Source organism: Dioscorea cayenensis, chromosome 17 (genome assembly GCF_009730915.1).
Source record: "Dioscorea cayenensis subsp. rotundata cultivar TDr96_F1 chromosome 17, TDr96_F1_v2_PseudoChromosome.rev07_lg8_w22 25.fasta, whole genome shotgun sequence".
Classification (NCBI taxonomy): domain Eukaryota; kingdom Viridiplantae; phylum Streptophyta; class Magnoliopsida; order Dioscoreales; family Dioscoreaceae; genus Dioscorea; species Dioscorea cayenensis.
Window position 1 is genome coordinate 21,829,248 of NC_052487.1, and position 101,983 is coordinate 21,931,230.

At 37.9% G+C, this 101,983-nt stretch overlaps 13 protein-coding genes and 1 long non-coding RNA gene across 25 annotated transcripts in view; 5 read left to right on the forward strand and 9 right to left on the reverse strand.

Annotated features, from left to right (window-relative positions):
* Positions 1 to 1,690, reverse strand: part of LOC120281295 (receptor kinase-like protein Xa21) — a 3,180-nt gene extending 1,490 nt beyond the window's left edge. Inside the window, exons 1-2 of the mRNA XM_039288154.1 lie at positions 1,416 to 1,690; positions 1 to 1,238 (exon numbers count right to left, since the gene is read on the reverse strand). The exon at positions 1 to 1,238 is cut by the window's left edge and continues 1,048 nt beyond it. Coding sequence (XP_039144088.1) covers positions 1 to 1,238; positions 1,416 to 1,686 — 1,509 coding nt within the window. The 5' untranslated portion in view covers positions 1,687 to 1,690. The remainder of the gene's footprint in view (positions 1,239 to 1,415) is intronic.
* Positions 1,691 to 8,393: 6,703 nt separating this feature from the next.
* LOC120280117 (probable LRR receptor-like serine/threonine-protein kinase At3g47570) lies at positions 8,394 to 12,639 on the reverse strand. The gene is made up of 3 exons (XM_039286853.1): positions 9,848 to 12,639; positions 9,277 to 9,637; positions 8,394 to 8,616 (listed from the first exon to the last, which is right to left on the reverse strand). The coding sequence occupies exons 1-3, from the start codon at positions 12,609 to 12,611 to the stop codon at positions 8,547 to 8,549; spliced, it is 3,195 nt and encodes a 1,064-aa protein (XP_039142787.1). The 5' UTR covers positions 12,612 to 12,639; the 3' UTR covers positions 8,394 to 8,546.
* Positions 12,640 to 13,506: 867 nt separating this feature from the next.
* Positions 13,507 to 14,984, reverse strand: LOC120280903 (probable LRR receptor-like serine/threonine-protein kinase At3g47570). Its single transcript, XM_039287876.1, has one exon. The coding sequence runs from the start codon at positions 14,954 to 14,956 to the stop codon at positions 13,559 to 13,561; it is 1,398 nt and encodes a 465-aa protein (XP_039143810.1). The 5' UTR covers positions 14,957 to 14,984; the 3' UTR covers positions 13,507 to 13,558.
* Positions 14,985 to 27,071: 12,087 nt separating this feature from the next.
* On the forward strand, positions 27,072 to 30,155 carry LOC120280112 (cytochrome P450 734A6-like). Its single transcript, XM_039286849.1, is given in 6 exon segments — positions 27,072 to 27,769; positions 28,471 to 28,694; positions 28,816 to 29,090; positions 29,188 to 29,509; positions 29,511 to 29,606; positions 29,691 to 30,155. Coding segments are annotated over 6 exon segments (1,539 nt in total). The 5' UTR covers positions 27,072 to 27,474; the 3' UTR covers positions 30,018 to 30,155.
* A 1,923-nt stretch (positions 30,156 to 32,078) lies between these two features.
* Positions 32,079 to 37,209, reverse strand: LOC120280534. 5 transcript variants are annotated; one of them, XR_005542352.1, is made up of 4 exons: positions 37,109 to 37,209; positions 35,170 to 35,800; positions 33,071 to 33,175; positions 32,079 to 32,987 (listed from the first exon to the last, which is right to left on the reverse strand). It is a non-coding gene; the product is annotated as an uncharacterized LOC120280534 (long non-coding RNA). The 5 variants fall into 5 exon arrangements; XR_005542351.1 differs by having other exon boundaries at positions 36,013 to 37,209; XR_005542350.1 differs by having other exon boundaries at positions 35,170 to 35,341; positions 35,722 to 37,209.
* Positions 37,210 to 37,277: 68 nt separating this feature from the next.
* Positions 37,278 to 40,483, reverse strand: LOC120280533. The gene is made up of 3 exons (XM_039287391.1): positions 40,224 to 40,483; positions 39,101 to 39,534; positions 37,278 to 38,894 (listed from the first exon to the last, which is right to left on the reverse strand). Exons 2-3 carry the CDS (start codon positions 39,497 to 39,499, stop codon positions 38,088 to 38,090), a joined length of 1,206 nt encoding a protein of 401 aa, XP_039143325.1. The 5' UTR covers positions 39,500 to 39,534; positions 40,224 to 40,483; the 3' UTR covers positions 37,278 to 38,087.
* Positions 40,484 to 41,655: 1,172 nt separating this feature from the next.
* LOC120280529 lies at positions 41,656 to 52,256 on the reverse strand. The gene is given in 12 exon segments (XM_039287388.1): positions 41,656 to 41,806; positions 42,209 to 42,310; positions 42,784 to 44,060; positions 44,151 to 44,815; positions 44,818 to 44,892; positions 44,895 to 45,927; positions 46,023 to 46,155; positions 46,483 to 46,654; positions 47,197 to 47,292; positions 48,220 to 48,408; positions 48,834 to 50,287; positions 52,169 to 52,256. Coding segments are annotated over 9 exon segments (4,164 nt in total). The 5' UTR covers positions 50,221 to 50,287; positions 52,169 to 52,256; the 3' UTR covers positions 41,656 to 41,806; positions 42,209 to 42,310; positions 42,784 to 43,646.
* Positions 52,257 to 52,731: 475 nt separating this feature from the next.
* Positions 52,732 to 65,131, reverse strand: LOC120280530 (uncharacterized ATP-dependent helicase C29A10.10c-like). The gene is made up of 8 exons (XM_039287389.1): positions 64,580 to 65,131; positions 61,026 to 62,479; positions 60,434 to 60,622; positions 57,372 to 57,467; positions 56,670 to 56,841; positions 55,883 to 56,015; positions 54,021 to 55,787; positions 52,732 to 53,851 (listed from the first exon to the last, which is right to left on the reverse strand). Exons 2-8 carry the CDS (start codon positions 62,410 to 62,412, stop codon positions 53,438 to 53,440), a joined length of 4,158 nt encoding a protein of 1,385 aa, XP_039143323.1. The 5' UTR covers positions 62,413 to 62,479; positions 64,580 to 65,131; the 3' UTR covers positions 52,732 to 53,437.
* A 2,850-nt stretch (positions 65,132 to 67,981) lies between these two features.
* LOC120280454 (peptidyl-prolyl cis-trans isomerase CYP95-like) lies at positions 67,982 to 76,029 on the forward strand. 3 transcript variants are annotated; one of them, XM_039287300.1, is made up of 15 exons: positions 67,982 to 68,055; positions 68,881 to 69,026; positions 69,213 to 69,267; positions 69,749 to 69,837; positions 70,150 to 70,174; positions 71,176 to 71,214; positions 71,851 to 71,968; positions 72,114 to 72,265; positions 72,387 to 72,449; positions 72,567 to 72,936; positions 73,111 to 73,223; positions 73,788 to 73,995; positions 74,085 to 74,819; positions 74,896 to 74,976; positions 75,395 to 76,029. In XM_039287300.1, the coding sequence occupies exons 2-15, from the start codon at positions 68,949 to 68,951 to the stop codon at positions 75,762 to 75,764; spliced, it is 2,496 nt and encodes an 831-aa protein (XP_039143234.1). In that variant the 5' UTR covers positions 67,982 to 68,055; positions 68,881 to 68,948; the 3' UTR covers positions 75,765 to 76,029. The 3 variants fall into 3 exon arrangements, with proteins under 3 accessions (XP_039143234.1, XP_039143235.1, XP_039143236.1); XM_039287301.1 differs by lacking the exons at positions 67,982 to 68,055; positions 68,881 to 69,026; positions 69,213 to 69,267 and adding exons at positions 69,983 to 70,032; positions 71,643 to 71,710; XM_039287302.1 differs by lacking the exons at positions 67,982 to 68,055; positions 68,881 to 69,026; positions 69,213 to 69,267 and adding an exon at positions 69,983 to 70,032.
* Positions 76,030 to 76,357: 328 nt separating this feature from the next.
* Positions 76,358 to 77,236, forward strand: LOC120281296 (protein spotted leaf 11-like). Its single transcript, XM_039288155.1, has one exon. It carries the CDS (start codon positions 76,358 to 76,360, stop codon positions 77,234 to 77,236), a length of 879 nt encoding a protein of 292 aa, XP_039144089.1.
* A 488-nt stretch (positions 77,237 to 77,724) lies between these two features.
* On the forward strand, positions 77,725 to 79,425 carry LOC120281298 (probable receptor-like protein kinase At5g20050). The gene is made up of 2 exons (XM_039288156.1): positions 77,725 to 78,554; positions 78,636 to 79,425. The coding sequence occupies exons 1-2, from the start codon at positions 77,725 to 77,727 to the stop codon at positions 79,339 to 79,341; spliced, it is 1,536 nt and encodes a 511-aa protein (XP_039144090.1). The 3' UTR covers positions 79,342 to 79,425.
* A 1,374-nt stretch (positions 79,426 to 80,799) lies between these two features.
* LOC120280455 (acyl-protein thioesterase 1 homolog 1) lies at positions 80,800 to 85,213 on the forward strand. 4 transcript variants are annotated; one of them, XM_039287303.1, is made up of 10 exons: positions 80,800 to 80,929; positions 81,654 to 81,757; positions 81,890 to 82,004; positions 83,424 to 83,460; positions 83,576 to 83,645; positions 83,729 to 83,833; positions 84,154 to 84,304; positions 84,420 to 84,502; positions 84,771 to 84,864; positions 84,948 to 85,213. In XM_039287303.1, the coding sequence occupies exons 2-10, from the start codon at positions 81,727 to 81,729 to the stop codon at positions 85,024 to 85,026; spliced, it is 765 nt and encodes a 254-aa protein (XP_039143237.1). In that variant the 5' UTR covers positions 80,800 to 80,929; positions 81,654 to 81,726; the 3' UTR covers positions 85,027 to 85,213. The 4 variants fall into 4 exon arrangements, with proteins under 4 accessions (XP_039143237.1, XP_039143239.1, XP_039143240.1 ...); XM_039287305.1 differs by having other exon boundaries at positions 80,800 to 80,887; positions 81,631 to 81,757; XM_039287306.1 differs by having other exon boundaries at positions 80,800 to 80,887.
* Positions 85,214 to 86,306: 1,093 nt separating this feature from the next.
* Positions 86,307 to 93,789, reverse strand: LOC120280653. Of its 3 annotated transcripts, none has more exons than XM_039287560.1 (11): positions 93,662 to 93,789; positions 92,405 to 92,559; positions 91,335 to 92,301; positions 89,735 to 90,438; positions 89,580 to 89,645; positions 89,305 to 89,488; positions 89,135 to 89,230; positions 88,970 to 89,036; positions 87,791 to 87,983; positions 86,984 to 87,674; positions 86,307 to 86,893 (listed from the first exon to the last, which is right to left on the reverse strand). In XM_039287560.1, the coding sequence occupies exons 1-10, from the start codon at positions 93,710 to 93,712 to the stop codon at positions 87,002 to 87,004; spliced, it is 3,156 nt and encodes a 1,051-aa protein (XP_039143494.1). In that variant the 5' UTR covers positions 93,713 to 93,789; the 3' UTR covers positions 86,307 to 86,893; positions 86,984 to 87,001. The 3 variants fall into 3 exon arrangements, with proteins under 3 accessions (XP_039143494.1, XP_039143493.1, XP_039143492.1); XM_039287559.1 differs by having other exon boundaries at positions 86,307 to 86,876; positions 86,962 to 87,674; XM_039287558.1 differs by having other exon boundaries at positions 86,962 to 87,674.
* A 1,885-nt stretch (positions 93,790 to 95,674) lies between these two features.
* Positions 95,675 to 101,343, reverse strand: LOC120280178 (origin of replication complex subunit 4). The gene is made up of 17 exons (XM_039286926.1): positions 101,247 to 101,343; positions 100,723 to 100,826; positions 100,514 to 100,604; positions 100,363 to 100,419; positions 100,188 to 100,235; positions 99,648 to 99,698; positions 99,502 to 99,545; positions 99,328 to 99,391; positions 98,977 to 99,063; positions 98,365 to 98,456; positions 98,197 to 98,278; positions 97,744 to 97,829; positions 97,537 to 97,646; positions 96,958 to 97,050; positions 96,807 to 96,871; positions 96,583 to 96,726; positions 95,675 to 96,289 (listed from the first exon to the last, which is right to left on the reverse strand). Exons 1-17 carry the CDS (start codon positions 101,295 to 101,297, stop codon positions 96,248 to 96,250), a joined length of 1,311 nt encoding a protein of 436 aa, XP_039142860.1. The 5' UTR covers positions 101,298 to 101,343; the 3' UTR covers positions 95,675 to 96,247.
* Positions 101,344 to 101,983: the final 640 nt, after the last annotated feature.

Genomic DNA, 101,983 nt, shown 5'->3' on the forward strand with positions numbered 1-101,983 from the left:
CTTAAGGCCTTTCATGTTGCTTATTGTGTGAGGGATGGTTCCTTGAAACAAGTTGTTGCCCAAGGAGAAATATTCCATCACCTCACACTGGCCTAGCGTGGTAGGGATTTGGCCAGATAGCATGTTTCCATAAACAATGAATCGCATGAGGTTATTTAAGCCACCAACCTCAGCAGGAAGAGGTCCTTCTAAGAGGTTATTGGCCAAATCAAGTTGTTGTGACAAGTATTGGAGATTGAACACCTCTTTGGGTATGCTCCCATTCAGTCTGTTGCCATAAAGAACCAGAAGTCTCAGCTGCTGAAGTTCTCCAATGCTTGCAGGGATGGGCCCTTCAAGGTAATTTTCAAACAAGTATAATTCGTTCAACAGAGTCAAGTTGCCAATAGAAAATGGGATTTGGCCTGTCAATTTGTTGCCTGTTAAGTGCAACCTTTGCAAACTTGCGAGTTTTCCAATTTCATCTGGAATCTCCCCGACAAGATTGCAGTAAGGTATTCTCAGATCATATAGATTAACCAGGCGTTGGATCCCTGAAGGTATGGTGCCTGTAAGCGGGCTAAATGAGATGGCAAGCGTCTCAAGTGTGGTTGAGAGATTGGTCACCGAGCTTGGGAGTATGCCTCCTAGCTGCCTGGAACCCAAAAGCAACACTTGCAACTTGCTGCAGTTGGTCAAGGAATCAAGGAACTTCCAATCATCTGCATTACTGGCTTCCAGCTGATTATTAGTTACACGGAAATTGAAAAGACTTTGCAGTCTCCCTAGTTCAGATGGAATTTTCCCGCTAAATTTGTTATTGGAAAGATCAATTTCCTCAAAACTAGAGGCATTGGGCAGTGAAGGAGGAACGGGTCCGCTAAAGCGGTTTCCAGGTAAGTAAAGAACTTGGAGCTTTGGGAGTTTAATACCTAATTCTTGTGGAAGTATGCCATGGAGTTTGTTTTCACCCACACTGAAGTAAAACATTAATGATAGATTGAAGATCTCTTGAGGAATTGTACCAGTGAGTGTGTTTGCTGATGCTTGAAAGAATTCTAGTTTTGGAAGCTTGCCAAGCTCCTTTGGTATGCTTCCTTGAAGATTATTATACATGCAAGAGAATAACATAAGAGTAGAGAGATTCCCGAATGAAGGAGGAATAACTCCAGTGAGATTATTGTTATCCAGAGCCAGCAACTCAAGCTTTGGTGTTGATCCAAGCTCCACAGGGATGGCACCACCAAGCTGGTTATACTCTAATTCAATGATTTCAAGACGAGAACATTTGCTCAGGTTGGAGGGTATTATGCCATGAAATGAATTATAGCCAAGGTTGAGAAGTTGCAGCTTGTGCAACCGGCCTAACTCGCCAGGGATATTTCCCTGGAGAGCGTTGTTCATGAGATCTATCTTTCTGAGAAAAGAAAGGTTACCTATGAATGGAGATATGGAGCCTTGCAAGTCATGGTTGCTTAGGTTGAGAGCAATGACTCTCTCTGGATGCTTGCGGCCGCATGTCACTCCCTCCCAGTCACAGACATGGTTACTGTTGTTCCACGAGCTAAGAGCTCCGTTAGGATTTTGCTTTAGTCCTTCCTTCAAAGCTAGAAGTGCCAACCGGTCGTTCTCATTTCCATGCAGTCTGGCTCCAGACAATACTACTAATTTTGAGCAGAGGAACAGAACAAAGAGATGCACAATCATTTTAGCTTCTTAGTTAAAATCTCTGTTAGAATGCAAGGATGATTAGCATTATCAAGGTTATTTATAGTACCAGAGGTCGCAATCTGGTTCTGTAGTTCATAAGTTGCTGGTTTTCTACAATTAAGGTATTGGTTTTCCTAGTCCATTATCAAATTTATTTCTTGTTTTCGTACTCCTATAGTGATCATGATGTTGTCTCCTAGACCACGACCTAATGTTGTAAGATTCTTTTCATCCAACTCATCTTGGTCTTCGTTGGTTTGTTTTCACTGTTAACCATCCATGGTAAGTTTGGCAGGAATCTGTATGAAGGAAACTTGAGATTTTCGGAGTTCTCATTAGCCTGGAGCTGAGCTTATTTCATGTAATATAGTTTGTATTTCCACTTTGAGATTTATGCATTGATGGGAAAGCGATCATTGGATTGTTGATAAAATACTTGGTTAAAACAAATTTACATAATGAACACTGGAATTTCTATTGTCAGTGGACGGCTCCATTTGCATAAGGTCAAAATAATGAATTTTTATTATTCGAGTTTAAAATCTCTCGAATGCAAAGTGGTGGTAATGATCCCTGATGAATGCTCAGGCCGTGCTTCCCCGGATGAGGACATAGGGCTGGATGACCAATCCTCTGTCCTGCGCACGCTCTTGACATGTGGCTTGTCCCACATTCACAAAGAAAAAAAAAATCTATTATAAACATGTATTCAGAATCTAATGGTTTTTTGGTCTATTGGCATCATATCTCATGTATAATGTGTTAGTGTTTTTTCTAAAAAAATGGGTTTAAATTTCAGTTTATACAAAGTAAAAGCACAATAACATTGTGGTATTAACCCATCCTTGTTCACTCTCATGACGTCATTTGTAAAATAAACAAAAAAAAAATTTATATGGAAGAAATAGCCAAATAGGTACTCTGTTTCCCCCTGAACTGTCAAATTCAAGTGAACTATACTAGGATTGTGAAAGTCGAAGATTTCTCGGGTCATTTATTTTGCTTGTTTCTATTTTTTCTTGCGTGTGAGAAACGAATGGCGTGATTGATGTAGCACTTTAGTTCCAGCCACATAGATAGGCATATTTCCAGTCAAACTAGCTTGGCCTTTGATTCCTCCACTGCGTAGATGATGAAGGAGCGAAGAATTGGGCAGGATCCAGGTTTCTAGAGAACAAATAGGGAAGCAGGACCATAGTTTACGTTTGCTTGTCAAGATCGCCTGATTCTTGAAAATGCCACTATTATCTCTGATGTTTGACAGTTGATAGACCTGCTTTATCAGTCAAGTGGTTTTACTTTTGGTTAAATGCTGTAGAGCAACTAACAAAAGTGTCTGGGTTCCCTGTTTCATTTGATAGGTTGTCTTCTCTGATTTTAGAAATAATAGTTGACCCAATGTTGAACTCCTGTAGCACAACCATGTTTGGATTAAACTTATCTTCTGTCTCTACTTCATTTCATCACTTTCTGGAAAATTACCATGCTGTGATAATCTTGAGAGTTAGATGCGGTAAAGAGAGTTGAGACCTTGTAATATAGGTTGACGGGTTTTATTGTTACTTCACTTCCTTAAGGAAAAATTTGCAACCATATGATCCGTTTAGTAAGGGTATTGTTGCAAATAATAAGTCTTGATTTTTCTTCTGGTAGATCTGTCTAACTCATCTCTCATATCAAAGACTACTTGGATTCTAAATGTGCGAGATTTCTTCTATAGTGAGTTATTTCTTTGTGCCGATTTCTCCCTGCGTGTGAAAAAAGATTGCCATCCTTGATGCAGCTCTTGAGTGCTAGTCATAAAAGTTATAAATATTTCTAATCAATTAACTTTGATTCTATGTCTCCACATTAATGTTGAGGTTGCCAGCAAATGGGTAGAAATGAGGTTTCTAGATAAAATTTTGGAAGCAGGACCTCTTTTTTACGTTCACTCACCTTTTCCACATGATTCCTGAAGATGATGTTGTCACCATTCATGCTAGTCATACAGACTCAGGAATTTGTTAGGTAATGGCAACTTCTCTGGTTTTTTTGTAAAAACTCTGTTAAAGTGCAACAGAGTAACTAGTCAATATCTTTGTTAGGATCGGGTGAAGAAAAAGGATATGAATGATCTCACACTGAACACTCAGGTTTCACACTCGAAGTGAGTTCTTAATACAACAATGGAATGAAGGAAGCAATGTAGAAAAGAAAGAGATAACTGAGATGCTCTGAAATTCACTTGTATTTCTTCCTCAATTCATTCAAGCATTTAAACAAGCAGCTAATATGCATGCCAGTAAGGCAGCATGGTTCATACAACCAGAATATTTGAATTATAAAAATACAAACATACAGTGAAATCAAATACAACATTAATATAAAAACTAGGATAATGAGAATCCCAATTCAGTGCTGAATTGACTTCTCTTCGGCTGTGGTGGAGAGTGAGCTGGAGGCTGGAAACAGATGCAGGAACCTGGGGAGCAACCAGCAGTGGCTTCAGTGAAATGTCTGATCAAACAGCCTTAACATCCTCCCCTTGATCAGAGAAGTCTCTAATTCCCAGCTCATGTCTCTGAGCTTCAAACTTGCATCTTGGCAATGGTTTGGTAAATGAATCGGCAAGTTGCTCTTCAGTCCTGCAGTGTTTAACATCAATTGCTTCATCTCTTATAAGATCCCGGATGAAGTGAAAGCGGGTGTCAATGTGCTTTGTACGCCCATGGTGAACAGGGTTTTTGGCGATACAAAGTGCAGACCGATTATCACACCAGATGACAGTGGAGCCACACTGTCCTTCATTCAAATCTCCCAATAAACGCCTCAACCAAACAGCTTCACAGGCAGCAGCAGTCAGAGAAATATACTCTGCTTCCGTGCTAGACAGGGCAGTGATGGCATGTTTCTTGGAGCACCAGGCTATAGCTCCTGAACCAAGTGAGAAAATCCATCCCGTGGTACTCTTCCGGTCATCCTGAGAACCGCTCCAATCACTGTCAAAATAACCAAATAATTTAAAATTTTCACCTCTGTTATAATGAATCCCATAATTAACTGTTCCACTGATATAGCGTAGGATTCTCTTCAAGGCTCCCAAGTGATGCATACTTGGTTTTTGCATGAACCGAGATGACAAGGAAACAGCTTGAGCTATGTCTAGTCGAGTATGAGATAAATATAATAGCCCCCCAATTAACCTTCGGTATCTCACCGGATCTGTTTCTCCTGAACTGTCAAGCCGAGAGAGTTTTTCATTTGCATTCATAGGTGTATCAACTGATTTACAATTCTCCATCCCAGCTTTGCGAAGTAAATCAACAGCGAATTTATGTTGAGATACAAAGATTGATCCTTTCTTCTGAGTAATTTCAAGACCAAGAAAGTACCTCATTGGTCCGAGATCAGACATCTCGAAGGTATTCATCATGGAGTTTTTGAATTCCCTTAGCTGCATCTCAGAGGAACCCATATAAAGGATATCATCGACATATAAACAGAGTAGCAGAACACTGTGGTCTCCTCCCTTCTTACAATACACAGTCGGTTCATTTGGACTGCGAATGAAACCCAACTGAGTGAAATAAGCATCGATGTGACTGTACCAAGCTCGAGGAGCTTGACGGAGGCCATACAAGGCTTTGTGAAGTCGATACACACAAGCTTCTTTCCCCTTAACTATAAACCCTTCCGGTTGTGAGACGAAGACCTCCTCCTTGAGTTCTCCATTAAGAAAGGCCGATTTAACATCAAGTTGGTATATTGTCCACTCTCGTTGAGCCCCAATGGACAAAAAAATCCTCACTGTCTCCATGCGAGCAACTGGAGAGAAGATTTCTTCAAAATCAACTCCCTCCTGCTGAGAATACCCTTTTGCCACAATACGAGCTTTCTTCCTTAACAGTGTTCCGTCTGGATTAAACTTCGATTTGAAGACCCATTTCAAACCGATTGTTTTCTTCCCTTCTGGTAGTGAAGTTAAACTCCATGTTTTATTTTTAGTAATTGCAGTAACTTCTTTCTTCATGGCTGCAATCCAGTCTTTATGCTTCGCAACATCTTCGTAAGTGATGGGATCTCCAACAGTGAGAGCAAAAGAGCAAGAGTGATAGATTTCGGAGAGATTTCGGTACCTCGTCGGAGCGCCACCGTCTTCTCCGACGAGTTCTTCAATATCTGGAGAAAAAGAGCAATTTGGAAGATGACAATCCAGCCGTTCAGAGAACTGATCGAACGGTGTGGATTGTGCACGAGTTTTGGTCTTTGAAGTCACGTTTTCCTCACGTGCAGGCTCACAGTTTGATGGAGCTGGCTCAGCACGCTTCAGCCAATCCCACGCTTTTTCTTCGAAAAAGCGAACGCTTCTGCTGACATGTACTCGTTTAGAATCCGGAACGATGATCTTATAGGCTTTTGAGATTCCGCTGTATCCAATGAAAACGCCGGCAAGTGACCTGGAGTCAAACTTGGATCTGAGTTGTGGGTCAACGAGCATGAATGCCAAGCACCCGAAGACTCTGAAGTGATCCACACTCGGTTTCTCTCCGGTCAAGGCGTCCAAAGGCGTTTGGAGCTTCACAGCAGAGGTGGGAGACCGGTTGAGAATATAGACGACGGTGCCGACGGCTTCGGCCCAGTATTCTGGCGGCACAGACATTTGCCTTAACAGGGTGCACGCCATCTCTGTTACAGTCCGGTTCTTCCGCTCGGCCACTCCGTTCTGCTGAGGTGTTCGAGGAACAGAGAGTTGATGAAGAATACCTGCATCTCTGCAAAAGGTATTGAATTCGGTGGAGGTGAACTCTCCCCACGGTCAGTGCGTAGTATCTTCACTGGGAGAGACAATTGATTCTCCACCAACACTTTGAACTCTCTGAATTTTTCAAAAACTTCTAGCTTTCTCTGTATAAAGAACACCCAACTGTGTCTTGAGTAATCATCAGTTAGCAGAAGGAAATAGATATTACCTCCTATGGATGGAGTCTTGATCGGTCCGACGAGATCTGCATGAATTAACTCCAATGGAGCTGCTGCTCGCTTTGCCATTCCTTTGGGAAACTTCGTTTGTGTTTGCTTTCCTTGAGAGCAAGCTTCGCAGGGTTGTACATTGCTGATGTTTGGTATCCCCGACACCAACTGTTGCTCTGTCAGTTGCTTCAGCTTCTTCACATTTATATGACCATACCTTCTATGCCAGAGGTCAGAGACCTCTCCATTTTGTGCCAAATAAGCAGATCCGACATCATCTGCTTCCAAAGGGAAAAGGTTGTTGGTTGTCATGCATACCTGTGCTATTCGAGCTTTGGATTCGGCATTCTTGATGTTGCACACTCCTCCGGTGAACTCAACATCATACCCGGAATCCATCAATTGTCCAACGCTTAATAGATTATGAGCAAGGTTGGGGACGAATTGCACATCATTCAAGGTAGTTAGTCTTCCTCTGCTTGAACAGAGAACCACACTTCCAATTCCCTCGACTTTGAGAGCATTCCCATCTCCCACTGTGATTGATCGACATGGAACTGCTTCAAGACTTTGAAACAGATTCACATCTCCGGTCATATGGCTGGAGCAACCGCTATCAATAAGCCAAACTCCTCCTGTTTTCTCAGTCTCTTCACTAATGGCCATAAATGCAACTTCTGTCTCCTCCTTTTCTTTTCCTTTCTCCTTTTCTTCTTTTACAATGTTGGCTTCTCTGTTTCTATACCAACACTGGGCTTTCACATGCCCAAATTTCTTGCACACAAAGCATTGAACACCTTTGTGTGTCTTGCTACCTTCTCCTGGGCGACTATCCTCTGTGCGACCAGCATCGAAGCTTCTGCCGCGCCCTCTTCCTCTTCCTCTGTTGTACTGACGACCACGTCCTCTTCCTCCAGCTTGAGCATATCCTCTTCCAATGTGAAGAGCTTTTCCTCCTTCCTGATGTTGTTCTCCTTCAATATTTAGTATGGACTCATGGTTCTTCAACAAACCACTGAGTTCTTCTACTGTGAGAGTGCTGAGATCCTTCGCAGATATTATAGAATGAACCACCTGAGAGAATCTTGATGTGAGACCTCTCAAAAGTTTGGACACAACTGTCTTCTGAGGGAGTTCCTCTTTCATGGCTCTAATTTGGTATACAATGTCCAGGACCTTGCTAACATAATCTTGGACTGTTTCTCCATGCTTCATCTTGACTGCATCAAATTCCCGTTGAAGAGAATGAATTTGGACAGTTTGATTAGTTGTATTTCCTTGGAATTCTGTTTTGATGGTTTCCCAAGCTTGCTTTGCTGTTTTTGCTTCTGAGATTCTCACAAGGATTCTGGTGTCTAGAGCCTGTTGAATGAGATACAAGGCCTTTGCATCCTTTTTAACACATTCATTCAATCTAGCTCCATCACTTTCTTCGCTGAACCCCTTCTCAACTAGTGTCCACAAATCCTTGGACCTGAACATCGTCTTCATCATTAAGCTCCAGAGATTATAGTTTTCTCCTTTGAAGAATGGGACGTTGGCATCCCTTGCAGATGAAGAGCTAGACATTCTAACTGTTCTCTGATACCACTATTAGGATCAGGTGAAGAAAAAGGATATGAATGATCTCACACTGAACACTCAGGTTTCACACTCGAAGTGAGTTCTTAATACAACAATGGAATGAAGGAAGCAATGTAGAAAAGAAAGAGATAACTGAGATGCTCTGAAATTCACTTGTATTTCTTCCTCAATTCATTCAAGCATTTAAACAAGCAGCTAATATGCATGCCAGTAAGGCAGCATGGTTCATACAACCAGAATATTTGAATTATAAAAATACAAACATACAGTGAAATCAAATACAACATTAAGATAAAAACTAGGATAATGAGAATCCCAATTCAGTGCTGAATTGACTTCTCTTCGGCTGTGGTGGAGAGTGAGCTGGAGGCTGGAAACAGATGCAGGAACCTGGGGAGCAACCAGCAGTGGCTTCAGTGAAATGTCTGATCAAACAGCCTTAACAATCTTTTCATGCATAAGGATTCAAGGGACAATGGCTGTCTACCGTTAGAGATCTATCTATACCACACTATAGTTTACATCTAAAACCTAGTGCAAAAGAGGTTTTTTTTCTTATAAAAAAATTGAATAAACAACGAAATTATAGAAAGAAGAGAAAATATTAAAGTTATGAGTGGTCCGAATACCTCCAGCTGTGGAATTGAATGAATTGAAAGAAAATACATTTAAAATAAGAAAGTAAAGTGAAAAAGATTTCTGTGAGATGAGATTCTATTTTTTTTTTGGAAAAGAGCTCAGGGAGCTAATTTTATTAATAGAAAGAAAGGATACAAAGTGAAGCCATCCTTTAGTGTCTAGAGTTGTTGCACTGAACAAAGTAGATTTTCTCTGTTTACTATATCTTATCTTTTAAAGCATGGAATTCAAGACTGAAGGAGACTCTCATTCACTACTAGTTGTATCTGATATATTGTAATCGTTTAGATACTGAGATCATGATAAGGGTTATTGGTGAATTTACAAAAAGGTGATACAATAGAAGCACAAAAAGGCCAAAGATAACTTGCACCGCATGATAGCAATCATGCATCTCTGTTTTTACCCTACATAGCAAAGAATGAGTTCCGGATTGCGTGCATCTTGGCCGCAACATCAGTCATGCTCATTCGCTCTCTTGGTGATGGATCAGAGCATGCAAGGCCAACCTTCAGCAATGAATCCAAGCATTCATTGATTTGCATTATCTCATTGTTTGTGACTATATCACCTTCTATATGTCCAAATATCTTTGGGTCTATGATCTCCATATATTGTTCGGAAATAACCCCTGCCTCAACAAACTTGCGAAGGCTCATGCCATCAGTGAACATGTCATCAGTTGGCCTCTTTCCTGTAAACATTTCCAAGAGAAGGATACCATAGCTATAAACATCCCCAGAAATGGACACCTGGCCTCCTGCTCCATAATCTGCATTTACAAATAATCATAAACCTTAAGAGTGCAATAATCTCTTCCAATAATCATAAAGCCTAGGAGTGGTTAGATTTAAGGTATGTTCATGTATCTATATCTGTTTACAAAATATATTTGCAAACTACAACTACTACTACTTATAATAAAATTAATAATCTATGCGCATATGTTATATATTTAGATGAGAGGGAGTTAGAAGATTACCTGGAGCAACATATCCAACAGTGCCTTTAATAGCATTAGAGAAACTGGAATCCTGTAAAGGCTCGCTCACAGCTTCACATAGGAACTTTGAGATGCCAAAATCACCAACAATAGCATCCATTTCACTGTTAAGAAGCATATTGCTAGGCTTCAGATCACAATGAACCATTGGAGGCTGGCAGTTGTGATGAAGATAGTCCAATGCATTGGCGATGTCAATAGCTATGTTCACTCTTTGGATTAAGTTTAGGTGATTCATTTGATGTTGATGACTGTGGTCTTCGGGATGCAGACATTGATCCAAACTTCCATTAGGCATGTATTCAAAAACCAGAGCTTTGAAATCTCTGCCTTGGCGATCCACACTTGAGCATGAAGTAATGATTTTGATGAGGTTACGGTGACGAATGGCTCTCAGTGCCTTGCATTCAGCTAAGAAACTCTTTGAAGCACCTCGATTTTGAAGCTTGAAAACTTTCACAGCGACCATTGTTCTGCCATTGTCTAAGCTTCCTTTATACACAGTGCCATATCTACCACTGCCAACAAGATTGTCTGAAGAGAAGCCTCCTGTTGCTCTATCCAATTCGGCATAAGTGACTCTAGGATATCTTTCCTCCTCTAGTGGAGATATCACCAAGCTTTTCTTTCTCAGCTTTAGTTTCCAATAGGCAAGAGAAAATATGGATAAGAATATCACAGCAATGGCAATTGGGATGATAATTTTCAGCCAAACATATTGTCCTTTTCTCTCTTGCTTTGTTTCCGGAGGGCATGCTGGCAAATGAAGTTGCAAAATGCCTCCACAAAAGCCTTCATTTCCGGAGAGTGAGATTGCAGTGGAATTAGCAAAAACTCCATTTACAGGTACCTCTCCATAGAAGTTGTTGTAAGATAGGTTCAAGAAGAAGAGAAAATTCAGGTTTTGCAACAACTCTGGTATGGGCCCAGACAGGTTATTGTGAGAAAGGTCAAGCATTTCTAGGCCTTTTAGTGTGCTCAGAGAAGGAGGAACCAAACCTGATAAGTTATTGTGTGAGAGAGATAATTTTCTGAGGCCTTTCATGTCACTAAGCGTGGCAGGGATTGTTCCTCGAAACAAGTTGTTGTCTAAGGCAAGAATTTCCAAACTCTCACAAAAGCCAATTGTGGCCGGAATTTCACCAGAGAGTTTGTTTCCAGAAATACTCAACTGCCCAAGTTTCTTCAGGTTGCTGATCTCCGAAGGAAGAGATCCTTCCAATTGGTTATAAGATAGATCAATGTACTGTGATATGTAGGGCAAAGTCACAACTTCTTTTGGTATCTCTCCAGTGAAGTTGTTATGGGAAATGTCTAGAAGTGATAACTTCTGGAGGTTACCAAGGGTGGTAGGTAGGTGGCCTTCAAAGCTATTCCATGAGAAATTTAGCACGTTCAGCTGCGTCAGGTTGCCAATGGATGTAGGTATTTGGCCTGTGAATTTATTGCTTGACAAGCCTAACCACTGCAAGTTAGAAAGTTTACCTATCTCTGCTGGAATTTCACCTCTGAGATTGCAAGTGGACACATCTAGCGAAATTAGATTGATTAGGTTCTGGATTCCTGAAGGTAGGCTTCCCGTCATCCGGTTGTATCCAATAGCTAGTATCTGAAGTGTAGTGGAGAGGTTGACTACAGAGCTTGGTAGTGTGCCTCCCATATTATTCATCCCAAAACCCAGAAATTGTAACTGGCTGCAGTTGGTCAAAGAATCAAGAAATTCCCAGTCTTCTGCAATATCAGCTTGGAGCTGATTCGATATGACATTGAAAAAAACCAGATTTTGCAATCCTCTGAAGCCAGTAGGAATTTTTCCACTAAAACTGTTTGTTGAAATATCAAGTTCCCAGAGGCTGGAGATATTAGTCAGTGAAGCTGGGATGGTTCCGGTAAATTGGTTTTCACCTAAGTACAGAGCTTGGAGTTTCTGAAGTTTGATATCTATGCTTGAAAGACTACCATGCAGGTTATTAGAAGCTGCTGCAAAGGTATTCAGGGAGGAGAGGTTGAATAACTGGGTAGGTATCTTGCCAGAGAGCATGTTTACTGATGCTTCAAAGACTTCTAGTTTTGTAAGACCGCCAAGCTCCTCCGGTATGTTGCCTTGAAGCCAGTTACTGAAGAAATATACCTCACTAAGCGAAGATAGATTAGCTAATGAAGATGGGATGACTCCAGTGAGGTTGTTATTCGCTAGATTCAGTGATTCAAGCTTCGTCATGCAGCCAAGCTCAGCAGGAATGATGCCACTGAGCTGGTTATTCTCTAACTGGATGGTTATGAGCTCAGAACAAAGGCTCGGGCTTGCAGGTATCACACCATTGAGTGAATTGAAGCTGAGATTGATTAGTCTTAGCTGCTGCAGCTGGCCAAACTCAGAAGGGATATCACCATAGAGACCATTATTCATGAGGAGGACACTTCTGAGAAAGGATAGGTTGCCTATGAATGGAGATATAGAGCCTTGCAAGCCCCGGTAACTGAGGTCAAGGGACGTGACCCTCTTAAGGTGCTTGTCTCTGCATGACACTCCATCCCAATCACAGACACTGATAGTGTTGTTCCAGGAGTTGAGAACTCCAGTAGGATCACTAGTTATTCCACTCTTGAACACTAGAAGAGCAAACCTATCAGTCTCATTTCCGTGCAACGTAGCTTCAACCGTGAGGGTTATCATCATCACACAAAGTGCCCAGTTTGAACAGAGCAACAGCAGAAACAGGGTATTACCTCTTGTTTCCATCTCTATGTTGATTGACACCAGCGCTAATTTACACTGCATTCTATAGTATGGATTCCTAGTATATATTTGCTTTGAAATTAAAATGGATATACCTTCCCTAGTATTCTCTCTCTCTTTTTGGTATATATATTAATGTAGACTTCATAGCATTACTGCATTAGTATATCCAAAGTTGCAGGTTCTTTAGTGGCAATGTCATTGTCCTTCTGCTGGTTACCACGTCTCTAATTGTTAGCATTGAACGTTGCAATCAATTCTCTTCTAAGGCCTTGTCAGTCGCCGGATCTAGAGTCTGGTCAGTCTCTCACCTTAAAAATATGCTGCTAATTGCTTTCAATCATGACGACAGGAGGAGAATACAGACAATTTCCATTATATGACATCTTGAATTTGCTGAAAATTTAATGCTTAAGAGAGTTTGATTCCAACCTTTTTTTTTTATTTAGCTAGTATCTCGTTTACCTCTTCAGTTGGAAGTTGACATTCCTTCAGTGGCTTATCCATATTTTTCAAAAAAATTAAAAATCAAATAAAGTATGAAACAAGGTTTGGCATCTCCTGCGTTCATCCAATATTTTACAATCCATTACATAGTTAGATCACTAGGAATTTACAACTGATAAGTCAGTAGATACACAAGGCAAAGCTAATATTAAAGCTATGCTAAATGATCATCCACTTTCACTGAGGCGTGTCATGCTGCTCCCTTGATAGAATGCTCTGGATTTTACGCACCCTGGCTGCAACATCAGTCATGCTCATCCGCTGTCTTGGTGTTGGATCAGAGCATGCAAGACCAACCTTCAAAATTGAAATCAAGCATTCACTAATCTGCCTTTTCTCATTGCTGGTGACATCATTAGTTTCTATATGTGAAAGCATTGCTTGGTCTATGATCTCCATGATGTCTTCAGAAGTAGTCTCTGCATCTACGAACCTCCGAAGACTCATTCCATCCTTGAACATATCGTTTGTTGGTCTCTTTCCAGTAAACATTTCCAAAAGAATAATACCATAGCTATAGACATCACCAGACATGGACACCTGACCTCCTGCTCCATATTCTGCATCCACAAATATTCACCAATGCTGCAGTACTTTATTCTATATATAAATATAGCACTATGAAAGCAAATCAGTGAATTACCTGGAGCCACATAACCAACAGTTCCTTTAATGGCACTAGAACTAGTTGAATTTTGTGAAGAATTGCTGACAGCTTCAGAGAGGAACTTTGCTAGCCCAAAGTCACCAACATGAGCATTCATGTCAGTGTCAAGGAGGACATTACTAGTCTTCAGATCACAATGAACCACCGATGGCTTGCAGCTGTGGTGAAGATAATCCATTGCATCCGCAATGCCAATTGCTATATTTAGCCTTTGGACTAGGCTTAAGTGATTCTCTTGGTCAGTATGGAAATCGTCTTCAGGGTGTAACCATCTATCCAGATTTCCATGAGGCATGTATTCAAAAATAAGAGCTTTGAAATCTCTGCCTTGGTGATCAACACTGGAGCATGAAGTAATGATTTTTATGAGATTCCGATGCCTGATGCTTTTCAGTGTTTCACATTCAGATAAGAAACTCTTAGAAGCACCTCGTTCTTGAAGCTTGAAAACCTTCACTGCCACCATTGTTTTGCCATTATCTAAGCTCCCTTTGTACACAGAGCCATATCTCCCACTCCCAATCAAGTTGTCTGGAGAGAAGCCTCCTGTTGCTTTATACAATTCTGCATATGTGACTCTAGGATATTGTTCATCCTTTGATGATGTTGCCACAGAGGTTTCCCTTCTTTTCTTTTTCCAGTGTGCAAGAGCAAATAAAACTAATAGGAACATAACAACACTAATTGGGATGATAAATTCTAGCCAATGATACCACCTTTTTCTATGTTTATATACTTTCATATGTGGGCATGCAGGCAAGTGAAGTTGTGAAATGCCTCCGCAAAGCCCTTTGTTTCCGATGAGTGAAACTGCGGTGAGATTTTGAAAGACACCTTTTATAGGTACATCACCTTGGAGTTGATTATAGGATAGGTTCAAGTCGAACAAAGAGATCAAATATTGCAAGGACTCTGGGATGGACCCGGACAAGAGATTGTGAGAAAGATCCATCTCTTCGAGGCCTCTTAGATTGCCAAATGATGGTGGAACGACCCCCGACAAGTTATTCTGTGATAGGTCCAGTGCTTTAAGGCCTTTCATGTTGCTTAGAGTTGGAGGGATGGTCCCTTCAAAAATGTTGTTGCCCAAGTATAGATTTTCCATGACCTCACATTGGCCAAGTGTAGCTGGGATTTCGCCGGATAGTTTGTTTTCAGAAACAGAGAAATACATAAGGTTCTTCAAGTTACCAATTTCTGGAGGAAGAGGTCCCTCCAAAAGATTTTGAGATAGATCAAGTTGTTTAGATATGTATGGGAGATTGAGCATCTCCTTGGGTATGCTGCCGTTAAGTTTGTTATTGTAGAGGACCATGAGACTTAGCTGCTGAAGGTTTCCAATGCTTGCAGGGATTGGACCTTCAAAGCTATTATCAAACAACAACAAGGTGATCAACAGAGTCAAGTTGCCAATAGAGAATGGAATTTTTCCTGTAAATTTATTGCCTGTCAAATCAAGCAATAGCAAATTAGCAAGGTTTCCAATTCCATCAGGAATCTCACCTCTAAAATTGCAGTAAGCCATATCCAAAGTCTTCAGATTGATCAGGCTCTTGATACCTGGAGGTATGGTGCCTACCATCGGGTTAAATCCTATTCCCAGACTCTCAAGTGTTGCAGAGAGGTTAGCTACTGAGCTTGGGAGCGTGCCTCCTAGCTGATTGACACCTAAATTCAGTGATTGCATCAATGTACAGTTTGTCAGAGAATCAAGAAATTTCCAGTCATCCTCATTGCTTGCTTTAAGCTGATTATCTAGGACGTGGAATATGAACAACTCTTGCAGTCTGCCAAGGTCATCAGGAATTTTCCCACTAAAACTGTTCCTGGCAAGGTCAATTGCCTCAAGTTTTGTCGCATTTGACAATGAAGCAGGAATTGGTCCAGTTAACTGGTTGATACCCAAGAAAAGAACCTGGAGTTGCTGAAGTTGGTTGCCGAAACTAGGTGGAAGAGTCCCATGCAGACGATTATCAGCTACACTGAATAGATACAAGGAAGAGAGATTGAAGAGCCGGAATGGAATTGTACCTGAGAGCATGTTTGCTGATACTTGAAAGAAAGATAGTTGTGAAAGATTGCCAAGCTCCTCTGGGATGCTGCCCTGGAGGCTATTATACATTAAGGAGATCTGAAGGAGAGAAGAGAGGTTCCCAAGTGAACGTGGGATGACTCCAGTGAGCTTGTTGTTATCTAGAGCCAGTGATTTCAGTTTGGGTGTTGAGCCAAGCTCTGAGGGAATGCTACCAGTGAGCTGGTTGTATTCTAACTGGATGGTTATAAGGCTAGAACAGTGGCTCAAGTTGGCAGGTATTGCACCATGGAATGAATTGTAGCTAAGGTTTAGTAGTCGTAGGGAATGCAACCGACCGATTTCACTAGGGATGGTCCCATATAGAGCATTGTTCATGAGGAAGATGCGTCTGAGGAAAGAGAGGTTTCCTATGAATGGAGATATGGAACCTTCTAAGTTTCGGTAACTAAGGCTTAGAGCTGTAACTCTATCTGGATGCTTGTGGCCGCATGTAACTCCTTCCCAATTGCATACATCCGTAGTATGGTTCCATGACCGTAGAACTCCAGTAGGATCATGAGTTATTCCATTCTTGAAAGCTAGAAGTGCCAGGTGATCAGTCTCGTTTCCAAACCGTTTGGCTTCTGCTGTTTGGGCTGTGAAAAAGATTACCAAATTTATGCATAATAACTGAAACAAGTGGCTCACTCTCATTTTCATCTCTATCTCAAGAATTTATCTTTACTTGGGAATGCAAGCATAGCAAACTCATGATAGTGTATTTATACTAGATTTTTCATGTTCTTTTCTCATAATGCTTCTAGTTTGCCTAGTCCACTAACCATACTGTCTGCCATTATTTGGTTGATTTAGTGTTGATCTTCTAGAGCACTGTCCTGTTATTCCTTACACGCTGACCTTATCTTAGTGTTCTCACCTCTTGCCTTCTGTGAACTAACTATGTTTTTGGGAAGAGCTACCGGAGTAGCTAAATTTTATTAATAATAAAATAAAAGGTTCACATAAACGTTCAAAAAGAAAAACAAGACACAAAACAAACACAAACCAAACAACACGACAACAGATAAAGAAACGAAAAACAAAACTAAAATACAACTAAAACAATCAAGCTAAGAGAAGCCAGCTTGAGAGATCATCTCCATGAGCCATTTGGGTTTCTCCAAACCTCTGTGAAACAGAGACAGATGGGGAAAACTGATGCTGTGCCCAGCCAAAGCAGCCGCGATGCGATTCCATTGGTGAGGGATGACTTCAACACTGGGATGATTTGAAAGTTGCAGAAGTTCGCGCAGACAAAGAAACGAATGTACATGTCGCCAACCAACTTCATTCTCCAAGAGATGAAAAGCTTTCCATAACTCAACCGAACTGATGTAAACATTTGAAACGCACAACCTTGCCTCCATAGAATAAGATAAAGCCTGGTTTAAAGCCTTTAATTCCATATCAACAGAACTGGTGAAGTTGCAATTAACACACCCTGCACAACAGACATTGGCATTAGAATCAATCAAGACAAATCCAAGACCCCCAATACCTGAAGCTGAATTCCATGCTGCTGCAGAGAAAATTCCCATGAAACCAGGATGAGGCCGGCTGTTCATTAGATAATTCTGCATTTTGAAACTATTAGGGGAGATCAAGAAATCTTGCACATGAAGCACAACCCAATTAGCAATTTTGCAAAAGTCAGGCCTTTCCTGCCTAAAAATGAAGTTACAACGACATTTCCAAATATGCCAAATAGTAGCAGCAATGATTGAGGCCACAAATTTGGAGTTACCAACAAAAGAGAAATCTAACCAAGCCCCACTGGTGAGAAGATCCACCAGATTAGTTTTGATGCTAGCAATGAGTTCCACCATTCTCCAAATTCTTAAACTGACAGGACAAGATCTAAACAAGTGATCAGCAGATTCCAGAACTAAGCCACAGAAAACACATGGATCAGGAGGACCAAGATTCAGATAGAGAAATTCATATGTTTTAATCTTACCATGGTTCAAAAGCCAGATGAAATGTTTGGCTTTAGGTGCAATGTTTAATTTCCAAATATTAGACCATCCACACCAACCCTGGGCCTCCACCTTGTTGCTAGTTAAAAAATTATAAACATTAGAAGAGATTTTGTTACCTTTTGAATCTAGAAACCACAGCCAATGATTGTTCACCCCAGAGACAATCTTCCCATGAGAAATGATAGGCGAACTCCAGTTTGGACCAAACAGAGAATTCAAAGCATCCATGCTCCACATAGAGTTCTCAATGAAATCAGTAATACAGCAATCAGTCACATCAAGATCCATATTAAGGAAGACAGGTTTATAAGCAATTGGTATCTCAAACATCCAAGGATGGTAAAGAAAAGAAGTGATTGATGGATTGAGACAATTGATCCACAGAAACGGTTTAATAATATTGGCAGAATTACACAACCCTCTAAAGAATCCAGAACAATTTGGTGGAGCAGCCATAGACCAAAAGTTATGATTACCATATTTAAGGTTAAGGATATCAACCCAAAGAGAGTTATGATTATTCAGAAAATTCAGGAGGTTTTTAGCCATTAAGGAGTGTTTGACCAAAGGAAGGTGTCTAATGCCTAATCCCCGCTCAGATTTGCATGAGGTAACAGTATCCCAGTTAACCAAAGGCATGCCAGCATGATCATGGTTGGCCCAAAGAAACTTTCTGGCAATTTTGGACATCTTAGTAAGAACCGAATCAGGAATGGGATAGACTGAGAGATAATACACAGGAGTGGCCATAAGAATGCTATTAATGAGAGTTGTTTTACCAGCTTTATTCAAATTATACTTACCCCAATTTGCAACAGCCAAGTTAAAGCGGTTGATTATGGCATCGAAATGCGATACCGCTAACTGTTTGTGAGAGATCAGAACCCCTAAGTAGGTAAAAGGTGCGGAGCCAGTCCTGAATCTCAAGATCCTACAAATACTAGACGAAACACGTCTGTTGAACCATTTAGGAAAGAAAACCTCAGATTTATTTTTATTAGGACACTGGCCAGAAATGTTAGTGTAAATGTTCAAACAAAGACAAATATTCCTCGCAGATTTTTTGTTAGCATGAGTAACAAGAATGAGGTCGTCAGCATACATTAAGTGATTAAAATTGTGTCTCAGATTCATTGAAAAACCAGGAATAAGCCCAAGAGATTTAGCCTGATTTAAGATGGCAGTAAGATTTTGAGCAGCCAAAATAAAAAGATAAGGCGACAAGGGATCACCCTGTCTAACCCCCCTAGACGAACTAAACCACTCAGAAGGTTTACCATTAATGAGAATTGAAAAAGAAGTGGCTTCAAGACAGGTTCTAACATAAGAAATCCAGTTGCCAGGAAAATTCATTTTGACAAGAGTTGCCAAAATAACATTCCAATTAAGAGTGTCATAGGCCTTTTCAATATCCACTTTAACAATCATCCTAGGGGGGATGGTTCTCTCCTGATTAATGGAGTGAAAAATTTCCTGAACAACAATAATATTATCTACGGGAGAGCAACCCGGCACGAACCCACTTTGTTCCTTACCAACCAAGAAAGTAATAACCTTCTTAATACGATTAGCTAGAATTTTGGTGATGATCTTATATGCAACATTACAAAGAGATATAGTACGAAAATCAGAAGCAAATTTAGGGTGCTCTTTCTTAGGAATTAATGTAATATAAGTTCTACCCCAGGCTTTAGGCATCATAGCTTTGTCAAAAAAATATAGAATGACAGGTACCAAATGCTTCTCAATATCCATCCAGAAAAATTTATAAAACTCAACATTCATACCATCAAGACCAGGAGATTTACCCTCAGATAGAGAAAGAAGTGTTTGATAAATTTCATCCTTGGACACAGGTTTGTTTAGAGAAGATTTTTGCCCCAAGGATAGGGAAGGAAGATCAGTTGGAAGAGCTACAAGAAACCAGTCAAGATCTCTTGAATCATAGTTGTTCCAAAGATTAGTGAAATGAGTCAACAGGGTGAGTTCAATTTGTTGAGAAGCAGTGTGGCACCTGTCATCCTGATCATAAATACTAGAAATGGAATTATGGTGTCTACGAATCCTCACACTTCTGTGAAAGAAAGAAGAATTCTTATCCCCACCAATGATCCAATTAAATCTAGACTTTTGGGCCCAACGAATGTGATTTTGTCTCAACAAAGCTCTGTATCTGTTCTGTAAACTCCTGAAACCATCCAGGTCAAAATTAGAGCTTAACATATCATTGACCTCTAAAGCCTGGAGCTGAACTTTAGTATTTTTAATCTCTGTATCAAGAGCACCCAAACCATATTGTCTAATGGAGCAAATACCCCTCCTAATCCGAGCTAAAACATGATAGAAAGCATGCATAGGATTTGAGTGAGCATTATTAGACATAGATTTACGGATTTCAGAGATAAAATTAGCATTTTCCAACCAGTAATTCTCAAAACGAAAAATCTTACGGGCATTGGAGGGATTTTTGGCAATGGAAATGAGCATAGGCAGATGATCAGAGAAAACCCTCGGAAGATAATTAATATGAATAGAATTAGAACGAGCTAACCAAAAATCGTTAACAAGGCATCTGTCAAGCCGAGCCCAACGCCTCACAAGCCCCCTTTGACCATTGCACCACGAGAAAGAGGCCCCCGAGAAGCTGACATCAAACAGAGCATTATTAGTAATGAATTTAGAGAAAAGATCAGCCTTTCTAGCATAATAAGCAAAGTTACTCCCTCGATGATCCGACGAAGAGGTGATGGCGTTGAAATCCCCCAGAACAATCCAAGGAAGATCCAGCTTAGGAATACACGAAAGTTCTTTCCAAAGCTTACTCTGTAACTTGATGTGTAACGCATTATACACCACCGAAATAATCCACGGATGATCCCCTGAAGAAGAAAAAATTAGATGTAGAACTCTTTTGGAGTGGGCGACTGGAGAAATCTTGCCAAGATGTTTGAGCCATAAGACAATGATCCCTCCCGAGTAGCCATCAGCCAGAATGGCCGCCCAATTCCACGATTTGGCAAAGTGTTTGCAAAGACGAAAAATCCTCTCCTCATTAGCTCTAGTCTCAACCAGAGCGAAAATGTCAATTTTTTTCTCGCACATGAGTCTGCGAACACGATTGATCTTGTCGAACCCAGACGAACCCCTACAGTTCCACCCAATAATATTAAGTTTGTCCATCATCAAAACACTAGTGAAAACAAAAAACTAAATTATAAGTAAAACAAAGAGATAAGAATCCTGAAAAACAGATCAATCAGAAGCAGATTGAACTCGAGAAATCCTGATTGGGTCCCCGTCATCACTGTCCCCAAGTCGGCCTTTCTTCTGTGTGATCATTTGCAGGTTGGTTCCTTTTCTAGCTAAGGATTCCTTTCTGACTCCCTCTTGAAATTTGCTAAGAGTGGTGGAGTCATCAACCTCATCATTTATGTCCATCTCCTGATCAGATTCATCAGAATCATCCATAGAGTCCTCCGAGTATTCAGATTCATCTTCTCCATCAGAGAGCATAGTTTCGAGGTTTCCAACAGCCTGTTGATGAAGATCAAGATTGACAGCAGTAGAGGCCGGCGTCTCATCAATGTTCATGAGAACAGTCGGAGGTGAATCGGACTCTGCCGGGGAGCGAGCCGAGACCCCGGCCATTTCTTTTTTCCAAGCTGAGTTGTTGGCGAGGATTTGCCCTGCCACAGAACCTGAAGCTTCAATTAGTATTTTTTTCCCTTTCTTGTCTGGCTTCAGAGAACCATTAATAGCACCGGAGTCCATCAATAGTGTCTCATTGGGAGTCTGCGAAACAGGAACAATGTCAGTAATCGAGTCCTGTGGCACATCAGTAGAAGGGGATGGGGTTTTCAAACGGTCGGAAACACAGGAGACGTTAGACCCAATGTCATGTACTGCCAAAATGGGAGAAGACAAAATTTGTGAACGGTCGTGCCCCTGATTTGAAAACCCACCACGCCCTCCACCACGTGGTCGATGCCCACCACGTGTCCCACCCGAACGACCAGAGCCATCCACGTGCGGACCATCGGACAACGCAACAGTATTGGCCTCATCTCGAGAAGAACGGACGGTTGGAGATACATCATCCCTACCACCTCTCCGCACGTGCGACCCACGTGCCGAGAAACTGGAACCACCGCGACCCCTGCCCCAGTTTTTCCGGCGTGTGGCGATCATCCAAGATCCAAACTCAGTCACGGGACATTGGTTATCCTTCTCGGTACGGGGCTGGTCCCCAGCTGGAACCTGCTCCTCCGCGGACCGAGCTGCTCCCAGCCTCACCTGTGATCCCTCCTGGACCGGATCAGGAGAATGAAGATAAGGACCACCATCCAGGGCCTCCTCCATCCTCTGATCATCCGGAGAGCTTCCAGATCGGCGGCTGCAGCTGTTTGCACCATGCCCAACCATACCACATAAATAGCAAAACGTTGGTAAACGTTCATACAGTATCACCACAAAAACCCTATTGTCTCCGTCTTCCAACCATAAGCCTCTCTTCAGCGGGCGAGCAAGATCGAGTTCAAGGCAAACCCTAGCGTAGCGAGCTCTGGACAACGTCAAGGTAAACTCGTCCACCTTCAATAGTCTACCGATGGGTTCCGTGATGGTCTCCAAGGTTTCCCCATCCCACAGTTCAATTGGAAGATTGTGGAGTTGTAACTGTTGGGACGCAGTGGCTTAGGACCATAGTCCCACATCGTCTGTGGGAGACGCTTCCCTCTAGTTGATATACCACCACCAACCCTTCCCTGTAACTGCGGTTATGGAGAAGTTAGGGTGGTGGGTCCCTGTCTTAACAATAACCACACCATAGCCCTATTCAGCTTGGCATGAGCAGGCTCAAAAAAAGGTTGCCAAGGAACTAGTTGCAGGGTAAGACCATTAACCGTCCATGGACCTCCAAACAACAGTTGATCTTTGGTCGATTCCATCTCACAACGAATGAGCAAGTATCCATTCGGCATATCAGAGATGTGAATGCTTCCAAGGGTTTTCCAAAGCCCCAAAAGAATGGTTTTAACCGTCTCAAACGGGGGAGATTTTCCAAAAAGCTTGCCATAAAGAGCAAGCTGAAAACGACGATGCGCTTTCTGCTTCATTTCGGCATCAACACGAACAGAGTCAGTGACCGAGGCTTTGAGTCAGGCTAGCATCGCTTCATCTAGAGCCGCAGAGGGCGCCGGTCGTTTGTGAACCGCACTAGCAATGTCCGCCCAAGAGGGAGGAGGAGGAGGCTCGCCTGAGGATCCCATTTTTAAAAATTTGAATTTTTATTCCTCTACTATGTTGTTGAGATCTAAAATTAAAAAGGTGTGAACTAACTATGTTGTGAGGATATATTATTCTCTTATTACTTATCAGCATTGCAAATTAACTAGGTCTATAAAATTTCCAACTATTATCAATAGAGTGTTTGGACTTCTTTATGTCCCAAACTCGTTCGTGGGCTGAATATATGAAGAAACATATTTGCAAGTTAGGGTGGATCCACCACAGGAAATGACCTCTCTTTCATGCTCTGGCCGGGGCCACTGTCTTCTATCTTCATTGTCTCAGTTTGCTTGTGTAGTCTTGCTGTTTTCTTTCCTGTGTTAGTCCATGTCAAGTGGATGATCATCTTGTAGTCTGTAGTCTGTTGTCTGTTTTTGTTTTCTATTTCTTTTCGAGGCTTCTGTAACTTTTTTTTTTAATTTCAATCTATGTGATTTATCCATTTTTTCAAAAATATGAAATGTGTATAGCATAGCATGCCTTCATCTAGATAAGGTATTCAAGAGAACAACTTATGAATATTATGAATACCAGAAGATATCTGACAACATTTTTGGAAGTAGTTACAAGTTCAAAACAAGTATGACCAATTTATTATCTCTGTTGCATGGAACATTGTAGTTGAGTTCTTGTCAGATTATCAAAGCGTAGGACTATTGATTTGGAAGACTTTCTGTTCATTTAGGTGTAACTATATAAGGAAGTGACACCATAAACTCAAACAAGAAGACACTTGGAACACGGTTAGATATCATGTCAATTTCTAATCAAATTCAGCACCAAGCCCACCACTAATGGTCTTCCAATTAAGCTCGCCGTATTGCTTTAGTTTAGAAGATTATGATAAGGAAATTCACGCCATCTTTGACCCAATTAATTCACCTGCTTGTCTACTGAAGTCTGATGCTTCCTTTATTAGTGGCGAATAATTGCTTTAATAGTTGCTTGGAAAACTTCATGATCTGGACTTTGTTTGAATGACCACTATGTGAATGATGTTGAAATGCAACAGCATTCCCCCTCAACTTTCAACAATCCTTTCAAAAGGAATAAGGATGACCCATTTATTCAAATCAGAGATAGTGAAACACTGAAACAACTTCTGTTTCAAAAGATTTGTATATTTTTGACAACTTGGGATTGCTTAGGATGGAAAATAGTTGGAAACAATTCATATTTTTTTTGTTCAAGATTGATTGCACAAACCGACTTCCAACTAATATGGTAGACATCTTCACTGATAAGACATGGGAGTTGTTAAAAACTATATCAGATTTGGTTTTATTAGCTAGAAAGCATCATCCTTAAAGGCAACATGGCAAAGGACATCCAATCCCTTGCAAAGGAGAGTGGTTGTGGGGTTTGGTAACTCTTTTAAAGGAGAAAGGCCACCATATCTTAACAGCTCTATATACCTAAACTGACTAAATTTGTCAGCTATGTTGTTTGGCATCTTGCTGGCCATTTTAAAGTACATTCTCCATTTATCTGGTCATTTTGAGGCTCACAGTAGTACACAGTGACATGATTTGCATAAACTGCAGCCATTGTCCCACAGTGTATAAATACAATCTTTGTGAGAAAAGAGACAAGACTCTGAAGAAGAAGGATTTACAATGAATATGACCACATGTATAGCATTCTTTTGAAATGTTTAAAAATTCGAGCATATTCTCTATGTTATTTTTCTTTTTTCTCTCTGTAGAGAGAGAAAAAGGAAAACAGAAACTCTGAGGACCCCCACATATATACATCAAATCATCTGATCAAATTTCCTGAAGACCAAACAAAGCACTACAAGCACTCCCTTCTGAAACAGCCAAAATTTCTCACAGCTTTATAGACATGATTTTAAGAGGAGGTAAAGGCCAGAAAAGGGTTATAATACATTTGACAATAATATATTCATTGTTTTTCATGATTTCCTGGTTGGATTCTTTTGTTCATCTTCCAAAGTTCCAGTCCCTTTTGTAAGTGATTGCATCTTCTCATTTGTCATCTTGCAAGCAAAAAGATGAGCATTTGGTTTCTAGTTATGTCAGCCTGGTCCAGCAAAAGATTGGGTCTCAAGCCTCTGCCTTCTGTGGACCAATTGAGTTTCTTGTACTACTTTTGAGAGCATAACAACCAAACTAGATGCCAAGAAAGTGGGTTACATCTCTAGCTTTGATTTTCTCCAATTTGCTTTTTTTTTATATAACCTATACCTATTAATTACCTAAGTCATTTCAATAAGCTATCACCTTTTCCTACTCTATAATGTAGATATATACAAAAATAAATAAATAAACTTCTGTGAGATTTTTATAGTTTTTAGTTAAATGCACCCAAAAAAAAAAAAAAATCTTTAGAGGATATGGGGAGATACACCAACCATAGTATTATGTACTTATTATACAACTAAGATATATATCACCCAATTATAAGGTTGGTATATGGCCAATGAGGACATGCTTTTAATTCATAAATATTGTGACAACATATATCATTGATTATAAAAAAACATCCGACATGTTTTCATGCGTGATGTAGATGGGAGCAGAGAAAGGTTATGTTGCATATTATTTGGTATGAGATATTGAATGTTAGAGATGAGGTGTTGATGTGCAGCCACACCTAATATCCACTGTTCCTCTCTCTATGTTGAAACTCATACAGTGTATGCAGCTCTTCATGCAATGAATGGAGGCCATATTAACTGATTTTTTTTGCTTGACTGTAGTGTGCCAATGAAAAGTTGTGGTGTTTTAGCCATACTTGTCATCAGGACATGCAATTCTAAGCTTATAGTTAAGATTAAGGGACCCTCCATGAGATTGAAATAGGATAGCTTTGTCTTAATAGGAGAAAAATGATTATAGAGAAGGGGAAATAGAGCAGAGACATAGGACCCCAAAGCCTAGCATTGGGGTTGTGCTTTTGGCTATGGCACCATTTGAAAGGACATGGTCCCTGCTTGTCTTGGTTTCATTAGGACATGTATTGGAGGAAAGTGTGCCTCTTCCTTTCCTTTGTTAAGGGCCCCCCACCTTCACAACATTGAAGCAAATCCATCCTTAGTGCATCCCCCCATCCCCACAATCAACACAATCCTCTAAGCTTATATACTTTGCTAGAGATTTGATCCTTAATCCCTCTTTATTGTTTGCTTCATTGGGGAATTTTATTCTTGTTATATATATATATATATATATATATAAAGTGGCTCCTAAGTGTCACTCATATCCTTGAATATTTGAACTCCTCTGCCTCAGTAGTGTTTCATCACCCTAAAAATGGATGATTCAACTAATACAGTGATACTTATTGGAAGAATTCAACTGAAGATCAAGTAGAACATTATCTTTTGGTTTGATATTTAATAAAAACTTGAATGATGTCAGGCTATGCTTGAGATGATTAATTATACTCAAAAGAATTCCATTACGTCTAAGAGTGAGATTAGATTAATTTAGTAATTAAATGCAGCTTGCAACTTGGTCCTTTAACCTTCCATTTGGATCATGACAAGTACATAGTATGTTTATTTGCTTAAAGTTATAACATTAAATGAAGGGTAAAGGAGAAACAGATTTACCACTCACTTTTGAAGGAATGGTTCTCCAATCATCAATCATCTTAACCTTGTAGTATGCCATTCTCTTTTTAACATTCAATGATGCCATTACATTGAATGAGCCCAACAACCTGGCTTGCATTTGATATGGAAAAGGGTGATTCATTTCCAGAGACTTGATGTAGTACATGAGTAGCTTTCATTTTCCTCTGAGAGGGACTGGGACTGGTAATGGTGGGGCTTTTCAAAGAGTGTTTTATGGTGTCAAGCATTGGTGAAAGGGATTTCATTCATAATAGATTAAAAAGCCTTTGCCTTAATTCCTTGTTCTAAGGGTTCTCTTTACAATACCAATAAGGACAAGAACCCTGTTATAAATGCACCAGTTTCTCATTCATAATAAGAGGGCCTGGTGGCAATCCAGAGCACACAATCATCACAAGTGTCAGTCTTTCCTCTTCTTCTTCTTCTGTTACTCTCTCTCTCTCTCTCTCTCTCATCACAAGTGTCAGCCTTTCTCTCTCTCTCTCTCTCTGTCTCTCTCATCACAAGTGTCAGTCTTTCTGTTACTCTCTCTCAATTTAAATGCCTTGTGAGTTGTTGAACAGTGGTAGCCTAAGCTCTTTTGTTAACAATCTGAATATAAAGTCATATTGACCCTTCTAGCCTCAAACGGCGCCGGTCTTTCTTTGTCCTGTCCTAAGTCTCCTCCCTATATATATATATATATATATAGCCAACTCCTTCTCACTTTCTCTTTAGAAGAAAGAAGAGCAAGAGTTAATTAGGAGCAAGAGATGGGAGAAGAGGAGTTGAAGTGGGTAATGGTTGTTGTTGTTGTTTTTGTTGTGGGTTTGAGTTTGGTGATGGGAATGAAGATGGTGGAGTTGTTATGGTGGAGACCAAGGAGATTGGAAGAACACTTCTCAAAGCAAGGTATTAGAGGTCCTCCATACCGTTTCTTTCTAGGCAATGTGAAGGAGATGGTTGGTTTCATGTTGGAGGCTTCTTCTAAGCCAATGATTCCACACAACTCACACAACGTCCTTCCAAGAGTTCTCTCCTTCTATCATCACTGGAAAAAGATCTATGGTATGTTCTTGTGTTCATGGTTTGGATTTTTCTTTTGAGTTTGTTACTGGTGTACTTTGATCCTCTGTTTACTTTGGTTGTTTTATTTTTGGCTTTACCCATAACGAGCAGGCCCTTTTTGCAGTAGTAGTACTCTTTCCATGCTCTTTTCTCCTGCCAAAGATTTGTAGTGGGGTGCTTGTGTTATTCCACTGTTTTTTTCCAAAAGTTTTTGTAAAATAAATAAATTAATAAAAAAAAAATTTCAATAAAAGAAAGAAAATATTTGATGCATCTCTTTCTCTGCCTTTTTACTTTTGCCATATCCCACTGGGTCTGCACTGCACTATTTACACTGTTTCCACTGTACATCTCTAACCACCTTTTACAGTGATTCTGCAACTCTGATCAATGAGCTATACACCTCTGGGCATCAAGTATTAACTCCATGATCTTTCCACATTCCTTGCATAAACATCCCACCAATAATTGACACACTCTCCTGTGTTGCCTTTCATTTTCATTGTCCCTTTCTTTTTATTTTTTTTTTTTTGCCTTTGCAAACCTTCTGAAAGAGAGAGCTAGCTATAGCTCTACCTATTACTATTTACTACTCATAATATCATCATCATTATCAAAATTGTAATACATTCATAATTCATGCATAATGCAGTAGTCTATCAAAGTAATAATAATAATATGATGATGATGATGATGATCAGGCTCCACATTCCTCCTCTGGTTCGGTCCCACTCCACGTCTCACCGTCTCCGACCCAGACCTCATCCGTGAGATCCTCGTCTCCCGCTCCGACGCCTTCGACCGCTACGAGTCCCATCCTCTCGTTCGCCAGCTCGAAGGTGACGGCCTCGTCAGTCTCCGCGGCGAGAAATGGGCTCATCACCGCAAAGTCCTCACACCCACTTTCCACATGGACAACCTCAAGGTCATCCGTTCTTTAATTAATATATATGTACTCATGCAGTACTTCCTCATTTTCATTATATATATATATATATACATATAATAAATAAATAATAAGAAGAAGAAGTGTTTTTATGAAACAGTTGTTGATCCCGTACATTGGAAAGACAGTGCTGAAGATGTTAGAAGACAAGATGAAGGTGGCAAAGGCATCATCATCATTATCATCAGAAGAAGAAGAAATAGAAGAAATAGAGATAGATGTCTCTGAATGGTTTCATACTGTCACTGAAGACACCATCACTCGAACAGCTTTCGGCCAAAGCTACGATGATGGCCGTGCCGTTTGCCATCTCCAAGCTCAACAAATGACCTTCGCCGCCGAGGCCTTCCGCAAAGTCCTCATCCCTGGTTACAGGTCAGAAACATCAACATACCAAAAACAACAACAACATTACGTTTATATTAAAACTTATATATATATATATATATATGTATATTGATAATTTGAGCAGGTTTCTGCCAACGAAGAGGAATGCAAGTTCATGGAGATTAGATAAAGAGATAAAGAAGAATTTGGTTGGGTTAATAAAGAAAAGAAAAGAGAGCAGTTTGGAAGAAGAAGAGATGAGGAGGAGGAGGAGGAAGAAGGATGATGATGATGATGATGATGATGATGATGGGCAGCATGAATACTGTAAAGATTTGTTAGGACAAATGATAAAGGCGAGCACGCCGGCGAATGAGATCGTGGAGGAGTGCAAGACTTTCTTCTTCGCGGGTAAGCAGACCACATCCAACCTGCTGACGTGGACTACCGTGCTCCTCGCCATGCACCCCTGAGTGGCAAGAACTCGCCCGCCACGAGGTCCTCCGCTTCTGCGGCTCACGTGACATCCCTACTTCCCGCGACCATCTCGCTAAACTCAAGACGGTTGTTACTCTACTCCGCCGGATCATCTTTATTTTTTTATTTTTTTATTTTTTTTATTTTTAAATTTATTTATTTATTTAACAGCTGGGGATGATAATAAACGAGACGTTGAGGTTGTATCCACCGGCGGTGGCAACGATAAGGAAAGCGAAGGTGGATGTGGAGCTCCGAGGGTACAAGATACCGCAGGGGACGGAGATCTTGATCCCGATAATGGCCGTCCATCATGACGTTAAGATTTGGGGACCGGATGCGGCGGAGTTCAACCCGGCCCGATTCATGGATAGGGCCCGAAGCCCAACGGGCTTCATTCCGTTTGGGGTTGGACCACGCATGTGTATTGGCAAAAAGCTTGGCGCTTTTGGAGGCAAAGCTAACCATCGCTATCCTGCTCCAGCGGTTCAGGTTTAGTCTTGCGCCAAGATACGTGCACGCACCGACGGTTCTGATGTTGCTTTACCCGCAGTACGGTGCTCCCGTGATCTTCAAGCCCTTATCACCGTCCATTCAGAGTGATGGACCCACACTGAATCCCTCTTGCGATTGGTGCCCAAGTCTTTTTGTTAATTTTATAATGATCACTGTTAACATATATATATATATATATTATTAAGTATTGCTAACTGTTGCATTTGTACCTAAAGTTAGATGTACTTGAGTGAATCTCATCCTTGTCTTGCGAACTGGTTCTCTTTGTAAATACCTGTTAAAGATTTAACTCACAAAATAAATAAATAAATAAATAAATAAATAAAAGTAGTGAATCACAAATAGAAGATAGTAAGTGGGATCCAGGATCTTTCCTCAATCTTAATGAATGGATCTCTCCACAATATATTAAATAAATTAATATAAAAGGGAACATCTGAGCAAGAAGAAGAGCATGTGACCAATCTCATTGTATATATATATATATATATGTATGTATATGTATAAGGATATTTATTAATCTTCTTTTCAGTGTTTAACAACCCTCTAACTTTGTTAACAATATTTGTAGCCTTTGTTGTGACATGTAGTATATATTGTTATTGGCATGCTCTAATCACAAGAGGAAACAATAAGTTCTCTGTAATCGAGACAGTAATCTCAAAAGATGTGAAAGTAAATTAATAATAATTATGTGTTTTCCTCTTATTATAATCTTTGAAATTGATGAAAACCTTGAGTGTTGGGTCTTTCACTGTATATATATATATATATACTAAGAAAAATTTGGAGCTACTCTATGCTTTTCATGAAACCACTAGTATGGCATGCAAAAAATCATCAGTTATGTTCACACACACACACACACACACACACACACAGGGGTGTTATATACCCAGTGCAAAAAATCATCATTGTGTTCTGAATCTAAACTTGGTAACAAAAAAAAATGATGTGAAAAAATTGAAAATTTGAGGACCATGAATTGATTCCTTATTATTTTTAGATTTTGATGATATTAACATACATGATTTGTTGGTTTATTTTTAGACATTTGTTATTTTGAGAGTTTATTATTGGGACTTTTTTCTATAATCTTCTCAAAACTTCATAATCAAGTGCTATATACTTGTTATACTAATGCATGGTTTATCTACTTTTATCATATACTCATGCGTGTAAGCAAGTTCAAGAAATTATTATTATTATTTTTTTAATTTTGTGTGTGTATCAGTGTATGCACTCTTACATGTCCATAATTACATCTTTGTTTATCTCTTTTTCTAATGAATTCATGGTTTACTTATTTTTATAATAAAAAATGGTGATTAATTAATAAAATGGTTGAATAAAAAATATATATATATATTCTTAATCATTTGAGCATGAAGCCTATTACACATGAACTAGGGAGAAAGAAAACTAATGTGTGCTAAAGATTTCCCTGGAATGCAAGTAAACCCACATGCTGTTCCAATGTCTATTATTCTCCCATATATTTATACTTCTAAAAATCTAAAAAATTTTAAAAAAAAATAGAAATAAAAATTCAAAGCATCCCCATCAGGATTATCACAATTCAAAAATTAAGGTCATGTTTATGTAGTTTAATTAACAAACGTTGGTTGACATTAAGTTTAATAATCAAAGTCAATTACCCATATGTTATTCGTAAGGTTTCACATAAATATGTATTTTCACTAGTCATACTACACAATTAATTAATGAATATCAAAACAAGAAACACAATCCAAAATAGTTTTGAACACAATGTTGCACTAATCTCAACCAAAACCATTTGAGCAAGTACACAAACTTTATTTTCTGTTTTGACTGCCAACAGTATATATATAGTACAGCAACATGAGAGACACTAATAACAGGAATCTTTTTCCTCTTATTTCTTTTCTTTTTAATAACATGCAGAAAGGTGCTGATCTTAATTAATCATAAAGCTCCAAGAATCATGCAAAGTAATAATAATAATACATAAAAACTCCACCATAGCACCCACAGATAAGCATCAGTTTTATTCTCAACAGATAAACAAGGTTGGTTTCCTTCAAGAAATTTCACAACTGTCATAAAAACTAATAAGAATTCAGCAAGTCAACTCTAAAAAGCCAAATGTGATGAGAAATTGAGAATCATGGCCTCCTGGCAAAATATGAGACTCAACTCTCAAGTACTAAAATACTACAATGTCAATGCATTGCCATAAGACTTCACAGGAGAAGATAACAAAAAGAATATAGCCACCACCCCATACGCCTGGTAGTTCGTCAGCCGTTGCTCGTCTACACGCAACAACCGTCCGACCAACTACCGCACAGCTGTGGTCATTACATTGCATTACATTAGATTACATTACGGCGCAAAAAAAAATTATCAGTCATCAGTCATCAGTCATCAGTTTTGCTGCTATGCTTTTCATATACTTAGAAATTAGAATTGTAAAAGTTATTGATACCAAACCTGCAGGGCAGGGCACTGAGAAACACATGTTGTGCTTGATATGGTTTATTAGATTTCAGTCACCAATCACCATGGACTCCAGCTCATTCACACCTTCAGTACCTATAAACAAAGATAGAGTAACTTTGGCAATTGCATCAGTTATTTATGTCCATTTCCCTAGAAAATTCTTTTAGATCCATGGTTTCAGCTGAGACTCATCCCTGATCAAGCCCCTCATTTGTTTATATCTGTAGGCACCTCTCAACCCAACAAGAGGCCAGAGACCCATTGGTTCTTGTTGGAGCCTCCTCTTCACCTTTTTCTAGTCCTTGATTTGTGCCATTCTGTCAGGAGAATTGCAGACACAGCAGCATGAGCATCAGAACATAATTAGTTAGTCCCCCCATTTCCCCTCACCACACCCCACAAAGTAGAAACCATATTTTTACTTACCCACCACATTGCTGATTGCTTCCCTATGCTTGTTGTTTACAGCTGCATATTATTATTGAGACCTCTTAAGCACTATTAGCTGTTGCAGATTTGCCAGATCAAATGTTATTATTATAATAGCATACCTCAGTGTCTTGGTTGGCCAAGCTTTGTTCATCAATCTCCTGTGAGCTTTTAAGTCTTCTCGTAAACTCAAAGAGACATGCTTGCACTTTGGCAGCCATTGAAGTCTGTCATGTCACATAGAATCTCAATGAATGCAAAAAGAAAGTAAGAAAGAAAGGACATCATCTCATATATATAATAATTCCATATATCATGCAAGTGGTAATCACAATAAGCAAATGATCATGTGGGGAAGTGGCCCAAGAGTTCAATGCTCCATGAAATGGATAAGTTTGTTAAAGTTCTCATCTTTCATTCAAGGGATAAAATGAAAATTGGCAATATCATTGATTCAACAAAACAAGTACTGAGGCTATTACAGATGTCAAAAAGTTCAAGCACTAATAGCTGAGTGGTAATATGGTGGTTATCAAAAAGAATGGAATCTGATATAAGAGAAAAATGACAAAAGCCAATACACGTTTTTCACATGGATATATTCATCTATCATTTTTAATTCTTATTATATACTCAAGTGGATGAATAAAAAGAAAGCTTATCCTCATCAATCATCAGATAAGTTAAGCATAAAGGCTAGTAGTATCTAAAGGCAGAATAGAGACATCAGCCCAATGGTTTTCCCCACATCTATGTGCACCTTTCACAAACCTAACGGACAAATAACCCAGACTAGGCACATAATTGATCAATATATCAAACCATTCAAAATCCATCATTTAAGGAGAATGAAAACCTACAGTAATAATTAAAGAAAAAAAGGCAACAATGATGGTTGACTGCAAATACAATGTATTGAATTGAAAGATTACTAACTAGTTAGGAGAACCGGTCAGACCATATGGAGTACCAAGTGTTATGCAAGTATTCTGTCCTCCTTGCAGTTTTCCTTAAAACATGATATCCATATAATCCATAGTCAAGGAAATTGCCGAGACAGTCATGGATTAATATAAATTTGGACAAGGCTAAGTAGCATTTGACCACGTCTGACTGTCTACAGAATCACATAATGACTTTTGACTTCTGAGAAGCATCATTTGGCAGACAACTAGTGTTTCAAAAGCCAAAACAGCAGTTCAACAACAGCTGCCATAGTGTATAATATATAGATTTTGAGTTTATTTAAAGGCCTGTAAGCAATTTATGTGTTGCCATTTAGACTACAAATTCACAAGATCATCTTTCTTCAATGGCTTCCTGGAAGCAAGAAGCTACAGAAGTCAAATTCTAGCCCTACAGTGAATCTCTGTGCATTCTTTTAATTGTTTTTGGGGATCCTGACCAAACCAGACACATTTGGAAAGAAAAGAAAACAATGTGTTTCAGAAAAGCTAAAATATTCTAATATTTAAAGGGTAATAAATAATCATATGGGTTAATTTAGACCCTGAGTTAAATTGGCTATATCATGAAGTCACCATCCATGCCTAGCACTTTAACAAGTGACAATTGGAGTTTTATCAGTAAAATAAACTTCTAACAAAAGCAAGCATGCTACATTCAGCCGAGTTCAGATAAATTAAAGAGCCAGCTTCAACCAAAACATGAAGATTAGCTTCACATAACCTTAAGCATCCATTTTAAATTCGAACAAAGGAAATTATACTTTTATGACAGATCAAGTTCAGAAATCAAGCATATACTATATGACGCACAGTACTCCAGATAACAAAAGTGATTCCTTTGGTGAGAATACAAGTTCAAGGTTGCAGAAGTTAGAATGCAAGTATCTATTCAAAGGTATAAACTTGTATAAAAGGTAAGCATCCAACGACCTTGGGGTCTATTGGTACACGGGTCGCCGATAGAGCTCTCACCGAGTGGTGAGAGTTCGATTCTCGGCTGAGGGCACATTTCTGGGAGTTGTGAATAGTGGTTGTGTACGGGTGGTTTCAGCGCCCACGTGAGCGCGGCCCCGTCCCCACTTGTTCCACCGAGGCTTGTGCACGTCCCTGGGTCTCTAGTGGGTTCGCCCCGCTCTTCTTTCCCCCAAAAATGTATAAACTTGTATAAAAGGTACAGAAACAAACATAAGGACATTCACATGCTATACATAAAGCCTGGTATTGAAAATGCAGAGACAATTAGGAAAGCATACCTAATTACTTGCAGTTTCCTGAGTTTATTGCAGCCAGTACATCAACATAAATGAAAAGCCAGAACTCTACTGCTGTTTATTCACATGCCTATGCCGCATTGATCACCAGAAAGACACATGAGCTTGTTCTAACCAGCACATGATGGCAATCACTTCATAAAGGGGATCTCAACTGCTATATAGAGGGCAGAATCATTCAAGAATATTTACAATTCACCACATGATCTAACCCCACCAACACTAGAGAAAAACAACTATTAGAAGGGAATATTTGCTTTCCCAAGCTTGTTCTCTGATTAAGATATACGTGGAAGTGAATGCATTCGTCAGTTTCAATCATTAGATGAGATGAAATAAATAAATGCACATGACAAAGAAGGGTTATATGCATACACGTTCATCATCTATTACTATCAATGAACGAGTATAAATAAACACAAGATAACCGTGATCATAAATGTTTTATACATAAATTATTTGCATAACATTAGTGAGAAGTCAATAGAAATAAAACCATGCCCTAACAGTGTAGTTGAAAATGTAAAGATTTACCTGTACATAAAGACTTACTCACAAACCCATCTCCCCAGGTGAATCAAGTTGCAGGTGAATGCAGCCGCCATAATTCAAACTGCCACAGTAATATAATGCTTATGTTATGTCTTGAAGAACTTTACCTTCCTGCATGTCATCAGAATGACTAATCTTTCTATCTTACCCTATAGCAATTTTGCATGAAAAGTTCATCAAGGCTTGGCCAAAAAGAAAATGCACAGGACATAATGAGAAAAGTTTGCATGCAGTAAAACACTTGAACCAAGCCCTTCCAAAAATATTATTTACCAAGTCAATCATGCTTCATCCACAACATGGAAGCATCACATGATGCAAAACAGCTCCAATTATTTGTCTATGCTTGAAAGCACTATTAATCAGGATCAGAATCATCCTCATGATCAGATTGATAGTAATGCAACCAAAGCACAATGGATCGCTAGAATGCAGGTGACGGAAACTTTAACTGAGGATGTTCAATAGCCATCCACTGCAGATATTCTCAGGCTAACCATTCATGCAAGCAAGTTAGATCAGAATGAAAAAAGGTTGGCTGCAGAACCTGACCAACAAACCACTGGTAGGGTTTGAAGATCTCCTAGCCAACAAATTCTTGTGTTTTTTTTATGATATCAAGCATAACTAATTAATGACATGGAGAGGAAAAAAAAATGTTTACTGTATGTACATCCTAAAAATCTAAAAAAAAATGTTTAGCATACCCAACTGAGGTGCGACTTGTGCAAGAAATTATACATAATGATTAGCTCACTAGCCATAGCCAGTTGATGATTTATGATTCTGAGGTTACTCACAACTCAGAAAAGCTATACAAGTTAACATAAGACTGCATCAGACTCAAATTTCTACACAAGATAATAATATCATCCAGGTGAGAGTACCCTGTTCTATGTTCCACAACTTCAGAACCTATGCACACCAGAATGTTTTGGACCAGCTATCAAGAAGCACTCAATCTGTTCGTAATTTAATGTATGGCAAGGATGCAAGAACTTTTGCAACAATAACTTGTTGAAAGTAAGATCAAAATCCACAAAATTCTTGACTTGAAGATCAATCAACAGCCTTTATGGCCTTCAGTTGGACAAAACTTTGATATTATAGTAGTCAGAAGAATTTTCCACATCTATATAACAAGATTATCATACGGCAAACTTCTACATATTTAAAACAATCCAGTATTCAAGAAAACAAGCAACAGTGTAAAAAAAAAAGAATATTGAGGAAGTTTCTCAATGGAAATCTATAAGAATCTCCATGTCGCATACTTAAGCAGCAAAATTGTAGCCTTGTTATGCTCACTTCTGTGTAGCAAGAATTATAGACACACAAGTCTCAAATGAACTAAAAGAATTTAAAGTACCAGGCAGTCTGAAAAGAAAAAGAATGACTTAATTGCAAGAATCAGATGGAAATCTTGCCACATCATCCGAAGAGCAAAAGAGGTGGCAATCCCCACCATCATCTTGGACATAAAGAGGTAAGCTTTGCATGCCTCCAACTTCTTTCCTGGAAAATCCATTGAAAAATCATATACATCCTTAACAAGGTGCACGACAAAAGTGCCATATATGAATGATGAAACTAAAGCACTTTGAGAACTTGAATGTTTATAACATCATCAAACACTAAATCAACTGAATGCAAGGACTCCGACTAAAGGCAGGTCTAAATTCAACAATAGGAATAAACAAATATGCACATGCATGAGGCCATGCAATATCACCTGCAACTTCAACATCAGTAAAATGGCTGTTCAAGGACACCATCAAGAACCACAATTTACAACATCTAAGCTATGACAACTTACCACTCGAATAGTTGTTAAAGATAATGATGAATCTCCTTCCCAATATAGCTTTCAAAGTACCGGTAGGTAATCAATGTTCTCAATCCGTTTTATGAATTAAGTATGAATAGCAAACCAGAGTAAATTGTTCAAAACAAACATAATTTCTCATGATATGAAAGACATTCTCCTGATAAGACTCCTTTCAATATTTCTGGAGACATATTCAACATTGCTAATATTACAAATAAAAAATAATCAATCACAGAACGCAGAACATGGCCAACAAATTAAAAACATGTCAAGGAGAAGCTGCATTAATTGCTGAGATATATCATTAATTTAAAGAAGTTAGTTATACAAAAAGAAAATGTCACAGGATTTTACTGTCTTTGATGTACACAGAACTTGGATCAGACTTATCCATTCCGCAAGTTACAATAAAAGGAAACAATTAGAACTGCAATAAAGGAATGAAAGAAGGAAAGAAAGAAAGAAAAGAAACCTAACATCAATGAAACCCTATAAAACCATATCAATGCCTTCAACATAATTAGGACATCTCTGCCGACACTAACTGCCTTAGCTCCATTAGATGTTCATCATTCGAGATGTGGAGCATAAGGCGAAGATTTGTCATCAATGTTTCTTGCTCCCAACTTAGGGGCCCAGAAGCATATAATGCCTCAATGGTGGAACGGTACGCATACAACTCTAGTTTATGAACCTCTGCTGCCAACACTTCATTTATAGGAAGAGACTCTTCTCTTCCAGACCCACAACAGGAATCAATCTCATCTGAAGGACTAGAACTAGCTTCTACATGACAAGTCATGGAATGAAGTGGCATATACCGACTATGGCTAGTACTGCAACTACCAACAGAAGATGACATAGTCCCAACATCATTAGGTTCTACACATGTTATATAATCATATTCAACATCATCAGATGGTTTTCTTCTTGCCATGTCCATTTGGGAAAATCCAGTAGTTCTGTTGTTTAAGGAAGCATGCATGTATATTTCACCCATCACTTTTTGAGGGGAAGCAACAGCAACTACCTTTTCCAACAAATGGGGCAGATGCTCTTCAACATTATCTTGGAACCTCCCCTCTTTCTTGAATGATCTCCTCTTTCTATGAGGAACATTGCGGGCATCAATGGAGGGCAAGGAAGCTCTAGCCCTTTTATTGCCCCTTTTGGAGGGAAGCTGAACATGTTCATCATGGACATCAACATTTGCAAAGTGGATATATTGACCTCCTGCATAATCTTCAGAGGGTTGAGCTATTTGCTCACTGAGCCTTACTTCCTTAGCCAACCGGTTTATCTTTCCCTCATCGTATTTTCTGGAATCCTGAAAGAAAGAACAATATTTATTAGATGGAATAAAAGCATGAAGAAATACAATGGACAGTAATAAGATAAAGAATGAGCTCAAAGGACATCACTTGCCATATTTAACAAGTGAAACACAAGTTGAGCCAAAACGTATTATCTAACGAAAGCAAAATTCCAAGTTATCAAACATATGAAAAATAAATAAACGAATTTTCACATTACCTGCCCGATGACAATCCATTTGTTATTTTGCCAACTCTGTCGCAGCCTAAGATCAGATGCATGAACCCTGAGTCGACTGTGGAGTCCAAGCAGCCTGACAATAAAGTAATCCCCTTCAATTACCTTAGACACAACTGAAGGCTTCCAGAAACCATAGTCAAAAACCTCAACTATGTCCCCAGGCACCCAACTCCTAGAACTCTTCGCTGAAGGAGGGCAGGGCCTAATGACCTCCATTGATACCATTTCCACTGAAGCACCCATTTCTGGTAATTTCCTATCATACTTGACCACATAATTATGCCCATTACTGGAAATGATCTCGGCACACCACCAGGAACTCAGAGGCGCCTCTCTTGTGTTCAACACCTCAACCTTACTCCCTTTCTTGAATTTCATGATGACAATGATAATCAAACACAAAATTCTAAACCCTGAAAATAGAAAAGATCCACATAAGACCAAAATTTATTACAGGCCCCAAATAGTAACCTTTTAACCCAATCAAGAAAACCATTAATAGAAGAAATATCCAAACTCAAGAATTCAAGAAACTCTCAAATCTTATTGAGGACACAATTGAGAAAAAAAAAATACTCGATTTATTACTAGAATCATCAAGAAATCATTCATCATTGATAACAAATTCAATACAAACAAACATTATTGAGTCCATCACACAAAAAATATTTCTCCGCAGTGCAGGTTACCCAAATTATAAAAAAGATTCCTTTTTGATACTCACGCCATGCCAAGCAACAGAATTTTACGAAAAAATACATAACCAAAGAATCAAATCTATCAACATACAAATTTTTACATATATATATATATATATACACGATTTCAAACAACAAACTGATAAGATCGTCATAGTTTTCAGCATCAAATTTCATCAAACTAATAATATGTTTCCATAATAAGAATTAAACTCCTCAAATAACCTCCAACAATGACTACAAATACTGTAAAATATATATATATACATATAATTCAAAAAGGAGCAACTAAACCAGAAAAATCAATTAAAAAAATTTACAGGCAAAAAATAAAAATAAAAAATAAAAAAATAAAAACAACAACATCAAACAAAACACGGCTCAAATTAGAACAGAGAAATTACCCAAATAAAAAAATTGGAAGATTGAATCGAAATGCAGGACCAGCAGAAACTGAACTGAGTTTGATAAGATTGATCGAAGAAGCGAAGGTTGTTCCGTTGTTGTTTGGGGATCGTGATTGGCGAAAATGTTTGGAAAATCCAACCCAAATTACGGGCAAATATAAATCGGGATCCAAATAGCTCATCAAATCGGGTTTTTTGAATTGCGTCTCAAGTCCGCCCTTGGTTTCCCAACTTTGGTTTTTGCCGTAAACAACAGTGACACATCTGGACCGTCCGATTAGCGCTCATCAATCTGGGATTTCACTTGCTTTTTTTGGGAGGCCGGTATCTAAAATATAGAACCAGATCAGCAAATAATAAAAATAAATAAATAAATAAGGTCATTTTTATAAATAACTGAGCTGTTTTGGGTTTTCAGTAAATTTAATTTTCACTGTAAATTTACTTTTATAAGATTTATTTATATAAATATTAAAAACCATATTTGCTTATATTCCCTTATAATTTTTTTTATTTATTTAACTAAAATGTTTCCCTCACCATCCTCTATTCTATTCATCATGTTGGGAAAAGGAAGAGGATTTTATGAAACTTGTAGTACATTGAAATGGTTTAGAAGTGATGTTAGGTGAGGTGAGCAATGAGCATAGTTGTGTGACAATGCATTTGATGTTTTAATTTTTAGGTGGGACTATGAAGGTGTGGGTTTTCCTACTTTTCCTTGTGATGAAGGGAAGGTGAGGAATATAACAAGTTAAACACAATTGGAGTGAGCTTTTAGGCAACACACATGCTTTACATGATTAAGCCTTTTTTTTTTTTTCTTTCTTTCTTTCTTACTTTGTATATATATATATATATATATATATATAGTTTGGGTTTGCAATTTTGATTATCTTGAGAATTTGTTAATTTGAGGAATTTCTATGGTTTTTCCAACATTTAAGATGTTATTAAGTTTTGATTGATATACTAAAATTTGGGCAAGAGATTTGAAGAGTGGTTGTTGGATTGTATACCATTAATGCTTGCAGTTAATTTTAATAAACATAATTGAAACAACACAGATTTGATTAAGAATAGCAATAAATATATTGATAAAATTAACCAAATTCAAAGTCTGCCATTAATTCTTCAAAGACACAAAGTTTGACCCACATGACCTTGTTTAAACTTCAGAGTTGGTCAGCCCTGAAATTTGAGTCTTAAGAATTTGAAGGTCAAACATCTGATGTTAAAAAAAAACTGAACCTGAAATCAACCTTAACATATTTAATTACAAGCCATCAAAAGAGAAAAGGCCAATTAAAAGGTGAGTTCTTTTTTATTATTATTATTATTTTATTTTAATTGTGGAGTATGGTTATCAAAGAGCAAAATAGCACCACAAGTTACGCATTGGAGGACGTTATCATTTATCAAGCAAGTGGATAGAAGGAAGATATGCCAAAAGATAATAAATAATTGTTTGTTTTATTGTCCACACATGATATTATTGCTATCTTTTGTGGCTTTCGTCAGAGTATTAATCTCTTCTTCATTTTGTGACCTGAAGCTGAAGAACTTGAGAGTTGGAATACCTGAATGAAAACAGATGAGAGTTATTCTATATATAATTTATCGTCAAGCATAAATTAATTTCAGGTGATGGTCATGCAAAACTTTTAAGTTATGCCACGTCACATTGACACTAAGCAAAAAGACTTGTTCATTTTTAAATAAATGAGGTAGTGAAGGAAAATACTGGAAAATACTGGGTTGATGCATATATATAGTTTATATTTGTCTAAACATAGGACAACTAATTGGCATCTGTGCGTAATTGGCCCAAACTGAGTGAATCATTAGATAGACCTGAAGCAAAATAGTTAAAAGTTTTGTTTGAAATATGAGTAGCCAGGATGATATCATATGATTGTAATTGTATTTGTCATCCTTAAAATAAAGAACTTTACAATGTATTAAGACCAGTTGCAGTGTACCTGCTTCAGCACCTCATTGATGTGGGACCATACTGCATTGGCAGTTGAGACCTGACCATTCGCTGGTCTTTGTTCCGGCGTAAAGCAGAAGATGATATGTACCTGAAAGTGGGGAATGAAAGAAATGGTAAATACTGGTTCATTCATGCTTAAGATCCCCGAAATTTATAATTAAGTGACAGGATAGATTCAATTCACAGAAACCGGAACAAATATAGCAATAGAATTTGGTGCTTGAACATATCTGATATGATGATGGAAAAATACAACATCATGGGGGAAACAAGTGATATGTGTTGGATACACAACAAACTACTCAAATGTAAATTGTGATCAACAACAAGCTTTCAAACAAAAGAACTCAATCTCCGGAGAACTTACCCAGCAATGTATTTTCTTGTAAAGAATGTACATATTTAAGTAAAAAGAATGAAGTTACCAATGGACATGCATGCAACAAAATGAAGGATTGGAAGCTAAAAGTCTCCCCTCCTTTATGCATGCAATTGATTTCTCGACTAGTACTTACAGTACAAAAACAACTTATTGATCTACTAAAGATAAAGGAGCGATACCTTTTGGGCAAAGAAGTTAGACACTGTAGCTTAGAATTCCACCAAGACAGCATCTGGATCAGAAGCACCTACATGACCTTTAAAATCACAGCTCATGATCAATCTTCTGAATCATGTGTAGCTGCACAAAAGCTTCCATTGCTAATCCATTTTGGATCATGTGTCAAGGGCAGGACCTTAGTATGAATAAACTTTAAAACTTCAATCGGGTCCCAGAAGTTAGTTTCTCCAAGATTTGGTACTGTACATTCAGATGTGTTCTTCTCACTCTCTGCCGGTGAAAAGAATACCCCCAACATCTTCAGCTTGTAGCCTAACCAGTGTGTCATAGACATCTTTTACACAGCACGAAAGATTCATCAGGGATTGATTCCTTCCATAATAATAACCCCTTGTCCCAAACATCTTGAAGGTCAATATTCACATACAATACTTGACCCATTTTCCTCTTTCTAATCATGCCCTTAACTATTCTCCGCTGACAACCTGTTTGCCAAATCAATCCCCCAATGTCTTCAGCTTGTAGCCCAACCAGTGTGTCAAAGACATGTTTTACACAAAGCATGACAAATTCATCAGGGATTGGTTCCTTTCATAATAATAATCCCTTGTCCCAAACATCTTGAAGGTGAATATTCACATAAAGAACTTGACCCATTTTCCTCTTTCTAATCATGCCCTTGACTATTCTCCGCCAACCACCTGTTCGCCTAATCAATGAAGAATGTGAGCATTTGAAAACAATCACAACATCCAAAGCACTGGCATCACTTTGTCACAGGAGGCATTCTGCTGCCGGCCATGTCATAGAAAGGAAATTTCATGGCCTGAATAGTAGATCATGAGATCACACGGATACACAATCATATTTCTCTCCTGAAAGTTCCAGATGTGTTTTGCCTTTTAGCATTGCTGTTCTGCATTGCCTCACGAGACCTACCACCAGATTGCCCAAAATCATCCAAAGAATTATCCGTTGATTTTAGGTTCCTACAACTTCCATTTCTAGGAAGAAAGGTGTTACACTTCTCATCATCTTCTGAACGGATGCCCGATCTGGGCTCTGGAAGCATGTCTAGATGCCTTTGTCTTTGTCCAGTTCGCAAATTTCTAGAGTTATTTGAAGAAACCTTTCCAGAAGGATAAGAAGATCCTTTTGCAACAAAGAATTCTTTGGGAATCTTATCAATGTCCATGAAACATTTCCTCGACTTAGAATCCTTAATGAGAGCGGCCCAATCATCTGATTGCGTAAGAGCATTGGCATTACCCACAACCTGGAAAACAAGTACAATAATCAAATCCATATCGTAATTAAATTTCAATACTGTATCCAGAATAGGAGAGAAAGAGAGAAAGAGGCATACCCACAATGCCCTCCTTGCTCGAGTAAGAGCAACATTCATCCGACGAATGTCCGCAACAAAACCAACCCCATGATTTGAGGCACGAACACAGGACATGATTATCACATCTCGTTCCTGCCCCTGAAATGCATCTACAGTGTTGATGTAAATATCTTTACCTTCCTCTGTGTTCATAACTTCCTCAAATTCCCGTTGGAGACACTTCAACTGGAGCTTGTATGGAGTAATTATGCCCACAGAGACCTTCTTCACACCGTTCATCTTCTGGAACTTCTGAAGATGCTCATACAAACGCAGACAGAACTGTGCTTCATGGATATTTTGATAAGAGACAGATCCGCCTTTATGCGACTCCCGACCGTGGCTGATGTCAAAGAACACGTAAGGTTGCAGCAAAGGGTCTTTGTAGTAAACCTCATCAGCCAATTTCATAACACTCTCGCTGTCTGTCAGCCGTCCTTGATAGAAATACCTTGATGGGAAATCGCGAATCTGAGGATGCATTCTGTACTGCACCGAAAGCAGCATAGTGGGGCAGCCCGCTTGCTGAAACCTCTCAAACAGACTTCTGCTGTACAGTAATGTTCCCGCAGCTTTACTAATCACAGTCGCTGGAAGCTGCTGGGGATCACCCACCAGGACGCATCTCGCAGCACCCAGGGAGAGGGAGGAAGCACAGCCACTTCGCTGGCCTGAGCGGCCTCGTCAATCACAACCATATCAAATCCATGCGTGAGGCGGAGAATAACTTCCTTCCACTGCTTGACACCGTCGTGAAAACAACCTCTGCTTCATTGGCAAAACTCGCTTCCAGTTTTGCACGGGCATCTTCCAGGTTGAAATTGTTTGTGGGAGAAAACCTGGACTCCAAAATGCACAACCGAGACATCTCCACCAGAACTTTGTCCCTGCCCTCCACAGCTGCCGCAAGGTTTTGCAGCAATATGTCTCTGTTATGGTCCCGTGCCACAAGAACATCAGGATCAACACCTACAGACCCCTGGGACCGGCCCGCAACAGCTGTCGCAAGGAGTTCCCTCTGAAAACTAGATATCTGTAGCGAGAATTGAACTTCGCGGGCCTTCAACTGGTGCATCCACCCTAAAACCTCATCACGCCCCTTCTGCAAAAGCTGTTCCGTTCTTCGCTCCACAGAAACCGCTTGCGCCGCTCGGGTTTGGGAATCCACTCCCACCCGAGCCACATCAGGCCGATAAACCTTCATTTCTCCGTCAATGAACCCGCGATCAAGAACACGTGCCAGAAGCTCATCTGTTGCCGCGTTTGACGGAGCGCACACCAGCATTCTTGGCTTTGGACAAAGCTTCGGCAATGTGCGAAACAGGTTTTTATCCATGCTTTGCAGAACTTCATCGATTGATCCAACTGATCCTGAACTACCAATGCTCTCTGAAGTGCTCTCACTAATCTGTTTATAACTCTCAGGAGCCAGTTTCTTCAGGAGAGCTGTGTAGTAGTGTTGATACTGAACCAGATGAATGACGTTTAACATGCCCCACACAGTGTGTGTCTTACCTGTTCCAGGCGGACCTTGAACAAGTGTAAACGGCCAAGGATCTTGCCTCTTTGTGGATCCATTGTTTGTGCCCGCGGCAGTGTGCATGGCTGCCCATTGAATCGCTGCCAGCTGAGGACTGTTGAATGTCCTGTGCAGATAATCTACAAAATTTGGAGTGAAACAGTCCGGCATGGAAGGGGGCTGCTCCTCACACTTGGGGAAGTGCTCTGGACTGGGCTGCAGGATCGCAGATTGCATCTGATGGACACAAGATCTCATCAGCTAAACAGGGGCATTCAATAATTATGAATTTATCAAAAGCCACATGTGGCTGAATGAGACAGGTGTATCACCTGTGAGTTGAGTCGGCGAAAAGCATGCAGGGCAATATACTCGCGCTGTGTCGTTGCCAGAGAACCGAGCACAGTTAGATACCAGATGCTCTTGGGCTTAAACTTGCTTACAATGTGATCATCGACCCCTTTACTGGAAAAGCAAAAAAAAAAACAAATGGAAACAAGAATAGGCATCAATATTTCCAAGCGTTCACAGATTTGCGGCAAATTAGAAATTGCACTGGCAAGGAAACATATATAAAGAACTTTTTTAAGAAATATCCAGAAAAAGGAAAAGAAATGAGGAGCTCTGTTTTCTGCAATATCACTAAGAGCAAATTCCAGTAAAGACAATATTGATATGGAATTCCCTGTAATATGCTTATAACTTGTAGATACCATGGCTGACCATTATGTGGATGCCTCACTAATTTGGGGCGCAATTTATTGACTGAATGAAGGTTTCGACTCAATTTACCTGCTACAATCATAAGAGTCTCCTACGTAAAAATGAAGAATTGCACCAAGGGGATCACGTGTATCAGTGGGTATATGCCGCCTAACAGTACCAACAACACGTCCAGTAACCTCAGTTTCCACATCCTCTTCACTTGCCCCAGCATGAATATTCCTCTTGTTGGATCTTATTGCTGAAATGTGAAAAGTAAAATTAAAGCCATTTACAACTGAAACAGAAAAACAATAATGGAGAAATAGTTCCCCAATGAGCTATTGGGACAATTAACACACATCTAGGAACATTTGTATGCAAAGTAGATCCAGTATGGAAAGAAGCCAAAGAATATAAAACAGCTACCGATTTAAGGCAGTTACATATCCCCAACAAAGATGTGTGTGAAACAAAGACATTGGCACTAGAAGCAAAAAACCTAGAAAACCAGTTCTCTAAATGCCCAGGCAACATAGGGAAGGATCTTTAAAATGTCAAACAAACAAAATCTAGAGGCCTAATTGAAAGGCCACATCTCCTTAGTTCTGCAGTGTTACCCAATGTTTTCCGCTAATTTGCCTGCATGGCATTCAGGATACAGTTGTGTTTACCTGGTTTCGAAGGGGACATGTGCTTCCCATCTCCCAAATAAAACCCACTACTCATGCAATCCCTCAGAAAAAGGGGAAAAAAAGTTAAACAAAGAATCATTAAGAAACAAATTTAAATTTGAATACAAACCTGAACAGGGCCTGGGGGATGAAATAACTGCCACATCCCCTTCCTTAAAATTCCACTTGCATTCTTGCACTGGAAACATTATGGCATCATACCATCCTGGAACAAAATAAAACACAAGATAAAACCAGAAAACAGGCTTCAAAGAGTTCTCATAGACTTCAAGAGAATTGTCTAAGCAGCTTTCAAGTAAAAACCATCTAATTCCCTGAGTGAAAATAAAAATAAGGAAGGCCAGCAGAGTAAAGGTTTCAGATGCAAGAAACTTTAATAAACTGGATGATTTTAACGCATTTATAACGTGCAGGCAATCATAGTGGATTAAGCTAGAGAGCAGCACTTATTCCAAGATAAAGCAGTTTATCAATCAACTTCCCAGAGAGGAGAACAATTGCTCCCTTGGAACATAAAATCTTTCACAGTATCATAAGCTAGCTTTGCCAGCACAAAACAGGCATATTATCTCTCCGGTAAATATTTCAGTTTTTTGTTTAAAGTCAGTAACTATTGAAATGCTTCACATGCCAAAGATCTCCCAGATTTCCAAAATCAAGCACGCCAATATGAAACCAATTTTTTAAGCATCAAGCATTAGCACCAAGAAAAACTCTATGCACAAATAATAAATTATAAAGAAGTTCCATCAATAATGTTGGATAAATGCATATCACCGATTCACCTATACTCATTGAAAAGTTCATAACAATGCGGGTATGTGTTCATCCTGGTAAAAAGGGTAGACTTTAACCACAGCAAAGGATACGGCCAACAGTTCTACAACCATGCCCAACCTGAGCCTGGCATGGTTGCAAATCAAGATATATACCAAACAGCATTCCATTCCACTATTAGATTGTCACCATCTCATATGCAAATTGACAACTGATAAATGCACATACAATTTCTTGAGACCTTATCTTCATTGATATATTCTAACACAGAAAAAAAGCATCCTTGAAATGAAAATGCTGACAACAACAAATGTATGACATGAAAAAATAGCCCACTACACACATAAATCAATACCTCTTTCGCGCCTTTCAACAGTCTTTACACGGACAGCTATATGTACATCCCTCGATACTGTCTCCGTGAATTCCTCCCAAGTGCTATACAATTGAGCTCGGCATTCCTCAAAGAGCAAAGGTTCGAATACTCTCACATACTCTTCAACAGACTCAAATTGTCCAGGCACACATTGAAGCTCCGTCTCTTCTGGAAAATGAAATCCAAGCATTAAATTCATGTTCAACCACAAACCACGCACAGCAAGCTCAGAAACCAGGTTTTTAAGAAAACTGATAAAAAAAAAAGTAGAAATAGATGTTGTTTCCTAACTTCACATAGTCAAAAGAGAGTTAATATCACTAAAACAAAATGATTGGCTTTAGAAGTCTTCCACTAAGCAGAAGTGATCCTAAATAAGTCCACAGTTGCAGCAAACAAACTAGAAATCTGATAAACATTATGCTCCCTGCATTCAGTTTGAGCAAATTTTGTGCTTCCCTCTAAATAATTTTTTTTTAAGACTGCGCCCTAATTTTTAATATTGTCAATCTTTAAAGCTCAACCACTACAACATCCAACACAAGGATATAACACTGATAGTTAGCAAACGATAAAGGGAATTTGTTCCAAACCTGCTTGATGCCAAAACTTCTCATTCGTCACCTCCCTCAAAAGTCTTTCCACTGATGTGTCTTGGTATTGGAAATTATCTGCAGTCTGCTTTTTAGCAGGAAGATGCTTTTTGTTCCCCGCTTTATGTTCTACAATGCTTTGGCCTCCCACATTGGGTTTCCGCTGTAAGACAGGAAAGCTCTTTGACTGCCTAGTATCCAGAGGCTGCTTCAATGAACCCTGTCTCGGAATAGATACTGAGTGCGCATCCATGTTGAAATCACCAACAATTGGCTTTTTAGACCAAGCTTGCAATCCTGAACTATAATCACCATTTGAGTCAACCTTGTGATTGCCAGAATCTACAGCAGCACCTCCTTCGGTGTTAGATGTGTCAGATTGTTTCTGATCCTTGCCTGAAGACATATTATGATGCTCCACAATCCGTTCTACTGCAGCAGGACTGGCACGGAGTGTGTCTTTGACAGTACGTGTGATCATCGGTGCCGGAAAAGAACTCTGTCTTCTTGGTGTTGATGTTTTAATGGAACCTGCCTGCTTCGCATCTTCCACATTGATAAACATAGTCTGCCTCGCCCTTTTCTTTCCTAACATCGCTTCCTTGTGTTCATCCAGCTTAGGTCTCCGTCCCAGGTTACTTCCCACCCGCAGAGCATGACTTGCTTCAACCCCTTTTATGTCTTTTGGCTTCACAGGTAATGATGCTTCCTCTGTACCATCCACAGCCACATGCCCCTTGAAACCCGACTCCGGATTTCTGCTGCAGTCTGATACCAAAACAACTGAACTTTTTGAATCATTAGTCGTATTTCCAGAATCACCATTGGAATTCCCATGAAAAACAGAATCATGAGAATCATTCTCAGAAATCTTCACAGGATCAGGTACCTTTTCCTCAGTTGCTTCTGGCTTACTCCCATTTCCAAGATCAACTTCATCCTGCTTATCACTGGAGTTGTTGCCTGTGCCATCAGTTTCTGCTTCCATATCCGACCACTCTCCTTCTTCCCTTTCCAGACCTTGGGCATCCAAAGCACCTGATGCAGAATTCAGTGCTGTGTTATTATCCTCAGCATGGCTACCGCTAATAGAAGGTCGTGCCTCGCTGGGCTTAGATTCATCTTGCTTCTGTTTGGAGTCCTCTTTTAAATCCTGCTGATCTTTACACCTGACAAAAGGCTGAAATCCAGAGACTGAAGATGCATGTTTGAAAGCATTATTGTTTGCTATCCTAGAACTTTCTGATGGGGGAAATAAGCTGGTTGTGTTAAAGTTTGAAGAAGGAATGGTCTTTTGGGGGTTAATGCAGACAACATCATCATTGACATCTTCCCCTTCGGTTGGAAGTTCATTAAGATCAAATATCGGTCTGCCACGACACCCCATTTCATGTGTAAAGGAAAATAAATAGAATTGCTTTCGTCAGCTTTTCCTTCCTGCTGCATCAACAACTCTTCAAAAATAAAAATAACAATGTCAGCAGGCTGCTAAAGAGGATGAAGATCAAACAAATAAATTCAAATGTAAATAGAGTTCAAATATAATTAATGAGTGCATGAAAGGATCATAACCAAAAACAAGTATTAGGCAACAATAAAAAAAGTAATATGCATTCTATGGCATCTAAAAGCATGCGAAGCAAATCATGAATTGGATAATAGCATTTGGCAACACCAGAAGCTTTCTAGTTTCAACCACAAACACAAAGCGTGTTCACTTTGATATTGATGATGCAAAACAACCAAGATTTGTTTCAAAATTACTAGATAACTGGGAACCCGACCTTGAAACCCACAAGTAAGCCTTCAAACAAAGCTAATTATTGACAAACCAAAAAAAAAAATTATCATATAATTCAGCATCCATCATTTCATACAGCAGCCTGCCATATAGAGCAAAATAAATCCCATATGAAACAAAGGATTACTAATATTCAAAACTTGGCTCTATTGTACCAACGCTAACATAGCTGAATGTAATGTCAAAATGAGTGTACAACAACATGAATACAAATTTGTAACAGTTGTTATTCATTCTTCCCCAAATAGCGAGTATGGTCTACTTAATAAACATAGAATGCTTAAACTTGAACAAAGGCATCAGGTTCATGTATTGTTTGGATTGAATATGCAAGGCCTTTCATCAATAAATGATCACAAATTCCATATTTTCTATGATTTATGCTGCCATATATCATATAAGAACAGCAAAATTACTTTATAAATGTTTTCTACAGAATAACTAATGTCAATTCGAGCAGCAAAATTCCTTCTTGAACTTAACCATGTCCTTAGTCTTATATGCAAGTGCGCAATGGTACTGTCCCTACGAGCTAATGCTAATGCTAACGAACAAACTTAACCAAAAACCACCCTCCAATTCTCATCCACAAGTAATCACCTGTATATATAGATATATATATATATATATATCTACAGCCACAAATTCTTGTCCAAAACTGCTAACCATCCAACTTCTCTATGGAAAAACCAAAAACAAGAAGTAATATATCACATAACTTTTTTGAAACAGAGCTTGACTGATGGAAATTATTTCATAGAATATTTTTTAAGCAGTACCACATGAAACATGCAGATATAAACCAAAACTTTTGAGTAAAAAAGACATTTTCAGGGATTCATGGTCCACCTAACAAACAGAAAATTAATATAGTACTCAGAAAAAAAAAAAATCATCCATCTCTACTTTGAATTTAATTCCATAGATGCTACAAACAAACAAACCTAGGTCATACGATTTTCCATCTCAAATTCCCCATCCACGGCCCAATTTCCACTGTTACTGATGAAAAAAAAACATGCATTAATTATCCCACGACCAGATTGTCCATCTAACCCAAACTACAACATACTGAGATCCATCCAGTGTGTCACAGTCTACAAACCCTCTCTTCCAAACATCACAAAAACAGACTTTGCCAGTTCAAAGATGAATACCCAAATACATACGATCAGCAAGGTATTAAATCATTTCTATGTTATTTCAAAAAATAAATATCATAACCAAGTTAGATCTAGATTAAATTGATAAATTTACTTTTCCAAACATTGGATCCATGCAAAACCCTGTCAACCAATCCACTAACAATCAACGCGCATATCTTTCTCATCCACAAAGTCACAAGAAAAATCCTCAGATCGAACCTAAACTTCCCAAAAATCAAACTCTCCCCTCGTTTTTTAATCAAACCATATATCAATTTAAAAGTCAGAGAACATAATCCATCAATCAATCCCCAAGGGGAGGATCGGGGCCAAGAAAAATCCCCAAAATATAAGTTGAACGACGGATTCCGGTTGAGCTCGAATCTTACCTAGGGCCAGATGCTTCGATGAAACGAGAAGAGGAGGAGATGGAGATCGAGAAGAGCCCTAGAGATACAAGAGATGGTGAGAGAGATGAGAGAGAGAGAGAGAGAGAGAGAGAGAGGATTGAGAGACGAGGAGAGAAAGAGGGGGATGGGTGGGTATTTATAGGAAAACAGAGAGGCCAAAGAAAGAGGTTTTCCTTGCTAAGCCCTTTTATTATTTTATCCCTTAAATACCCCTAATTTTTATATTTAATTTTTTTTTTAATTTACCGTTCCCACCATATGATTTGGTAGTAGTTGGCGGATCCACCTTTTCTATCTATTAGTTTTAAGGAAGGGTAGTTTGGGAATGTTATACAGTTGGGCCCACAAACAGGTCTTGAATTTTGAACCTTAGCTCGAGGGCGTAAACGTCATTTTGGAGTGGATTGTTGTGGGTTGATGTGAAACCCTAGCGCTTTGAGCCTCCCACGTGAGATGCTCCTCACCCTTCGCATGTGTGTGTTGAAGAGAAAATTTCCTTTTTCGATTGGAGAGAAGAGAGTGATATAAAATAAAAATAATAATAATAATAAATGTGATATTTATGTAAATTGGGAAAAAGTTTATAGTTATCCAGAAACCGGTGAGCTTGGGGCTGTCAAGGCGTTGATCTAGTACAACATACTGTACAAGAATGACTTATTACTCTACTGGATTAATAAAGGAATGACACCTAACAAATAAAAGAAGTTACCCTACAAATATGGCAGGCATTTCAAGACACCATCTGAATCAGAAGCAACTTTATACATGACCTTAAAATAGAGCCCAAGGTCAGTCACTCTTCTGAAGCATGTGTAGCTAGCTGCACAAAAGATTCAATTGTTAGTCCAGTTTTGGGTTTCATATGCCAAGGGGACCAAAGTATGTACAAAGTCAGTTTCGCCATGAATCAGTGTTGTATATTCACATATATTCTTCTTCCACATCTCCTCCAACCCTAACAAGAATAGGGCATGTATTCCAGTACTGTATCAAAGATTGACCATGGAACTAGTTCTGCCAATGACAATGCTCCCAATGTACATCCTGACAAACTGATGATCAAATTGGTGCTAATAAAATCCTTTGTATGTTTTCGTCTTTGTCAGGCAGCCTTCCCTGCAGGAGACTTTGAAATTGCAGTTGCCAACCAGAAGCTGAGTTCCGCTGACAGTCAATGTCAGATATAAGTGAAATTCCACAGCCAGAATAGCAGAGCAAATCATTGAGATAAAACAGATACTCTTATCATGTATCTCTCCAGAACGTTCCAGATGTGTTTTGCCTTCTAGCATTGATGTTCTGGATTGCCTCTCGAGGTCTACCGCCAGATTGCCCAAGATCATCTGACGAATTATCAGTTAATTTTAGGTTTCTACAGCTTCCATTTCTTGGAAGGAAGGTGTTACACTTCTCTTCTTCTTCTGAACGCATACCAGATCTGGGTTCTGGAAGTATATCAAGATGCCTTTGCCTTTGTCCTATAGTTCGCAGGTTTCTTGAGTTATTTGAAGACACCTTCCCAGAAGGATAAGAAGATCCTTTTGGAACAAGGAACTCGGGAATCTTATCCATGTCCATGAAACACTTCCTTGACTTGGAATCCTTAATGAGGGCAGCCCAATCATCCGATTGCATGAGAGCATTGGCATTACCCACAACCTGGAGAAACAAATATCTAAATCAAGCCATGAAGCCACAAATACAAACAATACATAAAGGACTTCCTGACCACAATATATCAATCAAATCCATATGGAAATCAAATCAGAACAATGCATTCTCAAAAGATTTCTTCAGTTAAATCACAAATTGAGACAGAGAGACTTACCCACAACGCCCTCCTTGCTCGAGTAAGAGCAACATTCATCCGACGAATGTCCGCAACAAAACCAACCCCATGATTTGAGGCACGAACACAGGACATGATTATCACATCTCGTTCCTGCCCCTGAAATGCATCTACAGTGTTGATGTAAATATCTTTACCTTCCTCTGTGTTCAAAACTTCCTCAAATTCCCGTTGGAGACACTTCAACTGGAGCTTGTATGGAGTAATTATGCCCACAGAGACCTTCTTTCCAAAGTTCAACTTCAAGGACTTCTGAAGATGTTCATACAAACGCAGACAGAACTGTGCTTCGTGGACATTTTGATAAGAGACAGATCCGCCTTTATGCGACTCCCGACCGTGGCTGATGTCAAAGAACCCGTAAGGTTGCAGCAGAGGGTCTTTGTAGTAAACCTCATCAGCCAATTTCATAACGCTCTCGCTGTCTGTCAGCCGTCCTTGATAGAAATACCTTGATGGGAAATCACGAATCTGAGGATGCATTCTGTACTGCACCGAAAGCAGCATCGTGGGGCAGCCCGCTTGCTGAAACCTCTCAAACAGACTTCTGCTGTACAGTAATGTTCCTGCAGCTTTACTGATCACAGTCGCCGGAAGCTGCTGGGGATCACCCACCAGGACACATCTCGCAGCACCCAGGGAGAGAGGAGGAAGCACAGCCACTTCGCTGGCCTGAGCGGCCTCATCAATCACAACCATATCAAATCCATGTGTGAGGCGAGAGAATAACTTCCTTCCGCTGCTTGAAACCGTCGTGAAAACCACCTCCGCTTCGTTGGCAAAACTCGCTTCCAGTTTTGCCCGGGCATCTTCCAGGTTGAAATTGCTTCCGGCAGAGAACCTGGACTCCAAAATGCACAGCCGAGACATCTCCACCAGAACTTTGTCCCTTCCCTCCACAGCTGCCGCAAGATTTTGCAGTAACACATCTCTGTTATGGTCCCGCGCCACAAGAACATCCGGATCAACGCCTACAGACCCTTGCGATCGACCTGCAGCAGCTGTTGCAAGAAGCTCCCTCTGAAAACCAGATATCTGTAGCGAGAATTGAACTTCACGCGCCTTCAACTGGTGCATCCACCCTAAAACCTCATCACGCCCCTTCTGCAAAAGCTGTTCCGTTCTTCGCTCCACGGAAACCGCCTGTGCAGCTCGGGTTTGAGAATCCACTCCCACCCGAGCCACATCAGGCCGATAAACCTTCATTTCTCCATCAATGAACCCGCGGTCAAGAACACGTGCCAGAAGCTCATCTGTCGCCGCGTTTGACGGAGCACACACCAGCATTCTCGGCTTCGGGCAAAGCTTTGGCAATGTGCGAAACAGGTTTTTATCCATGCTTTGCAGAACTTCATCGATTGATCCTGAACCAACACTCTCTGAAATGCTCTCACTGTTCTGTTTATAGCTCTCAGGGGCCAGTTTCTTCAGGAGAGCCGTGTAGTAGTGTTGATACTGAACCAGATGAATGACGTTTAGCATGCCCCACACAGTGTGTGTCTTACCTGTTCCAGGTGGACCTTGAACGAGCGTGAAGGGCCAAGGATCTTGCCTCTTTGTGGACCCGTTGTTTGTGCCCGCGGCAGTGTGCATGGCTGCCCATTGAATCGCTGCCAGCTGAGGACTGTTGAATGTCCTGTGCAGATAATCTACAAAGTTTGGAGTGAAACAGTCCGGCATGGAAGGGGGCTGCTCTTCACACTTAGGGAAGTGCTCTGGACTGGGCTGCAGGATCGCAGATTGCATCTGGTGCACACAAGATTTCATCAGCTAAGCAGAAGTATTCAACAACTATGAATTTATCAAAAGCCTTATGTGACTGAATGAGATCGGTGTATCACCTGTGAGTTGAGCCGGCGAAAAGCATGCAGGGCAATATACTCACGCTGCGTCGTTGCCAGAGAACCGAGCACAGTTAGATACCAGATGCTCTTGGGCTGAAACTTCCTTACAATGTGATCATCAGCCCCTTTACTGGAAAAGCAAAAAAAGAATACAAATGGAAACAAAAATAGGCATCACTATTTCCGAGCGTTCATAGATTTGTGGCAAATTAGAAATTGCACTGGCAAGGTAACATCTATAAAGAACTCTTAAAAGGCAAACAACAGAAAATGGAAAGAAATGAAGAGCTCTGCGTAGTGCGTTCTGCAATATCACCAAGAGCGAACTCCAGTTGAGAGAATGTTACGCATATAATTTCCGGTATATGCTTATAAATTGTACAGACTATGGCTGACCATTGTTTAGACGTCTCACTAGCGATCATATGCTATTGAAGGAAGCACTAAGGGTCATGGCCAATGTTCTGCCCATTCTGAAGACCACAACAAATACTATTGAAATGGCATTCTTAAAGCTCTATTTTAAAAAATAATTTAAGCTAAAATTTACTACGTAATCAAACTTCAAAAAAGCTCACTCCTGCAAAGTCGTAAATAGAAACAGCCTATGGAGACGTATTTGATTCACATGATGATTTAACATAACGTTTGATCTAAAGTCAAGTATCAGAAAAGCTAGCTTCTGTCCTGGTAGTAAAACAGTTCTAACTTAACAACCAGTGAATTTTCTGTGAAGCTCACTTAGTGATCTGCGTAAACGAGTGAAGGTTTCAAACCAATTTACCTGCTGCAATCATAAGAATCTCCTACATAAAAATGAAGAATTGCACCAAGGGGATCACGTGTGTCAACAGGCACATGTCGCCTAACAGTACCAGCAACACGTCCAGTAACCTCAGGTTCCACATCCTCTTCACTTGCCCCAGCATGGATATTCCTCTTATTGGATCTTGTTGCTGAAATAAGAAAAATAACATTAAACCCATTTAAACACAACTTTAACAGAAAACAACCATGTAGAGATAGTTGCCTGATGTGCTTTCAGGCAACTTAACATCTCCAGGAAAAAATGTATGTAAAATAGATCCAGTCCTGCAAGAAGCAGAAACATATAAAACAGCTGCCAATTTAAGGCGTTTATGTCTCTCAAGCAAAGAAGGACGTGAAACAGAGGCAGTTATGCTGGAGGCAAAAAGCTATAAAATTAATTCTCCAAATGCCCAGGAAAAGCAGGGAAGGACCTTTAAAATGTCAAACACTGACAATAATATAAGGCTAATTGAAAGACCACATCCCTTAGTTGTGTACTGTGTTAACCATTGGTTTCCCATAACCTACCTGCATGATCTTCATAAGACAATAGTGTTTTCCCACTATGAAAGTTGGCATATACTTCCCATTTCCCACAAGAAACAAACTCCCAAATCAATTGCCCAATTAAGAAAAACAAGTATCATTAAGAAACCAATTTAACTCGAATCCAAACCTGGGCCAGGCCTGGGGGATGAAAGAACTGCAACATCTCCTTCCTTGAAATTCCACTTGCATTCTTGCACTGGAAGAATAATGACATCATACCATCCTAGAACAAAAGAAAACACAAGTTACACCCAGAAAACAGGCTTTGAAGGGTTCACAAAAACTTCAAGAAAATCATCTGAGTATTTCTCTATCAACTTTCAAGTAAAGATGTTTTAGTTCCCTCACAAGTGGACAGCGAAAATAAACGTATGTTCAGAAGCAAGCACTAATAAAGCTTTACAATGCAAACTATACAATTAATACAACAAACCAGATTAATTTATCACTTCTGCGACAAACAGACAATAGTAGAGAGAATTAAGCTAGTGAACATCTCTTATGCTGACATAAACCAGTTTACCAGTCAACACTTCCCAGGGAGGAAGAAAAATTAGCCAGCCAGCCATTGGAGCAGAAGTAATGTTCCTTTTGAACATACACTTTCATATAATCATAGGCTAGCTTGACCTGCACAAAACAGGCATATTATCTCTCCAGCGAGTATTTCAGTTTATAGTTTAAAGTCACTATTTACTGAATGACTTCACGGTACCAAAGATCTACCAGACTTCATCAAGCATGCCAATATCAATAACCAACGTTTTGAGTTCAAGCATGAGCAGCATGAGAAAACTCTACAAGCATATAATAAAGTTGCATTCATAATGCTGGAACCGTCCATCTAAGATGATGATTTGTAAATAAGAAAAGGGACTGGTAGAACAAGTAATTTATAAAAGAAACAAGAGACAATTCCCCAAAGATATTATCACTCTATCCAAATTTCACGTGCAAAGATATTCAAGTAACCAACTCAATGGGATGTTGGATAGCATAACCATAACTACTATCTAATGCGAGTCAACAGGTAATACTCCAACAGAGCTTCTACTTCAAACATCATTTTTGTTTATGCCCTAGAGACTATAAACTACAAAGGTAAAGTTCAAATCTCTATAATTTCTAATGAAGTCCTTTGCCAAAAGCTTCAGTGAATAGTTGCAATATGACAACCAAACTAAAAGTGAAAAACAAAACACTGTGCAATGGAAATACATTCCCTCTTGACCATAACATGCACATCCACCATCAAATTGTAACTACCAAAATGGTGCTTAAAACAAGCATAAATAAAACTAAAAATAATATCTTCTGAAGTGTATATCTTAATCAAGTAACCTCTCGGTCTTCCCAAACACACACACGCGCTATGTGCTACCAACTCTTCATTACAATAATTGTAATTTGAAACAAGTTGAACATATAATTAAAAAATTAAAAAAAAAAAAAAAACAATGCTTTCTTCTAGAACATCAAGCAATATCCTAAGTTCTAAAGGAAGTAAAATCATGCATGTAGGCCTATACTAAAATAAACCAACAGTTATCAAAATGTTATTCTTTCACACACTTTTATAGATTTGAAGTAACATAGAAAAATTGCTAGATACTTCAACTTACTCCCAAGTTGAAGTATGGAGTAAAAAACCAAGACTTCGCATGCCTTGGCCATACCGTGAAATAAAAAGGAAAATATGCTTCCCTACATTGGTCACCGCCAAAAAATAGAATAATATTAAAAACCATTCCCTAACTTGGTCATCTGCCAAATAGTAATAGAATAAATTGCAAATACCATGTCACCACTAAACCTCCAAACTCATAATCCAAATACTCACAGCCAACCTATTCAGCAAGATTATTTTACTCTAGGTCAAAATATCCATTTGCCAATTTTCAACCATTGAGTACTCAGCCCTCTCATTTCTTTCAATCCCAAACTCACAATGATAGACAAATCAAAGTGCATTAGGAGTCAGATCTTGGTTGCCTATTGGTTCCATTTCTGGGCATGATATACATAAGGGAATAAAATTGTTATATAGAACTTCAGCACAAAATGTGAGTACATGGCACATCTCAAGATTTGATTGACAATAATTACAATATATTCACTGGTCACGCCAAAGATAAAAGAAAAGCAAAGTATAGAAGAAAGTGGGGACCTCGGCTTCCTACATTTCCTCGTAAAATAAAACAATTGACAAAATGTATGAGCCAAGAATATTTCATTCTTTCTGATATCATTTACCAGCACAAAAGAAGACATTATCCATCCAGAGCATCCTCCAAATCAACAGAATTTAAACTCCAAAGTACCTACCAGTGAATTCATTTACCAAACACCATCCAACTCAGTTTCAATCTTGTTTGTACAGTTTGAGGAATAATTCAAAAGAATTTGGAAATCACAATGGATCCCATTGCAGTCAAGACTAGTCAAACTATAAATTTGGACTTGGATGCTGGAAACTGGTAAACCATAAATATATGTCACATACCTTCTATGAGCATCACATGCACGAGCTGTAAAGAATTTGCCCAGACCATAATAAAAACCAAACATACCAAGGTATAGAAGCCCTAGAAAATCAAATGCCAGCATCAGACAAATACCATATACAATGGTAATTACCATAACATAACAAGCACCAAAGACATTACGCCAATAGGAGAATGAATATGGGATAGGACGTGTTGCCACATAACCAACAATCTAATAAACAATCATAGTGTGTAGCAAGCAAAACCCAAGTTCATTCCAAAAAGGAAATAAGAGGATAGATATTAAATTGCTAGTCACATCATGTTTCTTCAGCACCATAGATAAAAAAATCAGTCTAGCAAGAAAAAAGCTCGGGCTACTCTATTTCTTGTAACAGCGAAATTGGATTTTCCTCACACCTAAATTCATGAAGGGAGTGCCCTGACTTATATTAATATTACCTATCCTCTTGGAGTTTATAAGTATGAGCTCATGGCAAAAATATTAGGCAACTCAACCACAACACAAGCTGAGGCCTGTGGTTCTACAACCATGCACAAGCTGAGCCCGGCACGGTTGCAAATCTCAGCATACACCAAACAGCATTTCATTCCACTATCAGATTGTCACCATGAAATGAAAACACTGGTATCAGCAAATATGCGGGATGAGAAATAGTCCAATATGAACATGAAACAATACCTCTTTCTCGCCTTTCAACAGTCTTTACACGAACAGCTATATGTGCATCCCTCGATACTGTCTCTGTGAATTCCTCCCAAGTGCTATACAATTGAGCTCGGCATTCCTCAAAGAGCAAAGGTTCAAATACTCTCACATACTCTTCAACAGACTCAAACTGTCCGGGCACACATTGAAGCTCCGCCTCTTCTGGAAAATGAAGCACACAAGTGTTAAATTCATATTACACCATATAACATGCACAGCAAGCTCAGAAACCAGGTTTTCAAGAAAATTGATCAAATGGTATAAATAGATGTTGTTTCTTAACTTCACAGTCAAAAGAGAATTTACATCACTGAAACAAAATGATTAGTTTTCAAACAGTCATTCTCTAAGCAGAAGTAATCCTAAATAAGCCCACAGCTGCAGCAAATGAACAAGAAATCCTATAAACATTATGTTCCCTGCAGGTGGTCAGAAAAACTGTGCTTCCCTCTAAATAAATTTTTTTAAGAAATATTGCCGATCTCTGAAGCTCAACAACTACAACATCCAACACAAGGATATAACGTTAATAGTTAGCAAACGACAAAGGAAATTTGTCCCAAACCTGCTTGATGCCAAAACTTCTCATTCGTCACCTCCCTCAAAAGCCTTTCCACTGATGTATCTTGGTACTGAAAATTATCTGCGGTCTGCTTTTTAACAGGAAGATGCTTTTTGTTCCCCACTTTATGATCTACAATGCTTTGGCCTCCCACAGTGGGTTTCCGCTGTAAGACAGGAAAGCTTTTCGACTGCCTGTAATCCAGAGGCTGCTTCAATGAACCCTGTCTCGGAATAGATACTGAGTACGCATCCATGTTGAAATCACCGACATTTGGCTTTTTAGACCAAGCTTGTGATCCTGAACCATAATCACCATTTGAGTCAACCTTGTGGTTGCCAAAATCCACAGCCGCACTACCTTCAGTGTTGGATGTGTCAGACTGCTTCTGATCCTTGCCTGAAGACATATTATGATGCTCCGCAATCCTTTCTACTGCAGCAGCACTGGCACGAAGTGTGTCTTTCACAGTACGTGTGATCATTGGTGCCGGAAAAGAAATCTGTCTTCTTGGTGTTGATGTTTTAATGGAACCTGCCTGCTTCGCATCTTCCACATTGATAAACATAGTCTGCCTCGCCCTTTTCTTTCCTAGCATCGCCTCCTTGTGTTCATCCAGCTTAGGTCTCCGTCCCAGGTTACTTCCCACTCGCAGAGCGTGACTTGCTTCAACCCCTTTTATATCTTTTGGCTTCACAGGTAATGATGCTTCTTCTGTACCATCCGCAGCCACATGCCCCTTGGAAACCGACTCCGGATTTCTGCTGCAGTCTGATACCAAAACAACTGAACTTTTTGAATCATTAGTCGTATTTCCAGAATCACCATTGGAATTCCCATGAAAAACAGAATCATGAGAATCATTCTCAGGAATCTTCGCAGGATCAGGTACCTTTTCCTCAGTTGCTTCTGGCTTACTCCCATTTCCAAGATCAAATTCACCCTGCTTATCACTGGAGTTGTTGCCTGTGCCATCAGTTTCTGCCTCCATATCCGACCACTCTCCTTCTTCCCTTTCCAGACCTTGGGCATCCAAAGCACCTGATGTAGAATTCTGTGCTGTGTTATTATCCTCAGCATGGCTACCGCTAATAGAAGGTCGGGCCTCGCTGGGCTTAGATTCATCTTGCTTCTGTTTGGAGTCCTCTTTTGAATCCTGCTGATCTTTATACCTGACAAAAGGCTGAAATCCAGAGACTGAAGATGCATGTTTGAAAGCATGGTTATTCACCAGCCAAGAACTTTCTAATGGTGGAAATAAGTTGGCTGGGTTATAGTTTGAAGTAGGAATGGTTTTTTGGGGGTTAATGCATACAACATCGTCATTGTCATCTTCCCCTTCAGTCGGGAGTTCATTAAGATCAAATATTGGCCTCCCACGACACCCCATTTCATGTGTAAAGGAATATAAATAGAATGGTTCTTTTCTGCTTTTTCTTCCTGCTGCATCAACAAATCTTCAAAAACAAAATTAAAAATATCAGCACACTTCTAAAGAGAATGTAGATCAAACAAAAGATTGGACAATGTAAATTGAGTTCACAATATAAGTATTATGCAACAACAAAAGGACACTAAACATTATAATGGCAACCAAAAGAAGCATCCATTAACTCATAAAAGAAATATTAGATAGATATCCAAAACGCCCTAATGTCAAGTCTTTTAGATTAGCAATAAAAAAACTTCACAGAGTAAAAATTTTGTATTAAGACAAGCATACAAAACTCCTGTTTAAGGTAATATTTTAGAATTACCACGTTCACACAAATAAAATTTTAACGATACTAGCTAAGACATGAGAATGATGCACCTCTTCAAGATGGCAAATATTATATCTGTTATTGGATAATATGCATTTGGCAACATCAGACGCATCTTGGTTTCAGTAACAGATAGCATCAAACTAGATCACTTTGGTATTAAAAACCAAAAATTATCTCAAACAAAACTAATTTATAACCATACAAAAAATCAACAAAAATAAAAATCACAAGCAAATTATCACATAAATCAGTATCATTGTTTCACACAGTAGTTCAGCTCATAGGGCACAATAAATCCATGTGAAGATAATGATGGATTCAAAATTTGACTCTCCTAAGAATCTACACTAACTCAACAGTGCAGGAGAACATCAAAACAAGAAATCATCAAAATGGAATACAAATTAAAGTAACTGTAATTCGTTCTTCCTCAAATAGTAAATATGGTCTGCCTCATAAACAAGGTATGCTTAAACTTGATCAACGGAATCAGGTTCATGCATTTTTTTTTCTGATATGCAAGGCTTTTCCTATATCAATATATGATCACAAATTCCAAATAATTATTCTAGTATATACACACAAAACAGCCAAAAAAAAAATTTGAATTTATGAACTGTATCTTTCAATTAACTAACTCCAACACAACACAAGAAGATTCATTGTCAAGTTGAACCTAACCATGTCCGTAGTCTTATATGCAAGGGTAACATGTTGCTCCCCTGCAGTGTCTCTAATTGCTAGTATTAATGAGCAAACTTACAGACACACGAAGAACCGCCTTTTGATTCTCACAACTAGTCATCACCTGTATGCAACCACAGCATCTACTCCTCAAGTGCCAATCTAGCAAACTTCTCTAAGAAACCAAAACCAGAAGTAATAAAGTATTCAATATCACCTAACTTTCTTGAGACAGACTAATGTCAGAAAGCATTTCAAAAATTCTTTTTTCCAAGCAGAACCACATGAAACATGTAGATGCAACATAAATTTCTAGCAATATAACGTTTTCAGGAATTTATGCCCCAGTATCATTCCATCCTTAACAAACATGAAAATTCTACATAGTACAAAGAAAGAAAGAAAAAAATCCCTCTCTACTGTGAACTCAAATTTCAACGATGCTGCAAGCAAACAAACCTAGATCATAAGATTCCCTATCATAAATTCCTCAGCCTTGGCCCACTTTCCAGTGGTACTGATGCTCAAATAATGTGTGCACTATTTAACCTATGACCAAAGTGTCCAATCTACCCAAAAGATAACATACCGAGATCTATCCGTTGATCCCAGTCATGGCTTCGTCCAAAAAGCGTCTCTCCCAAACATCAGAAAAGCACCTCACCGCGTCATAGACGAATGCCCATCCGCAAGGAATTAACTCTTTATTTTTTGTTTAATTTCTAGCATAAATATGATAACAAGTTAGATCTAGATGAATTGATAAATTTACTTCTCCAAACATCGGATCCATCCGAAAAACAAATAAATAAAATCTCTCAACCGATCTTCAAACCATCAACCCAAATCTTTCTCATCATCCATAACTCACCAAGAGAACACCTCAAATCAAACAAAAATTTTCCAAACACTCCCCCAAATCTCAAGCACCATAACAACATCACCCCGTTCTTAAATCAAAGTGATTTTATAGTCAGATAACACAATCCAATCATCCAGACATCAATCTAGCCGGAGCATCGATCGGGGCCATGAAAATCCCCCAAAATACTAGTTCAGTCACAAATTAAAACAATCCAGAGATTCCAGATGGGCTCGGATTCTTACCTAGTGCCAGATGCTTCGATGAAACGAGAGATCAAAGAATGAAGAGTATTTGAAGATCAAGAAAAGCCCTAGAGAGAATGGAGAAACCAAGAGAAAAAAGAGAGAGGGTTTGAGAGACGACGAGAGAAAGAGGGGGGATTCATGGGTATTTATAGGAAAACAACGCGGCCAACGCGCGAGAACGAGACATCTCTCCGGCGCCGTGAGAGGTTTTCCCGGCTATGCCCTTGTTGTCAATTTCCCCAAAATACCCCTGTTTTTTCACCCTAATTACCTAATTTACCATGCCACGCTGATGATCTGGTCGTCCTTGGCGGGTCCCACTTATCGTTTTATTCGATCTCGACCGTTCATTCCTTCGCGTCGACGTCACTCGGCGCTGATGAGGCGGCATTTAAGTCGTTTTATTGGTTTCAGGGAAAAGGGTAGTTTGGGGATGTGATGGTGTGGGGCCACATTCTTTGGAGGGCTTTTGCGTCATTTCGTTGTGGTTGTTGTAGAGAAAGAAAACCCTAGTGCTTGGATCTCCCACGTGCCGTGCTCCCTTGGCACGTGTTTGAAGAGAAAAATTCCTTTTTTGAGGGTAGGAATTAATAATATATCTTATATTATTTAAATTGTCAAATTACCATTCTACCCACAAACTTATATTATATATATATATATATATATTTTTTTTACTTCATTAATTAAAATGATAATGATGTGTGTAATATCTACGACTAATAAAAATGAATGAAATGAATCAATAATTATTGATCATGGGTTTTGATAAATATTATTGCTTCCATTGGGAAACTTAGTTATTAATCCTTGTTGATTGTCATAATGTGAATTGTTTTGCATCATGGAGGGCACTTAAGACATGTTAATCAAAGGGATTAATCAAGAAAAAGAAGGAACAAAAGTCTACTATGTACACATATTGGATGATGTTGGTTCTCATGTTAAGCCAATTTATTTAACATAAGGTTTTTTTTTTTAATAATGAAAGCGGACCACATCAGGGCATACATAGACGTAAAATTAATATATCGACACATATTTGGTTTTATTTTGTCTGAAACCTATTTTTTAAATAATGATACACTTCCTGCTCATAAACCATGTGCTAATAGACCAATAACCAAGTGGTATGATAATATACGAGTGATGAGTCTCAGTTAAAATCTCTCACAAGTGAGAAGAATTTAAATCACGAGTGAATACATATCTATGAGAGTGTTAGTAATGGTTATGTGCGAGTGATCTTAATAGACACGTGTGCATGAATTCCAGTCCCTACTTGTTCCGCCGAACTTTGTGCAAGGTCCTACCTTTCACTAATTGACCCAAAAGTACCTATGATTTAATATAAATAGATAAATAATTTATTATATGTTAGGTTATATTAGACTTAATTAATAACGACATAATAAAAAAAATTAATATATATAACTCGACTTTTTTTCTCCACCGATATTAGATGTTTATTAAATTTCCATACTTGGTATCATAAAAAAGTGAAATACCCAAAATAACCTCATATTTTTCTTAGATGTAAAGGGAGACCGTGAGGTCGAGACTGATATAGAAATTAATATGTAATTGATAGCTCATTTATATATGAAAGTATTGAATTATTTTTTAAAAAATTATTATTTATTTTGTTTTTAACCGAAATATTGGCCTAAATATCTTTATTAGCTATTGCCATTGAAAGTGATGAAATGTATCAAAAAATTCCACTATCTTTTTCAAGGACATTGCTTCAGTTGGAAACTTACACGCCATTTATTTTATTAATTTAAATGAGTTTTAATAAATTATATATATATATATATATACATTTGAGGAAAAGCATGAGAAAGTCCACTTTGCTGGCTTTATAGTTTACACTCTGATTTGGCAGTGGATGATATACAAAGGGATGTTGATGTTATTCAACATGCAAGGACTTATGCTAATCAAAGGACTAATGACATGACACAGCATTAAAATACCTCTTAATCAACCACCTTGCTCTTAATTTCATGGTTTAAATCAATCCGCCCGGTTGTGCTTGGTGGTATTGATTTCAGACTAATAAAAAAAAAATCAACTAAATTGAGTAATTTAAAATAAATATAATTGCATTGTTTTGTAATTCAAGGGGTTATTTACTTTAAGCTCATGGGAAAACACTAATACTTGCAGTTTTATTTACTAGAAACCTTGATTTGTTGGAGTAGTTTTGCATTTAAACATATAATTTTGTATGAGAGTGTTTTTTTAAAAGTGAAGTTATACTTCCTCCATTCCATTATAAATGCCAACTTTTTAAAAAATTTAATGTCCTAAATTATCATTAATAATGGGATGGATGGAGTAATTCAACTATGTATTTTAAGGCATCTTAATATCAATGGTAGTTTTTTTCTTCTTCTTTTTAGCTGTATTTAATCTACCAATTTTTTTTTAAAAAAAACACATATTGTCAACTAATTTTGAGTAAAGTACTTAAAAACCCTATAATTATATGGATTGATTTTATTCAAGTGAATGTTTATTTGAATATACAAGCATTATAATTATAACTTAAAACCATTTATTTAAGCGAATCAAACCTTTTACTATTTTGGACCAACCATAATGTTAATTATAATATTTCATGTATATTAATTATATACATAATATTAAAAACTCGATTGCTAAAGTTAGTTCTCATATCGTCACTATAATATGTGAGTGTCAGTGTTTTTAACTCTCACGTAGAATGTCAAATATTCTAGTCATTTTTAAAACACAGTGGAGAATTTAATGTACGTGTAAAACGGCTTCTCCACATTGAAAAAAAAAAAACAGTTTTCGTAATAAACAACGACTTTATAAGCTATTAGCAAAGGTCTTGATGTGGGGTCTTTCATAATATTGCCAAAGATCAGGGGTCAAATCCCCTTGCAATATTAAGGACAACATGACATACTTAAAAAAGAAAAAAATCACTCGTCCATTTTGTCAAAAAACTCTTGATAATATATTAAAATTCAAAATTTCATCTTGTCTTATCTATATGCTTTGATAAAGCTTGTCTTATCTTTTTCCTTCTGAAATTTTAATCTATTATTCTATATATATATTATAATAATCTCAAAAGAATTACAAAAATAAATAAATAAAAAATAAACATTTTCCTCTCTTTAAACTGCACAAGTCCATTGAACTCAGGCCAGCAAACAGCCCACAGTCCACAAAAGCCCAGTCCAATACCACTCCTTCACGAAGCTTCGCTAAGCACGTGCTCTCACCGAGGTTTTTCATTCGCACGTGACAACTTGAACGGTCATGCCATCCACGTAATTTCCTCAAACAAGGAGGGGCATAACAGTACAATGGCATCCAAAGGGAAGAGATACCAAGGCTTAAGGGTTACGATGAGCTTTATAAGCATCCCTTTCTATCTATTTCCTCTTTGTTTTTGTGGCGCTGCGGCAGTGGCTGCTCTCACTTCCGCAGAGGTAAACCCTAGCTTTCCGTTCTTCTCGTCTTATCACGGCCATTAATTCATTGTATTTAGATCATTTTTTTGCCTAATTTGTGGGTTTATTTTCATGTTTTGATGCCTGGAAATGATCTATGCGATCTAGGTTTTTGTTTTCGTTTTTTGGCGTTAAATTCATGTGCTCATTTTTTTCTTTCTCTTAGATCGGTTCGAATAGGGTTTTTTTGAAGATGTTATTCGATCCATGGTTGGTTATGAGTTAGGGTTTTGTGGGGATTGTTTGGTGTTAGGGTTTTGTGGGGATTGTTTAGTGTTTGGGGTTTAGGTGTCGGATCTGTAGGAGAGCGAGATGGGTTTATTCGGATGATGGTTCTTTGGTGGGTTTATTGAAGTTTGATCTTTTTTTGCGCAGTTTGTGAGGTTTTTTTACGTAGAGGCTGGGATTTTTCTTGTGGTGTGTTTGGGTTATGGAGAAATGGAGCGAATAGACTGAGTGGAAGGCAATTTGTTTCTTGTGGGAGGGTTAGATCAAGGAACTGAAGGAGATATATCACTGAAGTTTTAGTTTTTAATCTTTTAATCTGTTTTACATCAATCCAAGCATAATCTGAGAGACAAAAGGTGGACTAGGGGGATCTTGTTTTCCCTGTGTCCAGATAAAGAAAGCTCTATTAGCATGCAAACGACAAATTTCCGTTAAAATTTGTTTTATATCTTTTGTGTTACCTCAAAATTTCATTTTTTTTTTCATTAGCATTGGTTTTGATAATTGAAGACTGGTTTTCATTGCTATAGTCTGTGTAAGTTTCTAACCGTATGCTTCTTTAATAAATATATTCAGGGTAATGAATACATCTATTTCTGACCGAGGCATCCTGTGTTGATTTCCTAATTTCCAAGCTGTTTAAAATGGCGAAAAAGAAGAACCCTGTTGTCTTTTTGGATGTTGCTATTGGAGATGGGCCAGTTGGAAGGATGGTCTTTGAGGTACTTTTTCACATTGTTACTTTTATTTTCAAATGCAATAATAGAACTCAGTTCTCATTTCACTTTTCATCCCCATGATTTAATGCTAGTTTTTACCATTTTCCTTCACACAGATTCCTCTTTAATAAGATCTGGTTAAATATTGGTGATTTGCACATTGATGCATTTGATATTTTCTAATTGCAGCTTTTCCATGATATAGTTCCCAAGACAGCAGAGAATTTTCGGGCCCTGTGTACAGGTAATCATGGTAGTTAAAAATACCTATGTGCATTGTGCTCTAAGCTTGCAGTGGTTATCAATGACCAGAACCTATTGCTCTCTTGTACCCTTTTGAGAAGGCGTTGACTTTTCTGTTTTCCTTTTTTATGCACCATTTATACTTTCAATATTCTTCCGGGTAACATGCATTTAATTCACCCTACTATTCCTGCCCAAGTGGTCGTGTTTATGTGAATGACTTCATTGTTTTGTTGTGTTTATTATAGACACTTTTATTAGGTTGTTATAGGAAAAATAAATTTTTTTGTAGGTTGGATTTGCCGAAACAAGTTTTGTGCGACATGAATTTCGTCTCTTATTTATAATTTACTCTTAATTTTTTTAGTTGATGTTTAATTGTATTTAATTTTTCTGTGTTGGAGTGGTATCTTGTTTATTTGCATAAGTTTAGCTTTTTTCTGTTTTTGAAGCTAATCTTCATTTTTTGGGGTCTTTCTCAGGTGAAAGGGGGACTGGACAGACAACTGGGCGGCCTTTGTACTACAAAGGGTCAATCTTTCACCGTATTATCAGAGGATTTATGGCACAAGTGTGTTTCTTTTTTCTGGTTTTTGTTGCTTTATTTGCTTTCATCAAATCTTTAATAGTGTCACTATAGGCATATATTGTAGTTAGCATGACTGAGATGTATTGGCCTCTGTCCTTTTAGTCAGTTTGCCTTGTTTATGCTGTAGGAATACAGGGCTGATGGTCACGCCTGCTTTTCTTTGATGTAGTGTTTGAGGTTGTAATTGCTAATGTTGTCCATCTTTATATATTTGAGGATCTCCTTACATTTTATAAGCTTTTTATGAACAACCTTTGATTTCTCGGTGGTTTGACATTTTCTTGATTTTCACAGGGTGGCGACTTCTCTAAACGTGATGGTATGCTCTCTTACTGCATGTCTTCTCAATAAAATATAATTTTAATACGTGTTTGTTCCCCAAGCATACTTTTGATCAAATGTCTTCTTGTTAATTGATCCCCATATGGATATGCTGATATGTAATTTTGATTTATGTACCATTGAGGCTGTTCGAAAATAAATTCTGGCACTCTGCCTGCATAAATCAGGAGTTGAGTTGTCACTTGCTCCTTCCAATGAGATATAACTGACATATAAAGGATATGGCTGTAAAGCTATCTTTAGGTTATTAGGGTCGCATATCTTATGGTCTGCTTTTCATGTGCTCTTGCTACTCGAATGTTGATTAACATGATGTTTCCATTTATGATCTCTCTTAATTTCAAATTCTGACATTATGCCTGAGAAAAAACCCCTCCGTGTATCAGATCAATGGATTGGTCCAGCTATACTTTTTGTTCAATTAATATTTTTTTGGCATTGGTTCCTTAAAATGGTTCGATTATCTGCGCATCTAAGATTTTTATGTTATTTGACTTTAACCTGAGATTTTACAGGGGTTTTGTAATGGTCATCATGCCTAAGGCACAGATGAATGATCCTGATTTGGTCATTTGTTGACAATCAGAAGGAAACCATAATGTGTCATATATTCGTTGTGGCAATTATGCTTATTTATTTATTTTCTATCTAGTTTAGACATGGCAGACATTTGCATCACAGTCAAGGAGAGTATTATTGGTCCACCTAGTGTGTATTTGCACACAGTTTTCTTGTGTTCATGGTTGAATTTTGTGATATACAACATATTATTATTATTTTTAATACATGAAGGTGCTTATTTCTCCTGGAGTGCATTTCTTTAGTTCTGTAGTAATGGCAGTGCTTGTATTTTACTATTGTAAGACCTTCAATTTATTAACATTTTGACTTGATTGATTGATTTTATTTATTTTTTTAATTCGTTTTTCCTGTGAATCTGTGATCTATGTCTCTGATTTTGACATTTATGGTTTTCAGGTACAGGTGGTGAGAGTATATATGGTGGAAAGTTTGCAGGTACTAATGGTTAAGGAATTCTCTTAGTTCAACAATTGTCTTAAAATGTTAATTCTCATTGCGGAAGAACAGTAAAAATTGCTTAATGAACAGCATGTAGTACTTAAACATCACTGTTAGTGTGATTTTGATATGTCCATATCAAATAGGGAGGCTTTTGTTCATCTAATTTCTAGTGGCTTCTATAAGTTATGGAATCTAGTCACCTAGAGAAGTACCAGTTTCCTTTTGTGTTTCTGGATGCAGCATGATTGTTTTAGGCCTATAGCTGACTTTTAGTTTCCTCTTTTGACACAGATGCCTCTCTTTTTGTCTTTTCCTTTCTAGTTATTAGACACATCTAATTATTTTTGTAACAAAACTAAATTGCAACCAGAATTGCGTCCCGAATGTCTCAATATATGGTGTGTTTATGTTTTCCTGAACAGCAGTCTGAAGTAATTTCCCGGCTCCTGTAAGATTCCCTGCATGGAGATTGTGGCACAAAAAGCAAATGGTTTATACTTGTATACTAAATTACTGATCAGTTTATCTGCAGAAGAACTTTCTTTAATTTGATTTATGAGATTCTGGATAGTGGATCTTTGGGACACATTTCTCTTCTCTCGTCACCCAATTGTTTTTACATTGTTACAGATGAGAACTTTGAGCTATGTCATGATGGTCGTGGCCTTCTCTCTATGGCTAATGCTGGCCGTGATACTAATGGCTCCCAATTCTTCATCACCTTCAAGGCTACTCCCCATCTTGATGGGTCTGTTATTTTTATATTCTATTTCCTCTTGGTTTTTCGTGCAGGCTTCTGTAAACTAAACCATTATTTATAACTTATTGGAAATTACCTATAATCATCTTTCTAGCGTGGATTGAAAGAGGTTTTTTTTCCTTTATGTATCCAGGAAACATGTTGTTTTCGGTAAGCTCATCACAGGAGATGAAACTCTAAGGAAGATCGAGCGTGTTGATGTTGATAATGCTCGTCCCACTGTTCCAGTGAAGATTGTCAACTGTGGTGAACTTAATGATCATGGGAAAATGGTACAAGAGAATGGTACGATCATTTCCTTGTATGGGTTTTTTGGCTTGCATGTCTCAAAAGTTATTTGAAATCATTAATTTTTTGCTTCTCCTTGTATTTTTTTAAATCACTTAGGTTATTCTCTCGTATGCAGATAAGAGAAATGCAGAATTGAAACTGGTGAAGAATCTCTCTTCTGATCTTGCTATTCAGGAAGGTTGGAAGAGGGCCTTTTAATTTGCCATGCAACATACTGAATTTTTGGCATGATTTTTTATCATTTCATGCTTCTTGTTTTGATATTTTTTGTTTCTCACCACATGTTGGCTTGCAGATAAGAAGCTTTCCTTGAGATCAAAATCTGGAAGAGATGTGTCTCCTGATATTGAAAGCCCTACACATCGCCGCAAGGGGCGACACAAGAAATCATCCAAAGGAAGAAGAAAGAAAAAGAGAAGAAGATATTATTCGTCTGATTCTGATAGCTCATCTGACACAGAAACTGAATCTTCAGACTCTGATAGTGATTCTGATTCTTACTCATCTTCATCATCGGATGTTAGTAGTTCAAGTGATGATAGGCGGAGGAAGAGGAAGAAATATCACAAGCGAGACAAATACAAGCGAGGAAAAAAGAGAAGGGATAGGAAGAAGGAGAAAAGACGGAGAAGGCGGGAGAAGAAGTCAAGACATAAGTCTAGAAGGTTCGTGTTCTTTTTCCTGTTGGTCAGTATTTTGAATTCTTCATCGTATTGGGATCTCAGTCGGTAACAAATTTATGAAGCATATGCTGTGACATGGCGACAGCTTTTTAAATTAATGATTGCATGCATCAACATATTGACTCTATTTTTTTTTAATATTCTGGTTGATTCAAGGATGCTGGAAAGTGAGACTGATACTGACACAACAAGTGAAAGTAGCTCTGAAGATGAAAAAGACAACAATCATGGGAGGGGTCGAAAACGCAAGAACTCTTCACAGGTTTCTGGTAAGTCTTAAAAGTAGTTTCCCATCAAAATTTCTACATTTTTTAGGTGTCCAAAGCAAATGGAATTTTGATTCCTCAAACTCTAGTGGGCTATGTGATTTTATTTTTTCTGTTATGTAGGAAAAGTTATTTGTTGTAGTACAGCACTCCTGTTAATGCAGTAGTGTGAATGAGTTGGACTAATTATGTTGTTTAGACCATTTGGTGTTAAATTAGCTTGTCAAATTAGTATAGATTTTCGCCTAATGAGATTGATAGTTAACATTTATTTAAGAAGCTGCTTTGTTCACTGAAGTCTTGAGGCTGTCCACCTGAAATTTTAATTTCAGTCTTCAAGATTAGTTCATAGTTGTTTCTTAGTTTTGGCAACAATGACTGGGCATGAAATTGTAATTTTGTTGTGTCACACAGCGAGGATTCTTCTTTACATTTCTTGGTATCAGATTTTTTTTTAAAAGAAATCATCATACAAATTTGGAGGATTCTTGATCTCCAATTTTTAATGCGTTTTTTTTTTTCAAGAGCCTTGTTTTCATTATAAGTAACACTGATGTTTCTCTGCAGTTGAAAGTCAGCCTCCTTTGTCATTGGAGAAAGAAACGGCTGTAGATCTGCAAAAGAAAGTAGATACACATGAGAAGCTTATGGAAGAGGGGGCAGATTCCCCCTTGGAAAATGGTGAGCTACGCATAAATGGTTCTACTGTTGAAGCTAAGCCTGATAGAAATGTGGGAAGGCAGCCAACTGCTGATGGCAACTCGAGCAAATCTAGGTCTTTTTATTCTTCTAATCTCACACGAGTCATTCTTTCTGCTTACCAATTATTCCAGAACCGGTTCTTTATCTGAAATTGATGATCAGGAGCCAAAGCGTGAGTCCTAAACAGTCAATGAGCAAGAGTATGAGCATAAGTTCCAGAAGTCGAAGCAAAAGTCCAAGCATAAGCCCCAAAAGATCATTGAGCCGGAGTCCTCCACATGCTTCTAGTAGAAGCCCACGTGTTTCTAAAAGAGGTACCGTTAATCGAAGTTCAGTTGGGAAGAGCATTAGTAGAAGCCCGATTGCTCCACGCCGGGGAAGTCCAAGCAGAAGCCCAGTAAAGAGTCGAGAGAGAAGGAGCATCGGCAGAAGCTCAGGGAGTTCCACTCCACGAAGAATACCCAGTGAGAGTCCTGTGAGGGTTCCTTCACAAAAAAGTCCAAGCATGAGCCCTCGAAGACGAAGCCGTAGTGGAAGTCCGGCAAGATCCCCTCCAAAAAGCGTGAGTCCAAGCCCTACAGGGTCCCTCAGGCAAAGAAGTAATAGAAGTTCTGGAAGGAGTGGACGAAAAAGCCTTAGCAGGAGCCCTGTAAGGTCAAATAGGCGAAGTATTAGCCCTAGCCCAGGAAGGACCAGGTCTCAAAGAAGCATCAGTAGAAGTCCACCTAATCATGCAAGGAGTGTGTCTAGAAGTGCTTCTCCTGATGAGTCACCAAAGCGTATCAGAAGAGGACGCGGATTTAGTCAGCGGTATTCCTATGCAAGAAAATACAGAACACCTACACCAGATCGTTCTCCTGTTAGATCTCGTTATGGTGGTAGACCTGACCGTGAAAGGTAATCAGTTATGAAACTTTTAGAGTCCATTTTTCCTTGTGAACTTGCAAAATTAACCTAATTTCTCCTTTTATAGGTACACGGGTTACAGAGGCTACCGTGACCATTCACCCCCGCACCGTTATAGGAGTCCTATCAGACGCAGAAGTCCCCCCAGGTATGATTGCCAAAATTGGTTTTTTTTTTTTTCATGATTTTCTTTTCACTGATACTATGCCTGACGTAATGAACATGATTTGGAAGAGATCATTGTGTGGTATGTACTTGATCATGCCATAACCAACTAACTGTTATTTAAATCATTAGCCATTGTGGTAACTTACTGCATGCAGGATTCTTGTTAACAGTGATTATGAGTTGTACCCCAAAGCCTGTTAACTAACTATTCCATGTTCTGTATACCTCTACCTTGCTTCTCTTGCTAAAAATTTGATAGATTTGCAGTTCCAAGTCTTTGATCTCAAGTTCAGCTCTGTTCATGAGCCTGCGAGTCCATGTTCTTCACTGTTTTTGATATGTTTTGTGATAATAGAATTGACTATGATGTTTGCTACAATTTATTTGAACTTTGTTAGATATCGGAGCAGAAGAAGCCGGAGTATATCTCGCAGTCCCATCAATTACCGCCGCAGGGGCAGAGGGAGTTACAGCCGAAGCCCTGTCCGCAGTCGCACTCCTGACAGGTACAGATCTCGTGGCAGCTTACGAGACGGAGGACGCGTGGAAAAGCGCAGGTCCATGACCAAAAGCAGGAGCCCATCACGATCTCCATCCAGATCTAGGTCCAAGTCCTCCCATAGGTCAAGGTCATCATCCCCGGATATTAGATCTCCCAATAGAGCCGCAAGCAAGGACAAATCAAGGTCACCTTCAACCAGTTCTGGTGGGAAGAAGGGCTTGGTTTCATATGGAGATGGAACTCCTGATTCTGCTGGCGAGAAGTAGTTGAGAAACTGATTTTATGTTTTGAGATATTATCATTATCTTTCTTTTGCCCTCCATGCGCAGTAGCATTATGAGGAAACAGTATCTTTCTTAGCAGCATTTTTATGGATGTTTTAATGGTTGGTTTTGTATGGTAATTGCCCATGTGGGTTTACATTAGATATTTCTTAGATCGTGGATGTTAAAATATTTTGAGAATGCTAATAATGACATAACTATGTAAGATCTAAATTTAACAGCTGCCTAGGATTTTTTTGTGTTTTTATTGAATTGCTGTTCTAATCTTTTGAAAGTTTCCAAAATTTATCAAGTCAGTGTTTGCCAGGTGTACTAGGAACTCATAAGTGGTGGTCGTCTTTGATTACATCTACTCTTTTAACAGACTTGAATGTTGCTTTCAATTCCATTTGTTTATATATATATTAATTCTCTGATGAACCAAAGATTGTCATCACTCTTGTCTCTTGTTTTCGACGGAGGTTCTAATACTTGAGATTATTTCAAAGTCTCTATACATTGAAACCACCATCCCTGTACTGCTCTTAAGAACAGTTGAACCCAAACCAGATTGTTTGACAGACCTTTGAAAAAACATGTCATTGCCTTCTAATGAATCCATCACTGAATGCCTGGCACAGGCTAAATCAAGCTCAGTAGAAGCTCAAGAAAGAGCTCTCAAGTTCCTCTCCTCCCTCACCAAAATCAGCACCCAAAACAGGAACCTCTTAGCTCACACTCATGGAGCCATTCCCATCATCCTCTCCTTCTTTTCATCCTCCTCTGACTGCCTTCAAACACTCTCCCTTTCCATCCTCTTAAACCTCTCCTTAAACCCCAACCTCAAAAGTACTTTAGCCACAACCACCACCATTCACCAACTCAACTCCATCATCCTCTCTTCATCCTCCTCCCATTCCAGCAAGCTTGCTGCCACTCTGGTTTGCAGCCTTGCCATGCTAGACAAAAACAAGGCAGTCTTCGGCATTGCCGGAACAATCCAAGTCATTGTCAAAGCTCTGAGCAATGCTGGCCACCATGCAGCTCACCACCTTCTGAGTTCCCTCTTTGAGCTTTCTCAGTTTCATGGCAACCGCACTCTGGCTATCTGGGCAGGAGCTATTCCTGCTCTTGTTGGGATTCTTGAAGGTCCTGATGAGGACCTCTCTGGGTCATGTCTCTCAGTTTTAAGTCTCTTTTCAAGGTATGATGGAGGGATGCAAGAGATTCAAAGTGTTGATGGTGTTGTGGAGTTGTTAGTTGATGCACTGGCTAGAAGATGCATGGTGAGCAAAGAAAATGCAGCTGATATACTTGTGAGGTTGTTTGAAGATGATGAGGATTGCATGAAAAAAGCCATTCTGAAACATGACTTCTCCTCCTTGACTGCTGACTTATCCATCAGAGGCTCTGCTAAGGCTAGAGAGAAGGCTACTCTTCTCATGAAGATGATCATGGAGTTTAATCTGGATTAATCTTATTTGAGTTGAAAATTGTTTCTTAAATTTAATGTTTGAATACTTGGTCTTGCAAGCAACATTGATATATTTAATAAGATTATCATTCCAAGTTCCAAACCCATCAAAGGTCTCATCTTTGAATCAGTTCCTTCACATATCCCACCTACACCTGCTGTCTGGTCCAATTCTCTATATATTATAAGAGTTTATTAGTTTGTTAGACAGTCACTGGATAATTTATTTATTCTCTTTTATAGACTGAGCAACAGAATGCAACTGGTGAAAAACTGAAACAATTATACAGTCACAATTCCATGAGTCTGATACCTGAAAGTGACTCAGAAAACAATAGCAAAAAAATCATTAGAAGTCATGCACACTGTATTAATTTATTTATTGGTCAATTGCTTGCTTGCTTGCTTGCTTGCTGTCCTTAATTATTTCAATCTAGCTCTTCTTCATTGTCAGAAAAATCAATGTGAAGATAGTTTCAACAAGTAACCATGAAGATTTTGCATACAATTTCTGCTGTTGTGATTCTATTCCTCCTCCTTCTGATGATACTACTCCGGATTCTTCTCGGAGCATCAAAGGCTTTTTTTCTTATTGCTAATATTGAAGTTTCAACCATTTTCTCTGCATTCATCATCTTTATTCTCCAATTCACTTTGAATGTGACCTCAATTTGCGGTGTAATCAAGCTGGTCATCTTTTGCACTATACTTGTTGTCTTCATTGTCACTATAGCTATCGTATCATGTATCCGTTTAGGATGTTCGACGACATTTTCCATCTTCATAGTAGCTGATATTCTTCTTTTTGTCCTACTGTCATGTGGATACTTATGTTATAGAAGAAGATATAGAAGAAGAAATCAATGGAGACATGTTCAAAGTCCATTACAGATAATAACTGCAAGAGAGCAAGAACTCCATCTTGATTACAGTTATTTAAGACACATTGCAGGATTGCCAAAAAACTTCAGATATGAGGAACTCTCAGCAGCAACCAATAATTTTCAGAATCAAGTTGGTAGAGGTGGTTCTGGTTCTGTCTTCAGAGGAGTTCTCAGTGATGGTTCACAGATAGCAGTCAAAAGAATTGAAGGAGAAGTCCGCGGAGAAAGGGAGTTCTGGAATGAGCTCGTCGCCATTGCTACCGTGCAACACTTCAATCTTGTTCGTCTTCTTGGTTGTTGCCACATCCCCGGTGATAATCTTCGCTATCTTGTCTATGAGTTCATCGAGAACGGGTCTCTAGATTCTTGGTTATTCAAGAAGAACAATAGAGAAGAACAAGAAGGAGATGAAGTTTTCTTGACATGGCCATTAAGGTACTATTAAAAATTTTAATTGTTAAACTCTTATTAATTCAGATGAATAATGATCTATGTCTTTGTTTTTCTTTTAAACAGATATCAAGTAGCAGTGGATGTAGCAAAAGCACTGGCATATTTGCATCATGATTGCAGGCTAAAAATACTGCATCTTGATATCAAACCAGAAAACATCCTGCTTGACACTGATTTCAGAGGCCATTTAACAGATTTTGGAATTTCCAGATTGATGAAAAGAGAGGAAACTAGTGTTTTAACAACAGTGAGAGGAACCAGAGGTTACTTAGCACCAGAATGGTTCTTTGGAGATGGTATATCAGAAAAATCAGATGTTTATAGTTATGGTATGGTGCTTTTAGAGCTTGTTGGTGGACAGAGGAACATGAAAGTCATACATGAAGGAGTAGGAGTAGAGAATAGCACAATGAGATTATTTTGCTTTCCAAGGATTGTGAATGAGAAAATGAGAGAAGGGAAGGTGATGGAGGTGGTGGATGAGAGGTTGGTAAGAAGAGGTGATGTTGTAGAGAAGGAAGTGAAAGCATTGGTTTGTATAGGACTGTGGTGCATTCAAGAGAGACCAGAAGTGAGGCCAAGTATGGAGTTGGTTGTGGACATGCTTGAAGGTCATGTGGATGTGAGCATGCCACCAGAGACAAGGATGTTCATGGGTGGTTTCTTGGTGCCTATGACAATGGATGTAAACTCTATGAATGATGATGATGATGATGAAAATGGGTCCATTAGAGAAGAGGTCACTGTTATTACTTCATTCAATTCATGAAACATGCAAGGATCTCCATTAAAGGACCACCACCTTCTGCATCTTGTTTGCTATTTTGTTGGCAATTGCACATGCTAGTGTCATGGGGAGCCTTCTCATTTCATTTCTTTCTTTTACTTGTTGTATTTTGTATAATTCATTATTATTAATTATCTCTCTCTCTCTCTTTTGATATATATATATATATATATATAATCTTTGACTGTTGACTTCGCTAGGCTTCGATTTTTTCATCTTGTTTTTTTGTTTTTATCTTTGCTTTTCTTTTGTTTCATCATTATACTCACTGCGGTGAGGGATTACGATTCTTTACTTTATTTGATCTTTTATATCGCACATTCGCTCATCTGCTACATCTTTTGTTCTTTTTTTTAATAAATTATGGTTTTTTCACCTTATTCACCAAAAAAAAAAAAGTCTTTGACTGTTCATGAGATCCATGAATAAGCTCTGAAGTTAGTCTGGGATGAAGTGCACATGACTAAAATCAGTGGCTTAAAGTGATTCATGTTTTGGCCACTTACATTAAACTATTATTTTATTATATATATATATATTATATTATATTATTATATTCATAAAATGGATAAATTTTAATCATAATAAAACACAAAAATAAAATATACATGACTTAAAAATAGAGATAAAAAAAACTGGTGAAAAAACACGAACCATAAAAAATCTATTAAAAGTGAAAATAAAAAAGTACAATATATATTAGAGTAACACGAAAATAAAAAGACACTGAAATATCACCAAGATTATATTCATGGGAGCAAAAGAATTGATTTTTTTTTAGAAATGTGATGTAATCACCAAGATTATATCCGTTTCGCTATATATATATATATATATATATATATATATATATATATATATAATATATATTTTGATAAAGTCGACAAACGACAAAGCAAAAGACAAGCGGGTACGGAGTTGTACCAATTACGGTGGCTTGAATGACCTCCTGAGAATAATCCCCCCGCCATGCAACCCTGGAGGGGAGAACGAGAGTTAATCCTCACACAGAACTCCCATAGGAGACCTTAAATATGAACTGAGAGGTTCGAACTCGAGATCTCTCATTTACAACCATGGGTAATTATCATTGGGCTAGTCCAAAGTTCCTAGGTTTCATATATATTGAACTCTTTATGCAGTTCATGTGTAGATTTTCATATCAGTAAAAAAAAAAAAATTAATATTAGGATTTAATTCTTTGGAATATCTCTTTCACTGATGTTTTCATAGTGATTATCCTCTTTAAGGGGTAGTTTGGGGAATTTCCATAGCTTGCTGAATTGGTGATGATGATGAGATGACGTGGAGCAGTCGGTCAGGCATGTGATTGATGATCACTAGGGAATATTTCTATATATATATATTCTTTTTTTTAAAAAAAATTTATTTTATTAATTTTTAATATATATATATATATATATATATTTTTGAGAGTGTAAAAAGAAGGACAAAAAAACAATCTGAAAAGTTGGGAAGGGGAAAAAGCTCACATCCTTTTTCTCATCCTCTTTCCCCTCAATTTCTGGTGAGCAATACTAACACCCACTGCCCCAAATCTTCTCCATTTGTGAGTTTTCATTCTGGTTTTTATTGTTTTCTTGATGCTTTGATCTGTAAGCACTTGTTTGAGGCTTAGATTTATGTGTTCATGTCCCAAAAATCATGGCTTTGTTGTTTTCTATTCACTTCCCTTTGGCTTTGCCATCATTCTGTCTTGTTTCTTATTGAATCTGTTGCCAATTCATTGATTCTGCCCTTTACCATTAGGTTTTTGAGATTTCTTCCTGTTGCATTAATGGTGGTACCTGGTTTTTATGTTGATGGTTTGTGTTTTTAAATCTTGGCATCATGGATTTGTTTTCAAATCACTTTCCCTTTGCTAAAAGCTTGTATGCTTTCCTGTTGCATTGAGTTGTAGTCTTCCACTTGGAGTAGCTTGTTTTTATATTGATGCTTTTCTTTGTAATCTCTTTTTATTTTGGGAGCATAAATTCATATATTCAAATCCTAGCATCATACTTTTGTTTTATGATCTTGTCCCCACCTTATGTTATCTAATCATGGCGGTCTCTTCTCTATTCCAAGATTCTATCCCCTTGGAAAATGCTTGTATGCTTCCTTGTTGTTCTATTTTAATATGAATTTATAGGGTTGGCCGTTCAAGAGCATCTGTGACTTGGTGATTGAGAGTTGTATTCTGTAGAGTTTGGATTTGTGTCATCTCAGTTGAATTTATATTAAATATTCTGGGTAATCTGTTATAAATAGGTAACACTGGTTCCCTTTCGCAGAGAGTGAGCTTGTTCAGTTGCAGCTATTGCTGGTTTTGGTGTGTTTTTGAGAACTGCTTTTGGAGCTTGCAAAATGATTCATGGAAGTAGCTCTATCGCCCCTGGTTTGATTCTCATTCTTTCTTGTTCAATTTTATTGTTTTCTATATGTTCAATAGATATTGTGGTGAATAAGGGGGGAAAATTGCATGCTATGTTGTCTCGGTGGTCAGTTGATTTCAAATTGTTAAATGCAGGTGCTAAGACTAACAGCGGATCCTTCGAGTTTGGCAGGACCCATGTGGTCAGGCCCAAGGGAAGGCATCAGGCTACCATTGTGTGGCTTCATGGCCTAGGAGATAATGGAGCAAGGTATTATATATATATATATATATATATTAATCAGCTATCATACTATGAAAGTTATTGTCAATGTTTATGGTCTTTTTTTGCAATATTAAGTTGCTGATTCTTCACGGTCTCTAATGGCATGAAGTTTCTTTATGTGGGTATGGAAGAAAGCTTACCGTGTCTATGCGCTGAAGCAAATTACATCTTTTTCTTTAAAGCTGTTGTTTCTTATGACTTGATTTAAACTTTTTGTTGTTAACTAATCAGACTGTTTTTTTTTCTTACTGTTATTTCAACTGTTTTCTATGCATAGTTGATTCAGTGTTGGTCATATTCATTACGATGTCATATTATTCTTCTTTTGGTCCTGAGTATGTAGTTGGCACTAATGGTTCTTTCTTGGAATGAGAACACAAAGGTGGCTGAGTTGATAAACACCCTGTATATAGTGCTTTAAGCACCCTTTAAGACAAAAGGCAATATATTATCTTGCCAGATGCTCAATCTAGATTGTTTGATTGGTCACTGCAACCATGAACTCCACATGGGATATTTCAGTGCTTTAATAAACCTTTTTAGATTTAAAAGGCTACAAAGTTATTCTTGACAGATGCTCAATCTAAATTATTTGATTGATCGACCTGACCATGATCTTCACAGTAGTTGTGTCTGTGCTTTAAGAATCCTTTTTAGAGATAACAAAGAAGTTCATACCAGATGCTCAATCTAAATTATTTGGTTGATTAGCCCAACCATGGTCTTCACTATGGGACATTCCAGCTATCTCTTTATTCTGTTCCTCTTTTGTTATCCTATTATGCAACCAGGAAGGGAATTTTTATCTGAAATTTTGATTTTTTATACTGGACTTTTTGCCTTCTTGCTTGCAAGGTGTCAATTCACAAGATCTAGATATTTTTCTTTTTGTCATCACTACTGTTTCCTTTAGATTACAAACGACTTCGGTAGGTAAGTCACTGCTTCTTATACCATGTATTGGACGCTCATAATTCTGTTATCATCTGAACATATTTTGCCCAAGGATGTGATGTGGTGCGTGATTTTATTTATCATTTAACATCTGCTAACATAAGTAATGTGTTATATTGTTGCACAATTAAATTACTATGCATTTGGATCCTCTCTTAGAGCACTCTGGTTTAACATTTCTTTTTCAGGCTTGTGTTGTTGGTTTAAACATAAAATGTACATGTTTAGTGAATTACTCAACTTGTTTGATGTGATAATGGAAATTTTTAGCTTTCTTACATATTTTCTGTTGCATTTTTCTTGTTTTTTGTTTGAATTACACATTCTTTAGAATCTATCTTCAGATCTCCCTCAAGGTTCCTTTGGGTTTAAGTTTTGAATTCAGTTTAAGTTAAGTTATTGAAATTTTGGCCTTAAGGACTAATGACTGATTGTGGTTATCTTTTGCAGCTGGTCTCAGCTTCTGGAAACTCTTCCTCTTCCCAATGTAAAGCATTTCCCATGCGCTTTCAGAGTTCTCTTAATTATGTTATGTCCACATCTTTGTTTCTTACAGTAATATTATAGTTTTATTCCCTTTTCTGTTTTTTGTTACTATCAAGATCAAATGGATATGTCCGACTGCCCCCACTCGACCTGTAGCTATTTTTGGTGGTTTTCCTTGCAGTGCTTGTAAGTTTACTAACTTAGCAACCGACCTTGTACCTTTTCATCAATTAGGCACTGAGTGCATCTTATTATGTTTGGCTTGTTAGGGTTTGATGTTGGGGACCTCTCAGAGGATGGTCCTGATGATGTTGCGGGCATGGATGCATCTGCTGCACATGTTGCAAACTTGTTATCAACTGAACCTGCTGACAGTATGTTCAAATTGTTACTAATTACATTATGTTATTTATTTAGTCTTAATGGTTCCATACAACACCGTTTCACCCTTCTAGTTACAATTGAGATCATACTAAGTATTTTATCAATATTTATAATGCAAATGCTTTTCTATGCTTGTGACAAGATACAATTTCTTTACTACACTGTTGCAACAAGCAGAAACTCTAAGCACTCGTAACGGCACTCATTTAACATGTTATTTTCCATCCATGACATCTATAGTATGCTCATCAATGCACTTCTGCAAGCAGAATGAGCGATTTCAATAATTGTTTTCCCTTGGTTACCATAGTCAAACTTGGTGTCGGTGGCTTTAGCATGGGTGCGGCAACCGCATTGTACTCGGCCAGTTGCTGTGCTGTTGGGAAATATAAAAATGGTAGTGCATACCCTGTCAATATTGGTGCAGTTATAGGTCTCAGTGGCTGGCTTCCATGTTCCAGGTTTGGCTTATCTCAATCAAATTAAAACTTTTCCATGATTGTATTATCATCATTTTCCCATATTTCACCATCTTGCATCGGCATTGAATACTGTATCACAATGTGTGTGTTCTAGGACTCTCAAGAATAGGGTGGGAGAGTCACAAGATGTGGTTGCACGAGCTTCCTCCTTGCCCATTTTACTTTGTCATGGAAAAGGTATTCATCTTTCTTATGTACAACTGAAAAATTACCGATTGTTTCAACACACTTCATGATTTCCTTGCATTCTCCTTACGGAGAATTACCCAAAAAAAAAAAAAAACAAAAGCATGTTAAATTTATAGATCGAAGAAGCCAAGAAGGCTTTAGGAAGCATTGATTATTCATTCTTTTGTCATATTGTTTCGTTTCTAAAAATAAATAATAAAGTAGCTACTATTGGAAAAAATTCGGTAACAAGATGTTCTGTTTGATTTTGTTTCAGGTGATGATGTAGTTCTGTATAAACATGGGGAGAGATCTGCAGAGGTCCTTAAATCAACTGGGTTCCAAAACGTTACTTTTAAAAATTACAGCGGGTGTGTGATTAGTAACTGCGCATTTTAGTAAATTTTTTTCCGGCCTTTTTAACTCTTTAATTAATGAATAAATTGTTTTGCAGGCTTGGGCATTACACTATTCCAGAAGAGATGGATGATGTGTGCAAGTGGATTACTGCAACATTTGGACTGGATGGTTAACACTCATGAGATTCATTCAGGAACCATTTTTATATTTTGAATAATACCATCATATGAAATGCGAATTATTATTATTATTATTATTATTGTGAATGAATAGGTACAAGGATTTATATGTGACCAACTTTGAATGGATGGATGTGGGTGATGAGTGATGCTATATTAAATTTGCTCCATTGGTTTTTTATTTTCCTGCAGTGTTAATGTTCTGTTTTTCATAATATAAATACTCATTGGGCTTGTCAGGCTGGTTACATTAATAAATGCTATTCCTCTCTGTCACATTAACGTTGATATTAGGGTCTGTTTGGAACTTTGGATGTATAATAAATTTTTTTCATAAGAATTTTATTTTATAGGATTCTAAAATGGTTTCTGTGGAATTTATTACAAAGAAATTTTTTTATAGGAATTTTATTTTATAAGATTTAAAAATGATTTGTGGAATTTATTAAAAAAAAAATTCTTAAGGAATGATATTTGGAGAGGAAAAAGAATTCCTTTTTATTTTGATGGTGTGCAGAGGATTATTTTTTATTTTTTATTTTTTGTGTGTGCCTTTTTTAAGTATAATATTTAAAAATTGTAAAAAAAAATTATTTTCTAATTACATATAATCCTCTATAAATTTTTTATATTTATTATTTTGAAAATAATTTGTTTTGTAGTTTATATTTTTTTTATAGAGTTATATATGTGTGTGTGTGTGTATATATATGTGTGAAAAGTATGAGCTCAAAAAGAAAAAAATAAAAAAGTTGGAGCTACTTTCTGCTATAACTATTAAAAGTTATTTAAATTTAAATTACAAAGTTTTACTTAATCAATATAAATTTATTATTATTATTATTATTATTTTTATTTTATTTTATTTTTTTTTTTTGAAAAAGTGGATAAACCACCTGTGTTACTAGAAAAGAGATTTTTATTCTTTATAAAATTTTTAAAGAAAAGGAGGATAAATTTTCAATTAGTAAAGAAAAAATTAAACAACTTTTTTTTAAAAAAAAATAAAAAATTTTCATATAAAATAATTTTAACACATTCTATCAAACTAAACAACACAAACTTAATCCAAAGTTATCAACTTAACCATTAAGGTATGTACAATATCCATGATACACATGGATTAGACATACAAATCATACTCTTGGTCTTGGTTTACCTTACATCTACATAGAAAGAAACAAGAGAATTGAAATAAGAACAGAACCCATTATGAACAGCGAACACACACCCATTTAAAAAAAATATATATATATATAAAAAAAGGAGGGAACATTTGGATCAAGTAACCTTGCATTGAAAACAGTTTGTACTTTGACAATGAACACACAAATTAAACCAAGCCTTCCCAATCTCAACACAGAAATCAAGACTTGGTTCATGTAACCTTGCATGATTATCTTCTAACTATATAATACATTGCTGCTTCATGAACATAACCTCCACATACAGCATGTTTCATTGGATTAATCCAGCATCACTGACCTAGGCTGAATGTATTGTTTAGTGACATGACAAACCTGCATTAGTCAATACAAAACTATAGATGCTGCCATCTAGCATAATTTGCAGCATGCAGATTAGTTTCAACTTTACACAATGAAAACAGACCACTTATTCCAATGCTACCACTAACTCCAGCTACACAAAGCATAGTCCATCTCCAGTTATTAAGGTAGGTGTAGAATCATCAGGCAAACATTACTTTCAGATAAAAGAAGTTACTATTGTACCTTCAGTAACTTCACATTCACAAATACTCTGCATGTGCTGCCCTTTTCTAGGGGAAAAAAATAAGTGAGCATCCACAGTAATATGCCCAAGGCATGCATCTGGTGTTGTTACTGCCACATCAAACAAACTGCAAAAATATTAGTGAAAAATTCAAATAAGGTTGTAGTTATGAGGAGATGATATGATGGTATTTACCTCAACATGATGAGAGCAATACCTATGTAACAATTTTCTTTTAGCGTTTATTGCTGTAAGGGGTGAGAGGAGGAAAGGATGGCACAGATTTCAATATAAATTTGCGGCCACTCTTTACAGCAGGTGAAGTAGTTGAGCCTGTCTCATGCAAACATTTGGCTGGTGGAGATACCCGCTTCTTATTAGGTGAACTAGCTGTTACAGCCTTGGCAGGAGAACTAGTGTCTTTCAGAACATCTGGTGTATCATCATCAACGTTACAATGCAATCCACTGCCAGAGTCTGGTTCAATAATTAACTTGCCATCACCAAACCGCGGTAGAGGAGTGACAGGAGAACTGCGCCAACGGAGACCAGCTGATAAGTGACAGCTTCCATGAAACAATTTGGTTTGCAAACCTCTGCGTTCTCTTACACTTGTTATAGCTGCAGAACCAGTAACGGATGGTGAAGGATTTGACATAGGACTAACGTCACATATATCTGAAAACCTGTCCCATCTGGGTGAGAATGGGTCAACTTTGGCAGCACTTCCACCATTTAAACCCTGATCACAAGGTGCCAAAGAAAGAGTGTCTTCCCTTGATTTTACTAAAGAATTATCACCCTTTGGAGAACTTGGGGACTCATTGTATGATAATAATGCAGATGAACCGGATTCTGGTGATGGATAATAGCTGACAGGAGGCTGAGCTTTAGGCACATCATTTTCACTGCCACAAAATTCATTAAGTACGGAAATTTGTGAGACAGATAATGACACACATTTTGTAAATTGTTATTGGGTGTAACAAATGAAGAAAAGCAAAAGGTTGTCACGGGACCATACTCTGAAGTCTGAAATAAAGGAGTTAGAGGAGAAAGGCGTGAGACACAACCCTCAGCAGCTGATAGACCCTTTCTTATCTTTACACCCAACTTCTCACAGGATGAATCACTCTCCAAGTCAGCCTCCGTAAGCTTTTTGTTTTTCATCTCTCTTTGTAAGAATTTGTATTCCATCTCTGTGACCTCACAGGATCCTGTCACAAAAGAAGCATGGATTCTTTAGGTAGAAGACAAGGGAAAGCAAAAATTGCTTGAGATTGGGCTAAGGTACATGTTTTTAAAGAAAAGAGCTTCAAGCTAAAACAACTAAACAAACAGGTACAAGATCACACACCCACCAGCATCAATGCAGCACCATCCCCACACACCAACCTACCCACACTTCTTTTCTGGCCATCTCAGAATTTAACCAGTTATTTTCCCAAAGTACGCATCCGTTGGCATGTTACGTCTTTGACAAAAATAACCTTTACGTTTTTTCATAGCATAAGACAAGCAAGGGTTTCAAGAAGCTATCAGATAATGAAAACTACCACCAATTTTATTCAAAGGCCAAGGTTGAACACCATTTAAGCTTGGATAATTTTTATTTAGTTTAAGAAGTTTCAGAATGTTATATAGAATGTAACAATTATACTTCCACCAGGCAATGAAAACTGTTCATTTCACAAAATTTGGTCATCAATACAACAGGTTAAAATCACAGTCCAGCATTAGAGTCTAGAAAGTTGCACTTACCAAAGGATTCAAAAACATGCAGAGGCACATAAGAAGAAAGATAAGTACATATCTCATTGGCCTCACATATGTAACCATCTTCAAAGTTGTAACTAATGAATAAACATCAAACATTTTCCTTCTATTCCTAGCATGACCCAGTAGTTTCAAACTCCTTTGAGCTCTTGAAGGGGACATGCTCAGAAAAGTTCTTTTAAGGCTTTTGGAAAATATGATCCATAAACAATATTCAAACCAAAGTATCATCATTGATAGGCAAATTTGTATGGCGTTGCAAAACACTAGTACTAGCTCAATGCATATCAAACTGTGAAGTAATCTTATTGTCAGCCAGCTCACTGGAGACAGTGACAACTGGAATTGCTTCATCATTTATTAAACCTAATACAAAAATAATACTAGTGCATAAAAGGCAAAATTATAGAGGGTTTCTAGAAGTTACCATCCTTTCTGCCAAAAGTATTCTTACAACCTTCACATCTGCATCCGAGTGAGCATCCAACACCAACCTGCAGGTCAGCGCAGAAAAAAAACTGAGGATAATTTCTCTGCCAAGAGAAACAATATAAATATAGTATAACGGATGTGCCATTGAATGTTTACGGACCTGGTAGCATTCACAGTATTTCTTCAAGCACTGAGACTTCTTGCAGTTACATCCTCTTTTATGTCGGGCAGAAGTTGGTGTTATATGTTTACTCTCCTGAATAATGTGAAAATCATGAGTCTCTACCACTAGGCGAAGGAGGCAACACAAAGAAAAACTGAAAGCCATACCCCACTATCCTTTTGTGGCTCAGTGACACGCAGGACAACTTTGGGAGCAAATGCTAGGGGATTACGAGTCTCTATCTGTTGTCTAGTTTCTTGAACCTTCTCCTGATGTTCAGGTTTATTAAAGCATCCTTGGCAAGCACAATCCTCAGAACAAAGTGTTCCAGCAGCAAAACAGTCACAGTACCTGCAAATGGCAAAAGAATAAACTGAGAATAAAATTCGAGATCTGAGGGAAGTGTAATATACCTCCATGCTCGACTGAAAATGCAACTTACAGCTTCAAGCATTTTGATCTCTTACAGTGGCAGCGCTTGGATCCATCATTGTCAGATGATTTCTTCCTGGACAGCACCATGCCAAGTTCAACTTACAAAGAACAAAGTCCAACATGTAAGAGGAGCTTCGTATGAAGTGCAACCAACAAGCTTACCTTTTCTTTTTGGGACTCGTCTGAGTCAACTCTTTTGAACTGCAAGCATCTTCTGAAGGACCAATTTTTGCATCATGAGGTTTGACATCAAGTGCAGATGGTTCAATTTCTTGATTTTCTTGCAAATCTACCCTACTGTTTTCCACAGAAGAATAGGATAAAGAATTATTGAAACGCGAAATTGGTTTTATTGAAGGATAAGGGCTTATAGTCCTTGAAGAGCATGTGTAATTTGATTGCTGCAAACCAATCTTGTGGACACCAGAAACTGATTTGTCAATAGATACTTCCAAATCGTTTTCCCGACATTGCATGTTTATATTGAAACTTTTTGGTGCAGAACCTCCAATACTATTCAAATGCAAGCCAATGCCTGAAGGTGTAGGTGCTATCAAAGAGGAGCTTCCCTCAGAACGGAAAGATTGATCTTGTGCCCCAATATCTACTTTTGACCTCCTGCATGCAGAGAGTGACAACTTGCATAAAGCATTTCCAGAACAATCGACTAATTGGGTCAGCTGCTCTTTGCTGGGGAGCGGAGCTGAGTCTGCACATGCATTGTCCAAATCAATAGAAGTTCCTGGAGACTCTGAATCACAAATGGCACTTGTGAAGCTTGGATAGCTCTCTTTCCATCCAATGTGATTATCAAAACCTTCAAATTGTAGACGTTTGCGCATAGCACGCTGATGCTGAGCACTCTCCTACATTAAAAACAGTCAGTAATAACAAAGGAAAAAACAGTAGTACGTATGGAATTCCACACGCGCTTGGATTCTTCAATTTTACATATCCTTTGAGCATAACAACAATACAAATTTCAGGCTTAAATTGATATTTTCTTTATCTTCATTAGCAGAATAACCTCATACATTGGCAGCATTTTATTAAAAAAAATGTAGTCTCTCAGAAGAAAATGATGGCCTCACCAAGAAGATACAGCATTAGGCCATCAGCATTGATAAGCTATATGATATAGACACTCTATTTATACTTTGTCAACCTCTAGAATGTTTTCAGGTATTGAAAGTTTGAGTTAGAATGAAAGCATTAAAATAATTTGCTCAGCAAGTTCTGTTATACCAGATACAATAACGGGAAAACAATAACAACTAAGTTTGGCTTGGAGTTAATATGGAACAGAAGACATGCTCGTAATAAGTAGTTTAACCCAGAGTATAGCTCATCTTATTTGTAGAAAAGGAAAACTCCAATGTGTAATAAACACAATTGATCCCATTGCAATCAAGGTGCATATTTCATTAAATCAGCAAATTAGATAAACTGGTAAAGAGGAGGCCTCCTCTCAAACACACTAGAAAAAGTACCTAAGATATAAGCCATCTAGCTATTTTCCAAGAGCTACATATGCAAGACATACATATGACAGGGTTTCATTTCACCTCTTGACCATATCCAACTTTGTCATCAGCAGATGATAGAGTGGAAAGCATCTAAGGGAAAATGATAAAGGTAAAGAAAGAAGCTCCTCTCAAACACAGAAGAAAATAAAAAAAAAAGTATCTGAGATATAAATTGTCTAACTCTTTGCTATGACCTACATATCCAAGGCAGACAATATGGTGGGATTGTGTTTTACCTCCTGATCATATGTAACTTTGTCATCAGTATATGTGTCAGGTCTAACTCCTGAATCATCTTGTTGATCATGTTCCTGATTATCTGGAATAGATTCTGCTAGCACCTGGGGGGTAAAACCACAATCTGGCCATTGCCCATTCTGCACATGGCGCAGGTTAACATCCCCCACTGCTTCCGAACAAACGCTTGAAGGCGCATGGTCTTGTTTTCCAGAATCCACTCTGCTCCAATCCTTATCATCTGGCATGAGAGAGAGACGATCTGCACAACTCGGACCCACAAAATCTAGTCCATGGCAAGGACTTGAAGCTGGATCTGTGGCCAAATCAGGATCAATTTGATCATCATTAGCAGTGACCACTTTTTCCAGCTGCTTCTCATGTGATCTTTTCCTTAAATTCAGAATTTCTTTAGTTTGTTTAAAACCACTTTTTATTTCAGTATGATTTATATTCCCAGATGATCTCTCTTTGAGTATATCCCCTTCAGCATGATCTAATGAGGTCAAATTTTCAGAAACATCCATTTTTAAGCCTTCAATGGTGTTGAGAGGACGGAAATCTGTAGTGTCTTCTTCCAAGATTGCAGATTTACCAAGTATCACACATTGGCTGCCATCAGAAACAGCCATGAGCTTACCAGGAGGTTGTATCTGTCGAAGATTTTCCTTCTTACAATCCTTCTGTGTCTCATTGTAGTCAGTCAGTTTAATTCGAGGCACTTGAACAGGGTCATCACAAGCTTCTATAGGGTCAGCCAGGAACTCATCCACGCAAGTGGAAGGACTGCTGAAAGGGTCTTGGGAAGGACCATCCTTGTTGCTCTCTTTTTGACTACAAGGTATCAACTGGGTCATTGATTGTAAGCAAGATGATCCAGAAATATCTGTATTTTCTGGGAACACTGTATCATTAAGTGCAAACAAAGGGAACTTCTCTGCACCAGAAAAGGCTTGTTTTTGGAATCTGGTTAAGAGCCACAAAATTAAATAGGAAAAGTGGAAAATGTATAATCTGTCAGCTTAAAACATCCACCTCCCTAATGAACAAATACCAAGAAGATGAATACCTTTTTGAAAGGTCCCTCTTCCTTGGGAAGTTGATGTGCGGTGAAGTGAAAACAGGTTGAGGTGAGGGGACACCAAGATCAGTATGAAGAGCATTCCGAACACAGATTGCATTTATGGGGGACAAACTGCTAACAAAGCTAGAAAAGGGAGACTCCTGCCGAGGGGAATTAAAAGGAAACAACATTATTACCAAACAAAATAAGTAAATGCGACACCTCAAAGGCTTTTGTATTCTGGGTAAGGGAATGGTATGACAAAAGGATCAACAATGTTAACAACAAAGAAGCCCAGAAATTTATCTATATACAGTAAAAGGTTCAAAATCATGATCCCACAATGTTTTCTAGAGTTGCCATAGTCTACCCATTGTCAGAAATAAATAAATAACCCTGTTGATTACAAAACAGGACTGTTGTAATAATAATATTCAACTATGCGTAAGATCAACTACCAAATTCATTGCATTCTGAAGGTACTGTGAATGATAGTCCAAAATAATTGATGAATTCCCATGACTAGTTAGAGAACTCAAGAAATTGTCAAAAGAAAAATTCGAAGTACAAACCATGTACCTTTCATTGATTGAAATACTAAGAAATATAACTAAAAAGGGTTAGCATTAGTTCCATTGTTGAAACATATGCCACAAAATAAAATCTTTGACTGATAACATATGGAAATTTCCCCTTGAATAAACATACAATAAAAAAAGAAAGTGTTCTCACTCCTAGGATATGGGACAATAGCATCAGAACTAAAATTATACCAATTTGCATGAAATTCAAAAGGAATATGAAACCAAACTCCCCTTTTTAAAGTATAACCAGAACCAGTAAAATCCTGTATCTAGTAAGACCACTCTAAATCACCAAGCAGTACAACCAATTTATCAAAACTCAACCTGAGATCACAGAGATACACACTCCAGCATTTCCAAGAACTGAGAAAAAACCCTAACTTTGAAATTAGCTGAAAGTCAAGCTAAAGCAATCAAACGCTCCATATCAAGCCCTCCTCCGTGATCTCACACGCAAAACCCCAAAGATAGCTAGAAATTAAAAATATATATATCAAGCTAAAATCGAAGCATCAAACTTTCTGAGAAACCCACTCAAACAACCATCAAACACCATCAGATCGTCACAAGAATCACAGCGCATCAGATCTCTCGAAAAACAGGGCAAAAAGGGAATTTGTGGGTCAAAAACCACGGCGCAAAAGAGCAAACAGAAGCGATCGAGTGAAGAGAACCATACCTGAGCCGGAGGAGAAGCAGGCCCAGGTTTGGAGCTCGGAGGAGAAGCCATGGTTTCCAACTGAAACCCTAGTCCACACTCCCCCAAATTCTAATTTCTATATATTTTTTACCCTTTTTTTGTTTTTCTCTATTAATCCTCTGAAGATAAACAGATTAAAACCTCTGCGAGCGGGAATCATAAAATACCGAAACTACCCTTCCTTAGCAGGCTTGACAGGCTGAAACCCTCAAAGCCCATTATATAGGCCTATTATGAAAACCATCGATATTATTAACTATTTAAATATATATATATATATATTTATATATATTATTTGACAAAGGTGACTACCTCTGCTGCAAGTGTCAAGGGATAAGTAGTTACGGTTATGCACCGATTATAATAGTTTATTTAAAGATTTATTAACTTGGTTAAACATCACATGGTACGATTAGAGTCCTATCATATACACGTTCAGAAGATATTTTAAGACAAAATTGAATTAATAAATTTCCGCAATTCTAGAGAGACGGACAAAGACATCCTCCTGTATTGGATTATTAAACAGTGAATAAATATTATTATATTATCTATACAGTATTCAATAGTATATGCACAGTACTATAATAATATTATCAAAGGATTTGATTTTGGGTAGTGATTGTTTATATATATATATATATATAAATAGTTTTGCTTGATCTCAAAATCATAATAATAATAATAATAAATAAAATGATAATTAAAAGGGTGACTTTTCCTCTAAAGAATAAATGAAGTCCTGCGGAATAGTAATGAATGGCAAACAGTTTGTTCATTAGAAAAACCATAACCAGAACACACATCATAACAGACTAACAGTGCAACACAAAGAAGTAAAAAAGGAAAAATCAATGCTAATAAATGAAGACAGCTACCAAGCATTAAATCACAACAAGCTCCATTAAAAATTATGGGTAGAAAAAATCACCAAAGTCACCAACAATGTGAAGATGTTTGTGAGAAACAAAGCAATGGTTCATGATTTCTTGTATGTATGTATGTATGTATGTATGTCTTGAAGCATGACACATTCATCTTATTAATTTCAGTAGTATACTTTAAAACAAAGATTTGATTTCAATGATTGGCCTATTTAAAACCAGTTAATATCTTCATAATATTATTCATCTTTCATTTTCCAATCTCTGTTCTCATAATCTATTGAACCTCATCTGTGTGTGTAAAATCAATATGGTTAAAGAAAACAAGAACAAAACTAGAACAGGATGAAAATTAGAGAAACCTCTCCATGTTTCATCACCAAAAGAGAGTTCAAGGAAATATATATATATATATATAATTGTAATATTTAAAAATAACAAAAGAACATAAGATTCAAGTTTTCTTATGAAGATCAAGCTTGAGCCTGTTAAAAAAAAAAAGGAACTCTGAACCAAACCGATTTTGCTTATTTCCTTATTTTATAAACAAACAAACATTAATCCAAAGTTAAGGAGCATTTATGTACTTTTTTTCTCTCAAAAGAAATAAAAAGTTAAAATAAAAAGAAAAGCATGAATGAGTTTTGCTTTATTAAGGCTTTTAACCAGTTCTATTCATGATTAACTGGTTAAAAGGTTTGATTCAAAGGGATTATTAAAAAGCTAAAAAAGAGGTATCCAATGCCTTGTAATAATAATATAATATATATATATATATATATATATATATATATATGAATATGTGTGAAAACTTTGAGTAGAAGTGTATTCATTGATCATGTAATTATAATCACTTCAAAGCTTTCTTGAGACCAGTTCCTTAGTTTTTTAAGTGCTTTTGTGGATGTTTTCTAGCTTTAGCACACTCATTGAAACACTAGATAAAGTTAATCAGTTGATTAAATAAGTAATTAATCAACAAAAGCATAATTAAGCTAACATAAATATAACAGAATCTCTAATGAAGAAACACAAAGAGAAGAGACAGCAGACTTCTCCAGATTAAGACAAATTCCAAGCAACAAAAGGACAATAATGAAGAAGACCACAACAAAATAATAATGGGACATGAACTTTAGAAAACAAAACAAAACAAAACGCCAAAAACTTATAACAACAGCATTGAAACTATTAGAGAAAAGAGAAGCTAAGTTGGAAGCTTATAATTAACTAGTCATAGCCTGAAACATTATTACTAGTTGTAGTAACTACTCCGTATGTTGCAAAGTACAAGTGTGTCACTCTTTAAACAAGCAGTTTGAAGGCTTCTTCTATCAGAACAGGCCTGAACTTAATCACATCAAGCTTGATATTTTGTTTCAACTAAACATGATTTAATTGCCTTCCGTCCTAGTTTATAAATTGAATCAGGGTTCTCTATCACCGGGTGATCTTCCGGGCATTCCTCCATTAGCCTTTGATCAGCTATGCCTGCAGCTGAGCAACTGGGAGTGAACCAGCAGGCCACTGGTTGGCAGGTTTTAAGGGTAGAGTGTACATACAGAGGCCCGGTTTCTGGTTTCCCTCGCTCGTCAAACTGGCGTGGCTAGTCCTGGTCTGACAACACTGATCATATAAATTGCCATCAAAGCTTAGCATTTGCAAATTTGACAACGTGCTCTTATTTGAAACTTTCATGATCTAACAGTTTCTGTAGAATAGCCTGAACAAAGCAAACACAAATGTGTTAATCAAGTGGTAACAAGAATAACAAATCTCAGAACAAAGTACGATGAGTTAATCATTTGCATCAACATATTTGTGAGAGCTCAACATGTATAGCTTCAACTACATAGCTCAAACCACTGACACCAAAATACAAAATTAATGATAGGCACATTTATATGGCACATGCAATAAAAAAATTTTGACTAGTCATGAGGATAAGATTTTAGTGCTTTTCAGTGCAAACAGATCACTGAATTAGGATCAAAGAGATGAGATGAAGCAACTCACAGGGCATGAGGTGTTAGACTTCAGCCCATGGCAGAGCTCAGAGAAGGATACAAGAAGTTTCACAGGGCGGCATTCATTGGAAAGATGACGTCCCTTGCCATCAACAAAGCAAATTAGCTCTTGCTCTAACAAGTGTTCGTAAGCCTGCAGCATACAATTTGGTGAATTCATGAATTTTCAAATATCTTTCGAGTTATATCTTGTATTAAGGATCTTATACACACTCGTGAACAGACAGTTCGACCATAATGGTCAGAGGTCTTATATGCTTCATGTATAGCCTTATATTCTGTCAAACAAAAAAGCAAAGAATATCAGTGGGGCATGTTCTTCAGAAAGCAAAGAATATTATGAAGAAATGATTAAAAAGAGAACCTTTTAGTATGGAATTGAAATTGTATGTGTTTTGTTCTTTTGTCTCTAATCTGTTCATGCACACCAAAATATAAAGCTCCAAAACTGAAGCATCTGCAGAACCAATTTCAGATAATAATGAGCCATACAAACAGAAATTAGAACATACGCCTTATATCTAAGAAACTACTCCTAAATGTTTTTCTACTTCAAAATCTAAACTATTCTAGCAACTAGTAGCAGGGTACATGGACTATGTAAACAAGGTAAATTTGCTAGGAGCTAAGACTTTTAGTTAATCACCATTAGGGAAGACTTGTTCCACATAAAACAATTCCTATAATATCTACACATATGAAGGGCTTCACTCATGATTTTTTCTTGGGATAAAAGAGTTTTGCCTGAAGACCTCTAGCACTATGGTGATAAAAAACAATATAGGTCTTCCTGAGAGCTTCAAAACATTATGCACTTAACACTTGGTCTAAACCAAAGCTGGCAAGGACAAACAACTAAACCAAAAGAGTAAAATAATATAAAGTCTAGTTAATATAGATTTTAAGCAGAAGGAAGAAGGGTGCTCATTGTTAAGTGACTAACCTTTCACAATATCAAGTTTTGGTTGCTTCTGGAAGCAGAGAATAGCACTCTTGAAGTTTTGCAGTGTTAACAGTCCAGAGGCTAAATCCATATATGACACAGCTTGATACCTAGAACTCGATTGATATAAAAAATTCAGAACAAAGCTGACAACAAAGAAGAAGAATGGCCATTGAAGATACTTCTAACAAATGTTTAACCACTCACAGAAATCTCAGGATGTTGCCAATGGTTCCATCAACATTAGACAATGAGTTCAGAGCTTCATTGAACTTTTTGTCACCTAAAATAATCTGCAACCATGTCAAGGGCCAATTCACAAATTTCAATGCAGGCAGAACTTTTGGACAGAAGAGTCTACAATTGATAATTTTACTTAGCAACAACAAGAAACATATTTCAAGTCCTCTATTCGATGCAGGAACAAATGGGCCAGCATGCAGGGTAATTCAAGCCTCTAAACATTCAATCAGACTATATCAATCAAGAACATGACCACTGGGACCCTCACAATTTTTTAGAATAAGAGCTTCTCTGGTTATATAAGCTCTGAACCATCATTATATTGTTGCAAATTGGTCAAACCATTTTTCTAGGGCTCAAAGAAAAAGCAGCTTCATTGTTTCAAACGTCACAAGTATACCATCACCAAAAGGATACTTTGACCCTTGAGTTGAATTCTTTAACATAGTTTGAAGAAAAAGATGAGTCTTCCGGCAAGTACAGCGCATGGTTCAAGAACCTGCGTTCCAGGTAGGAAATGAGGCTCAAGCAATTTATGAGTTGATATATATATATGTATATGCAGGCAGGCATAAGAACACCCACACTTTCAGATCTTCTGTTGTAAGAGGAATGAACAAAAGCTTCCTATGTGAGAACCGGGATCTCACCCTCTTTTCTAAGAGTTGGTCTGCATCCTGAAAAATAAAGAATTTGCTCATTTAAGGCAATAGAAGGCAAGACATATACATTAAATAATGTTCAAGGAAAATTAGGCATACCACTCAACAATAATGCCATATGGAATTTTATTTTAAACAGCTTAATTGATTTCAGTAAAGTGTTAGCATGACCGATGATAGTAATAAGAAGAGCCCCCACCTAATCCAATATTGTACAAGAGAAGTATAAAGTGGTCAGATAATAGATTCTCATGCGCACTCAAGAATATGAAAGTGATCTGGTGTTTTGCTTTGCTTCAAAACATCAAAGATCATTATTATTACCTCTTGCTGCTTAGCACTTGTATGTGTATCCTCTCACCTGGATGAGGTCTAGGGGGTATAAACAAAACCTATGACCTATCTGTTCCATTATTTTCAAGACCTATACATTCCATTAATATGCAGACCTTTCCGTTCTGTTAAATTTACAGAAAACTCTAATAGTACATAACAAGAAGGTAAACCTCAACATGAATAAAGGAAAGCCGCATACCAAGCGACAGCTAACACCAATCGCAACAGCCTGTGAGCTCAGAGTTTGCATCGCATCTAGCAGGCTGTACAGCAACCTTTGCTTCCCCTGAAAACATTGACATGCTGCCATAAGATCAAGGAAAACAATGACCTATTTTACCATCGTTTCATATAATATATTGCATAAAAGATATAAATATAAATTATGTAAACTGTGAATACGTCAATAATAGTTTCATAAAATCCTGCACAGATGATACCATCTAGCTTTACTGTTTATTATCTATGTTGTAAAACTAACCTCAAATAATGTTATGATATTTCCAAAATGATTGAATATAAGGATAACAGGGGGCTTGCTAAGGCATACCTGTGCGAAGAGGTCAAACTCATCTAGCAAAAAAATTAGGGTCTTGTGAGCTAATCCACATTCTCTATCAGTAAACATAAAAGTCATAAAATAAATTAAAATGTAAAGGATATGAAACTAGACATGAAATTGTAAAGGGAATAATAGTTAATGCCAAACAACATACACCGTTACCTCAGCATGTCCAACATGAACTGCGAGTTATCATCAGATGAGGCCTGACAAAGGATTAATAACAAGAGAAGGCTGAGATAATTTCTTGATACAAAGTAAAAGTCACACCTAACTCAAAAAAATAATAAACAAAAAGGAGCATATACCATTTTTGAGAATAGCAGCTGATGCTCCAAGCATAATTGCCTTGCAATTTCCTTGATAACCAACAGAATGACCAAGTAAAAAAGGTTATTAAAGGAAAACAAAAAAGATGATGAAATCCAAAAGTAAATTCATGAAACAATAAGCGAATTACAAGCCTCAATAACATGAATAATGTGAGAAACGTTAAAGAGAGGGCAGAGGGACAGGATAAGCAATGAAAAAGCGGTTTTTAACTTACTACTTGAAATTTCAAAATTTCTTGTTACACTCTCATTTTACAAATTACCTAAACACATTTCTTTTGCTTTGCCTTCTCTTTTGATGCTCGAATTACTACTCAGAAACTTAAAAATTATGAGCTTTTTGAAATGAATGGTAATGATCATTTTAAGATTTATAACCAAGTCAATAAAAGCAAGTCCACATATAGTCCTAGTCATATAACCAAAAGAAAAAGAGGAACGGATTTTTTGCTTCCATCTCATTCTTAAAAAAAAACACAAACATCAAGAGAAAAAGAGTATATTTGCAGATCCCACCTTAAGACCGCAGTTGTCATCACTGTGCAGCAGGCCATTCAATCTGATCTGAAACACATTTTGCCATTATCGAATTTCAACTACTCCACTCAAAAGAACAAAAATATCTATTGAAAAGAACAAAGTTTACAAAACAAATGGTATTATCTACCAAATAAATGGGAGAAGTCAATACCACAGAGAGCATATCTGGATAGTCAGCACTCAAATCTGCAAGAACAAGCTCCACCACCTGCAAGGCAGGAATAGATTTGTAAAGGAAAAACTTAACTAAGGCCATCCTAGAAGTTAGATTCCTCAAAATCCTATTCAGAGCAAAGGTTTACAGATATTTTCCCGGAACCACGGGGGCCTAAGAGAAGGACAGAGTTGTTGCAGCCCTCAGCAATGGAAGTGGAGATCAGGAACTTCAACTTGCTGTCAATTTTAGTGGTGATTTGCTATTTAGGTAAATTTAGGTCTGTATAACTGGAAATTGCTAGTAAAAGCAAGGGAAATCTACAGAATAAATGCAGGATTGACAAGGAGTGCAAACCTATAGTTGCTATCCGGAGAAGATTTGAAGACACCATGAGCGAAGCTCTGATCCCGTAGCCTGCTTCGAAGCAGCGCTAGCGCTTTCTCAGCCATTGATGATTTCTGGAGCAACTAGCACTATCAACCCATTTAACTTCTAAATTTCTAAAAACTCAATCGCAATTACGCTGCTTAGTTGAAATCCTAAATAAATCGAAAAGTTCAAACTTTTCAGTGAAAACAATGATGTCCAAGAACGGGAACAAAACGATCTGATTCTCACTTCGAAATTAGCCTAAACACTCGCTAAATCGATCAAATACCTCACATCAAGCCCTCCACCTTCACGATCTCACACGCAGAAAAACAAAGATTACAGCGAAAAATAAAAATAAAAAATCCCAGCAAGACGAAGAGCTAAACACGATCAGATCATTGCACAGGCGATAAGATCTCTCGAAAAACGCGGAAAAAGAGAAATCGGGGACCAAAACAGACGGCGCAAAAGAGCTAGGAAAAGGAATCGAGCAAAGAGAAATACACCTGAGCTGAAGGAGAAGCAGGCGCAAGCTTGAAGCTCGAAGAAGAAGCCATGGATTTGGAACCGAAACCCTAATCCACACCTCTGAGGTTGACGCTGTCTCAATTTCTATTTCTATTTTTTCCCAAATTTTTTTTCTCCCTTTAAACCCTCTGATGGCGGGAAATGCAAAATACCGAAAAAGCCCTCATTAACAGGCCCACCCGGCCTATTTATCAAAAGGCCCATTAATATAAATTTGCTAAAAAAACCCCGTATAATTAAATATTAATTAAAAAAGAAACTCATACACATGATATCATAAACAGTAACTGAAGAATTGTACTATCATTAAACAGGTTGGCAAAACACATAATTTAATTTACAGTTTATATCAAAATAGTGTATATATCACTTTACATTATCCTACTATTTATCAATACATTAATTACACTATTAAATAAATAGTAAATAACTGTTTAAATCCAACTGTTGTAGATCACGCGTAGAAGTCATCTCACTTGGTTTAGAGTATTCTCTAGTTTTAGTCTATTATATTCTGACACGTGTCTCATAGATCATGCGTGCTCTTTTGAACCGTATAGTTAAATAACTAAAAGAAAAAAAAAAAAACACTCATACACATGAGTGACAGTGAATCATTATACTTTGAAAAAAAAAAAAGAGGTAAAATTGATTACAATATGAAGCAAATTGAAACTAGTGAAGATGTTCATCATCTTCACATTAAAATCAATTC

What these genes read in the sequence shown, in the direction of transcription:
- LOC120281298 (XM_039288156.1), top strand. Translation starts at nt 77,725, where the DNA reads ATGAAGATTTTGCATACAATTTCTGCTGTTGTGATTCTATTCCTCCTC. An exon ending in TTCTTGACATGGCCATTAAG is followed by an intron (nt 78,555 to 78,635) that starts GTACTATTAAAA and finishes TCTTTTAAACAG; the next exon opens with ATATCAAGTAGCAGTGGATG.
- LOC120280454 (XM_039287300.1), top strand. Translation starts at nt 68,949, where the DNA reads ATGGCGAAAAAGAAGAACCCTGTTGTCTTTTTGGATGTTGCTATTGGA. An exon ending in TTGGAAGGATGGTCTTTGAG is followed by an intron (nt 69,027 to 69,212) that starts GTACTTTTTCAC and finishes TTCTAATTGCAG; the next exon opens with CTTTTCCATGATATAGTTCC. An exon ending in GAACTCTTCACAGGTTTCTG is followed by an intron (nt 73,224 to 73,787) that starts GTAAGTCTTAAA and finishes GTTTCTCTGCAG; the next exon opens with TTGAAAGTCAGCCTCCTTTG.
- LOC120280530 (XM_039287389.1), bottom strand. Translation starts at nt 62,412, where the DNA reads ATGGGGTGTCGTGGGAGGCCAATATTTGATCTTAATGAACTCCCGACT. An exon ending in GAAGTTTTGGCATCAAGCAG is followed by an intron (nt 60,623 to 61,025) that starts GTTTGGGACAAA and finishes TTCATTTTCCAG; the next exon opens with AAGAGGCGGAGCTTCAATGT. An exon ending in ATCCCCCAGGCCTGGCCCAG is followed by an intron (nt 56,842 to 57,371) that starts GTTTGGATTCGA and finishes TTCTTATTTCAG; the next exon opens with CAACAAGATCCAATAAGAGG.
- LOC120280178 (XM_039286926.1), bottom strand. Translation starts at nt 101,297, where the DNA reads ATGGCTTCTTCTTCGAGCTTCAAGCTTGCGCCTGCTTCTCCTTCAGCT. An exon ending in ATCCAGATATGCTCTCTGTG is followed by an intron (nt 100,236 to 100,362) that starts GTATTGACTTCT and finishes AATGTGTTTCAG; the next exon opens with ATCAGATTGAATGGCCTGCT. An exon ending in AGCTGCTATTCTCAAAAATG is followed by an intron (nt 99,546 to 99,647) that starts GTATATGCTCCT and finishes ATCCTTTGTCAG; the next exon opens with GCCTCATCTGATGATAACTC.
- LOC120280533 (XM_039287391.1), bottom strand. Translation starts at nt 39,499, where the DNA reads ATGAAATTCAAGAAAGGGAGTAAGGTTGAGGTGTTGAACACAAGAGAG. An exon ending in AATGGATTGTCATCGGGCAG is followed by an intron (nt 38,895 to 39,100) that starts GTAATGTGAAAA and finishes TCTTTCTTTCAG; the next exon opens with GATTCCAGAAAATACGATGA.
- LOC120280455 (XM_039287303.1), top strand. Translation starts at nt 81,727, where the DNA reads ATGATTCATGGAAGTAGCTCTATCGCCCCTG. An exon ending in AAGTAGCTCTATCGCCCCTG is followed by an intron (nt 81,758 to 81,889) that starts GTTTGATTCTCA and finishes TGTTAAATGCAG; the next exon opens with GTGCTAAGACTAACAGCGGA. An exon ending in TGGTTTTCCTTGCAGTGCTT is followed by an intron (nt 83,646 to 83,728) that starts GTAAGTTTACTA and finishes TTGGCTTGTTAG; the next exon opens with GGTTTGATGTTGGGGACCTC.
- LOC120281296 (XM_039288155.1), top strand. Translation starts at nt 76,358, where the DNA reads ATGTCATTGCCTTCTAATGAATCCATCACTGAATGCCTGGCACAGGCT.
- LOC120280903 (XM_039287876.1), bottom strand. Translation starts at nt 14,956, where the DNA reads ATGTATTTCTCTGTTTCTGAAAACAAACTATCCGGCGAAATCCCAGCT.
- LOC120280117 (XM_039286853.1), bottom strand. Translation starts at nt 12,611, where the DNA reads ATGGAAACAAGAGGTAATACCCTGTTTCTGCTGTTGCTCTGTTCAAAC. An exon ending in TGTTGGATATGTTGCTCCAG is followed by an intron (nt 9,638 to 9,847) that starts GTAATCTTCTAA and finishes TTGTAAATGCAG; the next exon opens with ATTATGGAGCAGGAGGCCAG. An exon ending in CGGAACTCATTCTTTGCTAT is followed by an intron (nt 8,617 to 9,276) that starts GTAGGGTAAAAA and finishes GTTGCTCCCCAG; the next exon opens with GTTCCTGCATCTGTTTCCAG.
- LOC120280653 (XM_039287560.1), bottom strand. Translation starts at nt 93,712, where the DNA reads ATGGCTTCTCCTCCGAGCTCCAAACCTGGGCCTGCTTCTCCTCCGGCT. An exon ending in TACTTTTGGCAGAAAGGATG is followed by an intron (nt 87,984 to 88,969) that starts GTAACTTCTAGA and finishes CTTTTGTGACAG; the next exon opens with GATCCTGTGAGGTCACAGAG. An exon ending in CCTTTATTTCAGACTTCAGA is followed by an intron (nt 87,675 to 87,790) that starts GTATGGTCCCGT and finishes ATTTTGTGGCAG; the next exon opens with TGAAAATGATGTGCCTAAAG.